At 31.5% G+C, this 142,774-nt stretch overlaps 14 protein-coding genes and 1 non-coding gene across 38 annotated transcripts; 8 read left to right on the top strand and 7 right to left on the bottom strand.

Annotated features, from left to right (window-relative positions):
• Window positions 1–1,211: 1,211 nt before the first annotated feature.
• On the bottom strand, window positions 1,212–3,077 carry LOC114423957 (rho GDP-dissociation inhibitor 1-like). The gene is made up of 5 exons (XM_028390853.1): window positions 2,585–3,077; window positions 2,385–2,451; window positions 1,782–2,000; window positions 1,557–1,681; window positions 1,212–1,446 (listed from the first exon to the last, which is right to left on the bottom strand). Exons 1-5 carry the CDS (start codon window positions 2,807–2,809, stop codon window positions 1,366–1,368), a joined length of 717 nt encoding a protein of 238 aa, XP_028246654.1. The 5' UTR covers window positions 2,810–3,077; the 3' UTR covers window positions 1,212–1,365.
• Window positions 3,078–9,437: 6,360 nt separating this feature from the next.
• On the top strand, window positions 9,438–16,357 carry LOC114423055 (probable DNA primase large subunit). Of its 2 annotated transcripts, none has more exons than XM_028389663.1 (20): window positions 9,438–9,693; window positions 10,023–10,084; window positions 10,191–10,294; window positions 10,642–10,723; window positions 10,805–10,864; window positions 11,007–11,064; window positions 11,482–11,498; window positions 12,070–12,153; window positions 12,253–12,317; window positions 12,430–12,478; window positions 12,552–12,599; window positions 12,692–12,781; window positions 12,938–12,997; window positions 13,548–13,607; window positions 13,963–14,037; window positions 14,208–14,293; window positions 14,574–14,667; window positions 14,758–14,865; window positions 15,694–15,755; window positions 15,950–16,357. In XM_028389663.1, exons 1-19 carry the CDS (start codon window positions 9,543–9,545, stop codon window positions 15,709–15,711), a joined length of 1,371 nt encoding a protein of 456 aa, XP_028245464.1. In that variant the 5' UTR covers window positions 9,438–9,542; the 3' UTR covers window positions 15,712–15,755; window positions 15,950–16,357. The 2 variants fall into 2 exon arrangements, with proteins under 2 accessions (XP_028245464.1, XP_028245463.1); XM_028389662.1 differs by having other exon boundaries at window positions 9,439–9,693; window positions 11,479–11,498.
• Window positions 16,358–35,429: 19,072 nt separating this feature from the next.
• Window positions 35,430–42,930, top strand: LOC114423162 (MADS-box transcription factor 1-like). 4 transcript variants are annotated; one of them, XM_028389792.1, is made up of 8 exons: window positions 35,430–35,742; window positions 38,173–38,257; window positions 40,980–41,047; window positions 41,311–41,410; window positions 41,755–41,796; window positions 41,893–41,934; window positions 42,129–42,262; window positions 42,568–42,930. In XM_028389792.1, exons 1-8 carry the CDS (start codon window positions 35,558–35,560, stop codon window positions 42,641–42,643), a joined length of 732 nt encoding a protein of 243 aa, XP_028245593.1. In that variant the 5' UTR covers window positions 35,430–35,557; the 3' UTR covers window positions 42,644–42,930. The 4 variants fall into 4 exon arrangements, with proteins under 4 accessions (XP_028245593.1, XP_028245592.1, XP_028245595.1 ...); XM_028389791.1 differs by having other exon boundaries at window positions 42,126–42,262; XM_028389794.1 differs by having other exon boundaries at window positions 35,431–35,742; window positions 38,173–38,251.
• Window positions 42,931–44,497: 1,567 nt separating this feature from the next.
• On the top strand, window positions 44,498–54,124 carry LOC114421627 (protein MADS AFFECTING FLOWERING 5-like). The gene is made up of 6 exons (XM_028387665.1): window positions 44,498–44,810; window positions 49,904–49,964; window positions 50,559–50,626; window positions 50,696–50,795; window positions 52,600–52,641; window positions 53,712–54,124. Exons 1-6 carry the CDS (start codon window positions 44,626–44,628, stop codon window positions 53,814–53,816), a joined length of 561 nt encoding a protein of 186 aa, XP_028243466.1. The 5' UTR covers window positions 44,498–44,625; the 3' UTR covers window positions 53,817–54,124.
• A 2,359-nt stretch (window positions 54,125–56,483) lies between these two features.
• On the bottom strand, window positions 56,484–58,680 carry LOC114421629. Its single transcript, XM_028387667.1, has 2 exons — window positions 56,720–58,680; window positions 56,484–56,641 (listed from the first exon to the last, which is right to left on the bottom strand). Exon 1 carries the CDS (start codon window positions 58,514–58,516, stop codon window positions 58,304–58,306), a length of 213 nt encoding a protein of 70 aa, XP_028243468.1. The 5' UTR covers window positions 58,517–58,680; the 3' UTR covers window positions 56,484–56,641; window positions 56,720–58,303.
• Window positions 58,681–61,385: 2,705 nt separating this feature from the next.
• LOC114420890 (phytoene synthase 2, chloroplastic-like) lies at window positions 61,386–65,551 on the top strand. The gene is made up of 3 exons (XM_028386602.1): window positions 61,386–61,495; window positions 62,160–62,348; window positions 65,443–65,551. The coding sequence occupies exons 1-3, from the start codon at window positions 61,386–61,388 to the stop codon at window positions 65,549–65,551; spliced, it is 408 nt and encodes a 135-aa protein (XP_028242403.1).
• On the top strand, window positions 65,350–73,466 carry LOC114421625 (calmodulin-binding transcription activator 4-like). Of its 10 annotated transcripts, none has more exons than XM_028387663.1 (13): window positions 65,350–65,586; window positions 66,172–66,303; window positions 66,432–66,547; window positions 67,034–67,122; window positions 67,396–67,441; window positions 68,097–68,553; window positions 70,001–70,074; window positions 70,197–70,290; window positions 70,378–70,604; window positions 71,028–71,704; window positions 71,937–72,498; window positions 72,720–73,007; window positions 73,185–73,466. In XM_028387663.1, the coding sequence occupies exons 1-13, from the start codon at window positions 65,577–65,579 to the stop codon at window positions 73,272–73,274; spliced, it is 2,862 nt and encodes a 953-aa protein (XP_028243464.1). In that variant the 5' UTR covers window positions 65,350–65,576; the 3' UTR covers window positions 73,275–73,466. The 10 variants fall into 10 exon arrangements, with proteins under 10 accessions (XP_028243464.1, XP_028243465.1, XP_028243463.1 ...); XM_028387664.1 differs by having other exon boundaries at window positions 65,351–65,586; window positions 70,200–70,290; XM_028387662.1 differs by having other exon boundaries at window positions 65,351–65,586; window positions 69,959–70,074; window positions 70,200–70,272; window positions 70,381–70,604.
• Window positions 73,467–74,383: 917 nt separating this feature from the next.
• Window positions 74,384–76,360, bottom strand: LOC114421628 (nuclear transport factor 2B-like). Its single transcript, XM_028387666.1, has 2 exons — window positions 76,023–76,360; window positions 74,384–74,715 (listed from the first exon to the last, which is right to left on the bottom strand). The coding sequence occupies exons 1-2, from the start codon at window positions 76,317–76,319 to the stop codon at window positions 74,641–74,643; spliced, it is 372 nt and encodes a 123-aa protein (XP_028243467.1). The 5' UTR covers window positions 76,320–76,360; the 3' UTR covers window positions 74,384–74,640.
• A 927-nt stretch (window positions 76,361–77,287) lies between these two features.
• Window positions 77,288–77,369, bottom strand: TRNAS-UGA. The gene has a single exon. It is a non-coding gene; the product is annotated as a tRNA-Ser (tRNA).
• Window positions 77,370–80,599: 3,230 nt separating this feature from the next.
• Window positions 80,600–88,464, bottom strand: LOC114421623 (histidine kinase 3-like). Of its 8 annotated transcripts, none has more exons than XR_003668558.1 (12): window positions 88,002–88,464; window positions 87,082–87,731; window positions 86,433–86,714; window positions 85,822–85,991; window positions 85,259–85,471; window positions 84,744–84,930; window positions 84,603–84,654; window positions 84,261–84,490; window positions 84,057–84,155; window positions 82,678–83,807; window positions 81,349–81,692; window positions 80,600–81,107 (listed from the first exon to the last, which is right to left on the bottom strand). XR_003668558.1 is itself a non-coding variant. In XM_028387653.1 (12 exons), exons 3-12 carry the CDS (start codon window positions 87,574–87,576, stop codon window positions 81,458–81,460), a joined length of 3,093 nt encoding a protein of 1,030 aa, XP_028243454.1. In that variant the 5' UTR covers window positions 87,577–87,731; window positions 88,137–88,202; window positions 88,309–88,464; the 3' UTR covers window positions 80,600–81,457. The 8 variants fall into 8 exon arrangements, 6 of the variants coding, with proteins under 6 accessions (XP_028243454.1, XP_028243453.1, XP_028243449.1 ...); XM_028387653.1 differs by having other exon boundaries at window positions 80,600–81,692; window positions 88,137–88,202; window positions 88,309–88,464; XM_028387652.1 differs by having other exon boundaries at window positions 80,600–81,692; window positions 88,141–88,202; window positions 88,309–88,464.
• Window positions 88,465–98,292: 9,828 nt separating this feature from the next.
• Window positions 98,293–100,362, top strand: LOC114421622 (stress-associated endoplasmic reticulum protein 2-like). Its single transcript, XM_028387647.1, has 3 exons — window positions 98,293–98,454; window positions 98,930–99,086; window positions 100,141–100,362. The coding sequence occupies exons 1-3, from the start codon at window positions 98,452–98,454 to the stop codon at window positions 100,185–100,187; spliced, it is 207 nt and encodes a 68-aa protein (XP_028243448.1). The 5' UTR covers window positions 98,293–98,451; the 3' UTR covers window positions 100,188–100,362.
• A 709-nt stretch (window positions 100,363–101,071) lies between these two features.
• Window positions 101,072–105,004, bottom strand: LOC114421621 (F-box only protein 6-like). Of its 3 annotated transcripts, XM_028387645.1 has the most exons (3): window positions 104,808–105,004; window positions 101,922–103,183; window positions 101,072–101,801 (listed from the first exon to the last, which is right to left on the bottom strand). In XM_028387645.1, exons 1-2 carry the CDS (start codon window positions 104,924–104,926, stop codon window positions 101,941–101,943), a joined length of 1,362 nt encoding a protein of 453 aa, XP_028243446.1. In that variant the 5' UTR covers window positions 104,927–105,004; the 3' UTR covers window positions 101,072–101,801; window positions 101,922–101,940. The 3 variants fall into 3 exon arrangements, with proteins under 3 accessions (XP_028243446.1, XP_028243445.1, XP_028243447.1); XM_028387644.1 differs by having other exon boundaries at window positions 101,072–103,183; XM_028387646.1 differs by having other exon boundaries at window positions 101,072–103,121; window positions 104,808–104,961.
• A 3,314-nt stretch (window positions 105,005–108,318) lies between these two features.
• LOC114421620 (glutamate-rich WD repeat-containing protein 1-like) lies at window positions 108,319–113,224 on the top strand. The gene is made up of 13 exons (XM_028387643.1): window positions 108,319–108,451; window positions 108,678–108,755; window positions 108,877–109,040; window positions 109,349–109,427; window positions 109,769–109,948; window positions 110,042–110,140; window positions 110,870–111,035; window positions 111,145–111,251; window positions 111,401–111,540; window positions 111,624–111,696; window positions 112,127–112,242; window positions 112,535–112,652; window positions 112,741–113,224. The coding sequence occupies exons 2-13, from the start codon at window positions 108,708–108,710 to the stop codon at window positions 112,873–112,875; spliced, it is 1,425 nt and encodes a 474-aa protein (XP_028243444.1). The 5' UTR covers window positions 108,319–108,451; window positions 108,678–108,707; the 3' UTR covers window positions 112,876–113,224.
• Window positions 113,225–121,117: 7,893 nt separating this feature from the next.
• On the top strand, window positions 121,118–122,626 carry LOC114421619 (probable methyltransferase At1g27930). Its single transcript, XM_028387642.1, has 2 exons — window positions 121,118–121,559; window positions 121,649–122,626. The coding sequence occupies exons 1-2, from the start codon at window positions 121,338–121,340 to the stop codon at window positions 122,285–122,287; spliced, it is 861 nt and encodes a 286-aa protein (XP_028243443.1). The 5' UTR covers window positions 121,118–121,337; the 3' UTR covers window positions 122,288–122,626.
• Window positions 122,627–123,804: 1,178 nt separating this feature from the next.
• Window positions 123,805–126,939, bottom strand: LOC114422110. 2 transcript variants are annotated; one of them, XM_028388317.1, is made up of 6 exons: window positions 126,678–126,939; window positions 126,476–126,579; window positions 126,272–126,385; window positions 124,774–124,857; window positions 124,534–124,629; window positions 123,805–124,351 (listed from the first exon to the last, which is right to left on the bottom strand). In XM_028388317.1, exons 1-5 carry the CDS (start codon window positions 126,874–126,876, stop codon window positions 124,573–124,575), a joined length of 558 nt encoding a protein of 185 aa, XP_028244118.1. In that variant the 5' UTR covers window positions 126,877–126,939; the 3' UTR covers window positions 123,805–124,351; window positions 124,534–124,572. The 2 variants fall into 2 exon arrangements, with proteins under 2 accessions (XP_028244118.1, XP_028244117.1); XM_028388316.1 differs by having other exon boundaries at window positions 123,805–124,308; window positions 126,678–126,938.
• Window positions 126,940–142,774: the final 15,835 nt, after the last annotated feature.

Here is a 142,774-nt window from a genome sequence, read left to right as displayed (position 1 = left end):
AAGTCGTCATCTGCAGAAAGTTCAACAATACGTTTGATTCCAAAGAGGGAAAAAGAGAGGGGGGATTTTTTTAATAAAGGTAAGGAAACCTAAATGCTTGTTTGGTTTGATTCGAGGTTTCAAGAGAAGATGGCAGAAGAGCCAAAGTATACTTTGTTTGATTAATAACCAGAGACGAAAGGAATAATATATCGCTTTATCATTATAAATAGTAATGAACGGTATCAAAAATTTTAAACTGAGATAAATAATATCGCAAGACAATTTAATATGTACTGTTAAAAAATTATAATAAATTACTTCTTCTCCATTAAATCTCTAATGTAGCAGAGGAGACTGAAATGGGGGGAGATTTTAGTCTCTTCATTTTTTCATTCTTTCTCACCATTTTTTTTTTAACCAAATGTAATACATTAAAAAAATGAAAACTTTTATCTGCTTGATTTCCCTACTACCATTCACAATGTAAACAACGTTAACAAAATGCGTGCAGTTTGATTTCAGAATATAGAGGTCCATATCTTTTTGGAGTTGGAAATGACTTTGGGGTTTACTTCTGGAATTAGAGTTGGTAGAAAATAAAATATTAAAACTATTACTTGACACCAAAACAACTCAAGTAACAGATACACGAGAGACGGAGTAGACAATTTTTTTGGGTTTATTTTAAATTTTAAAATAGTTATACTGAAACCACACATATAATTTGGACACACCCGAGATTAACAAAATACTAAAGAACTTAGAATGTCAAAATTAATCCCAAAGGCAGTTTCAAAATGTTTATAAATGATACATTACAGTATATTAAAAATTTGGTTCATGGCCTCAATCTTCATGAATCATGATAAATTATTTCAATGGAAATTTTACTTTTCCCTTCTTTTATATTTTTCTGATTTCAACGGTTAACAAATAACAAGCAGCATGTGGTCCTCATATGACAAAAGCTTCTGGACCATCAAAGAATTGATGAACCTTTTGGCTATTTGCTTGAGAAAGCACAAGCAGTAGTTGAGGATATTTGTTGATTTCTGTTCCTTTATCCACATGGGGTCCATTTCCGCCCCCATCCCTTCACACCTCGCACCCTTAACAGATGATAACAATTAACTCTTCGAAGCATCTTAGGTGGAATGAGTGCGATTTTCACGAGCTAGCGTTTCCTTTTATGTGAATTCTAGTTATTAGATTGGAGAAAAAGAACCATATAATAGAAGGAGAGGATTAGCTCCATCATGTAGCATGCATGTGCACAATTGACTATCTAGATTAATAAACAAAAAGTTGGATTGCAATCTGCCCCAGAAAGATACAACATGACAAAGGAAGAAAATCCCCCAATAAATTACTTAAGATTGAATCTTAGATGGGTGTAGGCCAATTCTTCTGAATTTCAAAGTGGTAACTAGTATCCAAGTAGCATTTCCGATCATCATCTACAAACTGAAACAAAAAATAAAAATAAATATATATATATATAGTTCTTCCTACTAACAACAGCAATAACAACAAATAGTGAATGAACATGATATGATGTAATTTTATTTTCTTACCTTGGTTCTTGCTGAATAGGTTCCCCTAGCAAACAACCCTGAAGGGGTAGTTTCTTCTTCCAATTCATATGTATATAGTTCCTGGCTTGGGCTATAAGTTCCCAACATTTTTTTTGTGTTGTCCACTATTTCAATAAATTCATGAAAGCCACATGTAACTAAGACAATTCAAGATGTGGATGTTAATTAATCTAACTAGACATAAAAGGGGGGTTTATGTCTCACCTCTAAGCCCAGTTTTCCAAACAACATTGGTGTATTTGAGGCCAGAAACAATGTTGTTGGAGACAGTGAAAGAGAATTTCAACTGGTATTGACTTCCTTCCTTAAGGGTGAAGATACTCTTCTTAGCATCAGAAGTAAATGGAATTGGCAGAATGAGGTCAGGCCTCCCTGGACATATAATGGTAAGGCTCACTATCTTCACTTCGGGCTCTTTGTTTTCTGAATTACAATACAAGGGCTTTTGCATTTTAGGTTTTTCAGGACTCAAAAAGAATAAGGAGCTGAAATGAAACTTAATAATGATAAAAATATGCTAAAACAAGAAGTAAGATTAAAATCATCCTAGACCAACATTTTTCATCAAAATTTGTCATCTCCCAAAAATGTGGTTCAAGTGAGTTAAAAAAAAAGGGTTATCTTGTAAATGAAAAACAGGAGAGTTCAGCTTTATATGAACAAAGAAATTAAATTGGAGGAAGAGGACAATCTTACACAAGAGCTTTCAATACTGATGCACTATATATGTCGCATTATCTCTACTTCATTAATAATTATTATAGAGTTGTTCCAGAAGAAAAACAAAAGTAGAAGGAAAATACGTACCTCCAACAGCAGACACATCAATACCTCCCAGAAGTTGCTCCTTCCATTTTCTCAAACTTTCATCCTCCTTTGCAATACAAAAGAGAAATTGTTAAATTGTTGAACACCCTTCATCAAATAACAGTTGGAAACATAACATATAAATAAAAAGCACGGCAAGGCAGTGAAGAAACATTTGAATTTTGAAGAAGGAATGTTACTTTATCTTTCTCAAGCTGTTCCTTGAGGGAACACTGAGGGCCAAGATCCAATTCCAACTTGGGGTCTTCCTCTGCCTCTGAATCAGTTCCTTCAGCATCATCATTGTAAGGAATCTGGTCTGCTTCCCCAACATTAACAACCTTGTTGATTTCTTTGTTTTTGATATCTTCCTCCAAATGAGCATTGAAGGGAACATCCTTGGTTGCAGACACAGCAGCAGACATTGTCAACCTCAAAATCACAGACACAGTGGTGTCTCAAACTCAATTGGTGGCACTTCCAAGTTGTGCCAAATTTAGAGTTCTCTAGGCTATGCTTTGAGGATAATTCTCTATGTCTCTTGCCAATGAAATTGAGCCTCACAGGTTACAATTCAGAGGTTTATTATGTATAAGCAATTACTAGTAGTTGAATTTGAGATAAGGAAACAGTGTGGCACGGTGAAAGTGGGCCTGAAAATTAAGGTAACGAGAAACCGTTGGAATAAAGTTGGTAGGGAACCACTACTAATGGTGGAGAAGGTCATATAACAAAAAAACTAAGATCTTCATAATTGTTTAGTATGATAAATTGCAAAATCAGAATGTTATAAGTCAGCAAATCAAAATTACTAATTTAATAATTAGTGCCCACAATAAGTTCACCCAGTTGATTTAAGTTCACTTGCGCGTTGACAAAAAAATTCAAGTTCAGTTTCTGATAGCAATTAACTACCTCTTGACTCTTTTAACTAGTTAAGGTGGTTAATTTAATTAATAACATTAAATTTATATTTTTTCAAAAGTACTCTTGTAACTAATTTAATATTCCACTTTTTTATTAATATTCTGATTTTGTAATTATATCTTTGTTGGCTTTTAATATTTCAACCTTACGGTTTTTTTAATCTTTTATAATTAACTTTTTCTAAATTTAATAGCAGTCAAACTGTATTAATTTTCAATAAAATAACATGATATTCACTAAGTACTGTCTTTTTTTGTAAAATTTACTATTATTTTAATTTTTCTCTTAAAATTTCTAATAAAAAAGAATATTTAAATATTATTTATTCAACATTTTTATGTTTCACTGAAAATAACCTTATTTATACAAATATTAGTATTACACATAAGATGTATATAACTTGAATTATTTTATTAGAAGGAATGATAAAATTTCTGAGAAAATAATCAAAAGTAGTAAAATTTGTGAGTTAAAAGTTAATTAAATTAAAGGAAATCCAAATTGAGATATCCAAGTGAATGTATTTATTGGTTTATTGACCATATAAGCCAAACTCATTAAAAAAAAATATTTCTTGAATTAAGTCTAGTGTAATTTTAATCAAAGCTTAAACTTTTATTTGATCATTATCAAAGCTTAACCTATTTAATCCAATAAGTGTTTTTTATATAAATTTAAATGTATACTAATATTAATAATTGAAATTAACTAATTTAATTACTTTTTAAATAATTAGTTATTAGTTTTGTTAAGTAAGATCTTGCGGTCACTGGGCGGGAATCCGAATTCACTAAACTGACCCCAAGGCACTCAAGCGTCTACAAGCAATTCGTTTACATGATAAAATTCCATATTTCTTTCCAAACCTTCATATGTGTTTTTTTTTCTATTTATGAGTTTAATAAATATATATTACATTACTGATTTAATGACTGTTGCAGTAATTTTTTTTACATTAATATAACTTTCAAAATAATTATTATAAAAATCAATAACTTTATTATAAATAAAAATTTATGATTAAATGAAATGTCAAAATTTACACTCAAATCATAGATTTTATACTTTATATATATATATATATATATATATATATATATATATATATATATATTCCTTTTTTCTCAGTTAAAATGGCACAAGTCATGTGTATACAATAGAATTTTATTGACAATATCAAAGAAATTATAGACTTTGATTATGAACTAGACTTTCAACATGTGCGTTGCACATGTTTTTTTAAATTATATATATTTATATATCATTTTATATTTATTTATTTAAATAAAAACAACAATTTTTAAATATTTAGTACTATGTTGAAAATAATTAAATTATTACTGAGAAAATTTATTAATTATATTTTTAATTGAGTTAATTTTATCTTAAAATAAAACATATTAAATTTTTTTGTAATTTTTTGTTCATTCAAGTAATAATAGTTAAAGGATAATAAATATTATATATATATGTACAATATTTATTTAAATTAGAGTGTATATTTATGATAAAAAAAATTAAATATTTTAAAAATTTGTTGAAATAGTATGAATTTTAATAAATGGATATGGTCATTAATTATTTTTTAAAATATAATTTTACTTATTTTGAATATATTAATTTTGTGTAATATTTTTAAAGTTTTGAAATTTGAATGAATTAACCACGCTATGACGTAATATAAATTGAATAATCTTGATTTAATAATAATAATTATTATTATTATTTATTTTTCCTTAATTTTAGTTTTATTTTCATTACTTAATCATTTTCAAAATTTATTTATAAAATTGTTTAGATATTTATTAACCTATTAAAGATGTGATCAGTTATTTGTATTTGTTACTAATCTTTAATATGTTATTAACTAATACATTCTATTGTTTCTTTGTAATAATAATTATATTGTTACACACTTTAGCTATTTCAAACTAATGATATTTAATTGTTGTTTGTTATCTTTTATGGTCTAAATGTATAAAAATATTAAGTTATAACTATTTATGATTGACTTTTATGAATAACTGTTGTATTATTATTGTTGTTATTATTATTATTATGTGATATTTATTATTAATTTAATCATTTAAATTATTTATTGTAAGTTGTAACATATATTTTAAAATTAAAAATATTAATATTAAATTGATTGCATTAATAACAATAACTAAAAAAATTACATTGATAGCATATATTTTAAAGAAAATAAATTAGCCAATAGTTAAAAATTATCATTCACATCATTCAACAAATGATTTGAGTAGAAAAAAAATGTAATGAAATTATTCGAAATATGATTGATAAAAAAAATCACAATAATATAATCTTTTCATGTCTTGTTGAACAAATATAATGTAAAAGTAAGATTTCTAATACAATAGTTATAGAAAAAAAAAACACGAAACATATATAAAAAACCTAAAAAATAATAATAATTAAAACCTATAATAACATAACACTAAAATGGAGAAGAAGGAAAAAAGCCAGTCTTGCAAAGAAAAAAAGAAAAAACAATGAAAGACTCACAAAAAGAAAGAAGTTTCATGTAAGAACTTTATAATAAAAATATGATATTGATTCAAATGTTTATTTAATTTTACAGAAATTATTTAAAGAAACAATTAGACCTAAAATCAAAATATAAATATAAAAAATACTGGAAAAAAATTAAACAAGTTTTTTTATCAATGATAAATATAATTCCACATTATACCTTATTAATATAAAAGAGTTAAATTTTGATGATTGAGGGTGAACGATAACACGTTCAAAGTATTATTTTATACATAAAAATATAAAATAAAAGAAATGATATTATATCCAAACATATAATAACATAATAATAAAATGAAGAAACAAAAATATGAGTGATACCTGCAAATAAACAAATAATGATAGAAGACAATGAGTAAAATGATATGTATATCTAATCAAATATGATATTTAATTTTCACTTTTTATTTTTCACAAAATGTATTTGATAAATTATTCATATAAGAACTTTTTAATAAAAATATGATGTTGATTCAAATGTTTATTCAACATCCCAGTAATCATTCAAATAAATCATTAGACCTAAAATCAAAATATAAATGTAAATAACATTAAAAATAAAAATTTAAACATATGAATTTTTATCAATTATGAATATAAATCCACCTTATATTTTGTCAATCTAAAAGAGTTAAATTATCAAATTTGAGGATGATCAATAATATATTCAAATATCATTTTTCATACATAAAAATAAAAATAAAAATAAAAGAAATAATATTATAATAATGAAAAGAATAAGAAGAAGAAGATAGAAAATAAAAACATCAATTTGATAATGAACGCTGAAAACGATAATACAATTTTAATTATGACCAATGACTATAAATATTATTAATTCTAAAAATAATTTAATTATTAAAAGCTTAAAATAATATTAATTTGTTTTTATATAAAGAACCAAGTAAAAAAAGAAACAAATAACATATTATACTATTTAAATATTTAATAATAATAATGTCTATTATTTTATTATACATAATAATAATGTCTTAGACAATTTTAATATGTACTATTTTGCAGTATATAATATTATAGATATTTTTAGTTATTTGGTGAAATATATACTTTAATGTACCTTATTTTTAAAAAAATAATAAAATTAAACATAGTAAGATATTATTTAATTTACTGTTAAAGTCAAAATTATTATTTGAAATAGTATCAAAATTATATAATCAGGGTTAATATATTTAAATGACTATGATTGAACTTAATTAAAAATTAAATTTGACAAATAAGTTAATTCATAAAATTCAATCTTAAAACTCATATATATATATATATAAATAAGTATTTTAACACAAGTAACCGTTAAATTCTATTGGTATTCATTGCATAACTTTAATGTTTATATAAAAGGAAAACCAATAATATTTATTATTTAATTATTACATTTTTAGTTTTTAAAAAAATTAGTTTATAAAATAAAGTTTACAATAAAAATAATGTAAGAATTCTTGTATTTATACTAACTATTAGTCTTTTATCATTAATTTATATTTATTTAATTAGTTCTAATTTTAAATAACCAACATTGAATATACCTATTAATAATTTTATTTTAAAATATATACATATATATATATATATATATATATATAATTTTGATCTTTTTTTTTATTTTCACATTATATTATAACTTTAAAGTCATAAATTTAATTTATTATTTTTCTAGAAATATATGTTAAAGTAACTAATTATAAAAATAAATAAATTTGTGCATAGATAATAATATTAAATTAGTGTAAAATTTTATATTTATTTCATTTAATATTTTTTCCTTCATATTAATTCAATATGTAAAATCAAATATTACAAATAATTTAAATTATTATTTATTGGTTTTATTAAAATATATAAACTATTAGTGCTGGTTGAATTAATATACACGTGATATTGAGAATTTATGGTTCCTCCGGGTCACTAAGTTTAATGATGTGGCAATGCAATATTAAAAAGGTCAGTTTTTATATATTATAAATATTTATCTAATTAGTTTCAATTTAAATAATTAACATTGAATATGACTATTAATAATTTTATTTTTAAATATATATATATATATATATATATATATAATTTTTATATTTTTTCTTATTTTCATATTATATTATATTATAACTTTAAAGTTATGAATTTAATTTATTATTTTTCAACAAATATATTTTAAAGTAATTAATTACAAAAACAAATAAATTTGGGCATAGATATTAATATTGAATTAGTGTAAATTTTTAAGTTTATTTTATTTAATAATTTTTAATATGTAAAATTAAATATTATAAATAATTTAAATTATTATTAATGTGAGAAGTTATTGATTTTATTAAAATATATCAACGCGTTATTCATGAGTATGACTTTAAATTAATATAGTTTGAATTATAAAATTGATAGATGCAAAATTACATTAATTAAATGTAGCCAAAAAGAGTTGCATTAGTTACATGAAAAATATGATGACTACTGTGAGAGATTCAGATCAATAATAGCGGTGATATTCGATTCTAAAATTTTATCATAAAACACTATCAAATTTTATTAGTACTTGCAATATACGACGTCATACCCTGTTGTGGGGAGTTACGTATACCTAAGTAAGCATGACACGATTTGAATTTTAGGTTCCACTCGGAATATATATGGGGTCGCCATTGTGGTTGTGGCTAACAGAGCAAAGGAATGCTTCGCATGCACAAATTTCTGCTCACTTTATTCGCAATGTTATGTTGTTTTTTGTTCTATCTTTTCTGTGGGGTGAATCCCTGGAGAAGAAACTTAATCAATTAATCAATGGGAGATGCACCGCACAACCGGCGCCTAACTGATCTTTATTATACATTTATACCATTCCAAGATTTAACAATTTATACTTAATTCAGTTAATTGTATGTTTCTTGCCTTATTAACCCAACTAATTACCCTAAAAAAAGACGACTGATTGATAAAGCTAAAATTTAGTAAAATATTCACTAATTAGTGTAATTGGAATCTTAGTTTCTCACATGTATTTTTAAAAATTAACATTTGAAAAAATATTTTTTAGGAATATTTTTAAATAGTTTTTCACAAAAACTTCTTTTCCACGAGGTGATTTTTTTTTCCAAATTTAATTTTTCACTACAGAAAAATATCATATCACCCTTGTTACATTAAAATAAATGATAAAAATATCACATTATTTTTTTATTCATGAAAAACTTATCTAAATATTACTAACGATCAATTAAAATAATTTTATTTATTTCAAAGAAACATAATATTCAAGAATCATGATTGTCATGTATAAATATTTTTTCTGCTTATCAAACATTTCCTACGTGTTAAATAGAACAAAAGGGGGCAAATTTTCATTTATAACAAATATTTTTAATCCTTTTAAACGAGTAAAATTGATAAATAATTATAATTTAACAAATATCTATTTATTCTCGTAAATATTAATAACTAACTCATGATCTTTTTTATTTTCAATATTAATGACACTACGACCGAGCACGACTCAAAAATAAAAATAAAAAAGAAAAGGAAAAAGAAAAAAGTGTTCCCGCCATTTTGTGTCCCAGGGCCAAATAATTTGGCGCGGATTGAGAACCTGGGAGGGAAGCAACTCGAACTTACTCCACACTCTCGCCGTTGCTGATTGTAATTGTCGCAGAAAGAAGAAAGAAAGCGATGGAGATCGTTCGTCCTCAGAATCGCAGAAACTCGTTTTCCTCTTCCAATGACGCCGTTTCTGCTCCCACCATTCCCCTCTATCGCTCTGCTCCCCCACTCGAAGTCAGGCTCGAGGATTTCGAGTCCTTCGCCATCGATCGCCTCCGAGGTCTATTTTCTTCATCTCTCATCGTATTTTGTTTCTTCCAATTCGAGAGATCTGTTTCAGATTTCCTCTCTGTTCGTGCCTAGAGTTTCGATAATCTACTCTGCTTTTAACTCTGTCCGCTGCTCGCCATATATATGCTAGATTTAAGAAATTCGTGTATTGTCGAAGTGAAGACCTGAAATCTGCAAGCGATTTGTGTTTTTTTCTTTCTAATGTATTAAATTAGTATGAAATCGTGTGTGTTTGCATTTCTTTCTTTAACTTCCGTTGACATCCGACGTTTTTCAAGTTGTTGTTTGTTTTTTTATGGATATTTTTGCTTGTTGCAGTTCTCAAGGGGATTTCTGATGGTATGTCGCGTGGAAAAAAATCGGAAGAAATGGAGAATTTGGTAAAAAGCTCGTGACAATATTGATTAATTAGTTCCTGTCTTGAGATTGACAAAAAAAATAATTCTGTATGGTGGACTATTTCCATGTGAATCACCTCTTGTACAGGTAAAGGACCTGTGGAAAATGAATATGAGACATCAAGACGCATCTCAGGTTCTGAACAAGGATATTATATCACATTTTGTTCTACGTCTGGTGTATTGCAGAACGTAAGAGCTCTTCTCTCTCTTTTGTGCATTCTTTTTCTATGTTGTTCTGTGCCATTGAAAAGAATCCTCGGTTGTTTGACTAATAATGGCTGATCAAAATAAATGGAAGGTTACTACAAATTGAATAAATTGGTAATGATGAGAGTCTAAGACCATTGACTCCAATTACGTGTATTGATCATATTTTATGGTTGTGCAAGTGTATTAATCCTTAATGATGCTATACCCAGACCAAAGAAAGGAAACAGAAAGATTAGTAAGAGAAACTGTTGCAAGAAATCCTAATTATATTTCTAATTATTAAATATATGCTAAAAATGCATAATTATATATGCCTGTATTCCCAGGGAGGACTTGAGGAAATGGTTTCTTTCCACGGAATCTGCACTCTTTCGCTACCGTTTTCGCCTTCTGAATGCTGAAGCTCAGGTAAAATCTGCCTACTCTGTATTGTTTTTGCATTTCAAGTTAAGTACTTATTTATCATATACTTTGTTTATGAGTGCACAGAGAGCAGTCATGGAAGAATTTGACCTTCCTTACAAGGCCGTTAGCAATGTGGAATTTGAGGTAGTCACATGCCATTTGTTTTATTGGTTTGCTCTTGACTCTTGTATTTGAATTTTACCATGAAGTTGATTTGTGCAAAACTAATTTTGTTCTGAGGCACAAATACCTCAGTACCTAAAGAAATGATGTTTTTGATTTTCAGAGCATAAAAGAGAAATTGGGACAAGTTGCACGTTCTATGGGTCAGCCTTCGCCTACTGGTAGGAGCACATTGCTTCTTTTTCTCAATGATTATTTAGCATATTGGTATGGATCAGCAGAAATAATTTGAATGCACCATGCTGGAGGTTGTTGAATGAATAGGAATATAACTAGCTGTTGCTACCTAAGAGCTAAGGCGCATCTTTCCTTCTGCTTCTTTTAGAATTTGTTTAGTATGTAATTATAAATCCACTAGTCAGCTAGCAGTTGCATGGGTTAATTTCTGAAGAAGATATCTAGGGAAATTTTTCAAGTGGTATATTTGCACTACTATTCTACAAGAAAAAGAAAAAATCTAGAGTTTTGAAATTTATGCCTCATTTTTCTTCTTTAAGTTTTATTTCCTAGTTTTTATTACTTTTTCAAATCTAATGTGCTTATGTTTTGCTTGGCTTCGCTTACTTTTTTTGCAGCAGATGCTATCTTCTACAAGGTATGTGTTCAATCTTTTTTTCTTAGTTATGTCTTGTCTTGCAAATGAAGAGATCCATGCACAGGGTGACATGCAGTTCTACTTTAAATATTAACTCAGTGACTGTTTTAAATATTTCTTATCCTTCTTTGTAGAAAATAGGTTCTCTTTTTCAATAAAAAATACCGAATTCTAATGATTCCTCCTTGTTCACAAAAAAGAAAAAGAAAGCAATTAACTAGTTAAAAATATCTGAATCTATAAAAAAAAACTGTTAGGAAATAGTAATTAATTATCCTTTGGTCTCTGTGATTTCAAAAGCTTGTTTTTGTGTGAGAGAGGGAGTGATGAACATAGTGATGTCTTCTCTCACAACTTCTAGTTGTGTTCTTTTGGGATCTTAGGTTGAAAGACATTGATTAGTGAATGTTTTGAGAAAGGATAGACCTTGTTATTTTGACAGAGTAACTACCCACGAGTTTGACAGCTAATAGATTTCATTACATCATTCACATATGTCATTGTTATCTAACATTCTCCCTCAGTTTTTGGGTTACAACAATTGTATATCTTTTCTTTTATTCTCATATAGGTACCATTTGAAGAAGTTCCAGAGCTTGTTGCTGGACGGAAGGTGTTTATAAATCAAGGATATGCATATGTTGCAATGAATCAGGTTCACTAGTGTAATTACTTTCTATTTGTTATTGCAATGAATCACAAAGTATTGGTTATAGTAAATCTTTTCTATGTTTCAACTTTGCCTCCTTCCTAGATTGTTTCACTTGTAGCCACACTATTCCGTAGTCAACTGTCAAAGGCACTAATCCTTACAAACAGGTTTCATTGGTCATTTGGATCTCAATAAATTTTCTCACATGTATTCTTGATTTTCTTTCTTTAAATGCAATTTGTGATTTAAGATTCTTAGAGTTTCATCTAATTGTTGCAGAAAATGGACATCTTCAGTTAGAGAGCAAGAGAAACATAGGTTGACTCCTGTAAGTGTGGTTTTTCTTGTTGTATATCAATAGATCCTTTTTGTTATAAAAGTTGACATAGCTTTCTATGTAGATTGTGGAAGCCCTGTCCTCAAGTTATCTGGGTCCTGATTATTCTCAGGTAATTCAAACAGTATATTCTTCCATTTATTTCTGTTATTAGGTATTTATTTGAGGATTGACAATGGTCACTTCGATTGAAAACCTCTGCAGTCAAAAGAATATGCTGATATATCATTAAAGGACATTGATCAAGTTGCCAAGAGCTCATTTCCTTTGTGCATGCGTCACCTATTTGATAAGGTTAGAGATTGGCATTAATTATGCTCATGTGTTTCTTCCTGCTTGATTCATCTGCAATTTCTTTCTTCTTACTTATCTTTTATCTTTTTCATATCGAGTCCTTATATTGTTTTTCAGTTTTGTCTCATGTCCTGATTTATACCACTTTTTATGCAGCTGAAAGAGGATCATCATTTAAAGCATGGAGGGAGGATGCAACTAGGCCTCTTTCTGAAGGTTGCTTTTGGCTTCCATCTGGGCATAATAAAAATATCTGTAGAGTCTAGATGGTTATAAGTTTGAGGTTTTAAATGAGGCTTGACACTTGTTTATTTACACATGGTTTGAGGAAAGGAAAATGATTGGCTGGAATTATCTTGACAGTTGAAGATACTTTCTTTAGTTTCAAGTAATTAATGAGATATAAGTGGAACAAAGTCCGGCACCTTGTGTTGAAAATTGATATTTGTGTTTTTTATACGCATAAATTTATGATACCCCGAGTCTGAATTTTATGTCAGTCTTTGACACTTGGACTCATTTCGTATGGGTAAAATGGCACAATTAAAGAACATGGGTTTATGGTTGTATGATTATGCTTGTTTAGAAATATCATTGTCAAAGTAATACATTTTGGTTCACTTTCATTCTGATTTATTTATGTGTGATTGATGGAGAAAATCAATGAGGTATCTTCATATGTTTACTTCTTGATTACTTTTTATCTGTTTTCCTCCCTTTGTCTTTGTTCTCTTATCTTTTGTTCTTTTCTTGATAATGTAAGTAGGGTGTTGGCATAAATCTGGATGATGCACTTGCGTTTTGGAGGTCAGAGTTCTCTAAAAAGGTAAGTACACTTGTTGCACATGATCTACTGTGGAAAGTAAAATCTGACAATTCCTTCAGATTTCAAAGTTAAATATTCGAAATTATATTTTCAGTTACATGAATGGGGAATTAGAAATACAACAGTTTTAGACTCTGATAATAATTTTTGCACATTATTTCATAATACTTTTAAATCATTCTGAATCTGTATACCTGACTATTCAATGCATTCCATATCTCTCTAGGCATCTTTATATGGTCTTTAAATAGACATTTAATACTTTTAAATCATTCTGAATCTGTATACCAGTTTTAGCTTCTTTCTTTATATCAAATTACATTAATAATCAATCAAATGTAAGATCTCATTGTAGGTTGGTTTGGAGAAGTTTGAGAAACAATATGCATACAACATACGCCATAATTATGGAAAGGAAGGGAAGAGAACTGTAAGTTTTGAATTTCCCCCACTGATTTATGAGATGTTTTAAATATATTTCTGTTACTGATTTCTATTTTGAAACTAGGCTTTGAAACACAAAATTTCAATGTTTTTGTATGCATAATGCATGCATATTATGATGAGTTTCAACAAGTAATATTTTGATGGATGTTACAGGACTATACTCCCTATTCTTGTCAAAAGATTATTTCATCAACTCCTGGAGCTGGAGATCATCATGGTTGCCCTTATCGAAATTTCAGGTCACTCTTAATACTTGTGCTATCAAATGGATAGTTTAGCCTTCTGTATTGGAGATGTGAAATAGCTAGGTTATTGTCCAGTAAATTTTACTTGATAAATGCTTTAATCAAACCTCAGGGAGTAAGCTGCACATCTAATAAGTTGAAGGGGGAGGGGTTAATTTACTAATTTTTAATTATCATTGGAGATGCTTATTCTGTTGTTCAGTCTCCTTACTTACGGTATTCTATTTATTTTGTACGGACATGACATTTAATTGATGCCATTTGAATTTAATAGTGAAGAGAATCTAAGAGCTGCTCTCAGCAGAATGGGGGTAAACAGTTGGGCAATGGAAGATGTGATGGACAAAGTGAAAAATAGACATTATCAGGTAGGTCTTAGCACAACCCACTGAATTTCAATAATCAATTTTCAAAACCTTTGGATTTGATATCTGATTATATGGATAACGTTTATGCAGTTGGCTTGCACCTTGACATTTGAAGCTCTTCATGGCATGACGTGTGATGCAGGGATTAACCATCCAAATCAATACTTCAGTGACAGTCAAAAGATATTAAAGCCAAAGGTAGCCTACAGTTTACAAATTGTAGTTCAAATCAATACTTGTTAATTACAGCTGATATGATGCAATGTCTTTCTTGATACGTCTTTTTTCTTTCTCTTTTCATAATACTGGCCACAAGTATAATCTGCTATAAGCCTACTTGTGGCTTGTATTGTGATTATAAATTTCTTATTAGTATGAATGTGAAAACTGAAAACAATACATCAAGTCATCAATTAATCATGACGACAGTGAAAGGAGTCTTGCATTAAACTATAATACAAGCATCATAATAAGTGACTAGTTTTTGGGGGGCATTTCCTGGATAGATCATAAATTGCAAACTGCAAAGTCCCACCTAATCTCTTATGTTTAATGAAGAATGGCAAGATTATATACACATTACTAGATGTAACAATGTATATAGCCATTCCACATAGACGCGTGTTCTGGTTGGAAGACAACTTTTCTCTTTTATTCTTGCCTTTCAACACACTAAACCTGAACTGAAGGATATGTTTAATATCAAATTATAACAATTTCCACTGTTAAAAAGGGAGATGGTTAATATCGATGGATAAATGCAATTGTTATTATCCCCAAGAGTTCAGCAATACCCGTTGGTTAGGCAAAGTTTCTAACGGTTTTGGATTATGTATATAATTCCCACATGCCACAGTACGTGTAACATACAGGTGGACCCTCATGATACAGTAGATAATATCACTAAGGTGATATTATTCTTTGCTGATGCTGGCTTTGCTGACCTGAATACCTTGTAATCTGCTTTCTGCTCTCTGCTCTCTCCTAACATGATATTTATTCTTCATTGTTATTTTTTTAATGCAGAAGGATTCTTCAGCCTAAGTATTTTAATTATTGCAGAAGACTGGTGCCGGGGACTTTCTCAGGTTGACTTTTGACCCTTCTGTCTTCTTTTTTCCACATTGTTTTCTGTATCTTTCTTGTTCTGTTTCCTTCTAGTTGTGTTCGAAGCTGAAAAAAATATGTAATTATTTTTGTAAACCGAAATAATATATTTTTGCATTCATTAAAATATATTTTGATAAAATAACGAACATTGCACATTTTAAATTTCATGTAGGTGTGTCACACGTCGGTGCCTCTGGTCATGGATTTGCAGAGAGACAATAAGGTAAAATCTTCAGTGTAGCTTCCAAAGCAGTTCGGAGGCGGGAGTTGGCATGAGTCATGTATTATCCTGAAAGTCTGGTTGAAAATACGGCACATTTTAGATATTCTTTTTAGTATACTTTTCATCTTTGTAGCCAAACGCTTGCATGTGATGTAACCCTGTTAATTCAGGTAGGTGTTAAATGGGAAGTATTGTAGCACAATTATGCGATGATATGAAACTGTACAGTATAAAAATGACACTAATGAATCTTGGCGGAGTATCGGATCTTGATGTAGGTTAATCATTTAAGCCTTCCCAACTCAACTGAGGTAGGGAAACCTTTCAAGGAAAGATAGGAGCAATTAACTTTTGATATGGGTTATATGATGCCACAAATATTCGAACTTCCGGATGTTATAATACGCATAGATTTAATCATTTAATTTGTTTAGCCCTGATGCTGGCCGTAAAGTGGTTCATTCTTTTTTCCATGAGATTCATTTGCCTAATACAGCTGCTACATAACCGTTTTTCTGTTCAGAAGTCAACTCAAATAATTTGCATACTCGTACAACTATCAGTAATTGTTAGTAAATGTTCTGTTATTATGACTGATAATTGACATGTAAGTGCTCAATCCATGTTGGCAAGCGTCCAATGAGCAGAAATTTGTATGCATTCGCAGACTACATAGAGTTTAATATGATAGTAAAACAATTATACGCATAATTTTTATTTTTTATTTTTAACTGCTCATAACAAGATTTATAACATATTTGGATACTCTTTTAAAATTATGGTGATTACTTCAAAACCAGTGTCACTATTATTTTTTCATAGTTATTATATGTTATTTTACATTGATCGTAGTTTCATAGTTGATTTGACTTATCTTGTCATCTCAAGCATACTATTACATTGATCGTAGTCATTATTCATTATTTTCATTCTCATTCTCATTCTGTCATGAAAAAGGATCCTCTCACTATATTATATATATAATTTTTGGATTATTATATTATTAAATCAATTCACGTGCAATTTGTGGTGACGAGTTAAGTGACTATAAGTCTTTAAAACCTCTAATTGTACACCAGAAAAAAATTGACAAGTACCAAAAAAACAAAAAACTCTAATTTTGACATGTGAAAAATTTTGTGGATTGCAACATGGATCGAAAGGTTTCATATGTATTTGATAAGTCAAACAACCGTGTAATGCATGTGATTCAATATGGTGAATCGAGGATCTAGAGGGAAGGTCTGTTTACTATTTTCGTGGTTGGCAATTAAACTATCCTCCTTAAGCCATGCAAAATTGCCGGTAAAATTTATCATAATTAAGAAAATTAAGCAACACGCTCAAACCTTGCAATTTATCTCCATTCATTGATCAGGCGCATGTCATAGATGTTGTCGTTGTCAAGTACTCCACCACCTCAGAAATGGATGGAGAAAACTGCAAGTGAAGAATATTCACCAAAATTCCACGTGCATGGAGCACTCATTATGAACCCCATGTCCCCATCATCAAAAGCATATGAAGCCTTTATTATTATTATTGAGACATAAATCACTAAAATTAATTTTATTTATTTCAACAAAATATTATTCATTCACATAACTAGAAATCAAACTTATCATAATATGCTTAAAAAATTCAGCCATCTATCAACTTATTTGCATAGATGATTGTTTATAGATACAAAAGTTCTGAGTAATTCTTGAGTGGACACAAATTTAACACCTCCTTCTTAAGCATAATTAATGAAAAGTTTACAACTGATAAATAAAAACAAAAAAATTAATCCAACCGGTCCATCAGTCAATTACAAAAGTAACAAGTAATGACAAGATCGTTTTAATTGTTACTTTATTTACAGAATGCCTATTTAATTTTATATACTCGTACATAAAATCATAAAAAAGTCACCTAAGACATTAAAAGTGACTTTTGTTTAACTCACTAATGCGAGGTTTCGATAACTTATATGAAGTTCTTTGGTTTAAACTTCAATAACTTTATCGATTTTTATAATAATAATAATTATTAAATCTAGTCAATGATTATTTTTAAATAGTTGACATTGTAATTTTTTTACACTGACAGGTGTATATAAAGTAAAGTAAAAAAAATTGACTTTTGTTTGATTTATTTTATACAACTTATATAAGTTTAAATTGTGTATGTAAATTTATAAATTAGAATGCATTTAAATCTTTACGTGAACAATTAAAATAAAACTAACCGTACTGTCGATTTTAGAAACTAAATTAAATGGCAATTATTTAAATTAGTGACTATATTTGATTTTTTCGTAAAAAATAAACATCAGGATTCGAATCGACTGTTGATAATATTTAGGAACTAAATTAATATTTTATTATATTAAAATCACTCAATAACTATTTTATAAAATCATGAAATACAACTGATGTAGCAATAGTTTTCATATGTTTATGATATTAACCATTCATATATATATATATATATATATATAATTATATCCAATAATTTTGATCAATTATTATATAATTTATTAATTTTTAATTGAATAATATTTTCTTAAAACCTGACATTTGATTGAAAGTTATTTTCAGCAAAATATCCTCAACTCACATAGTCTTTAGGAATAAACATCGTACTTACGACAGTAAGAGAGAGACATAGCACGTTACAAAGGTTTGTATATTCCAATCTATAGTCTAGAGTTAAATAGTGTTCCTTGTTGTATTCAAAGATCTATTGTAGTGTTGGTGGTAGTGGTAGAGTGAGGACCATAATGGAGTTTTGGATTTACACAACATTATTGTGGCACTTTTCTTCGTTGCACCCAATTTCTTTATGTGTTGGGGTTTGAACCCTTTGTTTTCTCTTAGTTACAGGCAAGTTGAGAGTGACTTTCATATAATGCACATGACATACACATACGGCTTGCATGTGTTATGTAATGAACCTCCATACACAAATAAATGTTCTCACCTGACATATATCATCACCTCGCTTCCCATCCCAATTAAATCACCTTCTTGTCTTCGAGTATTAAATATTAAACCCATTTAAGTATCAAATGAAAAATCAACACCAACTAAGATGATTTATGAAAGGATTTTTATGTGAGGAGAGACGTTTGTTATCGATAAAACTTACTTGCAATTATCAATAAGGATTTTCTTTAATTTCTTTGAACGATAGATTGAAGGATTGAATTAACATATCAAATTAAGTTTCAAAACATAGTGTTTTTCAATTTAAAGAAGTTAATTGCCGAAAATGAAGAACAATTTCAAACCTAAAAAATAAGGGATTATATTTGTTATTATTTGATCAATTTCTTTTTTATTGTTAGTTAGAAATCATGAATGTCCTCTAACACATTATGTCAAAGATTAATTTTGCTGCATAACTATTCTAGAAAAATTTTGTATATGATAAAAATCAAATATGATTTTTTCATTAAATTCATCATTCTCATTCATGTGAGGATAATAAGATTTTACACCACTCTCCCAAACCGACCCTTTTCAATTATTTGATGAATTAACACCCCAAAATTTTGCTGCTCTTTCAATATATATATTTTTATGGAAGTGGCCATAAGAAATGTGGCAAAAGCATTTATTATAGTCATCACTTTCAACTAGCTTAGTGAAAATTGGAATCACTTTACGCTTATGGCTGCAGTAGAAAGTAGACAAATTGAAATTGTGTCTGACGTAACATGTGATAGGCTAACAAAACTGTAATTTTTTCAAATCAGCTCACTGATATATGTTAATTGGTCACATTGCTGATACAGATGGGTCAATAAGACATTCCTTGCTCTTCATTAATTTTTTTATGGTGCTAATAATTTCGTCCCTTCGATTGAACAAATTTGTTTAACACTTTAACCTCAATGAACACCTAAAAATGATCACTGGCCCAGTATATTTATATTTTCCAACTAAGGTAGTCTCAAGTTTAAAGTCTCATCTCTCTCCCAATTGTACTCGAATTTAATCTGCTCTGAGCCTCACTTACTTTTATGGCATGTCAACATTTGAGTAATTAATTTGCAATAATTAAAGGATTAGAATCCATATCCAAGTTTGATAATTGAAGCACTTGGATGTGTGTACCTCCCTCATCACTTGCATGCATGCACTATGAAACATGATGCACAAGATATTTTGCATTGGGCAGACTTTAGTGCATGGATTTATATACAAATCAGAGCTTCTAACTATGAAAGACCTGAAGACAAAATTGGTAAAATTTAATCTTTTATATATGTTGGGGTGCGCTGTTATCAACATACTAATAATTAATAATGGACCGGAGCTCATCGAGTGGGGCTATATGCAGTCGCTTTTCAAACTCTGCTTTTCTCATGTGTGGTGGTTGGAACTTTTAAGTACCAATAACTTTGTTTTTCCATCGTGAACTGGTAGTGCAAAATCAGCCGTGTTCCTCCTTTCACTTTTTTATTAGTTTGAATGAATAACAATGATCATGGCCAAACAAGAATCACATTTTTCAAGTTATAATAACTTGTATATATATTCCATTTGTTTTTATATATACACACACGTACATGCTTTTCAGTTAAGTAGCTTGTACAGTACACTTGTACCTAAATTGGCTTAATTTTAAGACTATATCTTAAAAATATTTAATGAAAACTTGTAAATTATTTAGGCTAAAATTATCATTTTTCCCTGACGTATATATAAGATATTATGTGAGTTACAATCATCTTAAATAATTTAAAGCAATTTTAATTTGGACAATTATTTAAAATTAGCAATAAAATCTGGGTTGTACATCCAAAATGTGAGCATCTATGAAAGAGTCACACACAAGATGGGATTTTTGCTATAGCTAAGTAGGAAATATATGCATTCAAAATGGTTATCATTAATCAGTTTCACCTATTTCAAGTCGAACACCCCAAGCAAAATACCTCATTCATAAATTTGTGAAAGTGTAAGTGTATTGTAAGATTAACTCCTTCAGCTAGACCTAAATTCCATTGACAACTGGTGAAATATATTTGTGTATTGACAAATTTTAATCATTATTTTTTTTTAAAAAAATACAAGTAAAAAAAGAAGTCTTTCGTGATAAACAAACAAAAAGTGTATCTAAAATGAGTATCATTAAATCTTTGTTTTTAATTGGCAAGTGTTGCTTGTCTATATACTATGTTCATAGACATGTGATCAAATATAGACTCACACCAAGGCCTATAACAGGGAATGATTAGAAACCATATATCTGCTTCAACTGATTCAAATTAATTTGGATGAATTACATGATGATGATGAATGCGGCTTGGAGATTTTACAGCAGTTTAATCAATAGAGAATGGAGTTTGAAAATAGTAAAACCCATTTGATTCATATCATGGGCAAATCGTTTATCTTATACTCTGATCCTATATATATATATATATATATATAAGACTTAGGAGTTTTTTTTTTTTGTTTTTTTACCAGCAAACAATTATTATATATATGTGAATGGGTACTAGGTGTACCAAGAGCAATTACAACATTTAACAAGGCCCCTGCCTAATAACAGTCCCGGTTAACATATATTTATGATACAAGTTTCATAAATAGACTATAACCAAAACACCTATGACCTATGAATAAATCTGACATAATAAATCCTGCAATGTATTTGTTATATATCCTTCCAACTTGCTCTGGACTTAGGAGTAAAGATTATAAAATAATCAAGAGTGTGAATGAGTTGATTGATTGAGAGTAAATTGAAAGGAGGACTAGGTACTAAGAGAACAAAATGTAAATATTATAAAGGAAGATTTATGCATGGCTTGACCCGTGTTCGTGACCTTAGCTTTAGAACCATCAACAAGGGTAATATGATGAGATTTTGGATTATGATAAGTGAGAGAGACAAATCATAGAATTACCAGTATATGCAAAGATTACTAAAATTTACTAGGTTGCTTGGATTAGAGATACTCCTTACACTCAACATATAATAAGATGCTCATCAGACTCATATTGGTGGTGAATTTATATACCATTACGAATGGAATAAACAATTAAAACCACTGTAATATTCATATGTCTATTCATGCATTTGTAGACAGGAAATACACAGGTAAAAAAAAATCCATAATTGATCCTATAATTACGTTAATGAGAAAACCTAAATCACCGTCTATAACGAGAAAAACTAACGAGTACTGAAATAAATAAGAAATTATAATTAAGAAATTAAACATTTAGGAATAATAGATAATTATAATAATTTTTTTTTACCTGGAATCAATCAATAATTTTACAAAATTAAGTGTGTTTGTACACATGTTAATAACACATGTAAAACCAAAAATTTATCGAGTAAATAACATAGAAACCGCTCTCAATAGCTTCTGATTTGACACGGGTCTTTATGGTTCACCAATAAACCTAACATGCACTAAAGTGACAGTAATAAATTTTCTTAACATTTAGTTGAACACACACTTGGGCATGAGAGATCATCTCAAGGATTATTACCTCTTCATGGTGGGTTTCTCTTTATTCCTTTGCATAAAATACTTTTTTGGTCTCGAAATAATATATACAATGTGTGTGTGTGAGTGTGTTTAAGTATTTTTTATATTTTTTTCTTTGAAAATTATACAAATCAATAACATATAACACCTCCATTACATTTTGATAAATTAATAGATAAAATTTTAGGACGACAAACTTAATTTAAACAAGAAATTGAAAAAAATTATTATAAAAAATTAAAATTCGAGTGATCACAATCGCACTTAAAACAAAATATGAGAACTAAAGTTCAGTTAAGACTAAGAATTTAAAAAGGCAATTTTTTTTTTATCTTGCACTGAATTTAATCTTGTATGGTCCTATCGGCGACACTTCCATTAAATTTTAGGAGAAGCTATAATAAAATTTATTATGCGGTATGTTATGAACCGTGTCCCCTTTTGATTCATACATTGTCATCTTGCTTTAGCACAGGCGTGTACTCTGAAATACCATCGAGCTAGTCTTAACTTTTTTTTTTAAAAAACAAATCATTTTAAAGTTAAAACTGAAAATAATAATTTCAATCTCGAAGGAAAAAGAAGCAGAACGAAAGTTTGTTCGATTTATTTTTAGTTCAATTTTTACTAGTCCTCCTCCTCCATCAATAAATATTTATCAATACGTACCAATCCATTGTAAAACAACTTATATAGTATTTACTCTTACAATTTTCATTATATTTAAAAGCACAAGTCTATAATGTGAGCCCACTTGCTAATTAGGACGTGACTTGTTTAAAGGGAAGTGCCAAATTTGGAATAAGGTCCACGTGCTATTATTTTGACGCAGATGTTGTTCGCCTTAAAAAGGTAGAGTTTCTGACACCCCCTATGTTATGTGCTACTTTGCAATGGACCCATGCATTCAACTCTATTTACTCACTACTCTACTTTTTTCCTTTACCCATCCAAGCATGGTCCCCACTACAACACACTAAAAAGTTCTACCTCCATTTCATTTGTTCAACTTTCTTTGTCTTTCATTCATGATCATTCCCTCTCTTCTTCTTAGCATTAATTTTCCTCCAATCACTGATTTTGAAACTTGAACCAACTGACTTTAGTTTGCATGTAATTCCCTTAATTACTTGTCTGATCTTTAACTATCCATTTTTCTTTAAAATATGATAAGGTAATTTATTTAATTTTATATAAAACACATGCACGTCACAAATGTATTTTTCTCATTTAATTAAGGGATTCAAAATTGTTTAGATCCTGGACGAGTCTAGTGTGACATGACCTAAATTAGGCTAAAATGCGTGCTGGTTTCGAAGAACAAAGACGTACGTAGTTGTCTTCCCTTTAATGTTGTTTCTAATTCTATACATGTGGTAGTTGCATGGCAATTGCTAATATATGTATTCCAGATGTGAGGATTTGATGTTCTGATTGAACATATATAGGGACTTATTGTGGCCCAACACAAAAACAAAAGCTCTTCCACTTCTAGCGTCCTTCCCTAGCTAGTTGCGATCCAGAGAAAAAATTTTAAAACTAAAAAGAAGCTATAGAGGTAATGGCCGTTGAAAGATAAATGTAAAAATTATAATATGCCATATATTGACTTTGTCACATTCCTTGTTTGCACCAGAGACGCAAAGTTGTACAAGCTCCATGCAGAGTTTCTTCATGTCCGTGTGTGGTGATTTTTTCCACTATATATACACAGATAAACTACGTATATAGCTATATAAGTATTTATATATATTCGTTTCACATTATATATTTTCAATATGTTAAAGAGGTAACTTTCTAAAGTAAAGTAAAATATTTTTTTATACATACTTAAATTTTAAGTATAAAAATTATTTATTTTCGTGACTCCTATATTGACGTTACTCTAGCCTATAAGAACAAGATTGTAAAAGTATGGAAAATATTGACATTGGTCATCACAGTTCTTTCTCTTCCACGGGTGGAGGACAAAGTATTAATAGTCTTTGACGGTTGGGTAGATTGGCAAATTAAAGCCACACCACGTGGCCCACTATGACTAATGACAAGAGTGTTGAATTGACAAGACAAGTTGTATTTACATTAATTTTAATTTTAGCGCATAAAAATATGACAGTAAAAAAAAATTAAGATAAAATGATTGATGTGGTTGAAAAAAAACAAAATAAAATTATGGTATCAGCAGTATAAATTAATTGAAAATAAAGGCACATATAAAAGAGTATTGAGGGTTGATTTCCCTTTATTTGAAGTTAGGATTAATTAAACAAATCAAACTAACCGAGTTAATTAATTTAATTTTAAAAATTATTTCACTTAATTTGAATTAATTTTCTATTTAAAATAAGCGAGTTGCAATTGTTTTACGGCCAAATTGGAATTTGTAATAATTTATAGACGTTGTTAAATTGGTTCACATTAGAGAATTATTACTGAGGATTATTTTCAAGTAATTTTTAATTTAATTTTAGTTATATCATATTATAGTCAAATAAATTAAGAAATAATCTATATTGCATTTAAACAAAAGAAAAATTTATAAATAACAATTAAAACAACAAATCATTATTACAATAACAAAAAATATAATATTCAAATAAAATAAAATAAAAAGAAAAAATAAAGACCTAGGTATATATTTATGATTTATCATAAATCTCATCAAAACAAGGATAGTTGTAATGGTGATGAGGTGATGGCAGTCATTGTTGCATACTTGCATTATAATATGGCCCACGAGTTGTTCCCTCTGCACCATGGACTCTATTCACGCCCTAATTAATTTAAACGATTTTTAAAGATTGATTTGATCGAACCTTGGAGTTGGAAGAAGTGAGACTGTTGTGGGGGTGGTAACAGGCATTGAGGTTACTAGCTAATGCCATAGATACACCACTCCTTTTTATCCACATCTCACTCTAGCTTCATGTTAGGGAGACAATTTAAGACTATATTATTTGAGACTCGGATTACCTCACCTTAAAATTTATTTATACCCATTGTTAAAAAGTTGTAAATCTTCAATATATTTTAATTAAGTAATGTTATTACTGTGTTTTTATCGTGATCTAGTCCAGTTTGTATGATCGAGTTGTAAAGATAATAAACATGCGAACCGAGGGTCCTGATAATTAAATTCTATTATTATTTTTATTATTATATATTTCACATTTTCATTATACTTTAACTAGCTGAAGCATATTTTATACTTGGGGTTATTTAATTTAATAATACACAAAAGAATCTATAGTACTAAAGACAGTTCCTCACTTGTTACAGAACATCTTTCGCTCTCACTTTCAAGGAAGGAGAGGAGAGAGGAAAGAGAAAAAACGTGTGGGAGTCTCAATCATCAAGGCAGAGCCAGAGACCCATATTTGTATGAGGCTAATATCCACTAGATTGGTCAATTCCATGGTTCACCAGCCAGTAGTTCCTGTTACGTTGGACCACACCACAGTTTTCCCCGAACGATCGATCCCATGTTGCTCCATTCACATATAAAAAATCATGGTGTTGGCGCACCAGTGTGCTAGCTGGGTACCATGATGTTTTCATCTTGGATTCGATGCCCCAAATTCAGATTGTTCATTGTTCACTTCACTTCCACAGTTCCTCCCTCCTCAACACAACAACAACATTCCTAAGTGGTTTCATCAGTATATATATGCATGTCCATATATACCACACGGGACCTTGTTCACTGTTCCAGCTAATTCTTAACCTTATCGTTTTTATTTTTTTATTTTCTCCTCTGGGATGTACGATCAAGTGCATGAAATGCAAGAATGGCCCAACCCACGTTCTACTTTTCTTTGGTGGTAAAATTCAAAGAAATGTGGAGAGAGTGTTGGTCGTTGGACATGCTTTTATTTGTGGGATGAAGTTGAATTCGGCATTGCACTCAGTACTGTTTGAGATCCGTTAATGGATACTTTTAGAACACAGAGGAGGACTGGATTGTAATCAAATAATAATTATGGATGAAGTCTTGAAGACGATGTGTATATTTAACATTAATTATTTTACTTTGAATCCAATGAAACTTCCCTAATAATTACATTGAACAAGGTAGACTTAAATACATATACGAAACTTCCCTATCACTATCACATACTAAGGAGATCTTTAAAATCGAATCTTTAAAATAATATTTGTGTAATATTAATCCTGCCAATATCACATAGACAAAGATGAATCTAATAATTACATTGTTATAAGTTACACAACTTGTTATATTATTGAATAATTTTATCTCGAAATCTTATATGCAATTGAAAGTTCTTATCATATTTATAAATTTTATTTTAATTCAAAATTGGTTAACACTCTATTAATATACATAAAAAATTATGTAATATTTAATTTTAGAATATATAAAAATAACATTTAATTACATATTTGTAGTTAATTGTTAAAAAATTAACAGAAATTATTTAAGTAATATATAATTAAAATTTAATGATTAGATTGATCTATAAAAATAAGATCATTGTGTATAAAATTGTTGATGGCGTAATTAATAGAAAGAAGATTTAGGCCACACATATCCCTTAATCTCAATTTTATTTTTTGACAAAGCCCCTTAACCTCAATTGATGGGCTACTATTCTGCTATTTGTCCCTCGACCCATTAACATATATTTTAAGGACAAAATCATGAGACTTATGTGAGGCAAAAGAAATAATGCATCCAATATAGGGAATTTAATGATGTGGTGAATTTGAAGTTGAAGTAAGTGGTGACATGTAACGTAATAATCATACTATGCTACGTGTTAATGACCTATTTGTTATACCATTATTTATAAAAAAAATGGAAAAATTAATAACACGTATTTAATAAATTAAAATAAAAAATAATGAGCATATGAATAAAAAAATAACAATTATTTTAGACAAAAATAGTTTTTAAACCTATGAGATTGAACAGTATTTTCTTGGCACATTCTTCCACTTATAAATAAGACATAATTTATGATATCTACACACAACAAAAATCATTTATTAATAAATAAAAAATTATCAAGAATTAGAACTACTTTTATTAGTATAACCTCATCTAATGGGATGAGATTTGTTGTTGTATAACCTTTTGTCTATTGAAAAATTAAACAGTTTGTAATTGAAGCCCTACAATATAGTTTATCATGCATACTAGCATTTGGTGTATTGATAGTATATAATGTTTTATATACCAATGAAATTAATTGATAGCATTAATACAAACTTAAAATATCTCCGATTTAAGTTTTGTACGTTAAAAATAAATTATACGTGCTAAAGAAAATAATCACAACACTTAATATTTTATTTGTTAATAAATACTCCAGTTGCTAAAAATATCTTTCTTTTCCAATAATTTATTCATTGAACCAAGGTTAAAATCTTCGTTGAGAGAGAATATTCACATCTAGTATATGAGATAGTTTCGAATAAAGTTGCCGGAAAAAAAAATACACGTAGAACAAAAACGAAAACTTATCAAATGAGCAATCTGAACATGCTTCTAATTGAACTAAATCACGAATAAGAATAGAATCAAATATGAGGACTGAAGTTCTGTTATACTTAAATATAAAATGATTCTATATTGGTTTTCCGTTAGATATATTAACCCGTTATAACTTATTTAACTACTTCTAGTGCCAAAAAAACATATTTGGCTAAAGTTAATTATTTCTTACTTCAAGCTAAAATAGTTCTTATTTGGTACACAAAGACCACGCATATAGTTTCATTGTAAGCTTCTGACAAAGCACCGATTTGGCATATCATGAATTGCAGCCTTCATGTTGGTTTCCAAAATTTTCCATAAAATAAGGTATCAAGAACTGCAATCCAAGAAGCGCATGATTTGGCAGGAAAGGTAATAACATGTCTAGTAGATAGGGGTACGTTTTTCCCTCCTCACATGAAACAGAACATGATCTCCAACCCTTTTAAGAACTCTTCTAAATTAGTTCCATGATCAGCTAGGTCGGTATTCGGTATTCGGTAAATGTCCCTTCACAGGAATGGTGGAATTCTTAGTCTAAAAGCTTTTAAATGTTAATCAGTATCGCAAAATAAAATTAAATGTGTGGTTATAGATACTATTTATTTCAAAATTCAGATATTGAATTTAATCATAATGAAATTTTTAGATGAACTATTATAAACTACAATGGTAGAATATGTAAACTTTTATGTCATTTGTATCCGGTACTAGTTTCTCTGCATCACACATCAACGGAAGCCAGCATAAACACGCAACACAATACTAGATAAGATAAATTAAAAATGCATCGCAGAGGAAGGGAAATCAGAGTTTAGTATACATTCACTTAAAGGGGAGGCACATGTATGATAATTAAGTACGAAAACAAAAATAGAATTTTGCAGTCATGATGAAATTAATTTGCTCGTTAAGTTTCAATAGGTCCCGCATACTAAGTGTTAATGTGTTATCTAGCAGATATTTCCTATTTTATTTTTTTAAGCTGTGATAATTAATTACTCATATTTAAAGATTTAATGAAAAATATGAAAACAATACGGATGGAAATCAAGTCCCATGTACAGATATTGAGTGTTTTAGTGATTGTGCATTTCTGTTTTATGTAAAGGGGAAGGGGCTGTGAAAATCTGATTTATGTATTTTGGCATCTCTGGTTTGCAGTACCTACACATAACTTATGCATGGCTGAAAAAGCATAAATAAAATTCGGCTTAGCTTATATAAAAATCCCATGTTAATGGGTTAGTGTAAATAAAAGAAATATCTTAAACTAAAAAAATATTCACTTTCATATTTTTAAACATGACCCTACATAATTTTAATATGATATTAAAGCTCGTATGCAAGAGAAGACTAGACAAAAAAAAAAAAATGGTGAAAAAAATTGAAAGTCCCACTCCATCCCCTCAAAAAGAAAGAAAGAAATTAAGAAAAGAAGAAAAAAAATACTTGGTAAATGAAAACATCTTGTAACCTTAAAAATTCAAGAGAGAATAAAGAGAATTAACTTCATTAGAGCTCTCTTTCTCACAAAAAAATAACGGTAAGGCTTACACATATTTTTTATCCCAAAATTCAATTTGGATTAATTATATAAGGGACATATCCTAGAAAAATGATTCATAAATAAATTTTATTTTGTGTTGAGTTTCTAATAAAATAATAATGTTATTTTTGGTCTTTGATATTTGTTTTAGTTTCTAATAAATAAATAAATTTTGTATTTCTTTCATGATAAATAAATAAATTTTATTTTAATCCTGACTAATTATAAATAATTTTTTTTATCAAGAAACAAATATAAAATTTATTAATTTATCATGAACTAAAAAAATATGAAAGAACAAAATCATATTTAAGACTAATTATTCAAATAAAAATGCATTACGAGTTTACAACTAAACAAAAGAAGTTGTTCAACTTTTATTTCTTCTGAATAACCCCAAGATATATATAGTTCAAGATGTTGGTAAAGCAGAGAGATAATGTCAATCACTACATGACAGACGTGTCAGACTTGTATTTCGATCTCCATTCAAACTTAGAAAGAAACAATGGCAAAAGAACCCCGAAACTTGTATGAAAGGGTTGACGAATGACAAGCTTGCATAATGAAAAAGGTTGAAGTTCTTGAGACGTTATTTGTGAAAAGAATCCAAATATGTTGTTCCATGTTTAAGAAAGTTAATCTTATAAAGTCAGTATAACTTGAAAAAGAATATGCATAGTTTAAGCATAATTGGTTTTAATGAATCATTTATAATATGTCATTTTGTAAACCATTTTATCTTCTCTTTAATTTTATGTGTTTTATCAAAAAACATTATGCTACCACATTTTATTATAGAAAAGAGAAAAAAAAAGGTATGCTGTAAATTTGTAATTATTTATCTTTGACATGACCAAAAAATGTTTAACTTTGAGTACCTCATCTATATTCTATTTCACCTCAACTTTAATTTTAAAAAATCTCAGTTTAATCAATTTGAGATTAAATTTTTGGACATATTTTCCTCGCACCTCTTGAAGTTAATTTAAGATTTCACTCAGTATCCTTTTGTTTTTTACTCCACTCACAAACTTTCCTCAATTTACATAATACCATAACAAACATATGTATACCTTTTCCATTAATTAACGCAAACACCCCTGAATATTTCAAGCAGTTATGTAGATAAAGAGAAATCAAAAGTAATGCGAAAAAGAAAATAATACTAAGTGTAATTTTATTGAATATCAGAGTGCAGGAGTATAATTAGTTCTAGATTTTTTTTCTTCCGAAATTTAAATGGAGGGAAAAAAGTAAATTTGAGAATACAAATAATTTTCAATTCCTGATTCCCAAACTCAAACTTGACTCATACGAGAAAAAGTCTAATTACGTACCGATAACCAAAATTCGTTGGTAAGCACACAAATCCATCGCTAAATATGAATTTTCAACGGATAAAATTTTGGTAGTAATTCTGTTGTTTCAAAAAACATGTTAATAATTTATGATAGATTATCCATTGATAACAAATATGTCGTACCAATGAATAATCCATAAATAATTAATAATTATTGTGCATACGTTCATTTGAATTACAAATAACTTAATAATTATTTACTTTTTTTAAATTTTTGTTTTGGTTTAGTCTCAATTTAATTAGAAAATAGAATTTTATAGAATCTTAGATTATAAATAAAATTTTAATTATTTTCTCTTAGTTTCTACTCTTTTTTCTTCTTCAAGGCTTTGAAGCACCAATTGAAGATGTCATTCACTATGTCTTGCCCAACGAGCTATACTCATCTAGGGATAGTAATTGTATATACAATGTCACATGGCTGTTCAAGAGTGAATAAGAAATGCTAAGTCATCATAAGAACTTGTCTAATGAGGAAAAACTTGACTAGCGAGTAAGGACCACTAAGTGGAGAAAAAACATTCAGAATTTTAATCGTCGAAGAATTCACATCTAAGGTGTCTTTTAGAATTCGTAAAGAACTTGTCCAAAGAGTTGGTCTTGCCCAACAAATAAACTGTACTCTGAAATGACAAGATAAAGACCTTGAGCCCAATATAAAAAGACATTCTCTTGGGATTGCAAAAGAAGGGGCATAAACCTAAGGTTGTGCGGTGACCGAAGCTTCCATCTAGCTCCATTTTCCATTTCCCTTCATTTTCTCCCTTTCATTTGTAACTTTGAGGCCTCTCATGACGATGAGAAGCTAGTTTATTCATTGGTGAGGGATTGGTGTACTAAGTTTACTCTTTGTAGCTAATCTTCATATTTATTCGGTGTTTATTCATGTGTTATTACTTCTTTCCATTTTTATTGTTTGTTTTACGATTGATTACCTTAGATTCAATTCTTTGTTTTTATTGTCATTGGAAAATGCTTGACAATTGAGTTTTGAATATAACATTTAATGAATGTCTCATCTAGGGATAGATGATGTTTGTTAGTATCACTAGTGATCAACCATATGAACATGTTTCATAGTTAAACTAACATTGGGAAATGCTTTTTGACTAAGATTTGAAAATATTATCCAATGGGTATTATGTCTAGGGATAGAATAACATTTGTTAACCTTGATAAACCTTTGTTCTTGAATCCTAGTGGTTTAACTTGACCTGTTAAAGGATTAGGAGTTGAATTAAGTAACTTAGGCACTCTTACATGAGATATCATTATTAGAGCACTATAGTAGGTTAAGGTAGGATTAAAATGAACATTGGATAAATAAACTTTTATAACTACTAAGATTGTTAGCTTACTGTATCTAAATCCCCAACACTTCATTTAATTTGCATTTGAATCCTATTGCCCACCAACTGTTTGTGTTTTTGCTCACTTTTTATTTGTTCTATTTTCATATATTGTTTTTAATCATCTTAAAAAAAAATCCAAATTATCCATTGCGTAGTTGTTGAATTTGCACAAATAGCTTGATGCAAACAAGTCCATGTGGATACAATACTTAGACTTTCCATTTTATATTATTTGCACAATACTTTGATACGCTTGCTATGGATTCAACAAGAAAATTGGCACCGTTGTCGGGGACTTGTTTCTTGTATTAGGCAATTTGTGTTATTTTCATATTCTAAGCATTGATTCTTTATTCTTTCACTCTTTTATTTTTCACTCATTAATTCCTTTTAAGTTGTTATCTTGTCTTACCCTTGGTACTCTAGTCCTTCATGTTTCTTTGGAGTTCATGTATGCAAAGTAGAATCTTTTAGGAACTCTAGATTGATACATAAAGGATTCTTGGAGTATTATGCTCACGCAACAAAGACTTCTTAGTAATCAACTAGAGAAGTTGTCTGAGCAACTTGAATTCAAGCAGTTGAGGGTCAATGTTTGGCAAACTTTTAATGTTCTCTATGGAGCAAAACATTCAACTGGCCATTGTAATCTCTAGTTTGAGGGAAATTTTAGGGAGCAAGACTCAGACCCTCATCATCAACCAGAAGAAGATAGACGACTCTCCAATCTTGAAAATGTGCTGATTCAATTCATTGAAGTTTCCCAAGCTAGCTTTTAAGTTAATGAAAAGTCAATTATAAATCTAAAAGTTCAAGTTGGGAAGCTAGCACAACAAATTGATTAAAGGTCTTTTCTGGCCATAAGGGAAGAAAATTTAATAGAGATCAAAGCACATGAGCAAAGTCTTGACCAAGAGCATAATTCAAGAGAAAAGGATGAAGGAAAGACACTTAAAGTTGAAGAGAGAGCACTAAAACAGTGTGAGAAGTGCTTGCAAGTGAATATCTCTCTTCATGAATGGATTATCAAGGAAGAAAGCCATGAAGAAATCGATAGATTTTTAAGAGCCTTTATTACCTTGTTCACAAACACTTCCTCTACAATGGTTTAGAAGTCCCTTCATGGATTCATGCTTTTCATGGAGTTTCTACCTAAGAATAGGAAAAGGGAGGAGAATGTATTCTTTGTGACTTATATGTGCCACCTTGAGCAACAAATCATCGTTAAGCAAATGACTTGAAATAAACGCTTATTGGGGAAGTCAGTTCTGGAGGACTCGGCCTACGAGTTAGACTTGCCCAACAAGAAGCTTTGTTTGTAATGCGCACTGCTTGCTCAGCGAGATACTACTCGCCCAGCGTGGCTGCATAATTTCAGATTTTGAAAAGTTCTTATTTCATATTTTAATAATCATTCTTATTATAGAATATTGTTTCCTACTGCAAATTAATAATAATATTATATGTAAAGGTATAAGCCTAACAAAATAATAATAAATTTAACCATTCTTTTATCTAATCCAATTCTTATAATAATAATAATAATAATGCGTGAATTAAATCTGAAGATTTAACTTTCAACGCCAATTCATATGAAAACTATTATTAGCAAAAGTTGTTAGCATTCAGTCAGGAAAAATCAAATTAAAAGCAACTCTAATACTGATTAAACAAAAATAAACTATTTCATTTTTTTACATCTTTGGTGCCTTAATTGGAAGAAAATCTCATAATTACTCACAATGAAATATTCATTTCACATGCCTTCGAGCTAAAGAAAAATTTAAGGCAAACAAGCAAACTGCTTTAGACTTCTTGGTTCCCTACCAATGTTTACTTCCTTTATTCACAAAAGGAAAATGTGTATTCACGGACTATAATATTGTAATCTTAAAAAAAATTGAAACGCATGAATAAAAAAAGTTAAATAGTTATTTCTTTATATTTTTTATTTATTGATTTCTTAATCATTGTTCTCAAAGTAATGATTAGTAAAATAATTTTCTTATAATTATTTGTAATTACTATTCATCTCTTAAAAACAGTTATTTAACACTACTGCTTTTTTTTTTTTTTAAAAGAACAGAGTTTAAGATGATAATAATTTTTTTCTTGTATTTTTCTATGTATAATGTCAACAACAAAGTTTAAACCTTCATCTTGTACAAACTATTCAAATCCCATCACTAGGCCAAATCTAGTGAGTAATTTTTATTTTCATACTATAACACAATATAAAATTTAGAAGAAGAAAAAATGTTAGAATGGCACTTCATACATATAGTACGTAGGAAGTAGTTTATACTTTATACAAATGATCGCTGCTGCGTTTTCTTTCAATGGCTTTCTTGCTACCCTCCAATGCAATCCCACTCTCCTCTTATGAATTAATTTAACGAATTAGTTAATTTTTATACTTCAAATTAATAACATTAATTTAGTCTCTTTAACCCCAGCAAAAAAATGTGGATGAGAGGAAGATAAAACTCAATTGAAAATTTGATAAAATTAAAGAGATTGAATCGACAATGAAAATATGTTTATAGAATAGAATAAAATTTGGTAGTAGGACTGAAGGCACTGACATTATACTATGTGTATAGGTTGTGATACCCCTATACCCAAGGTTAATAAATTTTATTTTGCCGATAAAAAAAAAAAAATTTAGTTTGCTTTCAAAATTTGATAATGGTACTCATACATAAAATTTTACATTTTAATTTAGATAAAGATGAGAATAAAAAAGAAAAATAAATAGATAAAGCCAGTGATGTGATAGAAAACAAATATAAATTATAAAAAAATTATTATAAGTATATCCTTAGTCTTAATTAAAATTAGGTCCACTTTACGTGTAGCTAGCTCGCAGAAAATGCCTTCCCCACTTACAAAACGAAACTTTTGATTTCCTTAGGCGTGTCATTGTCATGGAGTTAGCAGTGTGTTAAACACACCAGAGGGTGATAGCAGGGAAGAAAAAGACAGGTACAAGGGGTTTTGATTTTGGAGTTTGCATTAGGGCATTGATAAAGATGGTTTTGCTCACATTCACACAAATAATAATAATTATACAAATCATAATATATAATATTCCCCTTTTATTGTATACATTTTTAATGTAAGCTCATTGACACCATCTCTCGTGGCTATATAAATATATATATATATGCGTGTACAAGACATACACGCAGTAGCGAGCGGACCACGAAAATATTCACAGGGTTTGGTTTATTCCAATTTTTATTTTTAGTTTTTCCCTTTATTGGACATTAGAGTGTGTAAGAGAGAGAGAGAGAAATGGGAAGAGGAAGAGTGGAGTTGAAGAGAATTGAGAACAAGATCAACAGGCAAGTGACCTTTGCAAAACGAAGGAACGGGCTTTTGAAGAAAGCTTACGAGCTTTCCGTTCTTTGTGATGCCGAGGTTGCTCTCATCATCTTCTCCAATAGAGGAAAACTGTACGAGTTCTGCAGCAGTTCAAGGTATATATATATAGATATATATTCACCAAAATGTTAACAAATTACACGAAAAAACGAAATAACAAAAAAATAAATAAAACCCTCTTTCTTATTATTTTTGCCTTTAAAGATCTTCAAATCTCTCCCCGTTTGATATTTGCTGTTTGTTTTCAGCCAGCTGGCGTTTCCCCAGCTTTTTTTTTTGTTTTTGTTTGAGAAAACACGAAAAAGAAAAGTGGATTTTTCAATTTCCACTGTTCGGGTTTTTCCGTTTCGGTGAAATGTCTTTGCGTTTTTAGCAGGTTGAGGGTTTCTGCAAACGCATTGCTGTTAGATCTGCAACTGGAAACGCGTTTAACCCGAACATTCAGACAGACATATATACATAAAATAAATTAAGCAAAAGAGGATCACTGTTATATTGTATCCACTCTATTTTTGTTCTTTCTTTTTTTTTTTTCATTTTAAATTGCTTTTAGGTGAGTCTTGAGCTTTCTCTTTCTTTCTTTCTTTCTTTCCTTCTTTTGGTGCAAAACCCAGCATTTGAGATTGCCGTTTTTCTGCTCCGTCAAACAGATCTGGTTCAAAAGCGTTTCCCAAAAGTAATTTTGGAGTCTCGGATCAGGCCTCTTTTCGGTGTAATTAGGGTGTTGTGTAAAAGAAGCATATAAATCAATTACTATTTTGTTCCATTTGGAGTTTTAGCTCCTAGTCTGCTTTTGGTTTCAATGTTCAAAATCGCTCCAACAACGTAACTCATCTCTTATTCACTGTCAAATAAATACGCCCCCTTTTCTAAACAAAAATATTTTATGTCTCATCTCATCCACATCTCTCTGGGGCCTAGGGTTTCTTTTTATTTCTATTTATTTTTTTTCCTCTTGCACCTCTCATCATCTATCGTTCTCTGTAGTGTTCTATTTTTAATTCTCCCATTTAAAGCTTTTTAATATTTATTTTATGTTTTGCCTTAGCTTGCGTGCTTTTCTATTTTGGTCAATCCCTTCAATTTATACTTAATTAACTGGGGCTTGTTTGTTTTCGATCCACAATCATGACCAAAGAGCAAGATGGGGTTTTCTTCACTTTGGAGTCAATCGTTTGCTTAATTTATTTCTCCATGTTACTACTTACTACTGACAGAAGATATTTTTTTTTCATTTGATGAACGTTTTTCATGATAGAGACCTTTTGTTAAATCAGCACCAAATTCATGTTTTTCAATCACCTCATTATTCCTGTCTGCATAGACAGACACTTTCTGTTAATTGGTTTGGCGTTTCAAATAGTTAATTAATTTGCGTCTTCCGAAGATTCAATTCGTATATTTTGTTTGTGGAAGCAACTCTGGTCGTCTCAGATCTGATTATTGTACCGAAAATTCTGTTAGTAACTTAGTATGTTCCGTCCTTTTTCTTCTGGGTTTAAAAGGTGACACTCCATACAAATGATCTTACCTCTCACCTATATTCATAGGACACCAGTTTTCTTTTCTATAACTGTTGTAATTGACTCATTTTGATGGCCGAATGTTATCCCGTTTATCAACGAAAAACAGTCTCATGTCTCATTGTCAAACTAATCCAACACTATCTTTTTGTACAATTTGTTTGTAATTTGTATTAACATCAATAATTGGGAAATTGTATTAATATAATTAGTTTGTACAAATACAGAATAAAGACAGATAAGAAGAGAAAATAAGAAAATTATGAGATAAAATAATTGATTTAATAGAGAAAAATATAGTATTATAAAATGTTGTGTAAACAATTTTATCTTTGAACGGAGAGAGAAAAAAAACAAGGAAAGAGAATTTAAAAATTTATTTTTGTTTCATTTTTATTCAAAAATAAAAACTTATAGAATAAAAAAACTTAAAAAAATTTCTCCAGTTTAAGTGTGTTTTTCCTTACATCTTGTTTTCTTTCTTCTCATCTAAATAAAGGATTGGTCCCTTAAATTCTGTCACCGGTGACCTTCTTTGGTCCTGGTCAAAAAATTCAAAGGTTGATGTCATGTGATGATTTTCGATATAGTAGCCCTAAAACTAAAACATTACTTACTTGTCCTAAGATTTTCCACTCCAACTCGTTTACCAATTTTCTGCAACTCTTATGGTTTGTCCTATATTTAAGGAGCATTCCCATTCCTAGCTTCTAAATGGGGTTTCTTCTCATAATTATTTTCATTTCTAACTTAAGTTGTTCCTGTTCTTCGCTTGGAAAATATGTGTGCCCCTTTTCTTGTTGATGTTGGACTTAAAGCATAATTGAAGCAAAAAGATGTTTTCAGAAATGGGATAATTTTTCCTTGATTAATGATACTGAGCAATAATTTATATTTCTAGAATGTAGTTTTAATCAATTTATTATCTTGGATCATTTTGTAAGTACTAAGCACTTCTGACATCTAATTATACAAATATATATTTTTTCTCAAAACGTGCAGCATGCTCAAAACGCTAGAGAGGTACCAGAAATGTAACTATGGTGCGCCTGAGGCTAATGTGTCTACACGGGAAGCCTTGGTAATGGTGAATAGTCCCATCTATATCGTATTTAAATGCATTTTTTGCCCATTTAATTTTCCTAATTTGATGGCTGATTTTTTACCTCATCCATTTCTATTTTTGTTTTACTTACAAAGGATCGGGGCTCCTGCAACTTTTTACTATAAATCTATAATCATTCTTAATGTGGGGTATAACTGTTTTATATTACATTTAGCATTGCCGACATATGGAGTGTGTCGTGGTTGATCAGAGGTTTATCTTGTTGGTTATATAAACAACAGGCAAATGCAGTAAAATCACCTTATAGTTCTAGCTTGAAAAATAGTTTCAAGGAGATAAAAAAAAAATATACTGAAATCGTAATTTTTTTCTTTAACAAACATAAGTTATGTTTTTTTTTTATTCATTGACTGATATAATTGAATTTGTTGTGCTGTAAAACGTTTAACTAATAACCTAACGCAACTACAAATTCATAATCCAGGGATTTGAAAAAAAAAAGTTTTTTTTTTATAAATAAAGCTTAATATTGTTCATGAAAAGCTACTATCATAATATACAGTATAATTAATTTAGCTTATTGTATGATTCTTGAAGAAAAGTTCAAAATACAATGTGTTTGCTTTGACTTCTTTTCTTATTTCAGTTAATACACTCTTAATAATTATAAAAATATTAAATTGCTTAATATACTGTTGGTTGATATAATGTTAAAAAAGTAAGTGAGATCCACAATATATATGGATCCACTGGATCAATGTGATTGAGCTTTGGTTTTATGAATAAAATAAAATAGAAAAAAATATCAAACTAGGACACATAAATTTTAAAAGTGATATTTTTAAAAATTAACAAAAGCATATACATAAAAAAAAAAACCAAGCACTTCTTTGTAATTCTGGTCTAATGCCTAAACAACTTAAAGCTTACAGTGATAGCAAGCTGCATTATGTAACTTTGCAAAGCAAAAAGAAAGTAAAAAGTAGATTATTTCATTGTTTTCGGTTTCGTCAGATATATTTTTGGAGCAGTTAGACTGATTGTATGTCATATTTGCTCCAAAAATAGTTTCCCACACAAGAATTTTTGATTGTATGTCATCTGGGCCCGTTTAGTGCAATGGCTAAAAAGTATCTAGTAATTGAGGTAGGTATGGCGAACAGAGAAATTGGAAGGATTTTTGGATCATCATATTGGAATATCGAGCACCATACACTTGCCTAGTTTTATACAGGAAATCAGGTTTCATAACTTACACAGTTTCAATTTGATTACATAGATTTGATCTAGTTCCTAAATTCATGCATATGGTGCCCATGTCCTTCATATATAAGGGCTTTTAAGGTGAGCCTCCAATTATAGCCTGACGAAATACTAGTAAAACACTTTATAGCAGATCCCATTTATTTGAATGTATTATGTGTTGAAATCTATTTGCATAGAGAGGAAAAGTAGAAAAATAAAATTTAATTTGAGGGTGGATTTAATTTGCCTTATGTTATTACTAGTATATCTAATTTACGTACGTGTCTTATGTTATCACTGATTTCAAATTAACGTAATTTAGTGTGTATGTTCATGAATTGTGTTCTAAACTTGTGTTTGCATGTTTATATATTCACGTCATCCCGTCATTATCATGTTTTAGTTACTTATATCAGCATAATTTCATAAATACATTTTTTTAATCTGAAATGCTAATATACCAGTACGTGTTTAAGCATAATTTTATTTGTTGCAAATATGCTTATAGTATTATTGTAACACAACCCTATTTAACAATAACAATCATTTGCGACGTCAGTTGTTTAATTGAATCCATTAAATCTTTTATTCTTATGGTTAAATTTTTCCTCAACTCGTGTGAAAGAACCGTTCCTTAATTTTTGTGTATTCCATGCCTGTTTACTCTAGTATTTTCTACTCAGCTCAACGACTTTGCAAACTTTAATACGCTGAATTTTTTCGGTATTCCTCAACCTAGAAAAAAGATAAATGAAGTAGAACTTGGATTACTAAATGCATTAGAGCAATGCCAATAAACAAAATTTAGACGATAAGCTTAGAATATGAATGTTAGCATATATGTTTTATAAAAGCTTTTTTTATTATTGGCTATGAATTATACAAATATTTTTAGTAACTATATATATGATTAAATTTAATTGTAATTAGTCTTTTAATTTTATATTAGTTTTAATTCTCATAATTTTTTTTAGAAGTCTCTAAATGTTACCATTGATCCCTCAAAAAAAAATGTCACCATCGAGTGATATATATCTATTCATGTTAATTTTTTTTATTCACAAATATTAATTATTAGTATTATTAACTAGTTTTTATCTATTTACATTAAGTTAAAGATCATTTTGAGATGACACATAATGCAACATGTTAGATATATATGTCAGAATATCAATAAGTAATAATGCTTTTTTTTAAAAGTTAAAATTTATAACTAATAAAACTAATTATTATTTAGAAAATTAAAAACTAAATTTAATAATGTTTCAAAGACTTTAAACATATTTTATCCAACCGTTTATCATGGCTGAGAGGTTTGCGCGTGGCTAGAGTGTGCAAGTAGAATAATACCCGAACTGAATGAAGTTGTCCAGGTCACTAAGGAAAAACATCAAAAGAATCGATATACATATATATATATATATGTTCCTTAATTTAATTATATAGTTTGTTCCTTTAACTATATATATAAAGTTTGATTTTGCTACCACGACTCTAGGAGTTAAGCAGTCAACAGGAGTACTTGAAGCTGAAGGCACGTTATGAGTCCCTACAACGGTCCCAGAGGTACGGATGCCCTATTGCGCCTTTTAATAATATGGCTCATAATTATTGGTTGATTCTATATATCATCGAAGTGGTTATTGTATCCCACAATTCCACTGTTATCCTGCAACTCAATTTGCATTCCAAAAAATTTATTCTAATTTATAAATTTATATTTTGAAATAAATTTTTTGAAATGCTATAAAAGTCCAAGATGTAATAATAAGAGTGTGGAAAATAAATACCCATCTCAATGTTGTATTTAACTAATTTTACCCTCCCAGGAACCTTATGGGAGAAGATCTTGGCCCTTTAAGCAGCAAAGAGCTGGAGTCTCTTGAAAGGCAGCTAGATTCGTCCTTGAAGCAAATAAGATCAACAAGGGTACTCAAGTTTCCAACTTTTGCCAATTACGATATGAAATTATTGATCTAGGAACATATTACGAGCCCAATCTTGAACTATCCCTATGTCTATATGGTCAAAGCTCATTTAATGCTCTGAGTAATACAAGAAATGGAAATACGAGTATTGGGGGCACATTATTACCATTAAAATGGAAAGGGATAATTAACTAACAAGGAAATTACTGTTCTTTCTCTATTGATTAGTGAAGAGAAACTCGGTTACATAATTCTAATTATAGATATATCAATCTCAAAATGTGTAATTTCGAAGTAAAAATGTAGTATATGTAATTTATTTTGTTAAGTTTGTTTCCTTTACAGACCCAGTTCATGCTGGATCAGCTCTCTGATCTTCAACGCAAGGTATGCATGAAAACAATTTTACTTTCCTTTGCCCCCGTTTACCATCTTCTGCAATACCTGACTTTGCTCACCAATTTATATATGTCACTTGTGTAGGAGCACTTGCTAAGTGAGGCTAACAGGTCTCTCAGACAAAGGGTAAGTTAGAAACTTAGAATTCATCAACCTATATATGTAAATATGCATCATCCCACAAAGTATATGGTTCATATAATTAAGTTAAATTACCAAGGATAAGAATTATGCAAGACCAAAACATTGCTATAAGATACGACTGATGTTGTGATATCGAAAATTGATGGGTATAAATGTTTTTGTCTGCTGTGTAGCAGTTGGAAGGGTATCAAATAAATCCACTCCAACTGAATCCCGGAGTTGAAGAGATGGGATATGGCAGGAATCCAGCTCAAACTCATGGTGAAGCCCTCTTTCAACAAATGGAGTGTGAGCCAACGTTACAAATTGGGTATGCACTCACTGCTAATTGACTCAATCATTGATCACTTTACAGTTGACAACTGTTAATTACTCTTGTAAACTGTATCAAATGGTTAATTCACTATTCACCCCAAAAATATGGTTAATTCACTAGTAAGGTAGATAAATGCATCAATGACAAATTTGGTGTAAATATGATTAGTAAAGATGTGAGGTCACATGAGATGGTTGATTTGATTAGCATAACTATAATGGTATTAGAATTCATTTTCATTTTTGGCCAAAGTTTTTTAGATTCCAATTTTTTTTAATAATGATTTTGTTCAAGTGCAGGTATCAGCCTGATCCAGTATCAGTGGTGACAGCAGGCCCAAGCATGAGCAATTACATGGCAGGATGGCTACCATAGTGGGCGTTTCCTGCATAAGATCCACTGCACCACATTTGCCGTTCCAATTTTATTTGAAAACGAAAAAAAAAACAACAAAAAAGAAGGAAGAAAATGGCTTTGGATGTAATGAAGCTGTAAGTGTCTAGTCTACCGTGTATGAAGTAGGAACAAAGTTAAGCAGTGTTGTTTGTGTGTGCTCTTTCATAAAACTGCACTTCTTTGCTTCGGTTACTGTTTCTTCCCTTTTAATAAGGGTATTGATAGACAAATTATAAACATCTACCTTTTTTTTCTTCTTTCCATTCTATTTTTATCTAATTTATCTTCTCTTTCTTTTTTTATCAGTTATTTATTACTTTCTAAAAAAGAAAAATCTTTCTACTCAATATAGAATGGACGTTAATTTCCATTTAGGATGATACTAATATACGAATGAATTACCTGCTTTTTACTTATTCACCAAATTACCTGTTAATGCTCTCTATTAACAATGCTAATTTAACATTTCTTTTACCTTTGTATTTTTTTTTTACATTAGACTAATTATATCTAGGGATGCTCATAAATAGATCAAATTCAATATAAACAAAAAAAATCGATCCAAAAAATCAAAAATCAAATAAATTAAAAAATTGAAAACCGATCAAAATCAAACTCATAAATATGTATATATTTTTATTCATAAATTTATAATATATCTTATTTCTATTTTTGTTTCTTATATATTTATAAAACTATCATATATATATATATATATATATATATATATATAACTTATATCTATTTATGAAAAATTATTTAATTAAAATATTTTTACTAATTATTTAAGTTAAGATGGATAAATGTTATATTATAAGTTATATAATGGTGTATAAATAAAATACTTGATATTTTAAATTATTTTGTATTACATTTATCATATATCTTAAATTTTATTTAAAATTAAAAATAAAATTAGAACTAAAAATCAATCTAATCTAAATTATTTAAAATTAAATTAAAAATTTAAACGTTTAAATAAAAATTAACTAAATCAAAATAATTAAATTAAATATTTTTTCTCTTCAAACTGATACAATTTAATCCGTAAACAGCCCTGATGATTCTATCCTTACGTGGGAATACGAACAGAAATACTTTTTTTTTTTCCTTCGGATACGAACAAGAATACTGCCACTAGTACTAGTAATAATGTTTGCAGCACCACTTGTTGGCCTGAATGGCTGAAACACGTGCCAGTGACCTCAGTGAATCTAAAGTTAATTAATTATAATTAGTGTTTTGAGTTTTGACACGTTAGCTAGATTCAGCCTACTTATTTTTAAATGGACTTCACTTATGTTATCGATATGGATTTTCAGTAATAAATACAAATGCACGAGGAGGATCATTTTTTCGAAATTTTAAATTAAATTAGTTTTTGTATAAAATAAACTAGTAATTAAATAGGTATTGAATGCATATTTTGAAAATTTATTATTAATAAATTTTAATTATTAAAATAATATTATCTAAAATAAAGATTTTAATTTCAATAGATTGTGAATATAAATTTTTTACATTATTAGGTAATAATTATATGAATAATTGGATGACGGTAAAGTATACACGTTAATTTCTAAAATCTAAAATAAATTGATATAAAGAGATGTTATTATTACATTAATTACGTTTTACAAAATTGTACCGCACGACACCATGTGGGCATGTGGCTTTGACTTCTTTTTACTTGTTGTACAATAAAATAAAACAAAATATTTAAAAAATGAAAAGAAAATAAATTATTAACTTGAATCGCAATCTGGTCATTCGGCACGTGTCGAATCAGGAATCAGCACGCTAAGCCTATGCTTATAAGGACAGTATTTTCTTTCTCGCTGCTAAGTGCTGTAACAGAACAGAGAGAGAGAGAGAGAGAGATAATAGTAGAAGGTCGGAGATAGTAAAGAGAGAAATCCGAATAGAAAAAGAAGCTAGCTAGGGTTTCGGCGCGAAGAAGAATGGGGAAGAAGAAGGTGGAGATAAAGCGAATCGAGAACAAAAGCACTCGGCAGATAACATTCTCCAAGAGGCGCAATGGATTGATGAAGAAAGCTCGCGAGCTATCCATTCTCTGCGATGCGAAGGTGGCGCTGCTCATCTTCTCCAGCACCGGAAAGCTCTACGAGCTCTGCAACGGTGACAGGTACTCGCAAACCGTACAGTACCGTATAGAGTAGTACCTTGATCGATGATTTCCGTTCCGTACACTTGAGCTTATATGTGTCCAAGTTCTTTGCATCGCGTCACGTCGCACATGAAATTAATTCCGTTTTATGCCTTTCCTGTACTTGGATTTGTTTGCTTTGCTGTGTGCTTGCTTTTGGTTGGTTGGAAACTAAAAATAGAAATGAATGATTTGATTAACTAGTGCAAACTGCAAAAGTAGTATCCATTAGCTAGCAGAGTCGTGTCAAATTTGTCACGGTTTTCGGAGCCTTAGATATGGATAAGTTTGTGGTCTCTGCTCTCTGCACTAGTGGAAGTTGATTTGATATAATACGCACGTTTCTCACATTTGTCTCAACCAAGCTGAAGCGATATGCTAAAAAATGTTCAATCGCTTTCATTTGTCTAGCTCTCACTTTTTACCTTTTGCGAAAAGCCTTAGTAAAAATGATAATTAATGGATATAAGACTGAAAATGGTGATAATCAAATCTATATAGTTTATTAGTTACATCTTGTTATCTATTTTGTGTCATATATTTATATTTATATTGCTAATGTTCTTTTTCTTTCATGTTTTACTTGATCAATTAATGGCAAATTTTGTCTCAAACATATAACTCGGTTATTTTTTGACAAAAAAACATATAACTCCGTTATAATTATATACAATGATTTGTAATTGTATACTATAAAACTCTTTATATTATTACTACCTATATTATTTATTCTTAGGTTAAATAAAATTCTTAAATCTAAAAAATAATAATATATATTTTGTCGATAGTATAAATATAAAAAAAAAACTGTCATTCAATCTCAATGCCTCCTTGTAGTCTTACTCACCATGTGTTTTTACTGTCTAACCGCCTTGGTGGTTTAATATCCAAAATTTATTTTTTGCTCTACTTGTTTTGTTGAAGTTAGTTGTTCCTTCCCAATGTAGCTTTGCTTCCTTTTTTTTCCTTATGCCGACTTAAGGGTTTGGTATTTTTATTATAGGCTACTCTTTCCGGTTATCTACTTTCATTATATGTAAAATGATATTGAGAGTACACTCATTAGTGTAGGCTTTTACAATAACATGTTCAAACATGGAAGGTAGCTTTAGAATTTCTTAAAGTAGCTAGTGATCATGGAGCTATGACAAAAATGAGAAACCTTCAATCTTATAATCTTATGTGTCTGAGTGAGCATATTGAGTGCGTGTCTCATTTTGGCATAGTAGTGAAATAGAAAAATTGGATTATAAATGGAAGTTTATATCCCTCTTGATTTTAAGCTTTACTTCCCTAAGGTCTTAGTCTGTCAGTTGTAATAAACAATATTTATACAAGTTAAAGGCTATCAAGAAAAGGTTGACACACTAACATCAAATTCATTTAAGATATCAACAATATTATGTAGATACTAATTATTACTATTAATTATCTAAATTAGTTATCAGTATCATATAATTAGGGTACAACTCCAACTTAATACAATTACTTATATTCTAATTAGCAGTCATCTACAAATTTAGGCTTACAACTGAGTTTTCAACTTGTTAATTAAATTAACACGTTGAATAACCTAAGAAATAAATTATCATATAAATGATTCACAATCAGAAAAATTGTTTCTAATATTAGGTAGCCACGAGCAAAGGATCATAGTAAAAAGGCGTCCAATGAAAATTAAATATTATAGTAAAGGCTCAAACTTAACCAAATTCATTAAAAGCATCTTTAATATGAGATCCAGAAATCTTGAGAAATATGTTTGGAAAATGAAAAACTGAATCAGACTCAAAAATAGCGTTCATCCTGACAGTGTGGGTGTTTGGACAAGTATCAAAAACCTTCATATCAACTGCATGGTCAGGGTACAGGTGCCACCATTTCATACCTTGTACCATATCCAGGGGAGTGGCAGAAGGGTTAATTGATAAATAAAAATGTATGAATGGTTTAATATCTAACATATTTTAACTTCTATTTAGATAATTGGTGCAATTCCGAAACTTTGACTCGTGGTCATGTATAGAAAAGAAACACAGTGATGCCATGTGAAGAGCCAATTATTTCCAAAGCTTAAATCGTTCAAGTAAAAATACAAAAATGATTTTATGTGCAGTACATCTTTAATATGAGTTTTGTTATGGAAGCCTAGCTAGGACCCAACTTAAAGGATTCTATGACAGAATAATTATGTCCTATATTTCATGCTTTGCTAAGGCATAAATACATACAAAAGAGTTATAACAAAATCTCTTAAGATTGAGCTATACAGATTGATTCTCCAAATAAAACTCCTAAGATTACATTTAGACTAAAAATAAATTGATTTACATGATCACAGACTAATAATATGAGATAATATAATAATCACACATAATTTCACACAGATTCTGTTATCTCCTGTTATCTCATCATGATATCATTGCCCCCCTCAAGTTGGAGCATGTAAATTACATATCTCCAACTTGCACAACAGGTGAACTGAGTGGGACCAAGAGTCTTAGTAATAATATCAGTTAATTGTGCATTTACAGAAACATAAGTAGGTGCAATATTGTTAGTGAGATACTCGTCGCGAATGAAGTGACAATCCACTTCGATGTGCTTGGTGAGCTCATGAAAAATCGGGTTCTTGACAATATGAAGCGATGCTTGACTGTCACAATGAAGTCGCATAGGCTGAGAATAAGAGATACCAAGACTATGGAGAAAACATTTTAACCATTTCAATTCTTCTGTTACAACTGTCATGGATTGATACTCAGCCTCAGCAGAGGAGCGAGATACTTTTTGTTGTTTCTTAGTTTTCCATGAAATTGAGAAGATCCAAGTAGAGCAAATCATCCGATAAGAGACCTTCGAGTTAAAGGGCATCCTGCCCAATCAGAGTCACACCAACCAGATAGTTGCAGGTCACAATCCTTACGCAACAAAACATCCTGTCCTAGGTTCCCTTTCAGATATTGAACAACACGGAGAGCAACCTCCCAATGGGCCTCTTTAGGTGTCTGCATAAATTGAGACAACACATGCACACAATATGAAAGCTAAGGGTATAATAAAACAGAGGTAAATGAGACGACCTACTAACCGCCTATACTGATCCGGATGAGGAAAAGGCAAGTCTGCTGCAAGTGCCAGACGATGATTCTATTCAATTGGTACATTTGATGGCTTAGCTCCCAGAAGTCCAGCTTCAGCTATAATGTCCAAAGCATATTTGCGTTGACAAAGAAAGATACCCGTGGAAGATTGCGCCACTTCAACACCCAAGAAATATTTGAGGATCCCCAAGTCTTTCAAGTGAAACCAATTGTGTAAATAGGCTTTAAATTTGGTGATAGCTTCATGATTATCTCCCGAAATGATTAGGTCATCAACATACACTAACACTACAATATATATATCCCCGGTCTTTGCAAGACGAAAAGAGAATAATCAGACAGAGATTGCCGAAATCCATAGTGTTTTAGTGAAGCGGACAGCTTGACAAACCAACAACGAGGCGCCTGTTTGAGTCCATATAAGGACTTGTTGAGTTTACACATCATGCCATATTGCTGAGGAAGAAATCCAAGAGGCGGCTTTATGTACACAACCTCCTCAAGGTCCCCGTGTAAAAATGCATTGTGCATATCCATCTAATGTAATTCCCAAGCTCGTTTGGTCGCTACGGCTAACACTGTGCGAACCGTTCCCAATTTTATAACGGCTGCAAAAGTCTTTGTGTAATTGATCCCCTCCTTTTGATGATTGCCAAGATATTCTAACACACCCCTCAGGCTTGAGTAAACCTAAGTCCTTGATTTGAAAGTGACTCTTCAACTTTTCAATGTCATCCTAGTCATCCCTGACTATGATGATATCATCAACTTAAATTAATAGATAGATACATCTTCCTTGGGAGATAAGTCTATAAAAGACTGTATGATCAAAATCACATCAAGACATGCCAAATTCTTGAATAATTGTGCTAAACCGTCCAAACCAAGCACAAGAAGATTGTTTCAAGCCATAAAGAGAGTGGTGAAGTTTACAAACTATAGTGGATTCCCCTTGAGCAACATTTGAGTGATTTTTCAAACAATTTTTCACATCCAGAGATTTGGTTATGGACAAAACAAATACACCAAAAATGCATGGAGGAAGTAAATATAGATGTCGATCAGTAAAAAGAATGGAATGAGGAATTTGATTTTGCAAAACAGAAGATGACATACGATTAATAAGAAAGCAAGCAAAGATAACAACATCTCCCCAAAAATGAGTGAAAACATTACGATCAACAAGGTGGGAGTTATCTCTATCAAATGTCTATTTTTCCATTCAACAACTTCATTTTGTTGAGGAATGTAAGCATGAGAAGATTGATGTATAATTCCATGAAAAGACATGAATTTAGTGAAAGTGGTGGAAAAATACTAAGGTGCATTGTTACTTCTTAATACTAGGATGAAGAGTTGAAGAGTCACTCTCGTTCTAATAATAATATGATTGACCATTAAAACTACTAATATAACACCAATATGATTAACCCTAATTTTCTTTCTAATACTTCTACTAAACAATCATTTTATTGTTTATGAGGTTGTTTTAGCTAATATGAACTAAAACCAATTCCTGAAAGGACTAGGTGTATAGTCTTCCTGGGTAAACAATTGCTGAAGCTTGTCCATTGCAATGAAATGGGATAACCTCCCCTCCCCTTAAGTTTATTATTTTCATTCATCTCGTTTCTGTACGCACACTAACAATAATTTTTTAACTACTAGTGTGTTTGAATACCTCCTAGAAACAATTTTGAACCTCAAAATCACCGTGAAAAATTGAAAAAGTTGAAGCAACTATTTGCTGCTTGGCTTTAACTTGATTTTGGCTAGAATCGATATTGGCATAATTGTAAGTTAATCCAAACACAATAGTATTACGAAAAAAAGACCTGTTAAGCTGCTTGGACCAATGTCTATCAAATATCATGCATTTTTGTTGTTTAGTTATTTCAATATTGGAATAAAAATTCTCATCAACAAAAAAATATTGGAATGAAAATTCCGTGAATTTAATGTTCTCAGTTTGGCCGAGGTCGTGCAGCAATATTGGGATCATTTAGGAGCGAGCGGTACTGACACAAAGGTACGGAACTTGTCATATCTATGCTAAATATATTGCACTTCTCATACAATATAAAGAATGAAAATATAACCGTAGCTGCCATAAGAACATCTAGAAAGTTATCACTGTAAACATATATGAACTGAAATGTCTCGTAACAGTTGCAAGGTAACAACTAACAAGGATGAATCATATAGAATTCTAGATAGCGGCTACATGGGGACTAAAACAATAAAGTAGGAGAATTTCAATATGAAAGCTAGGGGTGTCGATGTTATAGACATAGTTCTTAATGTTACAATAAAGGTAAAGTTGTCCATACACTGAAGAGTGAAGACACAAACTTGCATATCCAAGTTGTTTGTTGCTTTTCTCTCAGTTTTTTTATATTTTTTTTTCTCTTTCTTTTCAAATGAAAATATGCTATGTTGTGCACCGAGCTTGTATTTTAATTTCCTTGTCTAAAATGTGGGTGAGCAAGAGAAAGTGATACATAAAATATTGTTGTATTGTTGTTTTAGGGGAATTATTTGAAGCAAATGCAAAATGTAGAACTGTCGCTTGGAAAAATAGATCACTGTCGAGATTAATATTGTTATTATTATTATTATTTAGTCGCAGGAACTATGCTTTGAAATTGCAGATATCTGGTCTGGTTCAGCGTTTTCTCAAATGATCAAAAGGTGATCCTTTGCATTTGTCTCCTGCAACGCTAAGGTATGAACGAATCACTGATCTAAATTTCATTGCAGGCACTTCGGTGTTTCTGAACTTGAGCATCTGAGTGTGTCTGACCTTATGGAACTAGAGAAACTGACTCATGCTGCTCTTTCGCGAATCAGATCAGCAAAGGTTTTACACTCTATTCAGTGAACGAACTTCAGTTTATTAAGCGTAAACTATACATCACTCAGCTTTGACAATGAAAATAAAAAAAGCTATTGTTCAAGGAATGTGATGCAATTATTTCTTCTTTATGCTCTGGGTTTCTTTGAACGAAAAAAGCACTTTAGATAGCAAACTTATAATTTGAATTTTGAACATTCTTCAATGAAAATGTCCTGTAGGGATATTTAAAGGAGGAAGGATTATGGGCCATACTAATAACTGAACTGTTATCACAAAACAACCTCATAAGTCCTTCCTATTTTATTTTGAGGTCATCAACAATAATTTTCTTCCATTACCTCTCACACATATTGTATGTCATAGCTTGAAATTTTGTTTATGTACTAAACCGAGCAACTACGTTTTGCTTCTTGCTTGCTCCTCCATGTTACTAGTTTCCTCCCAGAAACATGCAATATCCAGAGGAGGACCTTTTATTTACAACTAACTCGGCAAAGTCTGCATCTATATATACCTCTATGGACAATATGTATGAATGTACTTTTTTCTTGAACAACAATCCTTTTCTTGGATACTGAAGGAGTCAAATTATTGAAGGATTCTATCAACTGCAGTTTCCCCATCAAAATATGTATTGTACACAAAATTAACTTTTTGTTAACTTTGCTAACTACCCTCTTAAACTTTAAAGAAAGTTTTAAGAGCATGGCTTTGCTCTAATCAATAATAGAAAGCTTTGTTCTCGAGGATATAAACACACTTACCGAGCCTCATTCAATCTTGTGTCCGGATGTTGCGTGTTTATCTGTTTAGAATTTTGGTTGTTTTGCTAACTGGAGACATATGATTTGTATCCCTAGAGTCAAGGAAATAATCTTCAAGCCAGGTTGTAGATTTATAGAATCAGTTTTTGCCGGGGTCTTACCAACTCTGGCAGCAAACTTTGCGCGGGCATGCAATAGCTTTATATGACAGTTTAAGCTGTGAGGTGAGTAGATTTCTTAGCAAGGTATCAAAGCCTGTTTGAACTATAACTAGTGGTCAAGTTTTCAACTCTTCCACTGCATTCTTCATACTTGAATGAAAGTTGAGTATTTAACTTTGTCCTATATTTTCAACTCTGATGGCACCAAATACCGGAGGGGACTACTTTATCCAAAGCTTAATTCTTCCCAGGCCACTTCGGCTGCACTTTTACCTAACTTCTTCCCAAACAGATTTTAGACCGCCTTCTTCTTAACAAAAACATTTTTTTTTTTTACAAAATAAGGTGAGCTTATTATTTACCTTTACTTCAAGGACAAAAGGCTTTGCTCTAGTGCCGTGTTTGAGATATATATCAAAATAAATTTTGGTATTTCTCAACTGCTTAATTTGGTTCTTTCCTCTGTTCAAATCTCTACCATTTTAGAATTAATTATTCTGGGCGTGAAATGTTTATACTATGAAGATCTCTTCAATTCTAGTGATAGTGTTTGTACATCATCCTGTTTGTGTAAGATATACATCTCACACAACTATATAGTGATACATGACATTACTAGTATCGCCATTCTGTTGCAAGCTCAATTTGTGGTTTAACCGTTTGCCAAAGTTCTTTTTGCTGTCAAGTATAACTAATGGTCTATTTTAGAAAACCCATTCTCTCTTGAACTACTGAAGTTTATCTGATGAAGATTTCCCTTATGACTTATGGCAATTGGGACCAGGGTAACAAATTTTAAAATTCCAATTTAGGATGCAGTTGTTCTCATTATCTCCAGCTTTTTACATTAAGACTGTTCTAATGCAGAAGTTTTTTATGCAGATGCGATTGATGATGGAATCTGTAGTGAATCTTAAGAAAAAGGTATGCAATTGGTGAGACTTTCTTGATTTTGTGTGTTTGATAACCATTTATATCGATGGATCACCACCCCCACCCTCCTCCCCTTCTTTAATCTAGACTATAAAAACTAAGGAAAAATTAAGTTGCTAGGTTGACTAAATTGGATAGAACTAATCATCATTCATCATACGAGCACATATATGTCGGTGCTATGCACAACGCCTCAAATTTTAGATGTAGGATATTTCAATTCCTCATCTTGAGTATGGCAATTGAAATTTATTCACATTTAAGTACGAACATATATATTAAACTGATGGTGCTAACTAACTAACCAGACACATGACACTAAAGTTTCAAGATATTCACAATCACATACTAGATACTTTGCAATTTGTATAATTTACATTCCACTTTATTAGAGACAAATTATAACTAGAAATTCTAAACTATATACCAGATAATGTGAAGTTATTTCCACACATTCATATGCAATTACATAATTTTACTGTTTACTTTTTGTCTGAATATCAAATTAGATTAAGAATGATCATTAGTGGATCAAAGTTCAATTATGGTTTGTTAACGGCCATTTTTTTTTTATCACTTTTTGCTGCTTCAAACTGGAACATATATTGAGAAATAAAATGAGCTTTTGGAGAAACAGGTCAAAATGTATACAAAGCCATGCACTTAAAGTTATATTTCAATACCACTTAAAGTTATAAGATCACTAGGGTTGGCCTAGTGGTGGAGGTTGGGGGTAGATATACAAAGACTTTAGATTTATTCTCATTACTGTCATTATACACCAAAAAACACTAGACGAATCTTATACATTCTGCTGTATAAAAAAACATTACAGGAATCTTAGGCTAAAATTTACGTTAAATACTTTCTAAAACTTATTTAAGTCGTTATCCTATATTAATTTAAAGTTTAAACTATTTACCGGACCAGTTAGTTAACTGGTGAGCCCATTCGAGCAGCAATTTATAGATTATAACACTGAACATACTCTTCATTCTAATAAAACTAATGTAGATATAGACATTCTAATTTCTATCAATAATAGTTTTCGCCTGCTGCAGATTGAGGCACTAGAAAAAACTAATGACGTCAATAACGTGGTGACACGGTCTATTGACTGTGATCAAACAGATGGGGTGACGCATAATCTGTTCCCAGGTCTCTAATGGAGCTGAAAGCCACTACTCTGGGTCTAACTTGCACACTCAACCCTTGAATTTCCAAGTGTGTGTTTAATACATGCATAGGGAACCATGCCATGGTCTAGCTACTTGCCTTTTATTATTTCTATTTTGGTTGAAACATGGAGCATCTTGAAGATAATGTAGCCTGGGGAACTTTGCTTCAGCTACTACTTTGTGCCTAATTAATTTATAATAAGTGACATTAGATGCCATATGGTATTATAAGTCTCATAATGCTAAAATTTGGGAACGGTTCACGGTGAAAGTAATGGAAACAATCATGTGGAGGAGAAGGTTGTGAGTTTATTCTTCCGCTAACAAAAAAAATTATAATTAATCATTAATATTTATTGATTCAAAATAAAATATGATATGATAATATTAATTTAATCTCTTCTGGGGTTATTAAAGATATGACAAAAAAAAAAAGATCCTATTAAATGTCAACTATGTTACGTAATGTCAAAGTCAATAATTTAGTCAATTTCCTGTAATGTAAGCCACCAGCACTCCAACATCAATGAAAATAACATGACGGTGATAATATATTCAGAAATGCCTCACAAGATCACAACGAAATGAACATGCCTAGTTGTCTGTGTAATAAAGGGTAAGGCCCAGTTGAAATGTTATCTTCAAGAAGAGAATAATAATCAATAAAAAAAAATGGACAGCACTTTGAGCTACTTCCGCGACCAGTTTCTATTTAGGACACATGAGCAAAATCCATACGGTTGGATGGGCAGTAGTACTGTAGTAGAGTGTTGTTTCTCACCTAATAAATTTTGCGCATACCAGCGAACCAATTCCGCACATACCCCAATTATGTAGCTGTAATAATTAATCACGTGCAACTGAATTATGAAACTCGTACTGTGTAGCGTAATTTTCTCTAAGATCAAAGTTACATATGGATCGGGATCACATCTGTCCAGAATTGGATAGGGTATTATAGTATTTATTTTTAGTTATATTTTAAACTATCTATTTGAAAATTATATTTAGAGATGTAATAATAATAATTTCATGTGATGCAATTTTAGTGCAAGTGCTTAGTAAGCATTCTGTATTTCTGTTAATCCAAGTACTAAAGTTGGTAATATAAAAAAAATTAGGAATTTTTTTTATGGACCAAAATTAGAGATGAACCTAAGATTGGTGACAGTAAATAAGTTACTTCACCAAAAAAAAAAAAAAAACAGTAAATGAGCTACATACATTAGTAAAATATAGGTAGGGATCATGGTATTTTAAGATTAGGCTACCTAATAATTTTTCCCCACCCTCCACTCTTTGCAACCCTAAGTTTCTATGTACGCTCTTACATTACTAAGAAGAGGTAAGGATCATGGTATTTTAAGAATATTTTTATAGAATTACTTCTTAAAAAATATAGTATTTTATAGGTATATATAATTTTTTTTCAGTAAAAAAAAGTATATATAAAGTTTTAATAATTTGAGTATTAATATTTTGATATTATCTCAAATAACATGTATACTCAATTTTAACAAATCAAATGTTTATAATTAAATATTGTTATCAAATTGTAATATCACGAAAGAGATTCATTAAATGTAAGATCCATATAATTTTAGAATTTTTTATAAATTTCAATTAATAAAAAAATTATAATTATAAAAATATATACAAAATTTATTCTTAACATTTCTTCGATCTCACTGACTGTTAGCATATACTATGCCAATAATGAAGCAGAAATTTTTTAAATTATTATTAGTAATGAAAATAATGCCCAACAACGAACAAAAAGTAAAACTAGAAAAGAAAAGTGCCATGAGGGTTGAGGCCCAAGTCATGAGGTCTCACGTAATTTATTATTTCCCAGCTTGTGTGTTTTACCTCCAAGGCGTGATAAGCATGGCGGCAATTTTTTCCCCGATAAGAGCATGGCGGAAATTGGGGTTTGATGCTAAAAAAATGAGTTTGTAAGTATAATTGCAAATGTCGTCCTATTGTTTATTTATAGCCACATAATATATTTATTATAGTTTATTAAAACAAATTGAAAATTTTAAATTATTTTATAAATTAAGATTAAATTAATTTAAAATATGGTTTTATTTAAGGTATGTATTTTATTTGTATTTAATGTTCCTTTTATTAATTTTTCATTATAAATATTAAAAGTATAGTAATATTTTTATTTTATTAATTTTGCAAATAATATATACCAAAAGAACTGTGTTATTGGACACAAAGAGCCACTCGGCTAAAGTGTCCAACTAAATAGAAATACGAATAAAACAGCAGCAAGGCGAATATTGTCCATCAACACACAAAAATCCAGCAGAGCAGAGGTTGGAATTGAAGCCAAAGCTAGCATGCTAGAGAGTGGATCAAAATATATATGTAACATGTGAAGATATGAGTGCTTAACTTTTTACTCTCAAAACAAATTATGTATGGTTTTTAAAAATAAAATAGTACCCCTTTTATTTATCTTGGGAACTCCAAAATCCTAACGTCACGCATCCCTTCTTTCTCTTCTTCTTCTTCATTCACCTTCAACGGCTCAAACACTGTTGACTCCCCCAAATACAAATTTCATTTCCATCTTTCTGCAAAATACTTCCAATTCCAGAATTCCTTAAAACGACAACACGTTTATTACTTCCATCTCCCTCCTTTACTATAAATACCAATTTTCAAATAAATTCTACCTATTATTATTGCTACATCTCTTTCTTCTTCCTCTGAGAGCAATCTAGGGTTTTCTGCTAGCTCTCGGCTCTGGTCTTCAAACTGCTCCGGTCACCGCCGATCCTGCCGGAGCCTCCCAAGAGCTTCATTAAAAAAAAATTGGTGTATCAGAGTGGAAACTTGTATGAAAAAATAAATAATCGAATTGACCAGTACTATACTTGTTTTGTGCTTGCTTGCTCATGAACTTCTCTCACTAGAAGCCGGAGTCATGGATATGGCTTCACTTTTTATTACAATTAGCTAGCACCAAGAATTCAGGACTTGTTCCCAGCTACTGCCTTTTGATGTCAATTATTTTATTTATCTTTACTACTATAACTTTTGTAAAATTTGAAATATAGAATTGCTTCAAATAAAAATATTTTCAAGGTGGGAAAAAATCTTCAAATTCAGTACTTGAATGTATTGTCCCTGTTGCCAGATATTATAATTCTTAAATATGACCTTACACGCTGGATGAGAAAAGAAAGTGAAGGACAGAAGGAATAGGAAGAACAATAATCAAGATACCATGAAAAGAAATTTACATTGTTTAAATAAAGAGAATGAAAAGAAAATAAGAGGAAGAATATTTTCTTTGTTTGATTGAATTGAAAAGCAAAATTGGAGAAAAATGAAAAATATATATGGTTTTACACATGATGGGACGAAGAGAAATGAGGTAAAAGTTCATGTGTCTTACAGATAAAATTGCATTTTTTTTTGTTGTCCCTTTCATCGTAGCATAGAAAGTTATGTAAGACCCACACGGTTCTAATCATTTATTTCCTTCTTTGTGTCCATCAAATCAAACAACAGAAAATGGTATCGTCTCACCAATATCGTTCCTTCAATACCCTTTCTTCCCAAAATTTGCCTATAGCTAGGGACTAGTTGACTTCCCCCTCAAACAACACAAAATGATATCGTCTCCATTCTTTTACTCAAGGGTGGGATTGGAGATTATCTTTTAGGTGTGTGATATAAAAGAAAAGATAATTGAAGTAGATTTTTCCTCTCAATTTTTTTTTCAAATCCGTGATTAAAATTCAAACTCTAATCAACATGTTTAATTAACCTAACTATTTGTTAACCGTTTTATACTTCGTTTATAGGAATCTGTTAGCTTAAAAACTTTAGCATTCCCTTACAAGTAAAACTCTAAATGCCTAACTTTCATAATCCAATTCCAGACAGCAAAAAGAAAACACATGCAAGACGCAACTAGCTAATACCAAGAGATATGGAACCGGACATCATCCAAAAACTCTTACAACAGCTAATTTAGGTCAAGCAATTGATCCTGCCTCGGCTAAATTTCCATCCTAAATCTAATCCAATATTGCACCTAACTCTTTAATTTTTTTTCATACCGCAACATCTTACATTACATCCTATCTCTCCTACACAAACATACGATCATGCACGTTAAGAGTGTGTTCCTAGCACTCTTTCACATATAATTATAAGATGTTGTTTGGGGTGTAAAAAAAAAGTTTTCCAATTTTACCCTTGCCTCTAAAACTTTGAAGATTCGCATATTCTTCTACATAAATGAGCAAAGAGAAGCACAACACATAGATCAATATTCCATGAGAAAGAGAAATGAAAGAAGAAATTAATCAAGTCATCCATCCTTGATCACATCTTAAAAGTTACATCACAACAAAACAATTTAAACCAGAATAGAAAAGGAACAAAAAGAAAAACACCAATCATAGAGAATAAAACAACATATAGTGGTACATTGTTAGGGGTACTGATTATCCAGAGTAAATATGCACACCAATGGCAAGTAGAAAGATGGTGATGAGTCCAAAGAAGATGATGGTGTGGACTAAGATGGATAAGCCACTAGTTTGCATGCTCCCAAATGCCACCACCTTGCCCTTAGCTGGAAGCTGAAACAGTAACCCTGGGCTTAATAGCACAAACAGCACCACTGATATCACCACTGGGCCCCAATCTGCTGCCATCACACCCTATACAAATTACTTCTTGTTTTACAACAAATATAGTAACTAGTTTTAGATAGTGATCACTACTTCACCGATCTCTCAGTTTTCAATGAATATGCTGTGTGATGATCATCTGTAAGCTAAGCTTATTAAATAGGAAAATGAAGAATGATTCTGATCTGGGTCTGAGGCAATTTCATGATTGAGGAAACTGAAGCAAGGAAGCAAGGTATAATTGACAACCAAAAAATTAGCATCAACTATGCCTTGTAGGTTGATGCAATCTAAGAGCATAACGTGTCAACACATCTTGAATCTCGCATTACTTTTCGTTAAGGAGAAGGGATTCATTATACAACTATATATGATATTCTACTCTCTAGTTCTTTCATTTTTTTTTATTTTTTTTATTTTTGCATCTCCTCATTCTTTTAATCTCTTTATTACTTTTCAATCACCGGTCACATTTCTTGTATTGCTATTAATAGTGTATAAACCGCAAAAAGAAGTGGAACAAGTTTTCCCTTCTTAATATATTAATCAAATTTGTTTTTTGTTTTTTTATCATATTATATTATATATTTTAGTAAAGATAAATTTGAATTCATTCAACAAACATGTGAACTTTTTTATATATAGAAAGGAAACAAAGTAGCAGATGCTTTAATCAAGTTAACTTTCGCTAATAATAATATGTACTGGATAGAGGACAACTCATATCAAATAAGCCCTCTTATGACTTATCAACTCTGATGTGTTAAGACTTTAGCCTTTTCGTTGAAATAAAGTTGCCTACTACGTTTTTCCTCAAAAAAAAAAAAAAAATTAGCATTCCTTCTGATATATTAAAAAGTAATTATATTTAAGGATAAATCATACATGTAGAAGACGTTTAATTATCAGAAGGAATGCTAATTCCCAAGAGCTCAAAAAATTAATCGAACTGAATTATACATGTTGTTCGATCGAACTATAGTTTTCTACTACCCAAACAAGAGAAGAGGAGCAAAGTAAAAGACCTCTTGACCATAGTCATCCCTACGCTACATAGTCATTCGTTTGTATGAGATTCTTGAATGGGAAATGTTAGCAAAATATTTTTGGTTTTTTTATACTACGAAATATTTTAAATTAAAAACCTTTTTCATTAAAATTTATAAAAAAAAATTAAAATGATTAATTAATCTGGGTCAAACAGACCCAATTTTTTGGGCCTTTAGTTCAAGAGTTGAGTTTGGTTGGTTAGGTTAATCGAGTTGGACCAAATAGGTCTGTTTTTTTCGAACTTTTATTAGAAGAGCATAGCTCAACCTTAATTATAGGCAGTTTGGCCCTGATTATAGAACAGGAATCAAATTGTATTTCCATTCTTAGAGTGTGTTTGAATTGTCGGTGAGACAACCCAAATTCTCCGTTTCAAGAAACAACGTTACACATGCTTTTGCGGCGAAGCGGTCTAGGATTTTGTATTGTCATAAGTGTACCAGAGAAACAAGCATGCACTTATTAGGGTCAACTTAGTGAGAAAGGTTTGGATAATTTGTAGAATATCTTTAACTCGAATTTTATTGTCTCCATTGTATGACAAAAATAAATACACTTCATTCAATCCTATATATGATAAGTTTTATTAATTATTTTAAAAATATCTTTAATATATTTTTATTAGTTAATTGTCTAAAATAAATAAATTAATTAAACTCTAAATATATTATTAACTAAATTTAGAAATCTATTTATTTAAATAGATTTAATGATGTGTAAATATTTTATTAAGTTATATACCTAATTTAACTACACTAAATTTATGCAAAATGTTTAATATTCAGGATTTACAGATTATTAAAGATAGCCAGTATAATGCGCATTTCGCAAATATTCAAGGTGAGAATAAAAACAAAATAAACTCGAGTTGAATTGAATAAATGCCATAAATTAATCCGAAAAATGAACTCTCTTTCTAAACACCTTTCTTTTCTCCTGAGATGATGTTGTGTGTTTGGCGGCTAAGAAAGACAAGGAAAAAATAATAATAATCGAATGAATGATTCTATTGTTTGCTTAGAATCGATATTTTTTTGTGTTTGGTTTGGTTTCAATTCCGCTCTTAGATCATCGCAAGCTTCGACCTGGAAATCTTAGTAGCATGCACGCATAGGTTCCTCTTATTTTTGGTTTCCATCGTTGAAAGCATACGCATACTTTGAATTTTAGTTGTATTCGTCGCTTTTGTTGCTAGTGCTGTTGGAATTTTTGTTGTACTTCATGAATAGAAGCGTCTAAGGCTCTTTCATTTCAAGCTCTGTTTTTTATAAGGCTCTGTTTGTTGTACTGCATGTCGTGTTGTGTGTCTTTCATTTAATTAATTGATTTGTTTTGTGTTTTAAGTTTGATATGATAATATCAGTGTTGCAGTAGAACAAATAATCGTGAATTCCTTTCTGGAGCTAACGGATGATCAGATCTGGTAGAGGGCTAGGATTTTTTTTTAATTTCTATGGCAGCCATGAATACTTATCTGTTATGTTGTTTCTCTTTACTTTTCTCTTGTATGAATATAATGAATTTTTTTTTCTATCTTGTAATTTCTTCAAATGAACTGTAAAGAAATTATTATTGAAGATGTTATTAGCTAGAGGGTAATTTCTTCAAACAACACTAAACACATGTTTTTGTCCACCAAGCAAAGGCTTTGAATGAAATAACTTTTAATTATCATAAGTTGATAGTGAGAACTCCAAATCAACTAAGGGATTGACTGGAATTTTAATAGTTGGGGAGGTAAGCACTTGAGGATCTTAAGAAGCCAAGATACAAAAACTTTGATGAACTATATCTTTGTTGTTACTATGTTGCTGGGACAGTTGGTATAATAAGTGTTCCAATCATGGGCATTTCACTAAATTCACAAGCCACAACAGAGAGTGTATACAATGCTGCCTTGGCCCTAGGAATTGCAAATCAGCTAACCAATATACTTAGAGATGTTGAAGAGGAGTAAGTCCATAACTATTGAGTATTGATGTTTATTTAAGTATTCAGAAATATTAGGAACAAAATACTTGTAGAATGTGAAGTTTACTTCTCCCATTATCACCATTGTGTCATTATGCATTAGAGTATTAGACCATTACAAGTCAATATCTAACTCGATTCCTGAAGATTATGATATGCATATCACCTCATTGAGACATATGATGTCCAGACTGTATCGTCTCACCAAAAAGAAAAAGCTTGAGTGAGATTCATATAAAATGTTGTATTTTATTATTTTATATTACTGTGCAAGCTCAGCGAATCTTTCTGTTAACTCTTGTTCTGGACTTGTCAAAATTTGTATACGATTTTCTTTTATTGTTAATACATTAATAGCAATTCATGCTACTACGTCTGGTTTGGGTTTCAAAGTGTCTTTGTTCTGTCTCAGCCTCTCAGGTCCATAAAACTAAATAGGATTTCCTAACTGTGTGGTGTCTCACATAATTGGCTAGAGAAAAGAAACATAGGGGGATGGAAATGAATAATAGTAGTGGAATTGATATCAAACTATGCTTCAAGTTTAATGGATATATATATGTTAGTATTTTTATACTGATTTTAAGAATGAACCTGCATTTTAATTTGGTTGCACTCTTCTTATTACATGCTTGGTTTTCAACAGTGCTAACGGAGGAAGAGTGTATCTTCCACAAGATGAGTTGGCTCAAGCAGGGCTTTCAGATGAAGACATATTTGCTGGTAAGGTGACAGACAAGTGGAGGAACTTCATGAAGAACCAAATCAAAAGGGCAAAAATGTTTTTTGATGAGGCAAAAAAGGGGGTGACTGAGCTTAATGAAGCTAGCAGATGGCCAGTAAGAAATTCCAAAAATTTATCATTCTATAAAACCTCTTATGTGCTTGAAATTTTAAGAATAAACCATCAATTTATCCTTATTAAAGTATTTTCCTCTCTCCTAAATGGTTCTTAAAGTAATCTCCCGAGTATTAAAAATCATGTTAAGTAGTCTCTTAAATACTTAGGGGATTACTTGTATAGTTTTATTATTATTTTAGGAACTATTTTAAGAGATCTGATAATACTTAAAAGTTAAAAGACTAAATTAGTAGTTTACTCAAAGTGGACACACATGCATAGCCTTTTCAGGATCAGTGGGGTTGGCTTCGGGAAGCTTAATGAAACATTAACTATTTGGATCAAAATATTTGTTTCACGGTGACAGTCACAATCACACACACATTTATAATATGAACTTTAATCCAACAAATAAAGCTTTGCAGTCATTGTTGTCAACATAAAATTGTTTCTTATTGGCTATGCTTTACGTGTCTCATCAAAATAGTATTTACCTTATATTATAGTTTTTTGGTCGAAATGCCTTTCACATTGGCTTCAAGAGACCATATGTAGAACAAGCTAGACAAATGTATCCTAGTTATTTTCAGGGAATAATACAAAAAGATTTTTTTTATGAAATTTAATTAAATTTATAAAAATTATTTATGAATTTGTATAACTTTTTTTTAATTTATTTCAATAAATTCCTTTAAAAATTATCAAAACAATTTGTTAGTCTAATTTCTTAAGTTTTATAATTATTTATGAAAAGTTCTAATTTAATATGTATTTTTAATTCAATATGTAATTGAGTTATTTACTAAAAAACCTTCTCCCTAATTTTCTTTTCTCTTCAAATAATAATTCATTATATCAACTTGATTTTGCCAAACTTCCAAGTTTCAACATTTAAAAATTCAAACAAAGATTTAAAAACCGAGAAACTTGAAGCTTTGAACACTGAATAGTCAATTGTGATAGTGAAGTAAAGATTGAAAACAGTAGTGGGCAATAGAGCAATGGTTGCAACGGGATCAGCACTCATTTAGTTATAAGAATTGCACAACTCTCGTTGCTTATCAAATGTAAAATATTTCAGTAATGTTGAGAGTTTGTTATAGTTCTTTGGCTTGTTATAGAAAATTTATTATTGTTGTTCATGAAGGTAGTTATATTATGTTATATTTTCTTTGTTGTTAATAATATCGAATGTCTTGTGTTTTTAATAATGTCTTCATATAAGATTTTGTAAGCAATGTGATATTACAATGAAAATAATATTTTTAAATATTTTAATTTAAAAATATTATATTTTTTTTTATAAATTGGTTCTAGTTGATTTATTCTAAAAACAAATAAAATATTATTTTTTTTTTGCAAGAAAACAACAACGATTGATCTATAATTGAGGTAGAAAGTATTTTTATACATTTTTTACATTGATTTTTTCAAAAAGCAATATTGTATAAGACTTTCAAAATTGATTTTTTCAAAACTGATATAGAAAGTACTTCATAATACATGATTCAACATTGATTTTTTCAAAAATCAATATTGTACAAAAAAACAATATCAATTCTGTTTGAAATTGATGTTGAATTTTGGCATATTTTACATTTTTTTCTTATTTCTTATAATACAATATTAGTTTTCTTAAAAATCGATATTATAAAGTGTATTTTAGCATTGATTTTTATAATTGATGTTAACCTTGATACTTTTAACGTTCATAATTTCAGCATCGATTTAAAACTGATGAATGTATAAAATAATTAATGTTAAAAACATTTTTTTCAATAATAGTGACTTTGAAATTGTTTGTTTTGAAATGCGGATGAAGTCAATGCCATATTTATATATTGAAAGTCAATATCACTATATCAACTCAAACGCCTACTACTTCTAATAAATCTTCATCAACCTAGAATTAATCCTCAACTTCAAGTCTCGTTCACACCGAGCAAACTTGTCTTTTTGTGTTTAATAATGACCAGGTCTTCCTTTATGATGATATCATTGCTATGCAGATCAGCGAGATATTCAGCCCAGTAACCTCATTCACAGTTTTACTCTACATTTTATATTTGACATTCTGTTTTTATTAATATTATAATTAAGTTGACCTAAATGTAGGTGTATATGTATATATATAATAAGAAAAATGTGAATTTCTAGAGGGAAGTATTTTCCTTTTGCTCACATTTGAACCACAATCGTAGTGGTAAACAACTGTGTTTGGGAATTAGATTTTCACTACCAATAAAAACAAAACATTTCAGTCGGTTTTACACTTCTGTGACAAAAAAAAAGTCCGTTTTACAGTTTAATCATTAGTTTGTGGCGACATTTCCGCGCGCAATAATTATATGAGAGGCATTTTCTAAATTTGTAATAAAAGTTTACTTTTCATTTTGTATCCACGTAAAATATTTTTATATTGATTAAACTTTTGATTTATTGATCATCCACTCAATAATGAATGTGTTCGCCTTGCATATCGCTTAAAAACACCTTGGCTCATTTATACATTACATATTTTACTAAGATAAAAAATGAAAATATTTAAAATAAATACAAATATAATCGAAGAGTAGAATTATTTATAATATTCTTTTTTATCTTTATTCGCGCAATCGAATATTTATTTAGTCTTTTGATATTTCTTTAATTATTTAAGAGGGTAGTTAGCAAAGTTAACAAAAAGTAAATTTTGTGTATAATACTGCTACATATTTATTAAAGTTAACAAAAAGTTAAAAGGACTACCTGATTATGATTACCGCTTAGAAAAAATCAAACTTGCTCCAACTTGCAAAGTCTTTTTTTTAATCAGTATAAAGTCTTTCCCACATAGATACTGAATATTCTAAAAATAAATTAAAGAGGTGAGAAAAGCAAGACATATAGTAGTAGCAATCTAATAGTAAATAGTAATATCTCTTGGTCTTGGTCTTGGTCTTGGTCTTGGTCATGGTCTCCATATAGTATTGTATATATATAAAAAAAATTGTTTAATAAAAGCACGTTTCGCAAACCTCAACCTTAATCACAACCTCAAATCAACTCTGTAATAAGCTTCAACTAACGCTAACTGTGTCTGTTTCAGCTTTCTGCTTTTGCAACTTCCTTTCTCCGGTCCATTGTTTGCAGCGAATCTAGCAGCCTCTGCGGTTCCAAAAATGCTCTGTGTCCGGTTCTACTACCTGTACTTGTAGCTTTTTATTCCTCGGATTCAACACCATGACACCTGGTAAACGTGTCTTTACTTTTTCTTAATGTTGTTATTATTATGATGTCTTGTTTAGAAAAAGAAATTGGAAAATTGGGATGTTTAATGGTTTGGTGCGATGTACAGTGAAGTGAATTGAGTTTGACTTGGTTTGATTGGCTAGTTGAAGTGAACCACATCACTCGTGACTTTGTATGTCTGTGTGTGCATTTTTGTTTAGTTTGCTGAGATTGGTGCTTTCAATAGGGACCATTTGAGTTTTGGAATTTGTTTGGGATGGTAAAAATCAAACATTCGCACTGACAGTAAAGCACTTTAGTATATTCTCTGTAGCATGCTTTTTGCAATTTGATTTAATTTACTCAATTATTTTGCTGCCCCTAACACATTTTGCTTCCAAATGATATGGAATATTGGAATAATTGATAGGTGCTGTACTGAGAAAGAGAATTTTAAGATTTTAGTTACATTGTGCAGTTCTTATTAATGCATAAAAATGTCCCCGGCTTATCTAATTCTTCTGCTATCAGAAGGTAGAAAAGAAAACAATGTTGATGATGATGGGATGGGTCTATATTTTTTGACTTATTTATGATGTGGTTTTAGGTTACGAGTATGATATTAATGATCTGCATCAAGAGGCTCAAGCCAGATGGTTGAAGCCTGCAGAAGTGATGTACATTTTACAGAATCATGAAAAGTTCCAGTTCACCCAAGAGGTCCCACAACAGCCAACCAGTAACATCTGTGTTCCCTTTATCCAATTGATTTTAGAAATAAAAATAAATGACAGTTTTTCTCATTGTTTCTTCAGAATTGACTATAAAATGCTGATTGTTAACCTTATCAATTGATCTTCTTAACAGGTGGATCCCTGTTTCTGTTTAACAAAAGAATCCTGCGATACTTCCGTAGAGATGGTCATAACTGGCGTAAGAAAAGTGGTGGAAGAACTGTGGGAGAAGCACACGAAAGGCTGAAGGTGTGCTACTTGTGTCTATACTGTTGTATTTGTTAGTTGTCCATGAAAAAGGAAAACTTGTTTGCAGGTGTCTAGAGGGGGGTCTCAGTTGTAGAAATGCAGTCCATAAATTAATATGTAAGAGGAGAAAAATTGTTGACTCTCCTGAATTGTTAGAAAAAAATATATTCATAACTTTGATAGATGTCTCAAACTTGGTGAATGGCGACAGATGGTATTATTAAAAAATACTTAAAAATCCTTATTTGAAGTTTCATTGAAGACTCTCAAGATGCTTTTGAAATAGAATGATTTGACTATCAGCTGCCCCTTATATACAATAGATATAACTTATTTCTGTTCAGTGATTATTTTTTAGCATGTTTTAAAAACATTATTCACTTATTGTTGCTATATTTACGAGTTTAGGCCAACATTTGTTTTTGTGATGGTATTCCGTATATTGATTTCTTCAATCTAAATGATTGTACTAATCTGCATGACTAGGTTCTAAATGTTGAAGCCTTAAATTGTTACTATGCACGCGGAGAGCAGAACCCTGCTTTCCAGAGGCGGAGCTATTGGATGTTGGATCCGTGAGTAAATTTTAACTATTAGCTAACTGTATATCCTTCATACCATTAAGCTTATCTCACTACATGTTGTATCCTTTAAAACAAACATGCAATTTTCAGGAAAAAGTCATCCTAGAGGTTAACTAAATTTTAAGTGAATTGCCAAGATTAATTTATCCTAGACTTTGAAACAGAATCAGCCTTCAATGTACATAACTATTTGTGTGATATGCTTATATATATATGTTATTGTAATAGTTATTCATAATCACTCATGCTATTGTTTCATGGCAGGGCATATGAGCATATTGTTCTTGTGCATTATAGGAACACAAGTGAGGTGAGTCTCCGATACATGATATCAGATGAATTTAATAATAGTACTTGTAGCTTGTGCATAGTGTCCCTCCAGAAAAATTGGGGAATCCTTTTGTGCAAGATTGCTCATTGTCCTAACCTGTTTCTGATTAGTTGTTTCACACATATCCTTCCTATTTACTGTTCACCTGTGAAACTCAAATAATTTAGTTCATTTTCCTGTTCCATGAAATTTCAAACATTTTCTGTATTCTTTCATATTTACTTTTTGTAGATGGCTCGTCCAATTGTCAATTAGCTGTTAATATTTCTTGTTTAAGTTTGGTATGTTGATTCTTTTATTCACCATTATAATTACTACTGTGTTGTAACTCCCTCTCCCCACCTCCCCTCTCTCATTTTCTATTTTCAAACTTCCTTTATAAATGTACATGTATGCTTCCAAAGTCAGTGATTATTCCTAAGATTTGTAATGTCCTGTTGCTTTTCTGCACTAATTGTTTCATTTAATGGCTTTGTGCCTCAAATAAAGATATACTTAAATCTTGTTAAGAATCATATTTGGTATCTTGGGCGGAATTATTAGATTATATTGTTTTATTCTGTGTGTGCATAGGAACATTGTTGGGCAGCCCATCTTTGAGTTTTGCATTAATGTATGCACTCTCATGTTATAGGGAAAGCTAAGTTCTGGAGCTGGGGCACAATTGTCACCAAGTTCTTCTGTCTATACTCAGAGTCCTAGCCCATATTCTACTCAGAATCCAGGGTCAACATCCATACTTGGTGATTCATATGAACCTAATCAGAGTTTCTCCAGTCCTGGGTCTACAAAAGTTACATCTGAGATATTCGTTCTGAACAATAAAATGGGTCACATGGATTGGGCAGATACAGAATCAGGAACCTCATCTGAACTCGAGGTTACTCAAGCTTTGCGCCGATTGGAGGTACAGTTAAGTTTGAATGAGGACAACTTTGAAGATATTGTTTCCTTCGGCAGTAAGCATGAAACTGTTCATGATTCAAATCCCAAGCACGATCAAAGGGTGATCAGCAATCAAGAGCAATCTGCAGCTTTCTCTAGACCCGATGATCAAGGGCTATTTTATGATGGATGTAATGGAAGGCAAGGTAAATTAAACAAACTTGATCTGTTGAGAACACATGGTTTAAATCAGTGAAATATCTGAGTGCTTAATCTATATTGTGTTTTAACCTGTTCACATACAGATATCTCTGTCTTCTACTTGTTTAACTGTGCTTGCAGCATCTTACACCTGCACAGCTAGTTTTCTGTAATTTGTTGATGGAAATTCATAGTATGCCTGTTTAGATTAAAGTTGGTCCCAACTATCATAGCCATCTTCTTGTTTGGTGTATCTGTTTCATTTTTCTCATCGAAACATAATTCCCTAATTGGTATGTGCTGGTTGCGTTGTGTGAATTATTAGAATTTGGGTTTGAGACTAACTCAACCCCAAAAACTAGCTCATTGGGTGATAGTTGCCCCCCATTTTTATACATTATTTTGGCATTATTTCTAGTCAATGTTGGACTTGGGTTTTTTCCAATATGAATCTTAAGAGAAATATGTGATTCTTATTATAAGTCAAGTAACCAGGAAAAAAATGGTTCTAAACAACTTACTCACGGCTAGGTTTATTTGTATTTGACATTACTCCAGTAGACTTTAAAAAAACATATAAAAATGTGGAACAGGCTGTAAAGGTTTGATTGGAGAATTCCATATGTTACATAATAAATGAAGTGTCTTTCTTCTTTTATATGGTTGATAAGGAAAATAAATCAAATGTTCTAGTCTTGATACATTGCATGTGGCTGACAGGTTAGCAATTGACTTACTTTTACCAATAATAAGCAAATTTGAAGTTTGAGAGAAAAGATTGTGATATTATTTTAAAAGATGCCATGAAGAACATAACACAACATACTTACAGGGTAGTGATAGCCAACCTGAATAAGGATCCTAATTAAACAAAGAAAACACTAAATTTAAGGAAAAATTCAAGGAAAATACTAAAACAGCCTCAAAGTATACTTATATAATGGATTTTGGGCTCAAAATCACGCTCTAGAAGGTAAATCCTGGTTGCAACAAGAGGCTCGAAAGGAAATTTCTGTTGATATCATATGGGCCCTGTAACTCCATCTAGATCAAAAGTTATGGTTGTTTAAATCTCACTTTCCTATTCAGGATCTATGGGTCATACGTGTGGGTTTCTGGCACTCTGCTCACTCTAAGAAATCTTTTGTTACATGTGTGGCCAAAAGTTTGTCTGTGAAGTTATTGTGGTTTTGCCTCTGCTTGAAGTTTTTCCTTGTAAATTAGTTATTCATCCATTGAAAACCTTTTTTTTTAACTTAAATATTTTTAATTTCAAGTGAAATTCTGCTCTTTATAGTTTTTTTGTCCTCTTCATTATGGAAGCATCAAATGGGAAGAGAGGAAGGTAAAAGATGCTTAAAGTGTTTATTGTTATTGGTGATGGTGGTGAATTTTATCATGAATTAATAGATCATGGTTACCCTGATGCAAATGAAAAGGCTTTATGGACAGAGCAGCTGGAATCACATAAGTCCTCATCTGCAGTCAAGTTACCTCAGAAAAATGTATACATGCCAGCTGAAAATGTAATTATCGCTTCAACATATTTAATGAAATTTATATCATTTTGCAATTTTATGTTTGCTCAGATGTTGAAATAATTTTCTTCATGTGTTTCTGCAATTCTTAAAATATTTGATTCTTAAAGCAGGAAAATTCAGTATCTTCTGCAAGAAGGGTACCAGTTTCCAACCAGGAAAACAGTCACTGGCTCAACTTCAACTGTAATAATTCTGAAAACTGTATGATTTACTTTCACCTGGTTAACTTAACAACCTTTTTGGTATATTTTGGTGTTTCTTCAACTTCTGATTCCCCTCCCATGTTAGCAGCTGTTTTCTCACAACCTCAAGGTGTTGATGAAGTCAAATTTCCTGCCTATTCTTCTATGTTGGAAACACAAGTAATTAATTCTGACTACTATGAAACATTGTTTGACCAAAGCCAAATTGGAGCACCACCAGATGCAAATTCAAGCTTGACTGTTGCACAAAAACAGAAATTTACTATTAAGACTATCTCCCCAGAATGGGGTTATGCCACCGAGACTACCAAGGTTTGTGCATTTAAAGCCCAATTCCTTGCATGCCCTATGCAATGATTTATTACTCTTTGCATAACCGGTGTCTTGTGAACAATGAAAGTGCTCGTTCTTTTGATTCATAACTATTGGTGCTTATACCTTAACCTAGTCCCTGAAGAACTTTAAAATTTATTCTTAGCTTTGTTGAAGTCTATATGAAATTCTTGTGGTAGTGGTGGTGGTATAAAGCAATTATATATAAAGCTCAGTCTATTTATAATAATTAGGTTAGGGAAATGTTGCTCAAGCTTGTGTCTTTGGACATTTAAGACTTATCAAGTTGGGGCATATATGTCATCTCTCTTTTTTTTCCCTTTCATCTTTCTTATCTTAAAATGATGTTTAGTGTTGATTTTGTCCAAATTTGATTCCTAAAGCTCCATACTCTATGCATAGGTCATTGTTGTTGGGTCTTTTCTCTGTCATCCCTCGGATTCTGCATGGGCTTGTATGTTTGGTGATGTTGAAGTTCCTATTGAGATAATTCAGGATGGTGTAATCTCTTGTGAAGCTCCATCTCACCTTCCTGGAAAGGTTACTCTGTGCATTACTTCTGGAAACTGGGAGTCCTGCAGTGAAGTCAGAGAGTTTGAATATCATGATAAGACCAATAGTTGCACTCGATGTACTCAATCCGAAACAGAAGCCACTAGAAGTCCAGAAGAGCTGTTATTACTTGTTAGATTAGGGCAGATGCTTCTTTCTGCATCAACAATAAAGAATGACAACATAGAATCTGGAATTCCTCTAATAAAACCGAAAGCTGATGATGATTCATGGAGCCATATTATAGATGCTCTTCTAGTTGGCAGTGGAACGTCGAGTGGTACTGTTGATTGGCTTCTTGAAGAGCTTCTAAAGGATAAGTTTCAACAGTGGCTTTCTTTCAGATCACGGGAAAAAGATGAAGAGACAGGCTGCTCTTTGTCCAAGAAAGAGCAAGGGATTATTCACATGGTTGCTGGGTTAGGTTTTGAGTGGGCCTTGAACCCTATTCTCACGTGTGGAGTTAATATAAATTTCCGTGACATCAATGGATGGACTGCCCTTCATTGGGCTGCACGTTTTGGAAGGTAATAGAGAATTCTAGAGAGCTTGCTACTTTGTTTACTGATTTATTTAGTTTTGGTGAAAGATGTTAGTATTGCTATACAAGGCTTATAGGTAATGAAGATGGGGAAAGCATGCATACTGAGGATCACGAAAATGAAAGTCTTGTTTCTTTTAGAAACCATTTTATAATTATCTGTTCCATTTTAAAGTATTTTGGATGTTATTTTACTGAAGCTTTGTTATTCCATATAGGGAAAAAATGGTTGCTTCACTTATAGCTTCTGGAGCATCTGCTGGAGCTGTGACAGATCCAAATGCACAAGATCCAACTGGTAAAACTGCTGCATCTATTGCAGCCAGCAGTGGGCACAAGGGACTGGCAGGGTATCTTTCAGAGATAGCTGTAACAAGCCATTTGTCATCGCTTACACTGGAAGAGAGTGAATCATCTAAAAGTTCTGCTTATCTTCAGGCGGATATGACTGTTAACAGTGTCTCCAAGGAAAATCTTACTGCCAATGAGGATCAGGCGTCACTCAAAGATACCTTGGCTGCTATCAGAAATGTAACTCAGGCAGCTGCGCGGATACAATCTGCTTTTCGCTCACATTCTTTTAGAAAACGGAGAGCAAGAGAAGCAACTGCTAGTACAGGTGGCATTGGTACCATTTCAGAGATTTCTGCTATGTCAAAACTTGCCTTTCGGAACTCACACGAATATAATTCAGCTGCTTTATCCATTCAGAAGAAATATCGAGGTTGGAAAGGTCGTAGAGATTTCTTAGCATTGCGCCAAAAAGTAGTGAAGATACAGGTAATAGATGTTAACTTTATAGTTTGACTAAAACAAAATGAATTCCAAGAGCTACATGGATATTATTCTTAATTTATATATAACTAGCACTTAAAGATACTCTGAAAGTGAATAAATTTGATTTTTAAACCAAAAAACAGTTGGTTATAGGCATGCACGTGCATACTTTGATTTCAACGGCATTATTATCAACCTTAGTTATTTCTAATTTATTTGGGCAGGCTCATGTGAGGGGTTACCAGGTTAGGAAGCATTACAAGGTAATATGGGCAGTTGGAATCTTGGACAAGGTTGTCCTACGATGGAGGAGAAAAGGAGCTGGTTTACGAGGTTTCCGACAAGAGATGGACATCAATGAAAATGAAGATGAAGATATTCTCAAGGTGTTCCGAAAACAAAAATTAGATGTAGAAATTGAAGAGGCTGTTTCAAGGGTGCTGTCCATGGTTGACTCACCGGATGCTCGTGAGCAATATCATCGCATGCTTGAGAAATATCGTCAAGCTAAGGTAAATAAATTAGTTGAATAATTTAAATATTGTTTTGCATGAGGCTTCCATAGGGCATTCCGTGCTCAATCAGAAATAAAGACAAAATAGTAACCATACAGAGCTATCAACCAGTTTGACTTTTTAGAGTGCAATTGCTTTGTGCTGTCAATGCATAAATTGTCAATTCCCTTGCAGGCTGAACTTGCGGGTACGAGTGACGAAGCATCATTATCAACTTCTGTAGGAGATGACTTATTTATGGATGATTTTTATCCATTTCCCTAAGAGCAAACGCTAGCCTTGTTAATCTTCATTCTTCTGAATGATCAATTTGTGGAACAAGCTGACTTATTAGTTTGAGACAGTCTAGATTGTATAGTGATAATAGCGATGGACATTGTTACTTTGTACAGTATGAAATGGTCTTGAATGCAGGTGGGTGGGGTTTCAAATTGAATGGATTAAGTTTCTTTCGCACTTCCTTGCGTGCACTCTTAATATCTTCGCAAATTAGTTATAGTTTATGGCCGCTACCTTCTTTTACAAGGTATCTCTGAAAATGTAGCATCATTGGATGAAATGTTGGAATAAAAATTTGCTATTAGGGTTGTTCGAGGTTCGAAGGTTTAATGACACATTTAATCTTTATAATTCCTAATTTTTTATATTTAAAAATTATTCATTTTAGTTGGTGTACATACCATTTTAATCCCTTAGTTCCTAAACATACCAATTCTAATTCATTCAGCTAAACTCAGGGACGGGAGAGTATTAAAAATAATGTATAAAAACTAAAAGATAATTCTTAAGTTTAGAAATTAAAAGGTAAAATTTGTACTATATAGATCAAAATGAGTAATCTTCATAATAACTAATCCATAAGCAATGTTCTCACTCGGTGTGGACCATGTAAAGGGTCCCAACGACTAGAATGTAGAAAAGATCTTTTCTTTCTCGTTTCTCCTTCCTTGTTTATCCCAAATGTGACAAGTTTGCATGGTAGCTAATAAGGCCGAAACAGATTTCGTCTAACACTTGTCATTGGCATCACCGTCAAATACAAATTAAATTTGACAGCATGAGAAAATGAAAATTTATATCACTCACCCGTATGCCACTTTTCATGGATATGAATCTTGGATTCCTCTATAATTGACAGTCAAGTTTAACCTGGTCCTCAACTATATGTTATTAGCTATCGAAGTCAATATATAAATCCATAACCCCCATTTTAATTTTTAACCACAATTTATTATACTAGCATCTACAGTAATATCTTTTTCAAGCCTAGTCTTAGGGTGAAGAAAACAAACCTTCGTTCGGAAAGCAAATAGAAAGGAAAAAAATTACGACAAGAAGCATAAACTAATTTGTAGAGATAAACTGGATCAAGATGCTTGGATTCAATATCGCGGATCACAAATATATTAAATTCAAGTTTTCAATCTCCAATATCCAGTAATCTTTCAACAATTTATCCTTGAAGGAGGGTTTTTAACCAGTCACAACAGAAAATTCTAAACACAACAGGCACAATTAAGCGTTCAACACAACCAACCAAAAAGAACCCAATTTCAATTTCAAATGTGCAATCTGAAACAGCTTGCTATAGGCAAACTTCTTCTATGGCCTTTCCGGTCATATGACATCTTCATGCATAGTTTAAACGGAATATGTCATTCAACACATAATAGCTTCCCTGAGGTGTTGGTATCAAATGGAACATCTGAAAAGAGAGTGGACAGAAATTAGAGAAACAGTACATGAGAAAACAATAGAGCAAGAAAATAAGATGAAGTGCCCACCAAAAACAATATTTCTGCATATACAGGAAAAATATAATGTACAATTACCAGTGTAAGAGCAGCACATGTAAACATGTATAGTAAGGGTGAACAAAAATATGTTTAAGTAAAACTGTAAATAAAATGCCACTTCCATGTAGGCACCATCATTTCAGTAAAATGACAGGATTTGGACAACCCATCCTCTAACATGAGGCAATCACTTCTAACTTCAAGGTAAAATGAGTACATCATAAACTCTACTTATAGAGATTGAAATTTCATTAAATATTCTACTGTAATTCTTGTGAAATTCCCTTGAGTCCTTCTGAGAAGAACAGGAAGATTTGAGCCAAATTTGAATAAAACTCTGTTTTGAAGGACCCCACAGGCCACAGGTCACCAAATTGAACTCAGATTCAGGCCAGGTGGCAACTTGGAAGGCGGGAATTATGAATAACCTACCCAAGCACAGATAAAGAAAAGTGCAATAACTTTTGCTAGCAAATTGATATCAATGAATAAACCAAGAACAGCCAGTGTAAGAGCACATGAGGAACGTTGAGATCAAGAAGCATGTCGAAAGCATCCAAAACTTGAGAGCTTAAAGGACTTTCCCTGGTTAATAGTGTGGTTGAGGGCACAATGAAGAGAGTAAAGAAATCAAGTTGCCTTTGGATATCCAACAGATATTCAGTAGTACAATCCATAACCATCCAAAAACAACTTTGATCCAATTAATAAAGTCCATTAAATTAAAATTATCATGATAAAAGGATGGATAATTGTTTTGCCACTCACTCTCTACTGTGAGCAAACCTTTGACTATGCAGTTACCCTAGATTCTCGATCACAAATTGGCAATCAATTGCCAATTCATTTGAAAATCTTCCCAATTCATCCTTCTCTCCGTGATAGATTCCCACGCCAATAGCATTAATAACAATCTAAAACCTCCTAACACTAAACAATTTAGGTTTTCCAGATGAACAAATCGACACGATAATCAATCAAACACACGAGCCAAATCAGCAACCAAATTCAAAAGCAACATGCAATATTCGCTATATTATTAAGCAAAGAAATGTCAATCGTATTGAAACCAGTCATGCGCGTCAACGTCAAAAGAACGCCGTCACACAACTAAACAGCGAAACACAGGATTAGGCAGATCGAAACGCGAATCGAGTATTTATAGCAGAAAGCGATGGATCGGAGAGCGAATAAAACCCTAACAGAGGGAGAGTACCTGGCTGAACTTGAGAGTGTGCTGTTCGCCGGCGAGCTGAAGGTTTCCGCTGACGAAGACGAGCATGCCGGCGTTGACGCCGGAGGGCTGGCAGTCGACGGTGGAGATTGAGTGGTGGCACTGCTGAAAAGGGAGGGAGGTGAGCTTGGCAACGATGTTGGAAGCGCCTTGGATCTTCTGCCCTTCGAAAGTGAGCATGGAACCCTCCTGGTAGAGATTCGCTAAGCCGTTCCTGTTGGTGTCGAAGGTGCTGTAGTAGTGCTCCACGAATGCCTTTGCCAACGCGTCTGGATCCATCTCTCTTCTCTATTCTCTCCCACTTCTCTCTCTCTCTCTCCCCTCCTTTATATACTACACGTCTACACCCTCTCGCGTATCTTTTACGTACCAACCATCAATTTTCCAAATTATATTATTATTAGGCTATTTTCTGGAAGACCTTTGAGTCAATTTCTAATTATTTTTATTAACTTAAAAATTTATTTGATTATCGGATAAATAATTTTTTTGATAGATTTTAATATTTTTTAAAATATGAATTTCTAACTTTTTATATTTTTTCTATTATTATGTTTATTTTTTTATCTATTTTAAGAAAACATAATATTATTATTTTTATGTTATTTTATACTTTTTAATTATTTCAATAACTAATTTTATTTAATACTTTTAATTTAATACATTAGTTTTCAATTTTCAACTATCCTTTAATTTTTTTAATTTTTCATCTTCTAGTTAATTTTTCAATTAATTTTGTTAAATATAATCTTATTATCTATTAAAAGTAAGTATATGATAAGTTTATTTATTTTTATAATTATTTTTCTAAAATTAATGAGGCCCAAGATATTTTTATAAATTTTATTTTTTGGATCGATTATACAACTAAGTTAAATTTAAAACTTAATCACAGTTATTTTGTGAAAATCGATATACATTTTATCGCATTGAATAAGTGAGTTGTTATAAACTGAGATAAATATAAATAAAAACTGAGCTACGCTCAATAATTTTTAATTTATTGACGGTGTAGAAAAATTTACACCTAGAGCATACAAAATTATATTATGATCATTATTATTGAGTGAGATATATATTTGATACTCGCGTGATTTATTAGATCTCGCACAAATTTTATGTACTAATAAATATTTTTTAAATAATGTAAATCAAGTATTATTTTGTTCATCTTAAATTAAATATTTACTAAATCTTGCCTAAATTAAATCATTCAAAGTAAAAATATATATTATTAATAAAAATATCGTCGACAGCAGGGTTCGAACCTGCGCGGGCGTAGCCCAACAGATTTCAAGTCTGTCTCCTTAACCACTCGGACATATCGACTCACATATTAATAATGGTTTAACAGTTGTACATAACCACAATAACTTTGCAAAGCATATTATATTTAAAAATGTTATATTTTATCCCTTTAGTATGATCAATATCTGATTTTTATTGCTTAGTAGTTTTAATTTTAGTTTATTCTCTTGATTATTATAGTTAAGTAATTCAATTACTTTCTCTATAATAAGTTTAAATCTTTACTTCCTATTCAAATAATTAGAGATTTAGGGTAGATTTAAGATTGAAAATAATCTAAAAGGTTCAAAACTAAAAAAAAAAGTTAGTGAAATTAAAAAAAAAATAGTGTGAGGTTGAAACTAAAAAGTAAAAGATTTTGTTTTAATTTAAGATGAAATTCAATATTTTGGTTAGTGGATTGTGAAAAAAAAAAGTATTTAAAGAGACTATTTGTGTACATATGCTAACTCCATCTCCTCCCAAGCAAAAGTTTCTACTGTAATTTTGAAAACACGTAACCAATGAATAATCTTATCAGTTGGATTTGCTTTGAAAATCATATTTTTAATAACCAAATTGAATCTAACCTTAATACATATATTGACAAAATATAGTTTAATCGATCAGTTCAATTTATAGAGACTTTAGTTTTAGATTTGGTAGAGGGTTAGTTTTATTTATTTCTACTTCTCACAAAAGCTATATTCTTCTGTCATATTGCTCTTGCAAAACCTTGTAAATACAAAATAATGGAGAAAAATTAATGAACCTGAGAAAGATCGAATTCCCAAATTCAAAAACAGTGTGGCCCTTGTACACCAAGCACACTAGTACCAACTATAGTAGCTCTTATTACTAGTTAAGAGACAATGGAGGTAAATAACTTAGTGCATGTCTGATCTTTCCTCCAGCTTGTTGTCGCATGAATTCTAAAGACAAATCTAATGGTCCAACGCAAACTGAATGCAAAAGAAATGATGGGAATGCTTTTGCAAACGTCCTTTTGCTACCAACTTTCATTTCGTTTGAAATAAATACACAAACATGCTTTTAATAGTAATATATATAATTCCCTTGTGATGGTTTAAGAACCTAACAATGTGTAAAACTGAGAGTCCCTATTGAAAGATAAGTGTATGGGATGTTATTTGACTAACTAAATAATGGTCGTGAAGCTTCAACGACATGATTTTGTATTTCTAGTTTTGAATTTCAGCATTCAAGAATTGATAACGTTAACGCTTATGCATATTTCGTTTTCATTTTTGTTGTAGTGTGTTGGAACAAAGTTCCCTTCATCATTGTGCCCTGTGTACAATGTTGACGTCACATGTTGCTCCACGTAATAAACATGCATATCCACACCAATAAGTATTTACTAAACCGGTGGAAAAATTTATTGTGAAATTGACGGAACTAATGAGCCCCACATATGGTATCTGAAATGTGTAAGTCTTGTCCACCCAACAATCAAGTGTCCTTATGGTTATTACCCAATTATTGCTAAACCTGCTATGGCTTGGCATCACCTTTAAAACAAGCAAATTCCTCAAATTCTTTTACACCTTCATCAATTGTGAATGAATGTTGTGGGTATAGGAACCATTACCATTGTTGATACTTGATAAGGCCATAAGGGAAGGGAAGGCCACTTCCACTATCTAAACTAGACATTAAATTAGTGCATAATAGTTGTTTTTAAAGTAGTAATAAATAGTTTTTATATTGATTTCATCATGATTTTCTACAGTGAAATCAAATACATTTTAATTCATTAGGAAATGAATTGAGACAAAGTCAAATTGAATATGATTGATTTTTAGTGATCTTAAACATAGAAACATGTTTCTTAGTTATAGTGCACGGTATACATGACCAATTAAATGATATTTATCCAAAGGCTGCAACTTTTACTATGTGTTTTACGTTGTCACAGTCTCCTGCTGGTGGAGGAGGAAAAGCTTCTGACTTGATGCATGCATCTATGTTAATTATTGTAGAATCAAGTGTCTGGAACTCACATTGATTTGGGGAAAAAGTCAATGCAAAATATCAGTTCTGTTGCAGTGAAACGTACTCGAGTTACTACTCCCAGGAGATGTGACGGACTCGCATTTTCCAACTAGTATTAGTTTATCGAATTTCGAACTCATGGAAGAGTCATATCTATGCATTGGCATTGCATGCTGTTTAAAAGAACTTGTATTGAGAATGTTGCATTCATTGAGAAACGTTGACACTGGTATTAGTTTAGCCCAGTGCCTTTCTAGTCAATTCTAATTTGTACTTAGACGGGTTAAGTATAGTTTTACATTTTCAGATTTATAATTTTCATTTTATCATTTTAGAAAATGATTTATTTTGTGTTCCCTTTGGAATTTTTTTACTTTCTTATGACCAGTTTGTATTATTTTTTTAAAGAACTTCAAATGAAGCTTAAAAAACAATTATAATCAAGTTAATATATTTTTGTCTTGTGTAACTAGAGAGGATTATCTTAGATCTTACTATGAAAGTGAGAAAATTCGGGATGACAAGTTAAAACTATGTACTCATGCATGTCTTATAACTTGATCGATTTATCTGACCCAAGGAAACCTTTTTTTTTTTTAATTTGATTTTCATTAGAATCTTTTTCTTAATTTTTTCTATTTTTATTTTATGTTTTAGTCATCCAAAAGTTGATATACTAGGTAAAAGCATATATAAGAAATAAGTTTGTATTAATATTTTTATTCTTTAAATTATTTATTTTTGTAATTAAATGGATTAAGCAACAAAGTACAACAAACAGACAAAACAAAAGGGCCTGCCGCTGCCATAATAAGCATGTAGTAGTTGGAGTTGGCAAATATTCATTAAAACCACGAGAACATAGTAGCAAAACAAATTCTAAATGACAAAAAAATTGTTTTACCTAATTTAATTGTGCTTCTCTGTGTCAATGACTAAAAAGGAGGATAAATATTTGAGAGTAAAATTCAGATCCTCCTTCATGACGGACAAGACGTGTCTGTTACTAATTTAGCTGAAGAACCATACAACAATTTGTAGAGGATAAAGACTTTGCTTATCATTAAATGTGTGGGACAAATAAAATGTTAAAACATTACTTAGCCTGTTATACCCAGTGATACCTTGTTAGTGCACGTTAAAATCCACCTAGATAACTCTTGACATAAAAAATTGGCAACTTCAGCTTTTAAAAATTTACTATTGAGATTAAAAAAAAAAGGGAATAATTTCATGAGATGTGCAAGGCAAATCAATGAGTCAAAGGAAATCCAGAATTGGAAATATAAAAATCGGCCAAAAAATGGTGGATCACTCACACTACAGTATAATGTATCAGTTACATGTTTGCAAGCCGAATTCCAGCACTGTTAAGAACAAAAGGAAGCAAGCTTGCTGTGATACATCGAATCACCATCTTTATTGTGAGTCATATACAAAGATTGATGGTGTGTACTTGCTTCCTTCCTCCCCTTTGATGCCAAGAAGCTAATTTTCTTCCTTTCACCTGAATCAAGCCCTTGTGATACATGCATCAATACACATAAAAATGTAACGCGCCTAGGCTAGATTACTATAAGTTGTATTATTACATACACAAGGATGAGACTCCAGAACCTGTATTATAATACACCCTAGTCTTATAATCAGCCTCAATCATTTCGGCTGACTTTACATGGAAGAAGAATTAATGGGTTTTGGTACCCTTAACAACCAATTACAACTCAATTGCAACCAATCAAACTTGGCTCCTATGTACACTCCCTGCCACAAAAACAATGTTTTAAAACGGGAACCCTTCAAACACAGCAGAAAAGACAACAAAATAGGTCAAAAAGGTAGAATGAACCATTTCTGAACTTCTACAATATTATCCCCCTTTGTTCCATTTTCTTTTATCTTTCAGATGAGATAGATAGCATTCTTCTGTCTCTAGTGAACAACCACCAAGCTTTGAGGTGGTTAAATACTAAAACATGCACTGGCTGTTAAATAGGGAACTTACTCTCAGGAGACTTCGGAACCTATTTGCCCACTTCGGAGTGTCCTGGATTACGGACAGCTACGCTTCCATTATCAAATATTCTGGTTTAACTCGGCACCGTATTTTCTTTTCAAGATGACTGGAAAAACCGTGAGACTTCTCTATACAGCTGTTCAGCTTCAAATGGTTTTGAAACATATCCATCCATGCCACACCTTAGGCATTCCTCGTGTGTAGCCTGTATCACATCTGCGGTCATGGCTAAAATGGGTACATGCCAGTTTGTAATATTCTCAAAGTCATCCATAGATACTTCTCTGTTCACACTATCTTCCATCTCCCTAATTCGCTTTGTAGCTTCAAATCTGTTGGGAAAGAATTGTTATTAGCAAAATTGTAATATAATGATAATTCTGGGTTTATAAATAGAAAGTAGATAAATAAATTTTCAAATAATTTTTTATTTAGAATTGTGAAATGAATTGACTCCGCTTATGGGCTCATAGCTGGTTCCAAAGCCTGACAAAGGAAGAGGGTTGTGTTAGGCCCTTGACAACCAACATAAAACTTGTTGAAAGCCCAAGCATGGATCACTAACAATGGATTATGTGTGCCAATGCTAGGTCGTAACCCAAAAATAACACTTTGAATGCCTTGAGTACAGTGTTAAATGAGCTAGAGCTGCTACAGAAACTTTCAAATGTATTAAATAAGCAAGAGTTTTCACATTTTTGTAGACAAATGTGGGTAAAGCAACTAGACTAGTTGTGCCTGATTAGATTTGGTGCTTGGAATATTGGTACATTGAAAGATAATTCTCTGAAGGTGGTGGACATCATGATTTGGAAAAGGATTCACATCACATGTTTTCAAGAAACTAAATAGGTTGGAGAAGAAGTCAAGGAGTAAGACACTACAGGATGTAAACTTTGGTACATAGGGAAAGTTAAAGGAGCTAGACACAGCACCAAAAAGGAAACTAAAGAAAATTATCAAAAGAGATTTATGGTAAATAGCATCCCTTAGAATTTGGTTTTTAACCAAGCTCAATGGCATCATGTATCAAACCTCACTTAATGAGACAAGACTATTTTTGTCATAGAATTGTCAAATGAATTATAGACTCCAAACACCTTGTGTGCTTAATATACATTAGTTTGTTTCACAAATCTTTGCAGTGCAATAAGTTTTCCTTTGATGTTAAAACTGTTAAGTAAGATATTTTCAATTATTCTGTTAGATCAATAAAAGAATTAAAAACTCTTTTCTATGTTTGTAGAAATTTCAAATATTACTCCAGATATTAAAAATATCAGATTCTGAAAGAAAGTATTCCAGGTGCATACATACCCATCCATTTCTGGCATTTGAATATCCATGAAACAGGCATCAAACTGATGGGGTGGCTTCAAGGAAGAGATGGCATCTTTTCCACTGCTAACACAAACCACATCTGCTCCATACTTTTTCAATGCACCAGCTGCTACTGCACGGTTCACACCATTGTCGTCTACAATTAGAATTTTCCTGCCACGAAGAAGATGGCGAAGAGACAAACTTTGGAGCTCTCTATGAGGAGCTCCCTTGTTTTGGACACCCATGGCTCGTTGTAGTGAGGCAGCAAGCATACTTGCTCTCAGAGGTTTGGTGATCACAGTAGGATTATGAACACCCAAGTTTACGCTAGCTTTAAAAGAACTACTAGAATTAACAAGAATGAACAGCTTTGGAGGAACCCCATGATCAATTCTCCTCGTGTTATTGACAAAGTGAGATGACAAGCCTAAATCTCTATCCCAAACCTCCTGCTCAATCAGGACCATATTAACAACTACATTCCCATTGCTTATGGTTGACAAACCTTGTTTTAAATCTGAAACCATTTCAACATGAATGCCAAGCCGTTGGATGTGATATCCAGACACTTCTGCTCTAACAGATCTTGGGTCAATAATTAATGCAGTCATCCCCTCAAATTCTGAAGATGCAGACTGAGGTTGGTTGTTGATTTGCTGAATTTTACACTCACTTGAACTACGGTGTCCATTGGTGAATACAGCAGTAAAAGTGAATGTGGACCCAATCTTGGGTATGCTCACAAATCCAATTTCCCCATTCATGAGGCCAACCAAACATTTGCTAATGCTTAGGCCAATGCCTGTTCCTCCATGCTTTCGGGAGATGGATGAACCTACCTGCATGAATGGGGTGAAGATGAGTGGCTGAGATTCAAGAGGAATACCTTCACCTGTATCTTCAACAGATACAATCAAATTGACATGATCATTGGAGGGGGATGAGAAGGAACCAAGAGGTCCCTCTTGACTGAAAGCCTTGAATCCTTCCCAGCTCCGGCGACTATCAGCAACGGGCGAACCACTCAAGGTATTTTCTGAGTTGGATTCTTTGTCAACCTCTATTGAACGGACAACCTCCTCAACAAGATGGATTGTGACAAAAATATGTCCTTTGTCCGTGAACTGCCAAACAATTACAGAATCAGTTTTAATAATATTTTCAAGAAATACACATCAACTTTGCTCTACTAATAGTCATGCTTGGCTAGAACACTAAATAGAAGATTTTTTTTCATGAGACTATGATGACCGTAGCATGTCTATAAGGCAAGGATGTAGGACAAGGGAACATCTCTAAGTAACTTATATGAAGGATATCAGACTAAGTAACTTGAATTATACATAATGTTCTTCTCTCTACCATAAACTTACCTTAATTGAGTTACCCATGAGATTGGTAATTATTTGTCGAAATCTTCCTGGATCACCTATAAGTAATTCAGGAACATGATCTGACACATAAACTGCCAACTGCAGTTACCACAAAAATTATGAAGAGCCATTAACTATTAGACTACGCACATTTTGAAAATTCCATCATGATAAAAAATCAACAGTAGATGAGAGAGATATTACCTCTACTCTTTTTCCTTGAGACTTCTCAGAAAATAGAGACAATACATCATCCAAAATTGCCCGTATGTCGAAGAGCACAGCCTCAAGCTCTAGCTTACCAAACTCAATCTTAGCCTGATCCAAAACCTCATTTATAAGTGACACCAGAGCTTTTCCACTTTCCTGTGCTGTCCTGACATATTCCTGTTGGGTTACATCTAGATCTGTGTCCATAAGCATATGCAACATCCCTGAAAATCCAATTTAGAGCAGGGTCAGGGCTGAAGAAGCTCTTCTTTTCTGTGGAAATAATATAGATAAAAATTGGATAATAGACTAAGCCGTAGACAGAAGACAACTCACCCAAAACACCATTCATTGGTGTTCTGATCTCATGGGAAACAGTAGCAAGAAACTGCGGTTACAATTGATAAAGCCCACATGATCAGTATGAGTTAAGCCAAAATAAGTTCAACAAATAAATTTTAAAAAAAAGTTCCATACCTGGGATTTTGCAACATCAGCCGCCTCAGCTCGTTTTTTAAGTTCCATCATCTCACGGTAATCATCTTCTACTTTGGCAATTCGATTCACAGTGGCATGGAAAATATATCCAACAAGGAGTGCAATAACAAGGATACCAATAGAAGTAGTTATTGCCACCCATGGCCATGGTGGCTTCTGCTTGAACCTGCATTAGCATCAAGCTTAATTTTCATGAATAGTTCGTCTTTGACAACTTGTACATTTTCATTGTAATGTATTAATAAAAATAGTTAAGATTCAATGACCCTAAAAAAGTATGACAAGTCCAGATAAAAGAACTCTAGACTAGGTATCGCTAGCAGCAAAACCACTAGATTGTGAAGTATTAAGTCATGTGACATTAATACAATAATAAACCTTGTATTTAATATATCCTCTACCTATTTCAAGGTGACCCACTGTTATTCTTACAAACTACACTGAGCATTAAGGAGGACGGAGATATTAGACTTCTTCAGTAGCATTACTCTTACCTGCAGTGCATCTCATGCTTCCTAAAAGGGTCTCCAAAGTTAAGAGTGCTGACGTGATAGAAAAAATCCCCTGATTCATTTGAGCCATACATGGCAATTGGATGAGTACGATTTGTAGTATCATATACATGAACAATTACAGTTTGCTTGCTAGCAAGTTGCTGAAGTAATTTCTCCACTAATGACTCAACATCAAAGACTCCCCCAAGATACCTGCCCAGCAAGCAGTAGTGAAGACATAAAAATGCTGCTCTCTTTAACTGTGTTCATGATTTTTTTTCATTTTCCCATTGGCTTTATTGAATTTAAAAGTAGATTTATAACTTCAAAGCTTCTAATTATCACAAGGGGAGAGCCAATAATTATTCACTCTTCTCACATTAATAGATTTCATGAATCTTCTCTGAAAATTTGAATACAGTGATTAGTTACTTAGTAGTACTTCAAAGCTTTAGATGACCAAAATGGAATAAGCTAAATTATATGAATGATAAAAAATCATAAAAATTGACCAAAAAAGCTAATGAATGTCAGATGCAAAAAAATTCAAAAACTAGGCACACCCGTCAGTTGCTTGAATCCTTTCATTTGGGGTTGTATTTGATGGGAGATCTCTCTTGTAAACAGCAAAGGTCAGGATAACCCCTAGTCGATTTGTTTTGAGCAGCCTAAAGGGTGCAGTTAAAACCCCTTTGCCTGATTCTCTTGCACGCAGCACATTTTCACGGTCTTCCTGTTGATGAACAAGTGAATAACTGTGACAATCATAAATCCAAATAAATTGCCATAGATTTTAGATATCAAACATGAACAACGTGTCTCAATTCAGCTTTGTGATATTCACAAAATTAGAGTCTATTCATGTGTACTATTCTCCATCAGGAGCAATCCCATCATCACAAGCAAGAGAAAGGAAGAACAAGGGTACAAAAACAAGCAATATGGCAACATAGATAGTTTTTTCTTCATAAACATTCTCCGGAAAAAAAATTAATGACCACTAAAGACCAGTCAAAAACCATACTACCAGGAATAAAGAGCTTAGAATGGATGGATTAAAATTATCATCAAGACATCAAAGTCTACTGTATAGCATTTTCACAATTTTCATAATTAACAATATATGGCTCAGACTAGCTCCACAAATAAAATTATACAAGTATCAGAAACCTACCTTTCCAGAAAGCACATTAACAGAAATCACGTGTGCAATTGTATCCTGTGCAAAGATGACAGGAGCATATTCTTCCTGAACAGGGGATGGCTCCAGTGCCTCTGGGGCATAATCGTCCTTATGAACCGGGTTCTGCTCTAGCGTATCCATCCTCTTGATAGTCCAACCTTGCTGCTTTTCAAATTGTTCCCTTTCAGAATGGAGCACCCTTACAGCATACGCAACACCACTTGTAAGAGGTCTCTCAAAAGCTGTTCTTTCTGTGTACTTTGCAAAAGTTTTCTGCAAGTTTTGGAAGTTAGATTAATTTGCAGAGATGAGACTAAAGATCGAAGGATAAAAGAAAGTGGGATCTTTTCTATCCGACAAGAAGGGGAGGAACCAAGGAAATCAGGTCATGTTCCAGCAGCTCAAGTTCAGTAACCTTGTCAGCAAAACATATAATACTAAAACCCCAATAAATTCTCCACAAAAAAGGTGTTGTGTATTAGACAAAATAATGCTATTAGACACTAAAATTAATGACAATGAAACAACTCAGAAACCTATGTGAATAAAAATTAAGCCAAAATAAACAAAGACTAAAAGCAAAAGGTGGGGAATTAGTGAATTAGGTCCTGATTTGCAACAACAAAGTAAAGACTAGTACCTGATCGATGGCTGAGGGGCTCTTAGCATGGTGGAAAGTGGAGATTAGAATGGACATGGCTTGGATATGGTTCATACTGACATTAAACTGATCCTGCAGCATCCTAGCCCTTTCATCACACATGCTTGCAAGAGTTTCTTTCCTCTTCTCAGTACCTTGCGAGCTCATGTAGCAGAAGATCCGCAAAGATACTATGAACCAACCCACTACCCATGTCAGCAAAAGCTTCCTCCACAACGCTCTCTTAACTTTCTTGGAGCCAATATACTGGTAGTACTGTTGGTGGATTTTGCAACCCTGCCCTGAGATCTTCTCCCACCATTTTTTGTGCCACATCTTGCTACCACCACCACCTCCACCACCCATCTTGGTGTCCATAATAATTCCACTGCTGAGAAACCAGTTAAGATAAACCACAGACACAACCCAGCAACATAGCACCAAAAGTAGATGCCCCACTTTAAGACCAAACCCAACTACATGGAGCAAGCTCATCCACAACAGTAACCAACACAAGTTAAAAAGACACAGTTCAAACAGTTTGTGGGTGTCAACTCTAGCTGATTCCAGGTATAGGCTTGTGTTAGAGAGAGAGAAGAAAGAACCGCTGTCAAATCCACAGAATCCCCACAAGGCTAACACACACACACCTATTCATTATAAAAGATGTTAGGCTTGTGATCGAAGGAAATTCAAGATTTAGAAGAACAACAATAACACAAACCCAATTCCCAAAAACTAAAAACAAGTAGGTTGAAGGGGAAGGAAAAATAAAAAAGACATCTTAATAATAAAAATAGAAATAATAATAGAAGATGTGACCTTGATAAGATGCTGTCTTATCCACCCCAATAGCTTAAAATTTCATAAATGCAAAAATGAACACTGAAACTAGAGACAGATAAGAAAAATTCAAATACCCTTTAAAGAATAAAAGAATCACAAGATTCTGGGTTTCTAATTCTAAAACAGAAATTGATACTCCTTATTATCTTGTTAGCTAGCAGCAGCTACCAACCAAGACGCAGAACAAAAAGGAAGGGCCAAAACTAAACCTACAAAAAGATTCGATCTTCACTATCACTCAGCAAAGAAGGTCTTCTAGCTTGCACTTCATGGCCCTAGAATCAAACAAGAACAACACAAGCACGTGAGTGTGTTCCAGAAAGATTTCTTTTATTTCTTAGAAGCTAGCTGCACACTGTAAAAAAAAAAAAAAAAGGTAACTTGAACGTGGAGAATGAAGCTGGCAAGGACTTTAAAGCAATGAGTTGTTGTTCATCGAGCTCAGGTAGTAGGAGAATTTGGCAAGGCAAGATGATAAGAATAATACGGTAGCATAGCACAATTGTTTTCAACATTATTATAGTCCATTATCTCTTTCCAAACTATCCACTCAAAAAAACAATATTTGTCAAAAGAATATAGCAATAAACACTATAGTATATTTTAACAAGCTTGTTATATATATATATATATATATATATATATATATAAAGTTATATTGCATATTTTGAACACAAGTAATAATAAAAAAAAAATTGAGATCAAAATAACAAATCATTGGTACGAGGGTAATGAATTTAATCTCTTTAAATAAAATAAAATATTAAGTTAAAGTCTTGATTGAGATGAAAAAATTACTAAAAATTATAAATTATGACTCAAATCAGATTCTCAATCAGAAATTAATCATTTAACAAAACTGATAAATCAGATCACAGTATTATGGGTACCAAAAAATTTATAAAAAAAAAAATAGAGGGCAGAAAAGGCATAGTTCCACTGAGCAGAAATCACAGCCTTTCTTAACTTTGGTTTGCTTTGTGTTCACATCCCTATCCGTCCATGCCAGTAGACAACTTCTTCACGCCAAGTCGTTTACTCTGTGCGTGCGTGGGTTTGTGTTAGCTGTACTTTTGTGTTGACAAAAGTGCCCCTGCATGGAACCAAAATTTCAAGAATAAGGCATAAGCTTTTTTGGCTCAGAATGGCATTTGATACCCCCGTACTTTATCAAAACTGCCATGGGAGAGGACCCAGAGTCAAAAGAGTAGGTATAGAGATAGGCACCACGCATGAATGATTAGAACCTCTCAAGGTGTTATTATCTTTTTCCCTTCCTTCTTCTTTTCCCCCTAGAATCTGTCTACTGTTTAGTTAATAGTTTAGTTGCACCTGGCCACATATCTAACTTTACGCTGAATTCAGACACTATACTCTAAGGACATCACTGTTTACCACTCTCCTCTGCCAATATTTAATTGATCCAATACAAGAATGGGAACATTGTGAGAGAATTTAGGCCATTTGTCACTTTACCCATTAGAACTTGTTCTCTCTCTTTTCTTTTTCTTCCCTTTCCTAATATTGTAGTGTCCTAGTTTTAACTTTTTGTGCATTGCATATCTAAGGGTATTTATTATGCCCCCAAAATGGCTAGAACGTGTATTCAGATCCAAAATTAAAAAGGTTTGTTTTATTATCAAAAATTAAAATTAAAAACCCGAGATATGTAACAATTGAATGAAATAAGACAAGGAATCTCCAAGTACAACAATCTTATTCAATTTCTATAGCAATAGGTAAAGCAATACCTCTTTTGATTTCCATTTTTATTAAACCATTATCTCCTTAATTAATAAAATATTATTTATACCAATGGATAGAGGAAATATTTCTTTTGGTAATCACCTCTTCATCTTCATCCATAATTAACAAAATATTAACAAATATGAATTTAATCAAACACAAGATCTTTTCCTCTCCATTTTTTTAACTCCTCCATGGTTCTATCATAAACTGCTAAGCAATTCCTTTACACATTTTTTTCTTCTTATTTTACACTTGAAAATGTAACTATTCTAGTGTGGTCATTCACATTTTTGTGCTTGTAACCAGTTTATATTTTTACGACTCCCACAATTTATCCGTTTATCCGTGCATTTTCACTTTTCTTCTCTCTTCACCAACCCTAAACGCAAACCCCGCATCCCACACCTGCTCCTATACAGTGCACTCATCACCATCCCTCTGCTCATTGTTGCGCCATCCCATTGCATCGTCGTTGTGTTGTCCCATTGCAACACCACTGCGACTTCACACTACTCGAACCACTTCGTTCAGGTACTTCCTCTAGTTGCTTCTATAGACCCATTCTTCTCTAGCTATGAACCACTGAAATTGGAAAGCTTGAATTCTCTATGTTTTATGAACGTGTATATTTGATTCCTCTATGTGAGTCTTCTTTTTGCAGTAACACCGTATTTAGAGGTGGAATTTTGTGACTACATTCAAGTGGGGTACTGGAATTGGTTAAAGATTGAGTTTTGGGTTTTGATTTTTTATTGTTTTTCCTGTGGTCGAGTATTGGAATGCTAGGAAAAATAATATAACCTTTGTAAAGCAACAATCGTATATCTTCTAGTCGCGAAAACTCAACCGCTTCGGTCAATCATGTTTTTTTTTCAGGTGTGATGGATATGTGTTATATTAAACAACACATAAAAGGGAACATGGCTTTGAATGATTTTTTGTTTTGTTTTCAATTACAATTGGAAAAATGTTCAAATAATCTTTAATTTTTACACATGTTTTTTTATATTTACTTTATATATTTCTCCATGTCTCTTATTTTTCTCTTCACCACATATCTTATTTTGAAATATATCAAAAAAATCCTTAAAATTGAAGTATATACACCCTAAATAAAGATAATTAAAGATCAAAATAAGAAAAAAAATTCAGCATGTGACATAATAATGTTATCATTTCAACATTTCACAAATGCATTTATCAAATAGAATGATATTCAATTATGTACATCAAATGAACATGTATTTACAAATATAATATATTAATTTATTATGTTATCATAACAAAGAGACACAACAAGTAAAATTATGTATACATTACAAAGTATATTAAACTAAAATAAATATGCGATATCGTAATAGAAATGCAGACATGCAGGCACGGTCACGCCTGTGTTTCCACCAGGAAATTATAAAAGTGATGTTCATTTGTAACTATTTAAGAAATAGAACAAAAGAATAGTCCATGAGTGTTTTTATTTTCATTGACAAATCTAGCTTAATTGGTTGAAAATGATGTGTGAGTAATTATAAATTTTTTTATATGTATCTTAAATTCTTAAAAATTAGAAAAGAAAATACACTAAAAATGAAGTTAGACAAGTTCACAATGATTTGGGTGGAGTCAACAACCAATTTGAACATGACAACAACCTATGTAAAATGTAATAATAATAAGGTACATGAAAATGGAGTCATAACAAACACCTCTGTCCTAGGAGAGGAGTGTAGTCAAGTTGGGTGCAAAATGGGAAGAGGAAGGGGCAAAGTAGTCGAGAGCATAAAAAAATGCAAAGTGGTAATTTAGACGAAAAGAGAGTCACAAGAATAGAAAACACTTTAATCAAAGAGAAAAAGGGGTGACCACAAAGTGATTAGGTTCTCGATATTTACTTCTTTCTTTTTTGTGTCCTCGAGAGTGGGAAACTCTTTCTAAAAGCGACGCCCTTCATCAAATCACAAGTTCTATATATTGTGTCACAAATTATTTTGCCCTACTCCAAATAAATGTTGTAAAAGTAACTAAGTACTACTACTATTTCAATAATAATAATAGTAATAATATTTCTGTCTAGTAGTATCTTTCATGAGGCTGGTGTTAAAGTTTAAATCATTCATGTTAGTACTACTATATTGTTAAAATATTGTGTAATGAGTGGGTGGTTAAGAACAAGATGATTCATGGCTAGCAAGTATTTTTTTGGAAGTTAGTTTTTGCAAGATTCAATCAATGTTTTTTATTTTATGTCCAACCATCATAGATTAAAGATGTCTTCTAATTTATTAGGTTAAAAATTAAATTTCACTCGCAATATATTATTGCTGTTAAAAAAAGTATACAAAAAGAAAATTAGAGTGTTTTTCAATTAAATAAATCATTTTCATGTGAACGTAAGAAAACCTTACATATCACTATATAAATCTCATGATTTATAATCAATAAATTTAAAAACAAATAGTATTATTTAAATATTAAATAACGTTAATTATTATAGTTTGGTCAGTCTAATCAATGAATTAAATTATTCTATTTAATTAATTATGGATGCATATAAATAGTTACTTCTTCTATTTAATTATTATATAAACAATACTAGTACCTATCTTGTTTATTGTACTCCATCATTTAGTAAAGAGCAGTTCAAATTCTCATGTTTTGCGTGGTTTGATGACTTATTAAATGCTTATTGAAATAAATATTAAAAACAGACACATCATCAGAGCTTTCTCAGCATGATGTAGACAAAGGTTCAACTTCAAAACTCATTTTATATGTTAAATTCTATACCAATTCCGCGTACAAAAATATTCAATAGACATAAATAAACTAAAAATATTAAAACATTTTTTTCTGAATGAAACATTTAAAGAAATAATAACTTCTATTATATTTTTAATTTCTCTTAAAAAGTGAGATACTGAATAAATATCATGGTTTTAAAATCCAAATCCGCGATTCAAGGAGAAATCCATCAGGTATTCGATCAATGCTTTTTAAAAAACAATGCATCCTTAAATCGACTAAAAATTGTTAAACCGGTTTTCAACCGATAAAACTTAATAAAACTATTTTTTTAAGAAAAAAACTTTCAAAACAACGTCATTTTTTAAAAAATCAAATAAATATTATGACTTATGAAAGTTTTTAGAGAACTTTAGTTTTTATTATTATAATTTATGTACATTATGTTATTTTTTTCAATATTATAAGATATTATATTAAAATATTAAAAAATTATTTTATTAAAACCATTTCAATTCCCATTCAAACATTAACCCTTGAACCACAACTTTTAACGGTTTGATAATCGGTCTTAGAAGATCGATAAATATACTCTCGTATAAAAGCTACATAAGCTTTTTAGTTTCTACTGAAATTTATTCTTTCTTTTAACAAAGTCTGTGATGTATTTTACAAGTGAGGAGAATGTTTACACATTCTCAATAGGTTGATTATATTCAACTTGGCATTATTATAAAGACTAGTGAGTAAAATCAGGTTGTGTGGTATATTTAGTAATGAAAATAATATTCTATCATTATTTATAAAATTCTTATAACTTAATCTCTTATTATTTCTAATCTCTCTCCTTTTTCTTTTATATTTTTTATTTCTGGCCTATCAATGATTCAACCTCAATGTATTTTGCAGTCCTAATAAAACAACGGGTTCAACCCAGTCCTAAACCGTTTTTTTAGCTGATTGAGTTAACCGTTTTACACCTGTATTTCCACTTCTCATAGTACTCAAAAATGCTTTTCACGTTAGATAAGCACATAATTGAATAAAATAATGAAAGACCGAATTTGGACCGGAATTGCTACTGTTTAAATTGTTGATAAATTTAAATAGATTACTTTCTTGCTTTAGATATAAAATATTATTTTCTAAGAAATAGCTGGTATGGAAACTATAAAACGAGTAGTTTGACCAAGTGAATTGTACATGATCATATGTATAGTTGGATTAAAATAAAAGTACAGTCCCCGATAAAATTGTTATACCTCATATTCGTATTAGCAAATAATGAATGCAAAAGTCATTTAATTGCAAATTCTTATAAGTTATAACTAATATTCGTAGGAGTATTATGTATATCAAAAAATTTAATTTTAATATTATTTGTCTTAAATTGTATATTATTATATTTTTTATTAATTGATTGTGTCATTTTTACAATTAAAAAAGTCTGTAAAAAAGGAAAAAATGTAAAATAAAAATAAAAATTAATCTCTGCTAGTATTCATTCGTAGTGTTGTCCCTTAGGTAATATGACATAAATTGTTTATTAAATGTGCAACGTGATGTTGGTTTTAAACTTGGGCATTCCCATTTCCCCAACAGGATATTCTTTTGTGTATTAACTAATTAAAAATTAAATATTAAATATACATAAGTGTACCGACGTGTCAAGTGCAATGGGACAGGTTAACGTTTAAGGATTAAAATGATAAAATGATCACGTGATAAATAAACACAAACAAACACCTTGATTAAATCTTGTTACAATCAAAATAGGAGCTATAAATTCACACACATTAATCTGATATCAAAGACTTGGATTCTTAAACATGCGATCTTGAGCTCAACTTGTGAAAAATATCATAATTTTAATATCTGATTATGTTTAAGAAATTAATCTTTCACTTATGAAATGAGATAAATACTCTAAAAAATTCAAAGAAAAAGAATCATAAAATTCAGAGAAAGACACGCAACCTACCATGACGAATTATGAACCAGTTGGAATTATATCGTACAATGACAGCGAAGAAAATGGTAATAAAAGATCATTAATTTAATAAAACATGATTAAATTAACACCTAACGAAGAATAATAACCAAGACATGCATAACCAATATCAAATAATGTAGGCTCACCTGAACAATTAATATGCATAATCCTTGTTTATGCGCTACGAGAGGTGGAAGGCAATTTGGCAATGCCTCACAATGCTATTAATAGCGACTGGAATTACAAATTTGTCTTTTGGTAGAAAAACATATTAAAATCTAAGAATGTATTTATATCTTAAAAGAAATTATTTTTATCCATAAAGATTATAAGCATCAACTCTCCTGTCACTGGGCCTACTGTTTGGTTACTACTGTATATATTTTATAAATACCTTACGAATATAAATTCTTTTTAGAAGAATATATAAATCTTTACTTTTATTATTATTATTATTACTTAAAATCTTAAATCCAAAATAATTTAGCCAGGTAATATTGATATCATGATAATATCAGTTACATAATTAAACATACCCACCTATTTGACACTTCGTAAGAATGTCGGCCGCATTATTCACTTTCCTTTTGTTCAAAATTTTCCAAGAGTTGTCGACTCTAAATTTATAATATAAAGTATAAAGTAGTACTTATGAAGGGGTACTCATCGTTTAACATTTCATGTATTTTGTTTTTTGAAGAATACTTGTAAGTTAATGATGTTATTAGCATTTTAATTATAAGATTTGGGAAATATAAAATTGATCCTGTAATTTAGGAAGGAAAAGATTGTATATTTCTAACCAAATTAACTAATTAATACTTGTTGATATTTTTTTTTTATAAGATTTGCATATCATAAATGTAAGCTAACCATGCAAGGTTTGGATACTTTTCTGGAAAAATAGACACACCACTGTCCTTGCATCAAATGGCAAAACACTTGTCCAATCACCTCCACCCACAACAACATCCCACTAATCAAAAGTTCAGAACATAAGCATCTCCAACCAAGAACCACTTTCCATGTATCGGGTCACCAATTTTCCTTTTTACTAACTTTATCAGGTGCCTACACAAGGCACCCATCTTAGTCACCTGAAGTAAAACAACTTCAAACACCTAAGGCCTTGAGCAACAAGGGGAAATTCAAGACATTAAGTACACATAATAAAATATAAAAAAATTATTGTAGATATTTTTTTACTTAAACTAATTACCTTCCTAAAAAATACCTGTGATTTAATTTCATAAAATAAAAAAATATTTATACACTAACTAACTGTGTAAAGTAATTTTATATTGTCATAAAATTATAAATTATTATTTGAATTTCTTAAAGATAATTATTTTAAAAGTGAATAAACTTATCATTTATAATAAATTATAATTGAATTTCTATGTAAAATTTTGTATGGTCAGTATATAATTCTTTTTTTCTAGAAAAAAATTGTATATTCGACTAATATATAAAGGCGGAGTACGGCGGCTACTAAACCAAACAAACTAGATGTGAATCCCATGAGGACAAGGAGGGTTACAACCATTAATTTCATCAGGACACGCAACCTAGGTATGAAATTAAAGTCAATTTGTTTCCCTTCATCTTTATTTTTGTCACATATGTCTTGTGCGATGATAACTTTTAATATTGCAATTAATCATATCATATTAATGGTACAAATTCTTGTTTTGAACCGTGTTTAAAAAATAGCATGAAAAGCTCACATTAGTGGGGCAGGATTAGTTGAATGTGGGTTTTAAATATTTTAAAAAGGACGTGTTGCTGTTTATGCTTCCAAGACCCGTAAGATGAGTAGGGACATGCAGGGTGCTAATATGGAAGAGGCAAGGTGATATCAAATTAAGTAAGAAACCCCTTCAACGTGCTTCATCTCATAAAGGTACCACCGAGTTTTTGAAAATAATATGATATATCACAAAAAGTTTAAAGCGTCAATAATTCAATATCATTCACATTTTGTGTAAACAAAATTATATAAACTTTCATTGTCGTTTTTTATTTTTATTTTACATGAAGTCGTAAATCTTCAAATAATATTATTTGTAATGTATTTTTATTGAAGAAATGTTTGGGAAGCGTTTTTGTTTTAGGTGAAATGGAAGGCAAAAAGTTTACCAAATGTTTCTGCAAGCCAGAGAAGATTATTCGTTTCAATCATTTTTGCCTAATGCCTCTCGTAAAACATAGTAAATAATTAATAATTAAATATAAAACAAAGGGGTAAACTAAGAAGAAGCATGAGTGTTTACTGTAGATGCAATAGAGTTTTATTATTAGTACTTATTTGGTTGAATTTGTTTTGAAAAAGTAATTACTTATTGTTTACACTTTTTGAGAGAGTTAAAAGAAGAAGAAAAATAATATTTTTTTAATCTAGCCCAAACCAAACATGTGCTTAATGTGAACGAGAGACTATAATACCAAAAAAAGACTATAGTGGTAATTGACAAGTCAGAACTAAAACTTGTTGGGTGTCAAAAGTAGAAAGCATAAACAATTAACAAGTGGTATACGAATTTATTTTTTGGGGTACGATGCGGGGTAGTTAAATAAATCGAGCAAGATTTTTTGTTTTTTGTGCTTGTTTTTAGACAATGACTTGCTTCCATTAACAGAACTACACCGGCCTGCCGGAATATTTGAAGAGGTCCAACTTTCCTTCTTCAATGGTTTTTTTACCACCATATATAGGTGTGCGTGATGAATCATTGGTTTTTTTAATCACTAATTTTTACTAGAGTATTTTGCTTGTTTGGTTTAGTTAGGTTTCTTCTCTTAATTATATTTTTCCATTTACAAGATTAAACTTAAAATCTTATTTTAAAATATAAATTTAATTTTACTCAAACCAACCCAATATTAGTACTTTCTTTCTGGAATTATTTGTATAAAAAAATTTACACCAAAAATTGATTCTAAATTATTTTTAATATGATTTTAAAACAATTATTGTAAAAATTAATAAATTTATCATTAAAGATAGATTATGATTAGATGCTAATATAAAATATCTTTATATTTTAAATGAGTATATTTATATATGAGGTCGTACTTTTTAAATTTAATGGAAAGGCTTATAAAGATGAGTACAGTCTAGTAAGCCCAAAAACTCAAACAAAATCTTAAGATGATAAGAAAAAAAAATGCTTCTGGGCCTGGGATACCCCTTTAGTAAGTACAGGCTGAATTGGTTTAATGACATTTATTCCGAGCCTAGGAGATTCTTATTTTTTTTTTTAAAAAAAAAGTAGCCTAGAAGATCCTTATTCAACGTGTATTTGCGGCCTTTGTTGACCAGAATATTTCAAACAGTTTTTTGTTTCCCTTTTGAATAACAGAGAGATTTGACACCCAAAATAATAATAATAATAATAGGATAATGTTTAAATTTTACTATGTTCTAATAAAAAGGATGATAGTGCAAAATAAACATTTATCATTTGGGTTTAATTTAGATTATCAAATGTATCAAGGTAGTGTAATCCTGAACAACTCAGGGAAAAAAAATCCGGAACGTACCTAAATGATGCGAAAATGTTCCAATTTTTTTTAATCATTCCCTTTCTGATAGTAAGAAAACACCGTTCTAAGGTGAATTAAGTAAGTAAACTTCTTGTATTCATGTTAGGTGAATGAATTATTAAATCAAAAATGGACTACTATTATAATTTTGTAAAAACAAAATGATTATTATAATCAATAATTTATTAATTAACTTAACACGCGACTTGTCACTCACTGTATTAAACCTGGTACAATAAGCTTACGCCGCGTGTCCCAGTGACATGGCATTGGCCAATCGCGAAGAAGCCGTGACGCTATTATCGGGGATAGGTTTGTTAAATAAAAGGGAGAAACAACGAGAAACCGCGTTTCACTCGGATCGCGCATTCACAAATAAGGTTGAAGAGGTCACTGCCGGAAGAAGGGAGCAACACCATCTTTCATTTTCCGGCGATCTCTTGTTTCTTCCATCATCACCGTTTTCCGGCGATCCCTAATCCTCGCAAACAGAAATGGTACTTCAGTTTCTAACGCCTCTGCTTCGTTGACTTTCACACTCGAGATTTACATCTAACAGTTTCTCTTTCTCTGTCTTTGCGTTGCCGACATTGGTTTTATTTCTTATTTTCTTATTTGTGATGTCTGATTTGTCGCGTTTCAAATTTTCGTGAAAGAAATTAGAATTTGAATTCTCTCAATTGCTCAATTCTCTTTGGATTTCTACAATTGGGATCAGGATGTTGTGAAAATTAGGTCAAATTGTTAATTCATGATAATAATTTTGTTAACGTAGGGGTTTTATTGTGGTTATTATTTTATACGTCGAATTAATTCCTACTTTTGTGGTTATTAATGCTGTCTGTGAAATGTTTCGTTAGCTGATGGATCGGATCTGGTGACATCCAAATCCAATTGTGCCTTCCCTGTGGTGTTGATTGATCTTGTTTATTTGATTTTTGCAATGTTAATTGAAATTGTGCTTTTGTGTAGACGACATCAAGGCGCCTTGCGGACAGGAAGGTGGAGAAGTTTGAGAAGAACATCACAAAAAGAGGATTTGTGCCAGACACTACTACTAAGAAGGGAAAAGACTACCCTGTTGGCCCAGTGCTGCTCGGTTTCTTCGTCTTTGTTGTCATTGGATCATGTAAGAGAATCATTTCTACATCATCTTAATTAATTCGTTTCTTTTGGTGGCAAAATGTTTTCTATTTTATTTTCATTTTTAATTATAAAAAAACATATGATGTTAAGTGATTTATGTAATCAATCTTATTTAGTGTAGTGGGATAAGGCTTTGATGTTGTTATTTTAATTACAAAAAACGCCACATTGTTTTTGGTTTGTCTTCTGTTTCTGTTTGCAATAGATCCTGCAAAAACAACCTTTTTTTTTATGGTTTTTTGTGTTTAAATGTTTCGTATACAAACTTTTGAAAATAGAAAACACGGTCACATTTCTTGTAACTGAAAAGGAAAACCTATGAAAACATAATCATTTTATCAAACTAAATGACCGTGATGTTTGTCTCTGTTCCTGTCATGGATTTAAACATTTGTTGTTGACTGGATATATTTGACATACTCCAAGAGTTGGATTTGGATATTTTTATGTTGAGAAACATAGTCTGGTTGGATGCTAATAAATTTTTGACAACTTATCAGCTATATCATTACACAAGAAAATAAGGAAGCAAGCAAACATTATATCATTATATTGTTTCTTTGGTTAATGATATGTGATATGACTTGTATTCCATAAAATGTTGGTGGTTAACAACAACATTCATACGCCTTTTTAGCCAAAGTACGTGAATACCTAATTTGTGGTTGGAACCCTGAAGTGAAGAGGAATATTTTCTGATGGCCTCTTCCACAAAAAAGTGAAAACTATTTGGATTGCATCAAAATGGTGGGGTCTTGCATTCATAACAAAATAACTTTTGTTTGTTTGTGTGTGCTTGCGCATGCATGTGTCATGTGCGTAAAGGATTAGAGTTAGACCTTGGTGTAGGGAAGGGTTTGCTTTAGTGGAATTCGATCCAGGGTTAAACAATCCCTGGAAGGAATTGGTGTCGCTTGAGCTAAGGTGATGTCTGCTAAGGAGTGTGTTAGATTGTATTTACATGTCTTCCCATTTGCATTTTCATAGCCCTTGCTTTCTAGTTCCATTGACTTATGTGTTCTCCTTTCTTGGATCAGCTCTCTTCCAGATAATCAGGACAGCAACAAGTGGAGGCATGGCTTAAATGGAGCTTTGTTTTGGATTTTGTGTCATCTTCTCTTTCTTAGCCTCCTCGTAGAAAATGCTAATACTTCTCTACATGTACTGTACTTGTACTAGACCCGGTTCCTGTTCATGTTTTAATGAACTTTATAAGAATTTTGAATTAAAAATACAACTATTGTTCGTTTTGTCTTTAATTCTACCGAAGAGAATGGGGAGACCTAATTACTTACGTTATGAATATTATTAGTGCATGCAATAAGCCAAATCTGCCAATGGTTAGCACTGAAGAGGTTTTGAAGTTTTAACCGCAAAGCCTGTTGTTATTAATCCCTACTGTGTCATGACTCATGACAAGAGTTATCCGATTGGGTGAAGGATTATAATGTGGTTCAACAATTAGAGTAAAATAAATAATATCGGTTTAATTTACTTTAAAGAAGTAAATTTGAAAGGGTTTCAATTTTCCGAAGAAAATATAATGTGAAGTGAACAACTCAATCATTAACAGCATTTTGGGATACAACATTCCATAAAGTTTATAATGCTTTAAGTGCTTTACATTTTTTAATTCAAATTGATTTGATGACATGTATTCAATGTATTATAAGCTTATTGGGTTGTTTGTATTGCAACGCCAACCTCGTCCATTTCTTTAGTGCTTTGGGATACCAGTGCATCAAACTGTATGGAAAATCCCGTTTCCAAAGTTAGCAAACAGGCCAATAGATAGCTCTCAAAGGAATCACGTCAATATAATCACGGGGTTCAATTTGTCCGCGTTATTATGTTTTTTTACTTTGTTCCATATAAGGGTTTGTTTATTATATATATCGTTTTTCTTTATTTTACCCTCAAAAGATAACTTTTGTATTCTCGGGCCAGAACAAGTTGGCAACCTGAAACTTTGAAAGAAAGCACTCTTCTTTATCTTTTGAGTTTTGACTAGCGAAACATATCGAAATCTCTATTCTGCGATCAAACGCAATTAAATTATCTGTATTTTGCAAAGTAAAGATCATAGTGGTTGATTCATCGTTCCCACTGTCTGAAAACAGAGACAACAATCATAAGCCGTAAAATTAGAATGACCTTCACTTGAAGGGTACTACATCGAGTAGTTGGGGGGAGCCATCGAAATTGAAATCCCAGCTTCTTCCCCGTGTGACGCTGTAAGAAACCTGAGAAATGCCATCGTTTGCACTTAGCAGACAGCAGTCACAGCACAAGTGTGGAACAAAGAACACAGCTTTTTGAAGTTCACAAATTTCTGTAGAAACATGATGTTATATATTATATAATGCAGGACAGAAAGAGCAACAAGGGTTCAGCATGAGGCAGACAAGTGACACCAGACTGCAAGGCCAGGTTGAGAACATTTTAGGCTCTTCAAATGCCTCTCCCCTGACTCATCAGGCTTCAATTCTGAATGAATTTCTGCTTAAGTCTTAAATTCTAGTTGGTAGAGCCAACCCCAGTTTGGACCTTCCAGCTTGAAAACAAGAATGATAGTAACCGGAATTTAACCTTCACAACTTTCATATACAGGGAAAAGTCTTGAAAGCAAGGTGACTGAGGTGCATGCTTGAGAGCATGAAGAATACATGAAGTACTACAAACTCGTATCGTTTTCCATCTGCTTTGTTAAACAGCAATGAACATTATTATTCCTACATCAGCATCAATGACCAGCAAATTGAAAAGAACCCCAGGTTTTGAGGGAAATTTTCTCAGGCTATTCCTGTATAGTGTATACCTGTATTATAAAAGCTAAATCAAGCCATTGCAGTGAGGCATGGATAAAATGCAGTACCATGTGCTACCCATTGTCGTTTTCTTCCATGTGGCACCAGACACGCAGGAACCTTCACCCATTCCCTACTTGCTATGTTGTAAGTAACCAATCGATTCATTTGTCTTGATCTCAAGGATAACATCAGCAAGCCTTTGTTTCCCAAGCAAGTCATTCTAACGTGCTTCCCATAAAAGTCCAAGCACCAGACGTTTGGCATTCTGTCAACCTCCTTCCACAAGAAAGTCATCTTCTGCAGCTCCCATATGCATATACATGTGGCTGCATTCTTCGTGAGCAACCCCACAAGCAATATCCGGCCATCGCACTCAGCCAGCATGTGGTCAGTCAGATGCAATGGTGCTGGGATTATGTACTGCATCCAAACCCCAGTTGCCATATCATACGAAACAATCCCTTCGGGATCTGAATGCATGAAGTACAGGGTGCTGTCAATAGAAACAGCGTGTGACCTAAAATTGAGTGACAGCGGGAGCTTAATATCTGCAGGCATGTTTTCTGGATGGCTCCAAGACTTTGTCACTGAGTCATAAATTTCATATTCTCCATCACAACCAACCAATAGGATCTTGTAGCCAGCACTAGTTGAGTTTCCATTTACTGTCATCCCTACAGACGCACGAGACCCAACCCTAACTGAACGAGCTGGTAACTCCTTTAAGGATTGAGTCAATGGGTTACAAACATAGAAATTTTGACGATAAATGTCAAGAAAGCAAACTAGACCCCCTGCAGAAGCCACTGGCAAAACTATCAACTCTGCGGGCAGTGTTGATATAGTGGGATGATACCACTTCTTCATAGAAGGGTCATACATGGCTCCGGAATTTGCATGTTCATGAGTTACGGTGTAAAACCATGGGTTTGCTTGTGGGACTTGAGCACAATGCTGAGAAAAACTTTGAGAAGTCAGCAAGGAATTCCATCGCTGGCATACAGAGCGGAAGCAGAAAAATGTGGCAATGGGAAGTCGTGCAATCACAGGCTCAAATAGATCCTCAGGCAATTTTTTCCAAATTTGTTGTTCCATAGCTTCATCCCTGGAGGACCTTCCAGATGATTTTCCAAGGCTCCTATCTCTTCGAGACTTCTTAGATGGATGCTTTAGAGGCTCCAACATCCTGGAACTTCCAGACTTTCCAGCTGCCATTACAAGGCCACAGAAGTCATCTAAGGAGTAATCATCAATGTCAAAGAAGGACAATCTGCGAAAAGGATGTTCAAATATATTCTTATACTTCATTTAATTTAGTAGTACTGTAGTAGAACAAAGATGCATAAAAAGACCAGCATAAATCATTGGAAAAAGCTCAAAATCAGACCATAAAATTAATGCACAAATTGATATTTTATTTCAAAATAAGACTGACCCTACTGCATAATTCAAGGATCAAGAGGATATCCAGTTATATCATCAAATTGAATACATTAGCAATCCAAGGTGCTAAGTTGATAAGAAAGCTTTTCCTTTGTACAACACTGGGACAAAGACAAAATGCACAAAATCCAGACCATATGTTGTTTATCCAATAATGGTAGTCACTCAGTTAGAACAGACACTTAAAGCATAAATGTTCAAATATGAATATATGTGATGAGATAGTAAAACCAAGAATTTAGGGTGTGTTTGAGAGTGAGGTTTTGGAGGGAAAAGGAAGGATGGACAATTTTTTTGTTTTTAAATTAAGAGTGTTATATAAAATGTATAAAAATAAATCAAAGATCAGGACATTAAATTTATGTTAATATGTTATTTTATTTCACTTATTTTCAAAAACTATCAAATAAGAGAATATTTATAAGAATGAAAATTTTGCCTTCCTTCCCTTTCCCTCCAAAACCCAACTACCAAACATGCCCTTAGAAGTTAAGCATCTTTAGTAGCCAGTAAATGACATGTCAAACTGTGATCTTTGCAAGGATTGCTTCTAGCCAAGCTTGACAATTTGACGTAAGTCCATTAAAGCACTGTTCCTATCTCTTGTAGTGCAAAAGAAACCGTATTTTATACAAAAGGACCAAGGTGATCCATCATCCGTTCTTAACAAGCATTCTTCAGAAAGCTTACAATCAAGTATTGCCAATATTTTACACTGATTAACATACAGGAATACCCACCCGAGTGAACCTACTGATGATAACTTGCCTCTGTGTTGTTAAGGCAAAGAAATTGCCTCTAATCTCAATAGGAAATGGTTGTATTGTTCTTACTTGCGTGTTTCTCTACATGTTTCTAAATCATCATATACTATTTTTCAATCTGTGTCTAAATCAAATCCACCTCTCCTCTTTTCTCTTTTTAATGCCAAAATTTGATGTAAACCTACTCAAATTACGCTGAGAACATCAAGACTTCCATGTTCAGACCAATAAAAACACAAGGAACAATGTAAAAAACCATCAAATTGTAGCAGTTAATTTTCTCTAAAACAAAAGAAAAAGAAAGAAACGAGCGCAAGGGAAACCAAAGGCCAAGTCATCTGCATAAGTTTCACTAATTATACTCTAATTACAGATAAATAATCGTTTAACAACACACAAAACATGACAACCAACAGAAAATCTAACATCTAGGTTATGCTTTCAGGAAGCGTATTGTTAATGATTGCAGGTTTAAGAGCATGGACAAACAAACTAACCAACCAACCAACTCGGTTCACAAAAGAAAGGATCAACCTTATAAACACGAAGAAGGTTTACAAAAACAGAAAAGAAAACAAAAAGTAAAGTGTAGAGAAAAAGAACAGCATCCTGAGTCCAAACAAAACACTTTTTTAATTAAAAAAAGAATGCATTGAAAGTAGATCTAGGAGGGAGAAAGGAAGGGACCTGGGGAGTTGATGAGAGAGTAGAGGAGGGTGAAGGGTAAAAAAGAGAGGAGAAAGAGAGTGAGAGAAATGGTGAAGGTGAGTGATGAGCATGGCAAGCCCTTCTTCTTCTTCTTCCATGCCCCCAACCCAACTCAATTCTCCTCTCTCTTCATTTTCCACACAGGACGGAGTTTTACTCACCCACCCGTGTGCCACTTTAACTACATTTTCGTTACCATACCGGTCAAAAAAAGTTTTTTTTCTTTTATGTTTACCATTTGTATTTTATACTTTATCTCCTTTTTATAAGAAATAAATTAGTCTATTATTTTTCTTGATTATAAGAAATATTGATTCTGTTTCTTTCATGATCATTTCCATCACAAATATATATATATATATATATATATATATATTCTTCTTAAATTTGTTGTTATAATTGAAGTACAAATATTTGTTTTATAAATAAAGTTACAAACAGAATGTTGGGTCAATTAATCATCGAGAAAATCGTCAATAGTGAGCCAAAGGAAATGCACGGCAAATCCAAAGGCTTAAAGTACTGAGTATACAATTTTTTTTTGTTTCTCCAATGCATTGTTTAATTTGTCTAAGTTATTTAGTGTGAAATTTTTTATTTCTACACTTGACACTCTTAAAAAATGCACACTATTTTTTTAAGCACTTCATTAAAACGTCCCTAGACCATAAAATTGCTTCGCATAACATAACAGCCGTAATTTTTACTTTGCAAAAAAAGGAGGAGTGAGAAGTGTGAGATAGATGATAATGTAATGTGTTTGTTAAGTGTCCTTGAGAGTCTTTGTGGTAGAAAGCGTGGTGCATCTTCAGTGGTTTCTTTCTTGCACGCACGCACACGGGATGATTTGTCTGAGTGTGAATGATGATTTTGTTAGGTTTACGGAAAAAGGCCCTCCAAAACTAATCGATGCCATTTTCCACTCATATCTCATAAGTGGCATGCAATGAGTGACATTGTGGCAAGGAGTTGTTGTAATTATGGTACCCCTGCTTTCACTCGTTTCTTTAATAACTATTCATCCCACTTTCATTTTAGAAAAATTATCGATTTTCAGATGATACCATAATTCTATTATTGTTGTGCTCTCTTGAATTTCTTGGTTAAGAAAATGATAAACCTCTATAGGGGGAGAAGATGGATTAAATATTACGGTTAGAGAAATCTAAGTGGGGGTAATAAACCTGTGTTTTATGTTGTAAAAGAATATGATTTGTCACTTTTGTTGTTTACTAATATTTGACACTAATTTTACCATAAAATCGTACATAAATGTAACATAAATGAATTGAATTTTTTTTGCTCAGCCCATCATTTTTAATGAATTGAGTTACATGTATTAACTGGAAACTCACCTAGTAGCATGACATGTGGAAACTGTGGATTGTGACATGTTTGGGTAGGGGTAGGACGCACGAGGTAGGTTGACACGTTAACATCAAGTATTTTTTTTCTTATTTATGAAGTTTTCCAAAAGTTTCAATAGAAACCTAATTCTAATTCTCGTTTTTTCCTTTCTAATTATAGGTATGATTCTAATTTCAAGTGAGTTGACATCGATTCGATCATTGTATACGAGCTATTATTTATTTTGGTGTTTGATGATATTATCATAATTTTATTCTTATCAAAATGTGCCTTGGTGAATTGGGAAAAAAAATGTGTTATAAATTACTTTTGACATCAACTCTTAAGTAATGTGTAACTTTTGACATATTAAAGTATGTCCTTTAATCAGGGTTAAGAGCAAGAGCGATTCGTATCTTTGTTTTAATACTAATGTCCTAACCTCAAGTCCGCTAATATAATTGGAATCACTATATTTAAATTATTGACAAATTTGGTGTTCAATAGTTTCATCAAAATTTTGTTATTATATGAATGTGTCTTAGTACAATCAAATAGAAAGAGTATTTATAAACTATTTTTATTATATATAATGAACGAAAATTGAACTTTCAATCATGGATTATTTTCATTTCCAAATATATTAACAACTTATTAAGTTACTTTCACTTTTCAAAAAATACAATTATCACATAAAATACATTCTCAATATTTTAATATAAATATTTTAAAATTCATTTAAGGTTTCAAAATTGAGAAGTATTATAAGGAATGTTTCATTTAATGAACCCTAAATTTGCTCGATAAAATTAGGGCAATAAATACTCCAACATCAAGGTAAATATGTCCAACAAAAATAAAATTTAGCTTAACAAATTTTAAAATTTGGAATCCGCCCAACAAATTAATATTTTAGCCAAGTGAAATTGTCAGGGAGAACACCTTTGCTCTTTGTTGCAAATTCGTCCAACAAACACAAAATTCTGCCCAACAAATTTGTGCCAAAAAACAGCTTTTTTTTTGTTGCAAAGCCGTCTAGCGAATCCAAAATTCCATCCAGCGAATTATGTAGAACTAGTTTGCAAAAAAACTTATTTTCTACCCCAAGTTTCCATTGTTTTTTCAAATTTGTGAAATTAAAACAATATCATAGAATGTTTCCAAACAACTTTTCAACATAAAAAAGTACCACCCAATTTCACATATTTTTCATCAAATTCTCAAGAAAAATTCATATTAAACCAAAGCAATCAAATACTAAAAAAAAAAACTAAAATATCATTTACCTTGTTAGGTTTCAAGCTTTGGTTTTCCTAAGGAGAGAGAACAAAAGAAAGACATTTAAATTAAAGGAAAGAGTAAAAATTATAAGATTAACTGGGTAACTGAAAAAATAAGGAGAAGAGAGATCCATAGTTTGAATTTTTCTTATTAACAAAAACTCACAAACTAGAAATTAACATATGCTGATAAAAAAAGTTTAAGGTAGGAGTTTTCTTCTATTCCACCAATCCTTTAACACGTAGGCATAAAATCATTTTCCAATTAAAATTGCAACTAACTTTTTGAACCATGACTGTCTCACAAATTCCGTTTATGGAATATTAAGAGGAGAAGATGAACAAGGAAAAGACTTTATCATTATGATGGAGTCACTAGGAATTCTAGAAAGGAATAAAAACAACTCAAATTGTGAGGGAGCTCTAAAATCTTCCTCAGAGGAAATAGGGGAGACTGAGAGGAAAATGAAATAATTCTTTGGGGATGGAGAAAGTTTTCAAATTTTTGTGAGGCCAAGAAGGATTTCAAGAGATTTTGGATTTTTTTAAAGACCCTTCTATCCACACCCATTCTTTCCAACTCCTCTTAAGAAGCCCAAAACACAAGGCCTAACATAAAATAACTCATAACACACAAAAAACAAATAAAAAGTATATGTTTATATTATATTTTTCCAAAGATGAACTTAAATCTATATTTTCTTGCAATTCAAATCAGAACACTCAGTCACATATAAAGAAAATCACGATGTTACATTAATTTTATTGTTTAACGTGTAATTAAAATGGAAAAAAAGCAGATGGAAATAATCTTATATAGAATAGAAAAAATAATAACCTCTTTAATATATTTTATAGTAGTATAAGAGATAATAATCATTAAAATAATAGTTAAAAAACCTTATTCGAAACACTATTATTGAAAGTTAGGCCCTAAAACCCCATTCGGTGCTGCCTCAACCCAGACAGCGTTTCTGCGACCAACAGCTACAACAGGTATGTTTTCCCCAATACGCTTCTGCGCCAATGGTTACTCTGTTCTTCACTTTTTGCCCTGTTTCTACTCTCTGTTTTTGGCGCGCACAAGCTAAGCTTCGTTTTTTGTCCATTTAGTCAATCGTAGAGCACCTTATGAATTATGATTTGGATGCGTTATGCTGATTTTTAGAATTTGACCAATAAGATGTTATGTGATTCCATTGACTTATTCATCGTCCCTCAGTTTTTCCCAACTCCGAACTAATCGAAGAAGATGACTCGCGGCATAAAACACCGTCAGAAAGCCAAGAGCAAGAAGAAGGTTCAATCTCGTACCCTGTTCAATGTTTCCTATTATAACCTCACTTCATCATGGTTTTTTGTTGGCACCTCTCATTTTTTTTTAATTTTGTTTAAATTTATGGGCAAAAAAAAAAAATCAGGGCTCGAAGAAAGAGGGTGGTTCTTCTTCATCTTTGGCGCCAGAAATTCCAGCGAAGGTGTGGCAACCGGGCGTGGATAAGTTAGAGGAAGGTGAAGAGCTTCAGTGTGATCCTTCTGCTTACAATTCTCTTCATGCCTTTCACATTGGATGGCCATGTTTGAGGTATTTGCATTCATGCCTCTTTTTTTCTTTTTGACATTTGTTTTTTGCTTTTCTATTTGGCTCCCCAGGAAGAGAACAAAACTTTGAGCTTTTTGATAAACAAACCTGATTGTTTTTGCTGGTTTTGTTAGTGTTAATAATGATAGAATCATAGGTTGTTATTGTTATGCACTTGCGTGAAGTTCCTTTGGCATTGGCATTGCAATTCTGTGGAGAATCTTAGCCACCTTTATTGGGAACTTGCTTTATTTCTGCTTAATATCAGTAATCTTCAAGTTATTATAAATACGTTTTGTGGCTTTTGACAGCTTTGATATTTTACGCGACTCTTTGGGCTTGGTTCGAACAGAATTTCCCCACACAGTATATTTCATGGCAGGGACTCAGGTCAGTGTTGTTTCATTTCAATTTTTTTTTGTTTGAGGATCTTTCATTAATCAAATCGGAGGTGGTTAGTGCCATAGTGGTTACATTCATGAGCAATGATAATGAATATTAGGCTTTGTAGACAAATATTCACTAGAGAAATTTCCCTTTAAAGAAATTTTGAGTCTTGAATACAAATTTCTTTCCTTTTTTATTATAACCAGTAATTATCTCAAGAAAAGTTAATACCTAGCAGCTCATAGTTATGTTGTCCACTTGCTTTGCTTCCTTTGTCTTTTTTCCATTTTACTTCTTTTGATTGACAAAGTCATGTTATGGCAATGCATGTGCATGTGCTACAGGCAGAGAAACCTTCTTGGAATTCTATTGGAATTTTTAAAGTATCAAATATTACTGGAAAGAGACGTGAGCCAGTGCCTAAACTTGGAACTGATGACACTGAAATGGATGGTGAGGATAGTGACAGTGATGATGATAGTGAGGAAGAAGACGAAGGTGGTGCTCAGGGTCCCAGTTTGCAGGAAACTTCCTCTTCATTTGAGTTTTTATTGTTTGATTTATTGACTGCTTCAAATTTGATAGTACTAACATTTTGATTCTTTTCGCATCTACAGTTGCGTAAGGTTGCTCACCAAGGATGTGTCAACCGTATACGCTCCATGCCACAAAATCCTCATATATGTGCAGCTTGGGCCGATACCGGTCATGTACAGGTCAGACTTTTCAACCATTTGATTTCATTTTCTAATTTGACATAAATTTCAAAACCTTAGGATTAATCAAGTGTCCCCTTATGCCCTTATAGGGGAGGGGGGGGATCTCTAGGATTGGGGGGTTATGATTTTATAAAAAAAGACAAAATCTATTTATTTTGACTGTATATGACTCGAGGTTAGCGGATGCCAGAATGTGTAAGATCAAAGTGTCCATAAAATGGGGTGGAAAATAGTTAAATACATGCTTGTGGCTGGCTTTTACTGTGTTATTTATTATTATGCTCTTACACATTGCAGACATTAAATTTGAAACATATAGAATCATAAAACGTTGGCTTGACTTCGTAAATTAATGTTTTTTTTCAAGGCCTTAAGATTGTTTAGTGTTTGTTGAATAAATTAATTAGGACTGCAGGCCTCTTTCTGTGGCTCTATATCAGTTTGGGCTATAATACTTCTGATAAAACTTCAATTGAGTAACTAGTAGGATTAGATATGATAAATTATAGCTCAGGCATAGTTTACTCTTAGATACAGATGTGGTTACCTGGTTCTAAGCATTGTAACATATTTTTCTGAAATTCTTAAATTATGAGCAGAAGCTAAGTTTAAACATTGTGGGGTGCATTTTTCTTCGTCTTATCTTTCATTCATAAAAGTTAAGTACTGTTCTAAGCCATGCCTTCTATTCAGTATACAGTCTGATACTTGAGAATCAATTTGTAGGTCTGGGACCTAAACTCTCACCTCAATGTTCTAGCTGAGACTGAAACAGAAGGTGTCCAAGGAGTTGCTGCAGTTTTTAATCAGGACCCATTGTATAAATTTAAACACAAAGATGAAGGTTATGCTATAGACTGGAGTCCTCTTGTTCCTGGAAAGCTTGCATCTGGTAATCTTTAGTTATATGTTTTTCAGTTTAGCTATGTTTTCCTCTGGCATGTCTCCATATTTAGTGATCACAGATATATGAAGCTTGACAATGATCTTCATTTTTGAAGGGGATTGCAATAATTGTATTTATCTGTGGGAGCCTACATCTGCTGGAACGTGGAATGTTGATAATGCTCCATTTATTGGACATACTGCTAGTGTTGAAGATCTGCAAGTATGTTTACTAATATGCAAAGCAATAGTTCTTCACTTCTTGTAGTTTCAGTATAGTTAGTATATTTTTGTTCCGTACACTCTATTATGACTAGTTTATCCTTATTTTTAAATCTAATTAGATTTGTAATGTTCAATTAATCCCTGCAGTGGAGCCCTACAGAATCTCATGTTTTTGCTTCTTGTTCTGTGGATGGAAACATTGCAATATGGGATACCCGTTTGGGGAAGTCACCAGCTGCATCTTTTAAGGCACATAATGCTGATGTGAATGTAATGTCATGGAACAGGTATTAATACATTAATTCTATGGTGTTCCATCAATTGCTATTCTAGATCTCTTCATCACTTTGTTCTATATTATGCTGAGCAGGTTGGCTAGTTGTATGTTGGCCTCGGGGAGTGATGATGGGACTATTTCTATTCGTGATCTCAGACTGCTCAAGGTATAGGTAGCCTGACTTCATAAAGAATAAAACGATGGTAAACATTTATTACAGGAAGGTTACTGTTTGCATGTGATGTTCTCTCATGTCAATGGTGTTTCAAGTTATCTCATATCCAGCTTCAATTTTTTTTATCATTCTTTTTTCCTGGTGTCCCAGTAGGCATATTTCATCGTTATTTGTAAAGCTGTCTGATATGACTTTTTTTTTTCCTTGTTGCATTATTGCATCCTTCTTTTACCAATCATTTTGTACGTGCAAATCAAGTGCCTATAAATCCATGTATAAAGGAACTTCAAGATGCATTATGGTGAAGAACTATTATTGCATTATTATGATTTAGAAAGTAACTTTCACATTGTCTGATTTTTCTGCTTATTTACTTTTGCTACGAAAGCTGATGTGAAAAGTGCATTATTTTTGTGGGCAGGAAGGAGATTCTGTTGTAGCACATTTCGAATATCACAAGCACCCAATCACATCCATTGAGTGGAGTCCACATGAAGCCTCTTCATTGGCAGTTTCTTCATCTGATAATCAGCTTACGTAAGTAAAGGATATTGATAGCATTATCTGCTGAATTATTTTTTGCATTTATACTGTTAAGAGAGATTTAGTGGTAAAAGGTCTATCTTTACACTTATACATGACACTAAACTTTATGGCATCTTCTGATCCAAATAGCCAACCTGCCAGGTGGGAAAAGGCTTAGTTGTAGGGTTTTTTTTTCTTCTTCTTCTTTGGGTCTGACCCTTCCCAAGAACTTACAAGCACCACTGCCCCTTTTTTCTTTGTTTTATATTTGGGATTTAACAAGTTATGTAACCTTTCACCACAGAATATGGGACCTTTCTTTAGAAAAGGACGAGGAAGAGGAGGCTGAATTTAAAGCTAAAACTAAAGAACAAGTTAATGCTCCTGAAGATCTGCCTCCCCAACTATTATTTATTCATCAGGTATGTCCAATTGCTCCACTTTATTTATCTGAATGGTAGAATAAAATTCCCTGAGTAATTGTGTTCATTTTGCCTTGAATTAAAACAGGGACAGAAAGACCTGAAGGAACTACATTGGCACACACAGATTCCTGGAATGATTGTATCTACCGCTGAAGATGGATTCAACGTCCTTATGCCTTCAAATATTCAGAGCACACTGCCATCGAATGGTGCTTTGTAGACGCCCCCCGTGCTAAATTTTCAAGCAATAAGCTGCTTCTGGTTACGATCATCGTCAATCTACTTGAATGTTGTTGAAGAAAGTTTCCTATTGTAACTTTTTTTTCTTTTTGGTTCCTTTTGTTTTCTTCTTGGCCCGTGCTTCAAGTTTTGTGGATTATCTGGTTAGCTTGGTATTCTTCACTTGATTTTGAATGCAATTTTCGTGTATGCCGTCTAAACTAAGTCATGTAGACCAAAAGTAAAGTGGAAACAAACAGGCTAATTTAGCCAAAAAATTTATTTATATGCTCGTCATAATTTCATTATATTGGAATTTTTTAGCTAATCAATCGTCGGAAATTTGTTAACTAGTGTGTTTACCATTCATTGGATTTTAAATTTTAATGACAGCTTGCCTAATTCATATTGTATTGTAAAAAACCCAGGTTAGTTGAATGTTTCAATTTTGTTAAGTTCAAATAACGTCACCAATATATTGGGTCTTGTGTATTGTCTCTCCATAATGAGTTAAGCCTAGTCCAGTATAGATTTATTCATTTAAAACCTGGACTCAACTCTAACCGTTGCAGTTGCAGATCATCTAACTTCTTCAGTCACTGAATACGGTATTACTACACTTAGGTATGTTTGGTGGTCGAATAAATCGTTTAGTCTATTATTACCTCTGTTTCTTTTTATAAGAAACAAGTGATATTAAAAAATATACTATAACTTATTTCTTATAAAAAGACCGAACGTAGTAATATTTTTTAGTGAATCATTTTTTAATTTTATAAAATTATTACTTTTATAAATGCCATAGCCTATTACTCTAATACTACTAGTCATTTTAGAAAAAAATCTAACACCAAAAGTCCATCCCACATAGCAATTAATATTTTACAAATGTCGTAGGTATTATTCTAATAGGTATCGGTAATTAGTATCCTTAGGACATTAATTAAATAAGTAAAAGAAGAAAATATTTATTATGTAAACATAGGAGAACATACAATATATTATGAGTAACATAATTGTCCGTCTTTTAATAAAATGATTAATTAAATTTTTAGTCCTTCAATTTTTTTATATTCTAATTTTTAGTCCCTCAAAATTTATTTGACAATTTGTAGTCCTCCATTAATTTTTTATTAGTATTTTTAGTCCCTAAAAATTTATTTGCCTATTTTTAATCCTTCATTTATTTTTATTACTCAAAATTAGTTCAAGATATATAAAAATGATAGACTAAAAATGGACAAAACAATGACTAATCTTAAGTAATAAAGTTAAATGAGAGACTAAACATGGACAACAAATCTGAGGGACTAAAAATATGGATGGATAGTTAAGGGAGGACTAAAAATTAGAATCTAAAGAGATTGAAGGATTAAAAATTTAATTAACTCTTAATAAAAAATATTTTTACTTTTAAGTTTTTAACCCATACTCACTTGTTATGATTTCACTATTCTAATATACTTTTAATGTTAGAAAGGAAGAAAAATCTAACATTAAAAGTCCATCCCACATAACAATAGTACGCTTTAAATAGTGCGGGAGTTACTCCTGTAGTCCTGTAAGTCTTTAATAGCTGGACGTCGGGAAGAATTACATGAAGGAGACTATACATGTACAGAAGGTAGACTTTTATATAGAGCAATAGACAGATATAGAATAGAAATTAGAAAGACAATAAAAATGTTGTACTTGTTTACCCAGTTTAGATAGATAGTAACTAATGAGTGAATAACGATTAGCGTAACATATGGCAGTTCGAAATGTACAACCTAAAACAAATTAAAACATAGTCCTTGATGGGCCACTACTTTACAGTAATCTATCATATGCTATATTCTAGCATGTGGAAAAGAAGTCCACACAAAGATAATTACTTTAATAAAGACAGCCAGAATTGAAGAGGGTCGAAAAATTCTAGACAAAATGTTGCAGACTCAAATCAATTAATTCTATATATGCTGCAACCCTGCAAATTAATCAAAATCCATCCATCACTAAACATTATGAGTAGTAATAGCAAAACAACCACCACGGCTACTTTCATTCAAAGTGGTGCTATCTGTTACGTGAGTCATTAATTGAACGCACCCATCACGAATAAATGTAGACAGAACCAATTGGAATCACGACGAAGAAAATGGCCCAAACAACAGCTATTAGGTCTGCAATGAGAACAGGTCTAAGCATGTTTCCATAAGAGCCCTTGTGGATGTCTGAGAGTGGTGGTGGTGTTCCCGCTGTTGAAGCTGAATTGGTTCTCAACGAAGCATTTCTGAAGATAGCCGCGTCACGGGAGTTTGGAGATAGACCCAGAAGCTCTGCCATCAAATCAAATCAAATGTGTCCCATTTTAATCATTTGTAAATAAAATAAAATAAAAGATCAATGGTTATTCTTAATTATAAGTTAGTTTATGTTAAACATAATGATTTTTTTAAATACAAAACTACAAAATAATGTGTTTGCTAAATCAAATTTAGGCTAAAACATGCTAGAAATCCTAGAAATTATCCGAATTTTGTAATTGATCGATGAATTTTTTGGGTTTCTTGTTAGGTTCCTAAAACTTTAAAAATTTTGTGAAAAATCCCTATAGTTAGGTGACATGTTAAGAATACACGTATGAAGTCACATTAGAAGGCAGTACATGTCATCTGATGATGTCATCCAAACCTCACCTATGTTGGCTTGTGGTGCTCACTCGCTTTTGCGCCATCACTCTCTCAAACCTCACCTATGTGTACCTTATCTTCGATCACATTTTCTTTCAAAGTCTACGCTGTCCACCCCATCGCCTTCTCCTTCTTTCACACATGATCCACTCCCAACCCTCTATCCCAACCACTTTATCTTCTCCCACACGCTCAAAACCTACCCTAGGCCACTCGTTGCAGAATTCATGTATGCCTAGATCATTAAATAAGGATTTCTCCAATACCAAACGTAACCAAACACCAACAACCGCCCCATCTCTAACACATGCCACTGCCACCTAAGCCACCACCACTGTCGTAGCCACCCAACCTTATCACTGCATGCGCGACACCACCACCTCTGTAATTGTGCGCGACTCCTCTTCCTATAACCATTGCACCTGTCATAGGAAAGAAAGAAGAAGTGATTGTTGTTAACAGAGAAGAAGTTGCGAAGCAAATCTCTTGTTTCCTTGACCCTTCCATTATGTGTTCCAAAACCTTCATTGCCTCGTTACAAAGCAAGTCTCCTAGTGGCACGTCATGTCATCGATACCTCTAACGTGACTCTGTATGAGTATCGCTGATGTGTCCAAATAATGAACATGCTATCACATTTTGGATGGAGACTAACGACAAAGATCTCGTATAAAATTTTTAAAGTTTTAGAGACCCAACAAGAAACAAATTTTTTTTAGGAATCAATTACAAAATTTAAATATATTTTAGGAAACATATTTAAACCTTAAATTTATACTTACATTAAATTATATATATATATATATATATATATAAGTTGATATGTATTTCCTTCTTGGTGAATGTACAATTAATTTGTAAATTTACTTATAATAATATTTCTTCCGGTTAGTCAATCACTTTAAAAATTACAACCACAATTTTTAATGTACAACTCTTATTCATTTATTTCTACAATTCCTTTTCACTTATATTAAATATTACCTAATAGAGTTTCAGTGCTTGAATTTTTCTATAAAATAATGAAAATGACTGTAATAAGCGTACATAGTCACTTACAGCGTCAATAAATAAATAAAATCATCTTTAGGATAAATTTTAAGACAATTGTTATAAAATTTAACAAATTAAAATTAACATACACAATATTAATTGATTGGTGAAATCATATAGTTACTTGTATCATACAATAATTTCTCCAATAAAGTTGGAGTTGTGCTAATTATGAAGTGACAGTTCTTTATATGGTCATTAAGTTAGATTCGGATTATGAGCTAGTATTTGGCAAATGGATGAAGTAGTAATTAATAAAGGCATTGATATGATTCTGATTGGGATGAGGACAAGTTAAGGAAGAGTGAGTTATGGGATGGACAGTTGGTGGTGCTGGCATTCTTCAAGCTGCAAGCAGCCTGCCCTTGTGCTCGCAGCAGTCCTTGCTCGGAACCAAAGGGACACTATCACTACTCTCATTTTTGACTGAGGATGGGGTTTTTTTATATTGAGAGTGTGATAAATGGAATATAAATTCATAGATTATTTATTTTTTATTATATTCAGGAATTAGATATGAAAATAAATGCTAAATTCAACGATTAAACAGGGAATTTTTTAAGACTACAACTATTCGATTTCTTTTCCTAAGAAAAATCAGATCACAACCAATCGAAATTGGGGGTAATGCAAGACACATCTACATTATTTTTGGTCTAGCAATGGCCCGGCCAGCACATGCATGTATCATGGATATACACTAAAAAAATAGGTACAATAATACTAATATTCTACAGGATATAATAATACAAACACAAGTAATATCTAAATGAATGATGAACATACATTACAGATTAATAGGTACATTAATAATATTCTGATGGGATATAATAATACCAACACAAGTAATATCTAAATGCATGATGGTCATACATTAGAGATGAACAGGTACAATAATGATATTCTACCGGATATAATAATACCAACACAAGTAATATATACTAAGTGAGTAAAAAAAAGTATCATATATAATTAATATGCATTCGTTGGCCCATATATACCAATAGTAGTTTCCTGGATCCATGTGGAATTTTGGTAAAAATGGTATCTCTTCCAACCAAGCCCACTCAACAACACATCTGTTGGGTTTTGGGTCAACTTTCTTCTTATGGGTGATTAATTCTCTAAATTTTTTTTATCGTTAAATATTAATTATTAATTCATTAATTTTTATTAATAAAATAATTTAAACTTATAACTTGTTTTTTTTCTTTTTTTCTCTTTTATCACAAAACTAATCTTATATCTCCAATTAATTGTCAAGTAGTAATAAGTTAGTAATAATTTTTACATTTAAATATTTTTTGGTTATTTAAATTTAAAACTATTATTGACGTATGACAAAACACTAATTAAGTGGATTGGATGGGTGATAAGTTGAGTTCACCATATTTTTTAAGGCAACAAAAAATTACTTTTGTAATAAATTAAATTCATCACAATTTTATTTATTTGTTGCTTCTAAAAATTATGATAAGTTGAACTCACCACTAATCAAGACTCAAAGTGAGCATTTAATTTTTGGATTTGAATGGATCAGTTGATGTGGTGGGACCCAATGAATACCCACAGAAAAGTATGCGAAAGGAGAGAGCGTGGAAATGGTTGTGAAGAGATGTCACACAGGACAAGGAGAGCGAAGGGTGTTCATTGACATGCAATTATCTTATTCTTACTCGATTTTAAATTTGACTGGTACCATTTATTTCAATTTGACTCAAACTCTATCATTTATTGGAAGATTTGTTGATATAATATATTCATTTAATACTATAAATAAAATTGTAAAATTTAAGAAATATAAAATTACAATCAAGATATAATTATTATTTTTAAATGATACTATACTGTTTATTCTGTTGGTTTGCATGACAGTTGGTAAATACCATTAACTATTTATAGTTTTATGCGTGTAGAAATATTATGTCTATATGAGGTGACTGCTAATCCAAACTGTAAATCCTAAACAATAGTACTTTAGAGCACAGTACATAATACATGTTGTTATTATAAATTTTTTATATTATCAAATATTTTAAAATATTGAAAATTTGCCTGTATATCTAAGAGATGTTTACACCATGCACTTTGGAGGATGGATATTAACTTGACGAAATTTTTTTTCATATTCTTGTGATATATGGAAGGTTGAGTTGGGACCACCAAATATGTGGAAAGTTATGTACAAACTTATCTTCTTCTTCTTTCTGTCCGTAGACTTTTATAAGGGATATTAATATATTTCCGTTTCAGAGGCTAACATGTCACGATTAGGAGAAACAATTAAATTTTTATTAAAAAGAAATAAAATAAAATAAATTCAACTTTATTCAAGATTAAAACCAATTGAAAAACGTTTTAATTTTTATTTGTGACGATTGATAAATTTAAAGATAAGTTTCCATTAAAATTTTGATCATTCATAAAAAAAGGTTAGAAACTTAATCTGATTATCCTTTTGTTACATCTAATAAAAATGATTTCCACATAAGTAATCATTATATTATTGAGAAATGGCAAACTAATGAGTTATGAGACAATATTTAACTCCCTACGCATAAAAATAATCGTCACAACTAAGGGTAAAGGGAATCTCAAACGGGGAAGATAGCGCGGCCCACTCACCAACTACTGTGTATAGAAAAAGATCAAATGGAGCAAATTGAGTCTTGTTTCCTCAGACAAAAAAGAAACTAAATAGTGTGCCCTTTTTTCTCTTTGAAGATTGGCTTCGTCAGAGGAAACGATTCTCCCCAAAGTGTTGATTGGCGAATAAGAGATGATTAATCGCGCAAGGAAGAGAATGATTCAGAAGAACCCAAAATATTACGCAGAACACCGGTAGGACAACAGGGCATGTAACAAGTGTCAAAGAAGCGCAAGCCAAGAGAACAAAAATCAGCAAATAGTTATATGCTGTTTTTTTTTTTTCCGGCATATATTACTGTAGTAGTAATTAAATAGTATTGTTGAGGATATTTTAAAATTGGTTTAGTTAATTTTATTATACCTCAAATATAAGTCGCTTTTAAATTATTACAAAATATTTTTTTTCAACCAAGTATTTGAATAATTTTTACATTTTATTTTACTAATTGTCGTTAGTCTTATTCCATTAAGTGATAATGTGACAAACGGAATGTCGTGTCATCACGTCTTATCTTCGACACCTTAGCACCACCTCGTCACTTTCTTTCCCTTCTTTGACGGAAACCCGCACCATCCAAACCCTTCTCTCCTTCTTTTTCTTATCCAACTGAAAACAACCCACCCCATGCCACCAATATAAAACAACTCACCTCAATGATCCATCTTGTCTCTTAATCGATAATGACAACAAAAACATAATTATCAACAACACAAGTGGATTTGATTGCGTCGAGGAAGGTGGTGCGAATCCGTGAGGACGCTAGTACAACAAAGAAGCCGCAACTCATGTCCAAGCTCATTCACCGCCCGTGCACACCATCACCACTGAGATCCACCTCTATGTGCTCGCAACAACAACGACCTAGCCATCACCAACCATCGCATCATCATGCACAACTCCACCCTCAACACCTCTATGTGATCATTGGTGACAACAAGAGCGACCGTTTTCAAACGTATGGCGTAGTGAAAAGGGTGGAAAAAACCTAGTTTTGGAGGCATTGGGTGATGTCGTTGAGCATTGCGGCAAGGTTCGAGACAAGGGGTGGCTGTTAACGACGACATCTTAGGCGCGATGGATGTGCATGACGACAAGTTTCATGGCTTTGATGATCTTTTGCATGGTTTGAATAGTCTGGAGAGTCCACATAGCTCATGGGTGTCACAACGAACCAGAGAGAAGTGGGGTTTTAAGTGGGAAAACATTAAATTAGGGAATGGGGTTTAGGGTTAGGTTGAGTTATTTTTTTTCCAGAGAGGTGATTGTGATGTTGGATGGTTCATTTCATCATTGTTGTTTTGTTTGTTTGAATTGAAAAAAGTCAATGTGGTGATGGTTGTGTAGCTTGGTCGATGGTGGTGCGGCACGATAACGACGATTTTCGTTGGAAAAGGGAAAGAAAAGGAAGAAAGAGAAGGTGATGATGTGACGCAAGATATAAGTGATAAGGTACGATAACATGTAATAAGAAGATACTAACGATAAATAGTAAAATAAATGTTAAGTAATAATATAAAATTGGTTTATATTTTAGGTATAAAAAACTTAAATAAGTTTTTTAAAATTTAAACAAAAAATATTTAAATCAGAACATTTTAAATACTCCTAGTAATCCATTAGAGCATGTTGGAATATAAAACTACAAGTGCTCCCTAAAAAACATGTATAATGTGTATCAAACAGGTCATTAGATCATTACTCCTCACGAAATAGGGAAAAAGAAAAAAGAAAAACCAAAGACTGGGTCATGAATCATGATTACTGTAGCACCACGTGGTACTGCGAGAATCGCGACATCTGACAGACATTTTCTCAAACACGGCACCCACTTTTTAAATTTCAAAAACTCCGAGGGTCTCATCCAATCCCATCCGAACATGAAGACACTGCCCCGCGTACGGTCGTGCAGCGCATTTGCCAAATTACGAACCCCTAACCCCAATTACCATTTATTTGCACCGTCTTACCCTCACATCTATCTATCTTAAAAACACTTTAAAAATCCCTCACCTATCCCCACTTCCATAACCATTTTCTTTTCCAAACCCCTCAAACTAACTATATCTATCCATTAAGGGATATTCAATGCAATTAGCGAATGAGAGAATGAAGAGCCGGTGGTTCGTGTGGCTTTTGGCGGTACTAGGCATCATCGGAGCCACACTCTTCATAGTGAGCTTGATCCAAACCTCGGAGAACAACTTCCTATGTTCCATAACAAGAACGATGCAGCAGCAGCAGCAGCAGTTCACCGATGGCCCCACATCGATGCAACTCAAAGCCATCCTCCACTACGCGACCTCTCAGGTATCCACAAATGTTAATGACTTTTTCCTCCTCTTCTCTTATTTCTTAATCATTCATCCAACCAAACTTATATCTCTTCTGTTCTGCAGATTGTCCCTCAACAATCTCTTTCCGAGATTACAATAACCTTCGACGTGCTCCAAAGCCTCCACCGCCCCGCCAACTTCCTCGTGTTTGGGCTGGGCCGCGATTCTCTCATGTGGGCCAGCCTCAACCCGCACGGCACCACCCTGTTCCTCGAGGAGGACCCTAAATGGTTCGGGATCGTCACCAAGGAGGCGCCCTACCTCCGGGCCCACACGGTCCGTTACCGTACACAGCTCCGAGAAGCCGACAGCCTCATGTCCTCGTACCGATCCGAACCCGCGTGTTTTCCGGCCACCGCCACGCTCCGCGGCAACGAGCGGTGCAAACTTGCCCTACATAACCTCCCTGACGAGGTTTATGAGAAGGAGTGGGATTTGATTATGATCGACGCGCCGAAGGGGTACTTCGCGGAGGCGCCGGGGCGCATGGCGGCGATATTCTCGGCGGCGGTGATGGCGAGGGACAGGAAGGGATCCGGTGTGACGCACGTGTTCTTGCACGATGTGGATCGGAAGGTGGAGAAGGTTTACGCGGAGGAGTTTCTGTGTAGGAAGCACTTGGTCAAAGGTGTTGGGAGGCTCTGGCATTTCGAGATTCCTCCAATGGGTAATAACACTCGTGACTACGCACGTTTCTGTTAGGGTTCAGGATTATTACAGTATTAGTATTCTTTTTTTTACCGGTGTAGTGAAATACATTACTGGAGAAGAATAGTGAGAGGAGCATATATATCTATATGTTACTACAGCTTTATTAAAAGAAAAACTCTAGATTGCTTTTGCTTTTCCAATTTATGTTGTCGGTTATGGATACCAAAAAAAAAGGAGGAATGGGATTGTTTGTGGTTGTGGGTTGCGAGATTACATGTGATGATTCCGCTGCAATCTACCGACACTAGATGATAACCTTGTGCATTGTGTTCTCTTACTTTTTAGACATTGTCTTCAATGGCAAATTTGATTATTTATTGTCCATTTCAATTTGTCCAAACCGAAAGAGTTATAAGAATAGGTAACACACTCAAGTGGCAAATAAATTTTTTTTCGCTTTTTTTTTATCGGTTTAATTCTACTCTGATTTTGGTCTCACAAATTTGGAAATCTCACAAGTTTCAGTTACACTAATTGAAGGCCCCAAATTTCTTTCCCATTGAAATTTCTTCCTTATTCTTCCACTAAAAAGTCAGTGGCGGCTTACAAACGTGTTTGACAAAGATGTTGGCATATAAAGTAAACGTTGACTAAGTATTGAAGGTGAGATTTCAATCTCAATCTCCATCCCTATACAACAACAACAATACTAAGAACTTCATTATATGTCAATATATTAATTTGAAATGTAAATGAAATTTATACAATATAATGACATAAATGAATGGTAGTTTAAAATTGCCTATATAGTAATTACATCTAATGCTATGAAATTAGACAAACAATAATTTATATTTTTAATACTATATATCTTAATTTTGATTTAATGACTATCTTTTGAATATACTTTTTTAAATATACTATAGTAGTAAATCACAATAATTGTGTTTAGCTTTTTACGTGTTAATCTAGGTAATAAGGCAATAAAAACGTATTGTTAACGAATTGCTAGACTCAGATTCATTGTTTGCATAAAAATGTCATAAATAACATGGGACAAAATATAGTTGACCGAGCAATTAACAGAAATAAAAACGAAAACATACTAAATAAATGATAGCTTTTATAATGCTCTGTCTAAAAAAAATTAATAAAGCCGGAAAATTAAATAATGGATGTTAATTATTCTATTTACGTTCATGGGAAAAACCACGACTAATATATCTGTTTTGAAATTTCAATTCTTCAATATCAATGCAAATGTGGTACATTTATTTCAATATAATAATAGCAGTTTGCATCCAATTTCTTTCATGGAAGCACCAAACGATTAATTATTCTATTTACGTTAATTTCTTTTGGCTTTGAAATTTCAATTCTTCAATTTCAATGCAATTATGCAAATGTCGTGCCTTTATTTCATTATAATAGAAGTTTGCATTCAATTTCTTTCATGGAATCACCAAACTCGTGAGTAAATAAACTACCGTATAAAAGACACCCGAATAATTCACAAGTTTTGTTTTCTTTGATTTGTGAGAAAAGAAAAAAAAAGGAATGATAATTAGTAAAGATAAAAATAGAGGACGTGAATTTATTTATTGTAATGTATTACGTTCATGTATATTTCTTCGGAAAGATTCGAAATTTTACAGTTCAACATTCAACTTCAAAAGTTTCGTAGAGAATGCCAAGTTTTTGTTTCATTTTCAATTGAAACAAATTAGTACAAATTCTGAAAGCAAAGAAGATTTTTTTTAGTTAATCAGGCTCTTGACCACCAAGAGAGAGGTGGAAAGGGGTTGAAAAAAGGGTCAGAGACTCAATGCATTCTGAAGATCAAACTCAAGCACTCTTGTACGTGCCAATGCATAAATGCTAACAATGTGAGTGATGGATTGAGTTGAACATAAGTTCAGTTGGATGAAACTTTAATCCATGCACTCTAAATCAACTAACTAGGCCGTTTCACTGTCTCAAGGCATCCACATCCAACTCTTTGTAGAAAGAATTCTGAACATTTTCTCTAATTATTTCTTCCACTCGTTATGACACTCCAAAACTAGATTGTTCTACAATCAAAGCACCATTTATGAAAAATAGATCACCCATCAACTACATATATTAAATAAAAAAGCAAAAAGTAGTGGCTATTAGATTATCTACCATTAACAAATCATGATGTTACATCTTCAGGGATTACAAAAGAAATCCAAATTGCACCATGATTACTCTGATTAGAATGATATCATGGGTTAATTAATGCTTAGGTAGTAAAAAACCATGTTGGTACATACCTTGCAATCGTGGTGTTCTCTACAAAACAATGTGACAGATTATAAAAAATATTTCACCCGGTTGTCTGTCCTCATGGCATTATATACAGCTTGGACCTGAAAAATGCAACAACATTCCATATCAAAGACAATATACCCTTTCCTTCTTTTCCCTCATGTTCTTTTAGTGGAAATAAGCAATAGCAATTAACTGCAAAGTGATAGAAATTAGAAAGATGGGACGAAATGAGACAGAAAGACCTGTTCACTAGAAACAACTTGAATGGGCCCAATATTTACAGATACATATTTGCCCCCCGACGATAACTTTTGCTTCACATATCCCTGTAATAAAGATGTTAAAAAGATGTCAAGTTCCAATTGAAAAATGAAGCTCGACCACTGGATAAAAGTATAGATGCAATATACCGATAACAGTTGAATCAAGCAAATCTTCTGCAACCTAGCAAACTATCGAAGGTTTACATTCACATCATGTTGTACAGTCCATAGCCCACAAGGAGAATCAATTATAATTGAAAGAGAAATCAAAGTCAGCTTCAACATACATTTTATGTTATCAATATTGGGTTGGTAATGAACAAGCAACCAGTCCAGTTTGCAAGTTCATATTATGATTTACTTTCCAGCACTATACAAGTCCATAGTCTTCATTAAAGTGACAACTGAATTCATTGAAACAAGTCCATTCTGTCCTAATTATCTTCATTGAAAAATGAAATGTAATTAAGCACACCTTTTATGACAGAAGATCATCAATAACCAATTAAACATTACCACCAAAGAAGATATAAAACAAATTTTAACCAAAGTAAGTTAAAAATAGATACAAAATAACCTTAATTTATATCAGCAGTTAATCTTAAATAGCTCTAAATTAGCCCGAGTGATGACAAACTGTTTATTAAGTAAACCAAAACTGTTTATTAACTTCACATATATTTTGTTCGTAGTTTTATATTGTTATAACTTATGCACTGTTTAGTTGATCAAGATTCATGGAAACATAGAACCACCACAGGCACAAAACTATTTAAGTTTAAAAGTTGCACCAGACTCAGTAAGGCCACAGTAGTTAGTTGTAAGCATATTGATTTACTTATCCTGCGATGCTGATATAGAAAAACTTATCCTGTGAGAGTTTAGGTACATATTAAGTAAAATGTAATTTATTTCAACAAAATCACTACAATTAGGTTTTTTTTTTTTGCCTTTAAGCCTATTCAGTTTCTATTACTTTCCTTCAATTCATCATTCACACAAAATATAAGTTTCCTTCTTCGACTGTTATTAATTTAGTTTATTATACAAACTCAGCAAACAAAACATCGTCACCCACCATAAACATCAAGTAGAGTTCAAGAGGAAGCCAATTTACACACACACACACAAATTAGATACAAAAATAGTGGCACACTTAACCTTACAGTAATAAGATTGATAGTGAAATACTTATAATACCCAGTTTGGATACAAGGTTAAAAGTCATATTGAGGGCTTCTGTACTGGAAAAAGCTCTACATTTTCAGTAGAGAAGTTCTCAAAAGCACTTATAATTGTATGCATACAGGCCCTAAGTTAATATTAGACAGGCACACACATGACCCCGACCCCAACCTCAATTAGTAATAATTATCATGACATCAAAATGGATGTCATTTGGAGTTTTATCATATAATAGTAAAACTTATCCGATAACGAAAGTTCAATTTCCATAAATGACTTGATATAGATATACCTGAGGAATTGGTTGTTGGATTACAGATTCGACAGCAACAACCATGGCTTGCACAAAATCCTCACCTCCAGTTCCAATGGCGGTAAATCCTCGATCGGTTGGGTACGAGTTCACCTGTGCAGCACAAACAATTAATCCAATATTCACAAGTTGTAGCTACTAAACGAAAACAAAGAAAGCCTTATGAAAACAATGAAACAAAACCTTCTGGTCCAAAGCCAACCATTCATTGTTAGAATCATCGGCAGCAGTGCTTCCAATAATTACGTTTGTTGTTTGGCCAACCCTCCCTTCGCCTTTGGAAATCTCTGTTGTAACAGAAAAACGATAAAATTAACAGTAATAGCAAAATTAATAACGGAATGTAACAGTTTCGTGGGTTTTGAAATGAAATAGTTGGAATTACCTGAAATGGCCTTCAAGACAGGGTCCTGAGACAACGGCGTTTCGTTCTGAGAGGAAGAATAAGGGGGTTTTGGAGAATGAAACCGGCAAGACCATTGGTTGAGTGAAGCTATGTGATGTTTGTTAGAATTGAAATTTAAAGAACGGAGTAGGGTGGGTTCTATGAGAATGGTGGAACGAAGCATACCCCTGCACGCCATTTTTTCCTAATCCCCAATCCAATCTTCTCTTTCTCCTTCCCTTTTCTTCTAAAAAATAAGAAGGAGATTATCTCAAGAAATAAATTGTTTTCTATAAAATTTCAGATTTTTTTATTATTTTAATTTCTGTAAAAAAAAAAAAGTTGCCTACTTTAAATCTTTCATTTATTTCCTATTAGTTTTGTACCTCACGGCTCAAACTTCTCCCATGCGGCATTCGTGGCTCGAATACAGACCCACCTCACTTTCATAACAATAATCATTTCTGAAACTATAATGGTCATAAAGAAATTACCTTACAAGATACCAGTAACCACGATTAATAGGGAGTTAAAGATCGCCCACATGTCATGGTTTTTATTATGCTTACCTATGACATTTTATTGCAAAGCAAAATTAGTTTGCCAAATTTTATTTATATGCTGTGTCTTTGTACCTATAGAAGTGCAACCCACATGAACAAAAAAAAATTAGTGACAATATTACATAATAAAAAAAACCCTAATCTAATAAATATTTTAAAAATAATTTGCAAAATTACACTACTCTAATAAGTATTTCTAATCCATCCACTAATCAAGTTAATCAGGTGATGTATGCAAACTCATTCTTGCGGGCTCTGTCCTTGTTTTGAAAACACGGGCCGAAGAAATAAATGCGACCATAATGGACCTAAATGAGAAGTCGTAAAAGGCTGTTATCTGGACTCTGTAATGGCATAATGGACCTAAACGAGAAGTCGTAAAAGCCTTGAAACTTTGAAACAATTAGGAACCAAGTTTTTATTATCCTCACACTTCCTAATTTTGATATTTTTTATCAAAAATTTTACATTTATATTAATTATGCATTAGTTGTTTCAATATGAATTTTACTCTTGATTTAAAATGAAAAAAATATCAAATTAATCTATAAGTGTACCATTAATAAGTATTTTACTATTAATTATTGGAGTCAATTTTTATTCATTAATGGAATAAAGATTTTATATTATCAACCAATTGAAAATTATTTTAATATAATTTATAAAAAAATTATTACAAAAACCTACCATCTTATTATTATAACACTTTTATGCTTTTACGAAGCATATTCTAATTAAGATCAACTATTGTGAGTTTACGTTAATAAGAAAATGTATTACATTTAATAACATAATACAATAAAATATATTAATTGCATACTAATAAAACCATTTATTATTGCAATATACCGTATTGCTATTTTAAATTTACAGTATTGATATTAATAATTTATTTTTTATAAAATAAATTTATATTAACAAGAAGAAGTCTAACCACAAATTTGTACAGTCGGGATAAAAAGCCAAAGATCGTGAATGCGTCCTATTGGAAGTCAAGGGAATGTCGTAAAGATTTAACACAACTTCAATTCATTCTTATCTTCGAGTCTGAGCCAAAATCATTATATCCACTCTCATAATCCAAAGTGGACAAAAAGCAAGATCCATAGCCACATATTACATCAAAGAATCCTATTCTCTTCAACTATATTGCCTCTCTTCTCTACTGTGCCATTCCACACTCCCTACAAATCCGAATCACTTGCTGAAAACTGATAGCTCCGTTTTTGGGTTTAAAAGGAGAAAGAAATTAAATAATAAAATAAGGCAAAGAAATTAGTAGAAAATAATAAATATCATTGTTGTCAATTGTTAGCATCCCTCTCAGACTTCTTTTACGAACTTAGCAACACAAGTTATTGCTTCACTTTTACTCAAATGACTAAAAAAACTACTGTCTTTTTGCTATTTTATTTTCTTTCAATTTTAGTTATATACTTGCAATTAATGATTAATAGCCTATTTGAATGTGTTACTTAGCTGAGTTGGTAATATGTCTGCCATTCATAAGCTAACGAAGTAATCTTAGTTACTTTTCTCCCTCTTAAATGTTCCCCACATATCAAGGTATTATAATGTGTATAGGTTGGTATGTATTTTCGAGCAGTACGAATTTAATGACTTTCTAAGTCAACTATCTAAAGGAAAAAGAAAGTAATCCCTCAAAGCAATTAATGTCTAAAAGGAAAAAGGAGAAATTTCTTATTTATATTTGGGAAATGATAGTTAATAACTAGTATAATTTAATTTCCCTAAAAGCAAATTTACTACTATCATTCTTAAGATTGCTTAATTTTTAAATAATATTGAAAGCCTTTTTAATTAGTTTTAAATAAATACCAGTTACTGTAGATGTTTTATTTCTTGTGTTCCCTTTTCCTTCAAGTAAATTATATAAAATGCATGAAATTATATTTCTTAACAGATTTAAACAAAAATAACGTCTGTTCGGGTTATCCGAAATGAAAAAAAAAAAGTAAATATGATAAGAAATCCAGCATTCACTTCAACTAGATTTGAACTTTCATCCACAAATTGCTTCAAGATGTAAAGCACCGACCAGCAGGGGTCTAGTTTGGTGGAAACAAGTCATTTTAAGGAAGCAAATGGTGGTTAGCAATGATAGATATCTATTGCACTCAGTAAGTGTTTGAGGTCTACCTATATGCTAGCTATATCAAATATTGCTTTAAGATAATGGACAGGATTTAGCTAGCATTCCTTATAAAGAGACCATGATTTTGATTTCTGTCTGTTGCCTTGTGATACTTTTTTTTCATGCAAGCATGTGGAAGCAATTAGTGTTGCTATTATAGCCGAAAAGAAATTATGTTAGATTTGCGGCCCCAAAACAACATCCTAATTATGTCTCTTTTAGAAGTATAATGTTGAGCAGTCTCAGAAATATTTCGTATGTCTAAGTATGATGATATAAACACACATTCCTAATTATGATAGCCATTTTCAGAGCGTATTCTTAGGTAGAATTTTGTAGTACGTACAACAAATGTTTTTTTTATAACAGAGATTTACATTGAGAACAATATTTTTTTAACATTGAGATAAACATTTTATATTGGTTGTTATATACAATTAATTTAGAAAACACTTTCTAGATTGCTTGTGTTAAGAATTGATGTAGAAAATACTTTGTAGAGAAATTCTCTATCAACCAATCTAAAACATGGACATCCTTTGCAACTTTTAATTTTTTTGGTAAAATTGTAAAATTGGTCTCCTACTTTATCTTCAATTTTGGATTTGGTCTTTCATTTTTTTAATTCACGAATTTGTTCATCCTATTTTATAAAATCGTACAATATTGATCCCGATGACACAATTGGACGTTGACTGTTAACAAGTGACGTTGACTATCACGTGTCATGCTCTTATTGGATGAAGACTGTCACGTGTCATATTCTGATTGGATGTCAATTCCAGAAAATATGAAATGCATTATTGTTTTCGTTGACCAATCAGAACATAACACATGACAATCATCATCCAATAATATCGTGACACGTGATAGTCAACATTCCTTTGTAACAGTCAACGTCCAATTGTGATCTGAGAAACCAACATTGCACGATTTTACAAAATAGGAGAATCAAATTCATGAATTAAAAAAATGGGGAACCAAATCCGAAATTAGAAATAAAGTGGGGAACCAATTTTATAATTTTACCTAATTTTTTTTACAATAATTTCTTAGATGCTTATATAGTAAATCAATTTAAAAAATTACATCGATTCATTGTATAAATGATCTAGAATGTCAACACTTTAGTTTTTGAAATTTCTGATAAAATTCACAAAACCTTTTTAAATTGATTGTATTAAGATCAAATTTAGATTTTTTTTTCTAAATCGATTACTAGTCCTACCAATCTATAAAATCTAATATAAATTTTATGCTTCCAATAACACTTTTCCATTCTCGCTCCAATTTTTGAATCCTCTTCTCTAATTCGACAAATCCAAGATGCCTTGACGAAAGTATTTTCAAGCTTACATTGAAGACGTACACCCCAAAACATCAATCATCTTCTTATACAAGTATGAATCCAATATTTGTTTTCTCTTATACATCTCTCCATTTTTTGTTTTTCTAAATGTTTATTGTTGTCGGGTGTGTTCATATTTTAAACCCTAATTTCACGAGGTGTTATTTATACATGCAACATCTTTATGATATAATATTCTCTCTCTTTCTATGTTTATGACTTCATTTTCAAATTATAGCCTCTCTCTTTGTTTCAGACCCTAACCTTATTATTTCTTTCTTTTAAAGTTAATTTTAATTTAAGAGAGATGTTTGATTTATTTTACATTTTTTTCTTCTACAATTAAGTGCCTTTCTAAAGAATTTAACAAAACTAACCCATGGGATATTTGTAATAATAAATTCCATGGAATAGAAGTCCAATATTTTAAATTTTAAGTTTAACCACACCAAATTCTTTTTTTTTCTTCAAAATCCCATTTAAATTGAGTTCGTACATTTATGGCATAGATTTCAACTCAATTCTTGCATTGCATGGTCCTTTTGTTTCCTGTCTTGGTTGCGGAGTCAACAAGCAAAGATGTGCTGGGTAATGGGCATGATTGACTTGTGTGGGAGAAAGAAAAACACTCTCTCGGTGACTAGTGTGTTCATGTTCTGAAGTACTAAATTATGCAACATTTTGGTTGATATCATGTACAATGGTTTTGCCAAACCTCTAAAAAGCTAAGATTATTTTGTCGGCTTCCTGGTAAGTTGGCCCCCTAAAGTTTATTATTTTGTTTTTTTCAGTTCATATTCTAAGCGTTTATTACACGGTCACATGCTGATATGGGCAATTTTGCTTCCAAAGATTAGTATAACATTTCTAGCTTTTATTAAAACATGATCATGAACGCAATTCCAATGCCACTAATGAACAAGTTTAAAGTTTGTGAGTGCAATGCAAGAATGTCAAAATTTGGTTAGATTTTCTATTTGCTCTTCAATTTGTGGCCACAAACACATATTTGCTATGATGATTGCCCCAACTATACCTAAACTGTCAGAGACCCTATTGAGGCTTGTCTTTGGATGTGGGTGCAATTCTTGGGCACCCCTGTTTAGTGAGCATTCCTTTTTATTCTCTAATTTTCATTCTGATCAAGTGAGAATGAATTTTCTAGGACCACAGCTTAAAGTGAATATCCGGCTAAGTTATACAAGAACCCTTCTTTTCTTTGACTCAGCAATTTTCTTTTTAAAAAGTCTCAAACTAGCATTCCCAAACAATAATTAATTAATTTTTCATGCTTCAAAATAATTGGTATTCTTAAAGGTTGGCAAATATAAATATGCAAAAGGAATTTTTATTCAACGGTAACTTTTTAAAATATCAAATTAGCCTGATATAATTTATACCAACAATCATACTAGTTAATAATTTAGATAGTTTCCTTTCAAAACCTATTTTTGGATTAAAAGTTTTTAAGGTATGTATTACATTAATTTTGATGTTTATAAGTTATGTATTAAATAATTTTAAATTAATATGATCTAATTATAATCCATATAATAAGAATTTTCAACCCAATGATAAATTGATATAAATAAATTATCCAATAAAAAGTTGTTTAACAAATGTCAGAATTTCCTTAAAAAAAGAACAAAGTGAGAATTGGTGTAACACACCTTTTTCTTTCATGACATTTCTTCCGTGAAAGTAATGTTTAAAATTTTCATTTATTGTTCTTTCAATTTGGATATCTTTACTGTTATCCGTGATAATAATAATAATAATAATAATAATAATAATAATAATAATAATAATAATAATAATAAATAATTTATTTATGTTATTTATTTTTGAAGATGGACAATATTTTAATTTTAAACTTAATTAATTAACATATCATTTTTATAATAAAATAATTTTAGCTCGTGTATTTATCTTTTCAAATGTGACAAATTAGTTACATTTTACTAATTTATTAGATGAGACACAGTAGTCAGTAGGTAACTTTTATGTGTGAGAAACGGAAAGGTCATAGTTTACAAATAAAAAAAAGTTCTTAATTAATGTGTCAGGATATTGATTAAAAAAATAAAATAAAAAATTATTTATAAAAAATCATAAGTTAACATAAAAAAATTATGAACACAATTTTATGTATCTTAATAAAAAAAATCACTTTTTAAGATATTTGTTAGCTTTTGTCTAAAAAAATGTTACTCAATACTATATTTCTTTCAAAATAAGTATTGTATTTGATAAAAAAAAATTATTCCAAAAAATATTTTATTTGACTTTTTAAAGTAACATTAATTAGTTTTTTCTATCAATATTCCTAATAAATATAACATTCAAAAAAAATTAAAGTGAGTAGTGATTTACACATATGTGAACAATAATTTTATAAAATTAAATTTAATATTAATATTATATTAAAAAATTAAAATAGTATTTAATAGAGTTATTAATAAAAAACAATTAATATTATCTTAAAAAATTAAACCCGATATTTATTTTATGATAATTTTTTTCTGAAATACAAGGAAAAAGTATATTATTGAACTGTCAATTAATCACTGTTGTAAAACAGTGACGGTACCCGAAAATGTTGAAGTCTCGTCTCTTTGGTAATGACACACACATATATATAATCAGGATAAGGTACCGACCATGCATCATAATTTTGTTTGTATGAACCTAAATGATCGCTAACAAAACCTAATCTTCCTAATTCTAGCAAATGGGTGTAAATCCATGTTCATTAGTCTTCGATGGTCACATATGACACATCTGACTTCCTTACTAATCAGTAATCACTAACCAGCAACTGCACTCACCATTAAGAATTTAATTTGGTTAATTAATTACAGCCACATCTTGGTTCGTTGTAATTGTCAATTATTACTTTATCTCATACACTGACAAATCATTTTGTGGCGTAATCAGATAGAAAGTAAGTCTCAACGGTGACGTATAGCTTGTTATATATTTGTCGAGATGCATGCATATATAGCGTAAGTAACAACAATTGAAGTCCAAACTCAGCAATAATACATGAAACATGTTCGTCATTTTAAATTATGAAAATGATGTGATGAAAATGAAAAGGCCTCGATAATCTGTCTTCGGTTTGTGGCCGGCTGTTATTTATTTTTTCTTTTTCTTGTTTAGGCAGGAAAGTGTGTTATATCCTTCAAATTAATATTGTTTATGATGCTTTCTTGTTATTTTATGTACTGACGTGGGTTTGCATGCTGCCTTGAAAAATAATGTATAACGAAAACAAAAGCATGTACAAATACTGTGATCACTTCTAGAAGGCTAGAACCAGTTACATCATATCCAAGGCTAATTTGAGGTTTTCAAATTTTAATTGAGACCTAATGATAGTGTCAACCAAGCATTTTCTTTAAATGAAAAAACCTATAAACTAATGCAAATTATCTAAATCTCTTATCACTAAACCGATGTTATTATATTCTGTAAAAAAATAAAAACGGACAATAGTATGTAAGTTAAAGCATGCATTTTGCCACACCGGAAATTTTAAAATTCATGTCAACAAATTAATTTAAATTTTCAATCACAAATATCTAACATATATTTAAAATTTTGGATAATCCAATTAATATGTTTTATAATATCCTGTAATGTTGTTATAGTATAAATTTACAAAATTAAGAATATTTATAGTCTAAAATTAAAATTTCTACAAATCATTTTATTTTATGAGTATGTATGCAATTTCATACTTACACATGAATATGTTATATAAGGAAGTAAAGTAAAAAAAAATTAATTTAGTTTGACTTGTTAACACATTCTTTTTATAACATGAAAAAATGGTTTAGTTTTATTTTCTTTTTTTTATTTTATAAATTCTATTATGATCTTAATTTGCTCAATTTTATTTATATATTTAGTATTTAATAATATGTTGAAACACGATTTTATTACTTTTAATAAATAATAATTATCTTTTCATTTATATCACCGATTGTTATTATGGCATTTATAGTACCGTCTTTTTCTTTTGAATTTCATAATATATCTTTTGAATTATATATATATATATATATATATATATATATATATATATATATTCGTTTCATTCTCTATAATGAAAATACTTAAAATGGTTGTTCAGTGTTATTTTTTATTATACCAAATTGGTTCTATTTTTTATATGATTATTTGATGCCTTTATTATTTAAAAGTAGAACTGATCACACATTTATCTTTCAAGAAGTAAAGTAGCGTGTTATTATCCTTAACGTAAACAACTAATCAACTTAACTTAGTAACAAATTTAAACCTAATCACCTCGTGACAGAGGTACCTCATCTTAATTCAATTAAAGATGAAGTTAACCCTCCCAAATGTATATAAAAAAAAAGAGAAGGTAAACCATAACTTATACCTGTAAATGTGAAGCGCAAAAATCATGTTAAACCTTTGTTCTTAAAAAACACAGCTGTTAACACTTGCATGATAAGATAATTGTGGTGAGGTTAACTTCACTTACCATTCACGTAAAGGGTGTCCCAAGAATTGCCGGCACTAAGCAATTTCAAGTTACAGCACATCGCATTGGTTTCTCAAATTTGAACTGCCAAAGCTTTTTGCTTATACTTATGGAAATAATTAGTTGACGCCTCCGAATCAACAGTGGAACAACATCCTAGTATGGAGAATTCAAATTGAAATGCTTTTAACTTTACCCTTTCATTATTATCCAACTTTCAGATTTTCTTCCTTTACTATAAGTTTCATCTTTGGACGCCGAAATTATTCTCTGTTGACTGGAATCATGACAGTTAAAAAGAGAAAGCATTAGTGGGTGTAGGTATAAGCCATGAGCCAATTTTTTCATATTTGACTTTTGACCGGCTATTGCTCATGCTAGGCTTTTTTTGGTTATTTATAATTATTATTATTTTTTTTCTCATTTTGGTATTTTATTTCATCCAATAATAGTGGTAGCAATAAAAGGAAAAATGTTTTTGAGTGAACTGACATAATATAATAATTAATTCTTGGAAGTGAAAATAACAGAGAATGTTAGATGGCTTCAAAATTACTCAAAAACACTGGGCCAGAAGTCCAGCACGTGTAGGACTCAGTGGGATATGTGCAACGTATACGAGGAAGGAAAGGGACCCAAAGCAGAAGCTAAAATGCGTTTAAGCAACATGGAACATAACTCAAACAATGGTTCCCTCTCCTTAATTAATCCCATTTTTGGTTCCTTACGCTAAAATCTCACAAATCCCAATTACTTGTTACTTGTTAGTATAGTTTATTGGTAAGTAAGGGGCATATTCAGGATTATTTTTCTCTTAAATACTACAATATATTAATTATATTATTCCTCGTAGGAACTATTAGCTTATCCTCACAGTTTGTTTTTATTGCTTTGTCTCCTTTAGTTGTAATGTTTGCTTTGACTTGCAAAACTAAGCATTAATTATAAGTATAGTACTGGCAAATATTAAGGGATGAAATTGTGAGGCAGGAACTCTCTCCTCGGATAACTTAGTTAATTAAAACTGACGTTAAAGCTTAAAAGAAATATGAATAATAGAAAACGTGCATAATCATATAAACATTCGTTAGAATATATAGAAAGAAAGAAAATAGAGACGACAGCAAGAATTAGGAGTGGGACATCTTTTTCTTTTTTCTTTTCAAATGAAATTGGACTTTCTAATAGCAGGATGGCGTGCCATCAACCATACATTAAAGTATATAAGTCATAATAATAATAAAAAAATAAAACTAACCAATATATTACAAAGTGCATTTATAGTGCCATGCCAATTGCGGGATCTTTGGTAAGGGTTAGTCACCGACTATGCGTTATGAAACATTTTCTGCATATGGTCGAACTTAGTTTACTCAACAAGTACAATTAAATAATTAATAAAACGACCCGTTATTCCTGTATAATGCTTGGAACTTTTTAGCCTTTGTTTTCATCGCTAAAACCAGCATTGCCAAATCGAATCCCACTTTAATTTGTTGGTCGTCAATTTTGTTATTTTCTAATAACTGAAATTGTTTTTAAGTACCCATACGTTGGCCACCTTGTTAAATATGTTCACAATTGAAATTCATTAATAACGAAAAACTGATCAACACCAAGTTGGAAATAAATCCCTTCAACCTTTCCGGAGTAATAATAAAATATAAAGCACAAAAAGAAAAATCAAAAGCACACAAGAGATACAATTTGTTTAACATGAAAAACTCTCCTTTAATAATGTAAGGGTAAAAATTACGAATCGTCCAGACCAAAGCAATGGAGATAAGAAGATGAAATCCCAAAATAAAAAGCGAAAAATGTAAAGCATTTATCTCCTTCTTCAGATATCTTTTTGACAATCCAACCAGACAATTTGAAATATCACGTGTGTAAAACCTGTCGTCCAAAGATTAGTCTAATCCAATAGTGAACGAATCTGTACTTACAATCTAAAAAATATTCTCTGATAGGTTTGCGAAAATCACAATAATTTTCTCTTTTCTTTTTCTCTCAATGTTTTATAATTATTTTTTCCTTTCAAATGAATCTCTCTTTCTCATCTAATGTGATATTTCTTCACTTAAATAACAAAATGAACCTTCTTATTTAAGCTTTTACTCTATCCAGGAAAGAAGTCCAACAAATCTAACAAGTAACACGCTTGTAGTTTTTCTTTTGAAAAATAAAGATGCCTATGATAACACGTATGAAATATGATCCCACCTAAAATAACTTATTTAGAAATAGTTACAAGTCTTACATAGTGATACAATGTATACACAAAAATAGTGATGCCTAAATCCTAATGGCTATGTACGTGGTCATGTATTGTTTTTTACTTGTTTAACTTGCTATTCTTTTTCCTTGACATACTTTACTTGGAATAGGTGGTGACCTTGAGATACACATATATGATATATTCCCCACCATTCACAATACACTGGGCTGTGTGGGGATGAGGATTGAATTGCAATGATTGTGTTCCACCCACTCGCCATCTTAACCTTATCTATTTACTCCCGCGAAATTTTTCTCGACCCGTTAAAATAAATCTCAAAGATGGGGAATGGTACTAGTAGCTCGCTTCAATTGCAAAATTGAAACCCCAGGTTAATATGCTTCTACGTGGCTTAAAAGAATTGGCTCAAGTAGTCAAATAGTACAATCGTTTTTGTCCCTTTAAAAAGAAAAGCGTAAAAGTTGTGGGAACATAATGACTAGGGTCACATTTGGTTAAGAGCCAGCAGGTTCCAACTTTCCAAGTTCACTCAGAGACCTTTTATTTGTTTTGTTTCTTATTTTCTCTCTCCTTTTTTTTTTAGGGCGCTTCCTTCGTTTGTCTGCGTGTGTTTGTAGTTAAATTTGGCCAAGTTCACTTACCATGCACGTAAAGTTGAATGGAAGCATGGAATGGTAGTTTGTCCTAGGACTGGGAGGCATAAAGCAACTTCTTGCTTACACGGCCAAAGTCGTGAGAATTGATCAATTCAATTCAATTCAATTTGCAAGAAATTGAAGAAAACCACATGTTCTAGTTTATTTATTTATCCTAGTTATGGATTCAGATTCGCCAATTGGTAACATGATATCTGTCGGATTCGCCCCCATCAAGTTACTCTAAGTTGGACATAAAATTAATAGTGAATGGGAAAACAATCTCTTACCACTTCACTGCCAACGACTTGGTTTTATTTTATTTTTTTCAGTAAAGAGTAAAGTGGACGAATCAACAATTAATATGATGAGATTGCTAGAATTTGCTTGCCGCTAAATACCATAACGTAGAATCTGAGGGTTTAGGTAGGTGGCGTCAGTAGTACTAGTGTACATCCTCGCAACTTTTCAAACCAAGAAAGCAAGGTTCACATGCTTGTTGTACGGTGTAGTAATAAATTTGCCCTTTTGACCCCTTCTCTTACAAAGAGTGAACAAGAAAATTGTAACTAACAAATACTTCGGATTGTTTTTTTGTTTATCGTTTAATATTCCATCCCATATATAAAAAAATATAATTAATAAAATATCATCTGTGATAAAATTATGTGTAATTTTTAATTTTTTTTATTTCCCTTTTTTGTTATCCAACAGACCAACACTTCATATCGTTTTTTTTATATAAAGATCTTAGTAAGAAAATACTAGTTAATATTATGTTATAATTTTAAAATTATATATAATAAAAAATATTTTGCTTTTTTACAACGACAAAGTGAAAGAGTATATATTAATTACACTACCCTTCCGCTTACACTTGTTTTGAGAAAATATTAAAAAGGCAGAAATGGTAGGGGCGTAGGGCCGAAAATAATTTGAGCAAAAAATAGAAAGGAAAAAAGTAGGACCTAAATAATTCGACTCGTCTTCATAAGAACTAGTAGCTCATATTCATTCACAGCTCGATTTCAGTTTAATAGTTTGTTTACACTTGGGTTTAACTTATTATCTCAAAAAGCATGAGCTACTAGTCAAAATTATTTAAATCTTGGACAGTTGTAAATTAAAACATTATTTTATAAGCAAAATATGAACTAGAAACAGAATACAGTACAAATTGTGTTTTGATCCTTAACGAGCTCCATTTTCAACTTAGAAAATCATAAACCAAATTCTATGAATTAATTATCAAATTAAATCTCAAAGAAAGTATGAGTTATTTTGGTTAATATTAGCAGCCCTAGCTAGAGAAAAGGGAAACTGGGAAACATGCGATTCTTAATTATTGCTCTCTTTTTCCTAAACAATAATGTGAGAAGAGAAAGATGAGCAACAGGAAAGACTATCTCTACGTACGCGGCATAATATACGTACGTGTACGTTATACATATATGGTTGTAATTAATTGTCGGTTGTATATATATATATATATATATATTGTCGGTATGACTCGTTTTTCAACTGAGAGCAAATTAATCTACAACGGGTAAAGTAAAGTAGTTCCTGATTACAAACGTTACAGTACAATGAAAGAGTCTTTGGCTGCATGCAGCATGGGGACCGACAACTCTGCCGTCCCTCGCGTTGACCTCAATCTGACTACTGTAGCTGTATATATTAGTTAGTGTACCTTGCTCATAATCAAAAGTGCGTGATCTTATCCTTTCAACCAACTAATCGGATACAAATCATTAATATAATAAAATTAAGATTCAATCATTTCAATATTATTTAAATTTGATTTTTAACGAAAATAGATCAAATAATTTTTAATTAAATATTACTTATCTTTTTTTTTTATCAAGTTTTAGATTAATTAGAATTTTTTAAAATAAATTTGGAAGATTGAGACAAAAAATAATCTTATAATTTCGTTACTTCACACCTTAATTTTGGAATAAATTAAATAGGTTGTTTATTGTCTTGGTGCGTGCATTACCACAATCTGAACCAACCAGGTAGGCTAAAAGGAAAGGATCATATAGTTACAAGTTTGAATTGAAGCTGAAGTGGTTTTTATAGTAAATGGTATTGATTTGACACTCGTACATAACACATGTGTAACACTAGTTAAACAAGCAATATGTAGCTTAGGCCATACTCAACTCAACCGTCGTTTTTGCTTTGGTTTAGTTTAGATGGTGTATCACGTGCACATGCTCTCTCACACCAGTCACCAAGGGACCCTTACGAAAATAAGTGGTAGTATTTGGCAAATGCGTTAAGCAACATCCTCTGCATATGTCTCCAAACTCCTCACACTTACTTCAGTGATGAGATATGGATATATATGGAGGCATGCACCGTGCAGTGGTTTATAAATGAAGTGATCTTTGTTGCTTCACTTGTTAGTTTTAATCCCTTTTTTAATTTATTTAGTGAATCGATCCATCCCTGCAGCGTACGGATTGATGAATAAGATTGACATATTTGTACGTCAACCATGATCATCCATCACAGACTCTAAAAATATCTCAACCTCTTCCCAACTCGCAAATCGCATTTCTCACCCGCATTCGTGGACGCAATCATAGCACAAATTAACCGTTTCTCTTTGGTACGTTAACTTTGGCCAAAGCCTGCATGTGCTTGGGAATTTATATACTAATTAAATTATGAGTAATACTATTTCTCCATAAATTTCTCACTGTTATTTTTATAACAATGCAGAAAGAGAACAGAAAAGAAATAAAATAAATTAAAATGAATAATTTTATTTTTTTTGTTTAGACTAGCAATATCTTCTGTCAAAGATAATTTTATTTGACGTGAATTAGTATGAACAATAAAATTCTCTCGTCGAGTAATATGATAACGATAAAAAATAAATATTATTTTAAAATTGGTGCACAGTGATTCAAAACACCAGTTGAGTTTGAAGTTGGTGCATGCATGGTGTGGTCTACTTCTTCCGTATCGGGCAATTGTAGGGGGCACATAGTCAACCTAACTGATTGGAAAAGCTATTGCGGGATGAATGGGTGATCAACACATCTTTTTATTTTGTTTTTTCTTTTGCCCGCAGAAAACTATGGCCTGCTTATAGGTGTCAAAATCCACACTTTCGTGCATATGAACCCTATTTAATGGCTATTTTGGTGGTGGCCTTCGTTGTCAAATTTTAATCATAGGTCATATTCTTTCAACTAAGTTAAGAATTGAAAAAAGATAGGAAAGATTGAGTTAACAAAAATTATAAAATCTAGGAGACAGTTAGGGATAATTATGTTAGTAAATATACTAGCTACATGATGTATGTATTATTTATTAAAATAATTACATGCACTTGATTTTTTAATCGTTTATCTCTTTCCATTTAACCTTTTTATTTTTATTTTTAAATTATTTTTCAATCATTCTTTTAAAAATTATCAATAAATAAAAATAATATTATATCACAATATAAATTATTTATTGTAAATATAAAATAATTTATTTATAAAGAATATTTATTTATTATGAATTTCAGTTATATAAAATAAATGTTTATATCTTTTGAACTAGGGTAAAATAATAGTTAATAATCAATTATCGTTAACCAAAAGAAAAAATAAGTAAATAACAAATATCACAGTAAAGTTTTTCTTCAACTTTTGTCAGTTGTTCATTAGTGCTTTTACCAAAAAGTACATGAGTTTAATTTCCATGTAACCAAATCATGATATTTGTTCTCCGTTTTTTTCAAACAAAGCTAACTTTATCTATTTTTAAAATTAGGAAAATTTAGTTATGTCGTCATTTTAATTTCATTTACATAAAACAATTAAAATGTCATTTTATAATCAAAGTTTTTATAAACTGAATTGGTTTAATTTTTTTTAACTTTGTATTTGAGAACCATCAACCAAAACATCAAATTAGTTCAATTAAACAAAAAAAAGAGGAATACCTATCACATTCAAACCTTAATATTCCATTTCACAAACCTTCAAATTTTATTTTTTTACTAAATTTATAACTTCTAAATATTTAAAATTGTTTCATATATCAAACTCTTAACATAGACTCATCCGATCATTTCGATAGAAAAATAAAATATGAGGGTTCTAAACAGGAAAAAATAATTGAGTCGTTAGATTTGTTTAATTTTTAAAATATAAATAATTAATTAATTTTTAAAAAATAAAAATACAATCAATCAAATGTGAATGTGAATAATAATATAATAATAATACATTTGTATATTAGTTACGTTTTATGTTATTTGACATATGATTAGCTAATATGGGTTGATACAAGTAGTTATGATGAATTCAGTATTAACTCTCATCACCTTCCCGTCTAGTATTACTGTATTAGGAAGGAGTGTCTCCAATATTTTTAACTTCACTTGAATCATAGAGTAGAGTCTACTTCGACTAAACAAAGTTTTTATCGACATATAGCATTGGTAAGCAAAGTTTTTTACACACACTAGTACAATAATTGTTTTTATTTATTTATTTATTTAAGGTGTAAAATATACGAATTGAAGCCCAGAGTGACAATTTAAAAAAGAATGCAAGGACATACTTCTAGAGTATATATAATAATGCTGCACTATCCACTTTCTTTCAATAAACTGTGGCAAATTGTGAGTCT

This window comes from Glycine soja, chromosome 8, assembly GCF_004193775.1.
Source record: "Glycine soja cultivar W05 chromosome 8, ASM419377v2, whole genome shotgun sequence".
Taxonomy (NCBI): domain Eukaryota; kingdom Viridiplantae; phylum Streptophyta; class Magnoliopsida; order Fabales; family Fabaceae; genus Glycine; species Glycine soja.
This window is presented reverse-complemented; position numbering and strand designations above follow the sequence as displayed.

Excerpts from the sequence above, each read along its gene's own strand:
- LOC114423957 (XM_028390853.1), bottom strand. The coding sequence starts at position 2,809 with ATGTCTGCTGCTGTGTCTGCAACCAAGGATGTTCCCTTCAATGCTCAT. Across the intron at positions 1,682-1,781 it reads TTGGAAAACTGGGCTTAGAG|TGGACAACACAAAAAAAATG; the intron begins GTGAGACATAAA and ends TTATTGAAATAG. Across the intron at positions 1,447-1,556 it reads CCTATTCAGCAAGAACCAAG|TTTGTAGATGATGATCGGAA; the intron begins GTAAGAAAATAA and ends TTTTTGTTTCAG.
- LOC114423055 (XM_028389662.1), top strand. The coding sequence starts at position 9,543 with ATGGAGATCGTTCGTCCTCAGAATCGCAGAAACTCGTTTTCCTCTTCC. Across the intron at positions 12,782-12,937 it reads TGCGTCACCTATTTGATAAG|CTGAAAGAGGATCATCATTT; the intron begins GTTAGAGATTGG and ends CTTTTTATGCAG. Across the intron at positions 12,998-13,547 it reads AACTAGGCCTCTTTCTGAAG|GGTGTTGGCATAAATCTGGA; the intron begins GTTGCTTTTGGC and ends TAATGTAAGTAG.
- LOC114423162 (XM_028389791.1), top strand. The coding sequence starts at position 35,558 with ATGGGAAGAGGAAGAGTGGAGTTGAAGAGAATTGAGAACAAGATCAAC. Across the intron at positions 35,743-38,172 it reads GAGTTCTGCAGCAGTTCAAG|CATGCTCAAAACGCTAGAGA; the intron begins GTATATATATAT and ends CAAAACGTGCAG. Across the intron at positions 42,263-42,567 it reads GAGCCAACGTTACAAATTGG|GTATCAGCCTGATCCAGTAT; the intron begins GTATGCACTCAC and ends GTTCAAGTGCAG.
- LOC114421627 (XM_028387665.1), top strand. The coding sequence starts at position 44,626 with ATGGGGAAGAAGAAGGTGGAGATAAAGCGAATCGAGAACAAAAGCACT. Across the intron at positions 50,627-50,695 it reads TTTTCTCAAATGATCAAAAG|GCACTTCGGTGTTTCTGAAC; the intron begins GTGATCCTTTGC and ends ATTTCATTGCAG. Across the intron at positions 52,642-53,711 it reads TAGTGAATCTTAAGAAAAAG|ATTGAGGCACTAGAAAAAAC; the intron begins GTATGCAATTGG and ends CGCCTGCTGCAG.
- LOC114421629 (XM_028387667.1), bottom strand. The coding sequence starts at position 58,516 with ATGGCAGCAGATTGGGGCCCAGTGGTGATATCAGTGGTGCTGTTTGTG.
- LOC114420890 (XM_028386602.1), top strand. The coding sequence starts at position 61,386 with ATGGGCATTTCACTAAATTCACAAGCCACAACAGAGAGTGTATACAAT. Across the intron at positions 61,496-62,159 it reads CTTAGAGATGTTGAAGAGGA|TGCTAACGGAGGAAGAGTGT; the intron begins GTAAGTCCATAA and ends GGTTTTCAACAG. Across the intron at positions 62,349-65,442 it reads CTTAATGAAGCTAGCAGATG|CTTTCTGCTTTTGCAACTTC; the intron begins GCCAGTAAGAAA and ends TGTCTGTTTCAG.
- LOC114421625 (XM_028387655.1), top strand. Across the intron at positions 71,705-71,936 it reads TGGGCTGCACGTTTTGGAAG|GGAAAAAATGGTTGCTTCAC; the intron begins GTAATAGAGAAT and ends TATTCCATATAG. Across the intron at positions 72,499-72,719 it reads AAAAAGTAGTGAAGATACAG|GCTCATGTGAGGGGTTACCA; the intron begins GTAATAGATGTT and ends TTATTTGGGCAG.
- LOC114421628 (XM_028387666.1), bottom strand. The coding sequence starts at position 76,319 with ATGGATCCAGACGCGTTGGCAAAGGCATTCGTGGAGCACTACTACAGC. Across the intron at positions 74,716-76,022 it reads ACACTCTCAAGTTCAGCCAG|ATGTTCCATTTGATACCAAC; the intron begins GTACTCTCCCTC and ends CTCTCTTTTCAG.
- LOC114421623 (XM_028387648.1), bottom strand. The coding sequence starts at position 87,576 with ATGAGCTTGCTCCATGTAGTTGGGTTTGGTCTTAAAGTGGGGCATCTA. Across the intron at positions 84,931-85,258 it reads AAGCATGAGATGCACTGCAG|GTTCAAGCAGAAGCCACCAT; the intron begins GTAAGAGTAATG and ends ATGCTAATGCAG. Across the intron at positions 83,808-84,056 it reads TCATGGGTAACTCAATTAAG|TTCACGGACAAAGGACATAT; the intron begins GTAAGTTTATGG and ends ATTGTTTGGCAG.
- LOC114421622 (XM_028387647.1), top strand. Across the intron at positions 99,087-100,140 it reads CTTTGTTGTCATTGGATCAT|CTCTCTTCCAGATAATCAGG; the intron begins GTAAGAGAATCA and ends TTCTTGGATCAG.
- LOC114421621 (XM_028387644.1), bottom strand. The coding sequence starts at position 104,926 with ATGGAAGAAGAAGAAGAAGGGCTTGCCATGCTCATCACTCACCTTCAC. Across the intron at positions 103,184-104,807 it reads CTCTCTCATCAACTCCCCAG|ATTGTCCTTCTTTGACATTG; the intron begins GTCCCTTCCTTT and ends TCCTTTTCGCAG.
- LOC114421620 (XM_028387643.1), top strand. The coding sequence starts at position 108,708 with ATGACTCGCGGCATAAAACACCGTCAGAAAGCCAAGAGCAAGAAGAAG. Across the intron at positions 109,041-109,348 it reads ATTGGATGGCCATGTTTGAG|CTTTGATATTTTACGCGACT; the intron begins GTATTTGCATTC and ends GGCTTTTGACAG. Across the intron at positions 111,252-111,400 it reads CTAGTGTTGAAGATCTGCAA|TGGAGCCCTACAGAATCTCA; the intron begins GTATGTTTACTA and ends TAATCCCTGCAG.
- LOC114421619 (XM_028387642.1), top strand. The coding sequence starts at position 121,338 with ATGCAATTAGCGAATGAGAGAATGAAGAGCCGGTGGTTCGTGTGGCTT. Across the intron at positions 121,560-121,648 it reads TCCACTACGCGACCTCTCAG|ATTGTCCCTCAACAATCTCT; the intron begins GTATCCACAAAT and ends TCTGTTCTGCAG.
- LOC114422110 (XM_028388317.1), bottom strand. The coding sequence starts at position 126,876 with ATGGCGTGCAGGGGTATGCTTCGTTCCACCATTCTCATAGAACCCACC. Across the intron at positions 126,580-126,677 it reads TGTCTTGAAGGCCATTTCAG|AGATTTCCAAAGGCGAAGGG; the intron begins GTAATTCCAACT and ends CTGTTACAACAG. Across the intron at positions 124,630-124,773 it reads AAGTTGTTTCTAGTGAACAG|GTCCAAGCTGTATATAATGC; the intron begins GTCTTTCTGTCT and ends TGCATTTTTCAG.